The 144,179-nt window shown below is 38.4% G+C and overlaps 5 protein-coding genes across 5 annotated transcripts; 4 read left to right on the top strand and 1 right to left on the bottom strand.

Moving 5' to 3' along the window:
* Positions 1 to 6,305: 6,305 nt before the first annotated feature.
* On the bottom strand, positions 6,306 to 45,645 carry LOC114299252 (17.6 kDa class I heat shock protein). The gene is made up of 2 exons (XM_082876317.1): positions 45,507 to 45,645; positions 6,306 to 6,568 (listed from the first exon to the last, which is right to left on the bottom strand). The coding sequence occupies exons 1-2, from the start codon at positions 45,643 to 45,645 to the stop codon at positions 6,306 to 6,308; spliced, it is 402 nt and encodes a 133-aa protein (XP_082732443.1).
* Positions 45,646 to 63,708: 18,063 nt separating this feature from the next.
* On the top strand, positions 63,709 to 67,825 carry LOC114279859 (putative oxidoreductase At4g09670). The gene is made up of 2 exons (XM_028222152.2): positions 63,709 to 64,312; positions 67,064 to 67,825. The coding sequence occupies exons 1-2, from the start codon at positions 63,851 to 63,853 to the stop codon at positions 67,682 to 67,684; spliced, it is 1,083 nt and encodes a 360-aa protein (XP_028077953.1). The 5' UTR covers positions 63,709 to 63,850; the 3' UTR covers positions 67,685 to 67,825.
* A 4,679-nt stretch (positions 67,826 to 72,504) lies between these two features.
* Positions 72,505 to 73,477, top strand: LOC145793480 (uncharacterized). Its single transcript, XM_082876316.1, has 3 exons — positions 72,505 to 72,688; positions 72,775 to 73,064; positions 73,175 to 73,477. The coding sequence occupies exons 1-3, from the start codon at positions 72,505 to 72,507 to the stop codon at positions 73,475 to 73,477; spliced, it is 777 nt and encodes a 258-aa protein (XP_082732442.1).
* Positions 73,478 to 87,463: 13,986 nt separating this feature from the next.
* LOC114279858 (putative oxidoreductase At4g09670) lies at positions 87,464 to 100,944 on the top strand. Its single transcript, XM_028222151.2, has 2 exons — positions 87,464 to 88,091; positions 100,110 to 100,944. Exons 1-2 carry the CDS (start codon positions 87,618 to 87,620, stop codon positions 100,728 to 100,730), a joined length of 1,095 nt encoding a protein of 364 aa, XP_028077952.2. The 5' UTR covers positions 87,464 to 87,617; the 3' UTR covers positions 100,731 to 100,944.
* On the top strand, positions 94,300 to 97,274 carry LOC114269217 (uncharacterized). The gene has a single exon (XM_028210499.2). It carries the CDS (start codon positions 95,995 to 95,997, stop codon positions 96,727 to 96,729), a length of 735 nt encoding a protein of 244 aa, XP_028066300.2. The 5' UTR covers positions 94,300 to 95,994; the 3' UTR covers positions 96,730 to 97,274.
* Positions 100,945 to 144,179: the final 43,235 nt, after the last annotated feature.

The raw sequence follows: 144,179 nt of genomic DNA, 5'->3' as shown, positions 1-144,179 counted from the left end.
GAGTTTCATGCCAGGTATTGAAGACTATTAGACCGGTCAAAGGCAAAGTTGAAATATTTGAAAACGTATGGCTATCCTATGAGAGTTAGGAACTAGTTATGTAAACACGTTTTAAGTTTGTAAATGATTAATCCTTGTTGTAATTAAGACATGTTTTGTAATTATTATATATATCATTTGTAACCTATCTGTATACTCTGTCAACTCATGTAGGCCTTGTGTTAATATTTTGTCAAGATCTGTCAAAAAGGTAGCTCTGTTATCTAAGGTTGTTGGACTTAAAAGGGAGGCTATATTGACTCCTCTGACCTTCCTAGGATTTTGCTTGGTTATTAACCAAAGGACTCATTAGTGACATTTCCTACTTTTGTAACCTTAGATAAACCCTGTATTTATTTGTTAATACATTCTCTAATGTTCCCGATTTTTGGGGAGTCACAACTTGGTATCAGAGCCTAGGTTCAACCCTTATCCATACGTTTCGACCTGCAGTTAGCAACTACTTTGCCCTGATTATGTTATATAATTATAACACTACCTATTCTATCAACTAAAAGACATCAAAAATAGAAATTTTCTTCACTTTCCTTAGGGAATTTCTTCAAATTTTGGGCATAGCAACATCAATTTATAAGGACATATTTCAGGATCTGGAGGTGGTTTTAACTCTGAACAATGCCTCACATCACGTAGTAGGGGTACTATTAGTTCTATGCATCTTTTATCAATCATCATACCCTCATCTTGTATTCATAACTTTTATTTGATGTCATCATTTTCCAAGATTAAGTCATGTCCATCTAGTCCTATTTTATATACTACTATTTGTAAAATTGACCTCATTTAAGCATTGATTATTTTATTTAGCCCAAGGCTTCTTGTAAATGATTTCATTTTCTTTACTTAGGGATGAATCTTGGATATTCAGTTTGAAACGCGAATGACCAATGCAGTTTCAAGTTAAATATCTAGTTTAGTCATTACCTCTATATCCTTGATCACATTGAAGTTTGAAACCATGACATAATACCATTCATCCATATTTCAGTTAATCCCGATGTTATCACCATAACCGCTTCGTATTCTTCATCTCCACTTTAATCCAATTTTAAGAATCTTGTAATTATTATTTTGCCTATATATATATATATATATATATATATGAAGTTGTGTTGTGTGAACACGTTAGGATAATTAAACTCTAACTTAAGATTAGTTGATTACCCATAAGGAATTGCCTCTGTAGTTAGAATCTGACTTACACCTTAGTCCATTCAAAGAACGGCAAATGGTGGACCATACTCGAATCCCAAATTACAAATGCACTCTTTGAAGTTTGTTTAAAATACAAATTAGTTGCCCTCTGTGATTTTGGAAATTACAAATACCCTTTTACCAAAAAAAATTATTTAACAAAATTAACTAAAAAAATAAAATTCCCAACTATACTTTCCTATATAACAATAAAATTATTTGAATTGCTATAATTGAAATATATTTCTAACATCATTAAAAATTACTAATCATCTTGATGATTTATTAATAAAATGGGTAATTTGTTATGAGATTAGAAACTTGAATGGATGGGATATAATTTCTAAAACCATAAAGGACAATTTGTATTTTAAGTAAATTTTAAGAGGTGTATTTATAATTTATTCAAAAAATAAATAAATAAAAACATGTGGCAATATGTAAGCCTTGAAACAGAGAACGGGCACAAAAGTTGGAGATATGGGATCCTAACTCAAAAAAATGGCTTTCTCGACTTGTTTCCGGTTAGTCAATTTAGTGAAAAAAAATTATTCATCCCCTAATTAAAGCCTTCTAATTCTACATTTAATGATGTGGCTAAAATCCACATGAAGACACATTCTCACTCATCTCTCTCTTAAACTTTACCTTTTTATTCACATCATTGGAGTAAAATTGAGGAGTTCAATTAGGAAAATATAGCAGGATTGTTTATTGAATGTGAATCGAAATTGCTCTCTAACTTTGTCTAAAAACAAAAGTATTAAGAATCAACTATGTAAAACAATTTGGGCTTCGACTGTCTCCAATTGGGCTAACCAACTGGACGGTCCAATCTGGTCTGTTATGGGCTCATTTTGGGCCAATCTTGATGATCCAAACTGTTAAATATGTAGGGCTCGTCGAGTATTTCATCTTTGCAAAAAATCACATTGATCGGGTATCAATAGCTATTTGATCAAATCACATTTGTGTGAATAATTTATTTTTAAAATCATAATTACCGTTGACACAAATTTGATCTAATCAAGTGATTATTATCTGATCAATGTGATTTTTTTGCAAGGATGAAGTACTCGATGAGCTTTACACATTGAACAATTCGGATCATCGATGTAGCTCCGTGGTAGGCCCACGGAAGCCCAATAACACACTCAAATTCGATTTCGGATTGAAGAAAAGCCACTGCCAAACAATTTTCACTATATACATGAGATAGTGTTTCACTTATATTACAACCTATATTTTATGTGATTAATTCACTTATTAGTTCTTTGTCTATAAATTTATTATTAAATTTGCAAGAATAAAATGAAAAAATACGCACAATTTGTCAAGGAGATAATTGTAAAAAAGTTTGAGGTAAGGAAGATATAAAGCATTATGTTCAATGGATATTTTTTGTTGGTGAAAGGTCTATCCTTTATGAAATAGTTGAGAAATTCTATTTCCACACACCTAATTAACTCAGTCTACATGTTTAATGAAATATTATTTTAATGACAATTATATCCTATATTAAAACAACCATAATACACATCCACCAACACCCATAATATTATATCAAAATAATATTCTTCGCACACAACTTATTTCTCAAATTGCAGAGCTTGCCAGGCTAACAATAGAATCTGCAGCTTTAATTCCTCCAATCCCAAAAAGCAATTCGTATGTTTTTTATCTCACAATCAAATCTCTCACCTATTGATTTGTCAACTCGGCCTAAATCGAATAGCAATGTTGTGTTCGATTTTTGTATTCATGTGTTTGTTAGCTATTTTATCAATTACTTTGGTAATTATGAGCACGTCTTGGGAAGACAACCAACTTGGCCTTGTATGTCTTCAGCCTCTGCAGATTAGTCTGAAGACCCTCGAGGGAACGGTTCTTGCAATGATGATTAACAGCTATGCCAATGATTGGGGCAAGTTTTTTTGGAATACCTGCTGCCTGGTTGGAAGAAAAGGGTAGTGATAAGCAACAAAAATATGTCATTTGAAGAAATTCTAGATTCAAAAGGAATACAAGAATTTTCCAGTTTGTGTCACAATCAAATATACTCGCAAATACCTCCATTCTCTTTTCCATCCTTTTTCTGCAACGATATCCTCATTCTCTCTTCGATCAATCACCCAAACATGTAGCGGATAAGGATGATCAATTTGATGTGAGGGAGGTGGTAGCAGAGTTGAAAAGGATTCGTAACCAAACACGAGGTGGCGGCAGTGAAGGTAGTGGAAGTTTGAAGAGGGCTTTGGAGGAGGGTTGAATGCATGGAAAGAAGGTTGAGTGTGTGAAAAGAAAGTTGAGGTGGTGTGCGTACAAGATATGAGTTAAGGCTATGATTGTAATAACTTGTGTGTGGAATGAGAACACAACTTAATAATCAAATTACTAAGTGTGTATACCGAGAAATGATGTGTATAGAGGTAAGTAGGTGCGTAGAAATAGAATTTTCCAAAATAGTTTGGTGAGAAGTTCTTTTGTTAGTTTTGGATGACATTTTGTTTCTAATTTTATTCATTAATTTATCTGTTGACTTTCGTTGACTATCTGTTCAAATTTTTTTCCCTATCTGTTCAAATTTTTTCTATCTATTCAAATTTTTTTCCTATCTGTTCAATTTTTTCCCTTATCTGTTGAAATACCAAGCCAAACCAAATTTTATTATGTGTTTAAATTGTGATACGTACACAAAGAGAGACTAATCTATTCAATTTTTTTTTATTTGTTGAAATCAAATTCTCAAATAGAGAGAGAGATGAGAGAGTGACATATTGAAATGCACTAAGCCACTATCTGTTCAAATCTTTTTCTCTTTTTCTCTCTTCTTCTTTCTCCTAATCTGTTGAAATTTCCATAACAATAACATTTATTAATTCATCATCTATTATTTGATTTAAACATATCAAGTCTACAACAAATACAAACAACCCTAACAAATCAAACAAATCAGATACAAACGGAATAGAGAGAGATAGATTGAGCTCTTTAGATACAAAGTAGGGTTGTGCTTGTGCATAGGTCAGCTAGGGGAAAAAATTTCAACCAAATAGCCCTTGGCAAGTTAGGAGTTTTCCTATACACCAAACCACCTAATCCTCTAAACTAGTGGGTTGATTGAAGTATTCTAGGGGTTTCGAACAAGTGGAGTGAAATCAAACAACACCCAAAAAAATAAAAATAAAATTGATCGAAAACCTATTTTTTGAAATGATCATGAATTTTGATTACAAATAACAAAAATCACTCAACAAGAGCGTTAATAACTCATATTAGTTGCAGAACTACTAAACTTCATTAGGCAACAAAATATTGATATTTTGGCCAATGGTATTAGCAATGACTACTTTGACGATCGAACGACCATGATCGAATTCACCAAGAGGAAAGAGAGAGAGTTGGCGAGGTCAAATCTGTATTGGCGAGGTCGGAGCTTTGACCGCCATGACTACATATTCTAGATCAAAGCTCGACTCTCGTTGTCGAAGAGTCGTGGTCGCCAACGATGATGGCTCTGGATCTCACGGCGGTAGTAGGTTTGGATTTAGCGGCAGATCTAGATTCGGCGGTGGTGATGGATTTGAATCTTGTAGCTGGAGCAGCAAATGACGGCGAATGAGCAACGACGGACTCTCAACGACGGATGAGAGACGCAAAGATGAGAAAGAGATATAGAGAGAGAAAGATAGCGGTCTGCGGCGAAAGGAGATAGTGGCAATGGTAGTAGTGGAACGGTTTTCATTGCCGGTAACAGATGAAACCTCTAGAGGTCTCTAATTATGAAGCAAACCCTAAAGGTCTCTCTCTCTCTCTCTCTCTCTCCACTCTTATGGCGTCGATCACTTCAACGTTGACTTACACTAGCGTGAGAATGGTAGTGGATGTTGGTGGTTTCTAGACGGTTGGGTTTGGGCAATGGATTCAACAGATAAATTTGTAAGAATACGTAATGGTAATAGGTATTTTGGTCATTCTGCACTGTTTTATCCTCATGGACATAATAAAGTAGCATTTAGACTTTTGAACAAAAGACATTCAAATTTAAAATTTTGAACCGAATGCCTTTGGTCAGAGCTGGGGGCTAAGCAAGAGGTTTTATATCATCACATTTTTTCATTCACATCACAATTAATATAAGAAAAAGAAAAAAAATATTTTTTAAATTTTATCTAGAGAAAGATATTATAAAATTGTTTGATTTAGACTAATTTTTAAAAATTAATTTTTTTTAATTTTCTACATTTTTTAAAAATATTTTACCATTTTTTTTTAATTTTTAAATACACATAATCAAAATATACTTAAAAAAATATAATATTTGTACACCCTTGTTTCATGAAGATTCTCTATTATTGGATTACACATAATAAAACATGGATAAATTACATTTTGCCCCCCTAAAGTTTCATCCATTTTTCACTTTGGCCCTTTAAGCTTGATTTTTTCCACTTTAACCCTTCATGTTTGCAATTCTTCTCACTTTGACCCTTTAAGTTTGATTTTTCCCGCTTAGGCCTTTCATATTTGCAATCCTTCCTACTTTGTCCTTTTATATTTGCAATCCTCCACACTTTGGTCCTTCATGTTTGCAATCTCGCCCACTTTACTCCCAGACTAACTTACATCTAAAAAATTAATAGAATTTACCACATCACCAACACATCAACTCCACGCGTGATGTAAAAAATTCATTAAAAATGCAAAAAATGAAAAATAAATAACAAAAAAACTAAATTTTTTTTTAGTCTATAGTGAACTTTTTTTTTTTCAAATTTATTCATAAACATTATTTCATTATAAATGCATCTACATCAGATGCACCTAAAAAATAAAAATAAAATTACTTAAAATATTAAACAAAATTTATTAAAAAAAAATAAAGTTTAATTTTAAAAAATCAATCAAAAAACAAAAGTGAAATTTTAGAAGGCACGTTCCAAAAGCAAATTATAGCATTCAACAGAAAACACCATATTTTACAACACTCTACGCCCTTGCGAAGCAGTCATTAGTATTCACATTTCACACTCATAAAAGAGCTAAAAATGCTAAGCTACATCTATCAATTTGCCCTTCTTCTCCCTCTCCTCCTTCGGCACCGTCACCGTCAACACTCCATCCTTGAGCCCACACTTGATTTCGTCCACCTTGAAATTCTCCGGCAGCCGGAACCGCCTCAGGAAGTTTCCGAGCCGCCACTCAACACGGTGCCAGATGTCGTCATCGGAGTCCATCTCCTTACTCCGCTCGCCGCTTATCTGTAATATGTTGCCGTCTTCCACCTGCACCTTCACTTCGTCTTTCCGCACCCCTGTAATTACACAACCGGCTTAGTTTAGCCAACACCGACTGAACAAACATACACCCTGGTGATACAATTGCGCATAACCCTATTCCGCAACCTATGGTCGCCGCTTCCTTCTCTTTCATGGAACCTTGCTGTCTAACTTGCGCCCAATTTTATGGCCCAAACTATGAGATTTTAAAAAAGACAAGAGACACCGTGCAGTGACACTAACCTCTTTTTTTTAGTAAATTATATATAGGTCTTATTTTTTTTTGAATGTATTATCCATTATGTTCTATTGATAAATTTATTACTGATTAATAAATTTACCAATATAAATAATTGAAAATTTCTCTACTCTATAAAAATATTGGGTGATTTTAACTATTATAAAAATATTACATATACTTTACTTTATAAAATTCTAATATCGAAAACCTTAAATTAAACCTATGATTTAACTATTAAATCTTAAGTCATGTAAAAAAAAATTTAAAAAAACAACTCTTAATAAATAATTTAATACTTAACAATACATTATATTAAGGTTGTTCTGAGTATAACTTATTTTTTTTTTACTTTTTTGATTATTATAAAAAGACATGAAAAAATTAGAGAGGCAATATAATAAGAATAAGTCAATAAATTAATAAGTAGCTCATTTGAGGTGTTCCTAAAAAAGTCTTATTAAAATTGAAATAGAGTAATGTCTCGCCAGTGTTCAAAAAAATTATTTTGTTAAGAAAGTCTTGTGAACTCAGAAATTTATTCCAAGTTTTTATATAAAAATCCTTGTAACGTGAAATTCATGTATAAAATGAATATAAATCATTAAAATTTCTGAATAAAATTTTAAATAAAATTTGAGTGTCCATTATTATTATTATTATTAATATTATTTTGTTATTGCGGAGATAGAAAGAGAACCCCTAAAAAATAAAAAAAATAAAAAAAGGGAGCAGAGACATAAGCAAACCAGGAAGATCGGTGCGGAAGATGTGGGCGTTATCGGTTTCGCGCCAGTCAACATTTGCACATGTATAGCTGGTTTTTCATGTTCTTTGCAGTGGTTTAGTCTCCTCGGATACGATAGTTCTATAATTTGAATTTTCGTGATTCTGAATCTAATTTCACAAGTGTAATGTGTAACAAAAAAGCACAAATGAGATTCTAAATCCGACAATTCTTTAGAAAATCCATTTATCATCAGAGATGCCAGAAATGGACTGCATTGCCAAATTTCAGAGTCGCCACCTAAATATTTTTGAAAAATTTAGGAAACCTGTAACTTGTGCCAAAGACCACTTGTCCGTCATAACCAAAGTGTCTTGGCTCAAGAATTTAGGTATGAGAAGGGAAAGGCATGAATTGAGCACCCCCCTCACCAAATCAAAGATCTGCCTCTACTAATCATGATGTGATTTTTTATGTATATTATATGCTCTTATTCTGATTGTTATACTAACTTACTATGTGATGCACACAAGTATAGACTACGTCACCTACTTTGGAATGCTTTGATTTCATATTTGTTTGAAAAGAATTTTAAATATGTGCTATTTAAAAAAGCGAGCTCGTATGTACATTAATCCAAAATCATTACAAATTAAACGAAATAGCCTTCATTCACAGACATTCAAAGAGGTATATCAAATAATCACTTAGCCTCATGGTAGTATGTTTGATATGGCAATACAAACACACATGCAATATGCTAAAGTAAAAAATGTTCACCTAGTACTCAACCGAGACAAGTTAAAGAGAAGAAAATAATTAGAAAAAATGCATACTCTAACATGCAAGTGACTAATGCAACACATACAAAATGCAACTATTAAGTTTGGTTTATTTAACATGCCATACGGATCAACTCAAAGTAGGCAGTGATGCACGTATTCATGTAAGTAGGAAATGACAACAATGTTAGAATGATGAACCGAACTCGATGCATGCAAAAATGGATACAACACATGGTAATGATATGAAACGAAAAATATGATGCTACCACGGTAAGCATGTAAATAAAAAGGAAAAAGAAATGAGGATTGAAAAACATACACTGTGTGGGGACATAATTTTTGATTGACAACACGTGGCTGAGGTGACACCGAAGTGTCAGCCGAGGTGTCACGTGTCTTGGTCATGACACCGAGATGATCTCGGCTAGGCCGAGGTTATCTGTGAAGAAATTGAAATCCGGAATAAGCGGATAAGGGACAAGAGTCCTAAAATTGGAGAGGACTTCAGCTTGGATAAAGATAAGACTCTTAGAGAGTTTATCCCAATCCTTCTGGGAGTCCAAGATTAGCAGTAATCCTAAGTCCATTGAAGCTAAGCTTCTATTGGGATTAGGTAAGTGTTGGCTATAAAAGGGAGGTACTCCCATGGGTCTAAGACATGCTTTTTATACTCTAAATAGTGAGTTAAGTGCTTTTGCTATCTTTGAAAGATAACTGACTTGATCGTCGGAGTGCTTCCGGGTGGACAAACCACCACCGGAATCTCTTCTTTTTGTGACAGGTCGTTCAGGCTTAATTTATTCTGCTAGTGTTCTCCAGCTGAGTGCTTGATTGGCAGTGTGGTCGGAAATTAACACACACAATTTGACGCCGTCTATGGGAAAGAAAGGAGAATAGATGGCCAACAACGAACAGAAAGAGACGGTTGGGGACGACACCCCTACTGAGAATGAGAAACATATTGACCTTGACGTCGAAGAAGACAACTGCAACAAAGAAACTCGTGATAAGAATCACGGAGGAAAGGACGTCGGCTAGGAGGGCGGTGTACCGAAGAAATCGGACCGGAGCGGGTATTATAACGAGGACGACCTCCAGGTATGGAAAGATAGATGCCTGCAGAGGGACGACGAGATGAAGGGAATGGCGGACAAATTGGCGGACCTGCAAACAGTCGTCAATTTCATGATGCAGAACAACGTCATGCAGCCACCGTTCCTGCTACAAGATACGCCGATTCTAGCGGCCAAGAAAGGTGCCCAGAAATGGGGGCAGAAAACGGTTCCTGCAGTCCCTCAGCATGGCAAGACCAAGGGACATTCTCACCGGCCTTCGCGGGAGGTCGGGCATAGAGAATCCCAGAAGACACAATCTCGGCCTAGATGATTAGGTCTGAGAAGAGAAGAGCTCAGCCTGAGTGGGCAGATCCAAGATTCCAAAAGACAAGATCTTAGCCTAGATGATTAGGTCTGAGAAGAGAAGAGCTCAGCTTAAAGTGAGCAGATCCCAAATTCCAAAAGACAAGATCTCAGCCTAGATGATTAAGTCCGGGAAAAGAAAAACTCAGCCTAAGTTAAAGACTTTTTATATAAAGTCCACAAAGGAGTAGGTGGAAGCCATGCAGGGGGCAGATCCCTTGTCCATAGAGCAATATCGCAAGGATTCTTTTGGCCTTACATGCAAAAGGAAGCTGAAGCCTATGTAACAAAGCGTGAAAATGTTGTTAAAATCCACCTACAACGTGCGAGAGAACAACAATTCGGCTGGGGGCATACTAGCAAAAACTTGCTAGGGCTTACAATAAGAAGGTTAGCTCAAGAGAGTTCAAGGTTAGGGACCTCATCCCGAGAAAGGTTGTCAACAATAAGAAGGATAATAGGGAGGCCAAACTTGGCCCAAATAGAATCATCTCGGTTGTCGGCAATAGGGCATACTGGCTAAAGTAATAATAAAGTGCTAGTTTGACTTTTGTGAATTTGAAACCTATGCGATAGGACCGACCGGTCCTATGACGATGTTTCTGATTGAAACATGACAAATAATTCAGACTTATTATATGGCATATAATAGTGTTGAACTAAGTTGACGATGTTTCTGATTGAAACATGACGAATAACTTAGACCTATTATATGGCAGAGTTTCTACTTGCATATAATAGAGTTGAACTAAGTTGAATTGACTAGGACTTGACATATCGGCAGAGTCAAACACAGATTGAAACTAAGTGCACTTGGGTAAGATTAACAGAAGAACCAAGGTTGAGAACATCGGCTAGTCTCTGTTTAAATATAGACTTCGGCAACGAGGTCAGAGCCATATGCTTAATTAAGTTCACATTAGAGGGCTGGAGAATGATGATTGGGAGTTGGAATTTTCAAGCCAAGGTCATGCTTAACACTTGTTGAAATTTAAGAAAAATTTACAAGTTGAAGTTAAACTGAGGTCATGTTTAACACTTGTTGAAATTTTATGAAAAATTTACAAGTTGAAGTGAATCCGAGGTTATGTTAAAGGAAGATTGGTTTAAACACTTGTTGAAATTTTTAAAAAAATTTACAAGTTAAGCTAAGGTTGTATTGAAAAGAAGTACCTATGTACTTGTCGAAATAAACCGATAGTGGTTTAACCGAGGTATTCCACCCCGAGGAGGTTGCACAGTTAAGGTGTACATTGAAGACATGCAAATTTTTCTAAGTATAGAATCATGCAAGAGTAAAAAGAAGACAAACATTCAAAGCACTTGAAAGGGAAAAAAGTTGTATGTGCATTCAAATAAGGAAAGAAGGTACCTCGGCCTGACATTGAAGAATGATTGTTTAGATTACAAAAATGGCACGTTAGCCAAATTAAAGCTTACATTGTTTCAAAAAGTAAGAAAAAAGTATAAGGTACAAAGAAAAACACAGACTGATAAAGGAGGAAATAGTGACTCACCGAAGAAAAATGAAGCCGGTGTTGAGTACGCCAGAGTCAGATGATGGCAGCAAACAGAAAGGATAAGCAAAAACCCCACCGGAGGAAGTGAACGGCAGTGATTGTAGAGAGCTTTAGAGCTTGAAGCAATAGGAGGAGGATTAGAGAAAGTTAGAGAGAGAAAGCTTGCACGAAGACGAAGATGCAAAAGTGAAAAGACGGAGAGAGAGAAGTGATTTTGATCAAATACACGAAATGACGACGTGTTTGTCAGACGGCGCACGCAAGTGCGATACGACTTAATGGCGTGTGTCAAGCACGGCTCAGTAGGGGAAAGACGCGTGGCAAAAATGATTGAGTTGCTGTGCGTGACAGCTCATACGCATGATGAAACTCTTGGAGTTCTTAATTTAATGGAGCAGGACCTCGGCTAGGAGGACGATCTCGGTTGTGAAACTTGAACAAAACTTGGTTTTTTGGTTCTAAGGCATTGATGAAAACAGACTAAGTCTTGGTCATATTTGAGCCGACGAATGATGACCTTGGTAATGAAGGATAAAGCGAACTTAGCCAATGTGCTAAATGAAAGGAATGATATAGGTTCCATCACCTCAAGATGCCGAGGTAATAGAACCTAGGGGCAGTTGTGGGGACATAATTTTTGAATGACAACACGTGGCCGAGGTGTCACGTGTCTTGGCCATGACACCGAGATGATCTCGGCTAGGCTGAGGTTATCTGCGAAGAAACCAGAATCCTGGATAAGCGGATAAGGGACAAGAGTCCTAGAATAGGAGAGGACTTCAGTTTGGATAAAGATAAGACTCTTAGAGAGTTTATCCCAATCCTACTGGGAGTCCAAGATTAGCAGTAATCCTAAGTCCATTAAAGCTAGGCTTCTATTGGGATTAGGTAAGTGTTGGCTATAAAAGAGAGGCACCCCCATAGGTCTAAGGTATGCTTTTTATGCTCTGAATAGTGAGTTAAACACTTTTGCTATCATTGAGATATAACTGACTTGATCGTCGGAGTGCCCCCCGGGTGGACGAACTACCGCCGGAATCTCTTCTTTTTGTGACAGGTTGTTTGGGCTTAATCTATTCTGCCATTGTTCTCCAGCTGAGTGCTTGATTGGTAGTGTGGTCGGAAATTGACACACACACACTGTAACACTCAAAAAATTTTAAATTTAATTCAATAAAATCACTTAATTAATTTGTTTATTCAACTTAAATTATGTTAATGTTTCAACTTAAATAACTATCCATGGCTATTTTGTACCCCTATACTCACAGTATAATGTTTCTCACTTTGCTATGTGCTTATAGCTGCTACCCCTTTCAGGTGACGAGATTTAGTAGGATCAAGATAGGGGATAAATTGCAGTGTTTTCTTTCTTTCTTTTTTCGTTTTATTTATTTGCTATCTGTATTTCTGATTGGACTTTTTTAATAAAATAAAGAGCCCAAATTTTGTTTCTTTTTAATAAACTTTTGGTACCCATTTATTTTACTTTAATTTGTTTATAAATTATTCGCTTGCGCTACTAATACAGTAATTTTAGAAATATTTTATTTTTATTATTTTGTTGTGACGCAGAATCTTGGGTACTAGGTTTGGGTCGTAACATACACAATATTACAAGAGTTACAAATTTTCTCTCGCACAAGAGGGTCTGAATGAATATCCTAATTAACTAATTATTACAACACCAAAATAAATTAACTAAATTACCTAGCTATTACAAATTCGAATGAAAGCAAAGTAACTAATTAATTACAAATATAAGTGAATTAGCTAACTAATTATTTACAAAATACAACTCAAAGGAGGTGAATTAAGGGATTGAAGTCAAGCGGTTAAAGGTGAGAACATCCTCCGGAAACCCCATATGTTCATTGCTGGAAGTTATTTCTATTCATAGTTAGAAAATCACTCTGTTTCAAGCCTCAGGATGTGCTCTGGTTTCACTGAAAAAGCACCCACTACTGTACAAAAAGAGTGGTCGGCCGGCCTTGAGAAATGGTTGGCCGTCCAAGGTGGTGGCCGGTGTAGACATCTTCGCAAACGCCCCGGGAGGGAAATCCTGTTTCGTTCGTTTGGGTTCACTACAGTTCAGGACTCAAATTGTTACGGTTCTAAATCTGAACCAAAGAGTCCAAATCCGGCAAATCATTTTGAGAAAACAGATTTTTAGAAAAAAGTGCCAAACATGGACTACTTTGCCAGATATAGAGTTGCCACCTAAATATTTTTTATGGGGAATTTAGGAAACCCTGACTCGTTTGCCTAAGGCCACCTGTCCGTCATTACCAAAGTTGCCTCGGCTTGGGAACTTGGGTACGATTGGGGAAGGTCAGCTATGAGCACCACCGCTGGCCTGATCCGAAGATCGGCCTCTACTAACCATGATATCTAATTTTGAAAACGTTATGCGTTCTTATTCTGATTAATTAGATAATCTTACTATATGATGCGTACAACACAAAAGTATAGACTAGATCGCCTAATTTGGAACAAAGCATTGCATATCCGTTTGTTTGGAAAATGGTTTGGAATTTGCTACTCGCAAGTAGGCTAAAATACGGTTTTCAACGAGTTGTCCCAACTCAAGCAATCCAACCTTCACCCACAAGCATTCAGGTAGTAATATCACATAAGCACACAGCCACATGGTAAGCATGCTGTCATGTTAACATTCACACTCATGCGAGATGCTAAAGCATAAATACTTATAGCGTACTCCGAGCCAAAACAAAGAACATGTTAGCAATCAAACGTATGATCCAAGTCCATGTTAAATGGCTAATGCATCACAGGCAAAATGCAATCTAGAATAGGCTCGACTAATCCTAGGATAGCATGTGAAATGCAACAAGTAACATGTATTCAAGTTAGATTTGAAATACTATGCAATTAGCATGATGCGCCGAGCCCGGTGCATGCAATACTGATGAATGAATGCACGCATGCATAGCAGAAGGTATGCTAAATTAAATATGCCCTAGTACTAACCATCAAAAGCAGGTAAGTAAAAAAGAGAAAGACATGGGGGTTGGAAGACATGCACACACACACCCACACTTATTACACATTCGCCCTCGCTCGGAGGGACCAAAAGAATAATACAAATTAATTAACCTACAAGCTAATTAATTATTACAGACCACTTAACTAGTTAAGCAAATTAACTAAGCTAAGAAAGCAATAAAACAGCCTCGGGAAGAGGGTCCAATGCATGTGTGCTTGGGTTTGCTCGGAAATCCGTCACCATGCACAAGCTGTCTTTGTTTACCCTGCTCTGCTCTTCTGAAAATTGCATAAGTCCCAAGGAACACTTTCTGAACACTGTGGAGCATCACCGACCAAGGGAAACATCACCGACCATGGTAGAAGGGTCATCGACCACTGATATGGCTCTCGGCCTCAAATGTTTGGTCGGTCGGCAATAGAGATGGTCGGCCGACCATGTATGCCTGCAGAATCCTATTTTGACAGCAACAGAGGGCAAACATGGCATGGCAATGCATTTCAAGCAAATGTGTGCACCAACACCCTACTTATCATGTTCATGACTCAAAGGAGGATGATCCTCGACCCTCGGGCCACCAATCGCGCATTTCAATGTGTGATGGCGAAAGAGGCCAAGTATGCATTTTGATGTCAAAAGTAATGCAAACCAAACAAACAAATGGACCCAACCTCTATCATAATCGATTCAAGAGGCAAGGCATGCATGCCAAATGCAACCTAAGCATATAGGCTAGTATGCAACATGAACATGGAGGCAAGTATGCAAACATGTAACAAGTATGCAAGCTAACAAGCATGCAAAATGTAATGCCAACAAACAAACATGCAAGACATGTGACATGTTAAGCAACCAAAGCAAAAGAAATGCATGCCCAATGCACTGCCACCTAAGCATACAACAACATACAAAGGGGTCAAGTGTGTGACAACATGCAAGGCGAATGTACACACAAACATTCATGCACGCAAGGTCCAACACTTATGCATCAAAGAACAACTTTCAAGCCCAAAATAGTGGCTAATGTGCTAAGCACATGAAGGCAAATGTACATACAAGCATGCATAGATACATGGTTCAAGACTTAAGCATAAAGAAGCAACTTTTAAGAACATTTAAAAGGGACAAACATGGGCATATGGCAAGCATAGCAAGCTCTGAAAATCATGTTAAGGATGGTGCCAAACCAACTAAACAAGACAAACAAGGCATGCAACTATGTCCAAAACTCAAGGCAAGCCAAGGGGCTTAAACCATGGCTATATGAAGCAAGTCCCAAAGGGCCATGGGGACTCAAAACCACCCCAAAGAAAACCAAAACAAGGTCAAAGGCACACCTAGATGGCATCTAAATGGGCTAAGTCTAAAGGCATGCAAAAGGGTTCAAACATGGAGCATGAAACACCAACCTTTTAAAGCATTAAAGGAGCATCAAGTGCAAGCATACAAGCATGTCACAAGGACTGAAATGATGCTATAAGTGGTGTCAAACCATTGAAACAAGCCAAGTAATGCATGCTCAACACTTACACACCCAAGGCTAACAAGCCAAAATGCAAGGTGGCTATACAAAGGATGTCATGGATGGCCAAAACAACTCCAAACAGACCTTAAGCATACTAAGACATGCATAAAAGCTTCACAAAACTAGGCCAAATACATGCTAGAAACAAGGCTCAAAGCACAAAGCTTGTTAAGGCAATTCATGGCATTACAAGACAAGTATGCAAAGCAAGCATGGTGTGTCTAAACCAACTTAAAACAGTGCTATATCATGGCAAAATAAGCACAAATACTAGCTAAGACATGGCCAACATGAACTCAATAATGGTTCTCACACATGAAGCTAAAATGGCAACTTTTAAAGACAACAAGGAGAGGGGATGACCCTCTCCTTCTTAGGACCTCAAAGCACCATTGGTGAGGAGGCCCAAACAAGGTGGTCCCGGAGCTCACCAAAATAGCACAAAAAAAGGGGCCAAACAAGGCCTAAGAGGGGTCAAACAACCCCAAACACCAAAACAACCTCAAACAACTATTTTAAGCACTTAAAATCAGAACTTTTATATGTTATAAGTTAAGCTTAAAAACAGATGCAAGGATGGCTAAAAGCCTATACAAAAATGGGGAATAAAGGGCAAAATTCTTACCCTTGAAGACCCCTTTCAAGAACTGAGCTCCAGCTGCTTCCTTAAGCTTGAATCCACTCAAAAACTCTGAAAATCACTCCTTAGTACCTCAGTAGCTGAAAGAAAGTGTAACTCTAGGTGTTTGTGTGCAAAACTATGAACAAAACATCTTAATACACACACAATATGGAAGAAAGGGAGAGATAAAGATAGAATAGATACAACTATGCTAACCCTAATCCAAAGCTCTGGAACTCAACCCTCTAACCCTTGAGGAGGGAGGAAAAGGTCTCCCTTTATAGAGGATCACTCTTGCCAAGCTTACAAAACAAGCTAAGCAAGATTGAAATCCCTCCATACACGTGTATGGAGGGGGTACAAAGTGGGTGCCAGCTAGCACAGCTGGCACAAAATATCTGCCAAAAGCAGATGCACAGTGGTCGGCTAGCCAAAAATACCAAATTGACCAAATAAATGGTCGACCGACCAAACAGAGTGCCGACCGACCAAACAGAGTGCCAACCGACCAAACATTTGGCTGATGGCAACAAAACAATGGCCATGGCCGGTGAGATGTGGGGATGGCCAACAAGTCATTACCTGCTCCTCAAAAGCAAAACACAAGTGTTTGGTGCAAAACCAAACACAAAACAGGCAAGTCGAGAGGTCTTGATGCAAGGCGCGTGGCCGAGACCTCCGAGAACTCAAGACGAACACGAACATGGATGATCACCGAGTGTTCAAATGGTGACGTCCTAGTCTTGAGGACGGTCAAAAATGGGGTGTCTACAGCCGGCCAGCCACTATTGCTAGAGAAACACCTGCTGCAACAAGACTGAAACAGAGCAAGACAAAGGGTTTCAAAGGATATTCATCTTTCCTTCTCTCTCCTGTCATGAAAATTTCTCAAGGAGAGAGTAAGTTTGCTTCACAAATCATCAAACATCCCAAGGGTATTTAAATGATGATTAGTGAAGCAAAGAGACGGCAATTAATGGAAGCAAAGCTAACTAAGGCTAAATATGAAAGATACAATCAAAGACATGGTCAAAACCTAATGAATCTCATGAAAAATGTAACACTCTAAATATTTAATTAATACACAACTAACCACAATTATTAATAAGAATAATAATAATCTATAATAGTAAAACAAAATAATTAATATTATGATGGTATGCTATAAAGTATAATTTAATTTATTAACTAGAGTCAATGTAAAATTAAGGCAAAATAATAATAATAAAAAGCTATACGTAAATTAATTTGCCTTTATCAAATATATGATGAAGGAGATTTCCCTGGAGATTAAGTAAATCAACAATTAATGGGCGAAGATTTGGCAATTGTCCTAGAGAGATAGAATTGGGCCATCTGTGCCATCTAAGCAAATAGGGGAGGTGAGTCATCAATTATGGGGTCATCATGATGGGGTGAGTCAGCACTAAGGAATGTGTATATAAGGGTAGGAGGGGGCTATGAAAATAGTAAGGGATCGAACGGAAAAGAGAGAGAGAGAGAGAAAAGAATACAGCAAAAATATGAGGGAAATAGACTCAATATTAAGGTGAGTTATATCATACTTTGAGTCACCATAATATATTTTACGTATGTTTTGACTTACCATAATTTATTTTATACAAGTTATGTTTTATAAATTATATTAATATTTCAATTACGTGGATTAATTTTTGAACTCTATTTGTTTAAAATGAAACCAATGGATAGCGATCCCGGTTTTGCCCCAACCTTCTTTGTGTCCCGAACTTGGGTTCCGTGGTTGAATATCGTATCCTTGTCTTGTTATTCTCTTTTGACTCTTTGTATTTGAGTTTTGGATTATGTTGGGCATGTTTGGAACATGTTGGTTGTTAGTTGGTCTAGAATGTTGTTCCCCAGATTTTGGCTTCTTCGCTCGAGCGAGGCTTCTTGTGCTTGAGTGAGCCTTGTATAATCTGTTTCATAGTTCGAGCGAGGGTTCTTACGCTCGAGCAAGGATTGAGAGTCCTCATGTCTTTCCCAAACGCAGCTTTTCTGGAAAGGTGGATTGCTTCGCCCGAGCGAGGCATCTTGTGCTCAAGTGAGCCTTGTGAAATTGTTTCTTCGCTCAAGCGAGACTTCTTGTTGTTTGGGAAGCTTAGGAAGCTTAGGGCTAAAGGCTCCACTTTTGTTGTTTCGTCTTTGTGTGAAATGTTTATTCAAGCCGAGGGTTTTACTTGTATAGAGACTAGACTCTTCTTTTGTTGTAACCATGCGAAGTCTTGGAAAGATGTAAGCCCCTAGGGCATTTATTTTGTTGTTCTCAGTTAGAATTACATGTTATAGTTTCAATATAAACATTTATGAAAATGTAAGGCATGTGATATCTCTTGTAATATTAACTCTGATGAATGAAAATATAACATTCCTGTTATGTCTATAGATCTTGTGAATGATTGATTTATATACTATTTTGAGGGCGTTACAACTTGGTATCAGAGCGTGCCGGGTTTGAATACGTTGGGTATGTGGGAAGTGGTTAGTACCATAATGGGTTTGTCTCTCTTGTTAGAGACTTAAGTATAATGCTATGTGCTTATATGATGATGTGTTTACGTGACTATATGGGTATGAGATTTTGTTTCTAGCATGTTGATTGGGTCTATGGGTTTCTGGGAGCCCTGTTGGAAAGACACTTGATCACTACCGTTCTAATTGGAACTCTAGCAACACCATGGGACAGTCATTATCCGGAAATGAAATTCGTACGTGTTTATGTGCTTATGTGCTTATGTGGAGTGAATTACAGTTGTCTATCGTATTAGGATGCGAGTGAGATAGATTCGGCACATTTGTAAATGTGCTAATCTTTTTGTTACCTTCATTAAGATGTCAGGAAAAGGTCGTGGCGGTAGGCGTGGTAGGCCTAGGAGGCATGATATGCCTATATCGGATGAGATTTTGGTGGAGGAGGAAGGAGTGGGTCAGGCCAACGTGGCCAAGCCAGTAGGTCAATAGGCCATGGGCGGCTTAGCCCATGAAATGGCCGGAGCATTGAGGGAATCTATAGACATTCTCAGGGCTGAGAATCAAGTCTAAGCCCATGTAGCTAAAGCAAGGCCTTCTTTTCTAAAGAGGGAGTCCTTCCGGTCAAATCTGGATAAGTTTTTAGGTGACCCTAAGGGGCCACTAAAGGCTGATGAGTGGCTGGAATAGATGACGAAGACATTCGAGATGCTAGGCATCGAAGACCGAGGTTTGAGGGTGACCTTGGCGTCCTTCCAGCTAAAAAGAGACGCCGTTCAGTGGTGGAAGTATGCACGGGATCGCATTGGAGGGACTTAGGAGGCTTTTGTTAAAGCTTTCCAGGATAAGTACTTGCCTACTACAGTGAGGGAGAAGCTGAGGGATCGGTTTTCTCAGCTCAAACAGTTGAATACACCAGTGGCTGAGTTTGAGGCCACATTTACTAGCTTGTCTAGGTTTGCACCGGAGTTTGTGGCGACTAAGAAACGCCGCTGTCTGGAGTTCGAGAAGAAACTGAGGACTGGACTCATGTTCAGAGTTGCCGGGTCCATGATTAGGGAGTATGGGCGCCTTGTGGAGGCTGCAACCTATCTGGAGACTATTATGCATGCAGAGGAGGAGAGGATGAGGGCTTCAGGAGGAGTCAGGATGGTCAGGGGGACAGTAAGAGGCAGAGGGGTTCTAACCCTCAGCAGTCTTAGGGAGCGCATTCGGGATCTACCTTTCCAGTGCCGAGTTCAGATTCTGGGAGAGGTGGTCAGGGAGACAACACTTGTTACAAATGTGGTCAGTTGGGCCACAAGTCTCTAGCTTGCCCACAGATGGGAGGAGGGCAGTGAGGAGCTTCATCTTCGGCTTGTTCTCATAGCCAGAGTCAAGGTAGAGGCCAGTTGCTCACTTGTTATCAGTGTGGGCAAGCGGGGCACTTGAACAGGTTTTTTCTATAGTTGGGTGGCACACCTGGTGCGTCTGGTTCAAGGCAGACACAGAGTCACCATCTAGCTCAGTCAGTACAGGCCTCGAAGGCCAATCAAGGAGCCTTTTCAGCTTAGCCAGTGTAACAGTCTTATGCTCCGAGAGGTGTGCAGGTAGATCATAGACCTACAGGGCGCGTGTATGTTGTTACAGCACCAGATCTTGTACCAACTCTGTTTGTTGTGAGAGGTACCTTTTTGTTTTGCAACTCGGTCGCTAATGTGTTAATTGATACAGATGCATCCCATTCCTTTATATCTTCTGTATTTGCATCAGTTTTGGGGTTGGAGTTGGCACAGTTAGCATCTTTTTTATGTGTTGTATCACCTGTTGGGAGTGAGATTATTTTGAAATAGGGGTGTCGGGGCGGTGATATAGAGGTCATCAATTGTCAGTTTCCTTTTTTTTTGTATTGATGGATATGATGTTATTTTGGGTATGGACTGGTTATCGTCATACCGGACTGTTATGGATTGCTACCGTCAGAGAGTTACTGTATGTACCTTAAGCGGCGATTGTTTTCATTTCTTGGGGGATCGAGTAGGTAGAGTTTTACCACCGGTGTATGATCCGCGTGGGCGGCATGAGCTTAGTTACCTTCTCGCTAGCTTTATGAGTAGTGAGTGTGATGAGGTTTAGATTGAGTTGCCAAGAGTGGTTTGTGAGTACTCAGATGTCTTTCCTGAGGATCTAATTAGTTTACCACCCTACTGAGAGATCGAGTTCTCTATTGATTTAGTGCCTGGCACGGCACCGATTTCTAAGGCACTGTAACATTTTGCCCCAGTTGAGTTGAGTGAGTTAAAGGTTCAACTCCAGGAATTACTAGATAAGGGTTTTATTCGCCCTAGTACTTCGCCTTGGGGAGCATCGACCCTCTTTGCTAAGAAGAAAGATGGGGCCTTGAGACTTTGTATTGATTATCGAAAATTGAACCGGGTTATGGTTAAGAAAAAGTATCCTATGCCTCGTATAGATGATCTGTTTGACCAGTTGAAAGGATCTCGTTATTTCTCTAAGGTAGATTTAAGATTGGGCTACCATCAGCTAAGAGTCAGGGAGGAGGATATCCCGAAGACGGCATTCCGTACGTAGTATGGCCATTATGAGTTTCTGGTGATACCTTTTGGGCTAACCAATGCCTCAGCTATGTTTATGGACTTGATGAACTGAATCTTCCGAGAGTTCTTAGACCGTTTTGTAGTCGTCTTTGTGGATGACATTCTGATTTACTCACCCTCTGAGGAGGAGCACGAGGAACACTTGTGAGTGGTGCTTGAGTTGTTTAGAGCCCATAAATTGTATGCCAAGTTAGGGAAATGCGAGTTTTGGCTAAGAGAAGTTAAGTTTTTAAGCCATATGGTTTCCGAGGACAGGGTGATTGTAGATTCATCCAAAATTGAGGCAGTGCAAGATTGGGCACAGCCTAAGAATGCCTTTGAGATTCGTAGTTTTCTGGGATTGGTCGGGTATTACCGTCGATTTATGAAAGATTTCTCCAGACTAGCTTCGCCTTTTACCAGATTGACGCATAAATAGGTCAAATTCTATGGAGTGAGACTTGTGAAAAGTCGTTCCAAGAACTTAAAGTTAGACTTACCACCGCTCTAGTCTTGATTATTCCAGAGAGGGGTTTGGGCTATTTAGTGTATTGTGATGCCTCACGAGAGGGTTTGGGTTGTGTACTGATACAAGAGGGGAAAGTAGTAGCCTATGGCTCACGATAGTTGAAAACACACGAGAGGAATTACCCTACTCATGACTTAGAGTTAGAAGCGGTGATTTTTGCCTTGAAGATTTGGAGGCACTATTTGTATGGTGAGAGTTTTGAGGTGTTTTCTGATCATAAGAGTCTGAAGTATTTGTTTACACAGAAGGACTTGAATTTGAGGCAGAAAAGGTGGATGGAGTTCATAGAAGATTATGATTTCGAGTTGCACTATCATCCGGGAAAGGCCAATGTTGTGGCCGATGCCCTAAGTAGGAAGTCCATCAGTAGTGTAGCTTGTATAGCTATCCGAGAATGGGAGATTTTGGGTGCCCTTGGTGAATTTGACTTGCATTTGGGCGAGTCTGTTGAGTCTGCAACTTTGTTCTCTGTAGTTGCACAACCTACACTTGTGAACCGAGTGTTAGAAGTGCAGAAGGGTGACTTCAAGGTAGAATCCCTTTGAAAGAAGATCTCCAGTGGGAAGGTAGAGAAGGGTTTGACTGTGTATCCCGACCTGAGTGTGAGATACCATGACCGCTTGTTTTTGCTGAAGTCTTGCCTAGAAGAAGTACTCCGAGAGTTTCACCATTCACGCCTTGCAGTGCATCCGGGAGGCACAAAGATGTATCGTGAGTCGCCAGTTTTGGTTGAAGGGTATAAAGAAGGATGTGGCAGCGTTTGTATCGAGGTGCCTTACTTGTCAGCAAGTGAAGGCCGAACATCAGAAACCGGCGGGTTTGTTGCAACCCTTGCCTATAGCTGAGTGGAAGTGGGAACATGTCACAATAGATTTTGTTGTGGGCCTTCCAAGGACTAAACGTGGTAGTGATGCTATTTGGGTAGTAGTTGACCGGTTGACCAAATCAGCACATTTTATTCTTATGTGCATGAGAGATTTGGTAGATTACCTTGATGACTTGTATATTCGGGACATAATGAGGTTGCACGGGGCCCCAGTGACGATTGTCTCAGATAGAGACATGCGTTTCATTGCTCGGTTGTGGTAGAGTTTGCAAAGTGCCTTGGGCACTAGATTGACTTTTAGCACGGCTTGTCATCCTTAAATTAACGGACAGTCCGAGCGTACCATTCAAATCCTTGAGGATATGCTTAGAGGCTGTGTCCTTGATTTTAAAGGGTCGTGGGAGAGACACCTATCCTTAGTGGAGTTTGCCTACAATAACAATTTCCAGTCGAGTATTGGCATGGCACTGTTTGAGGCCTTGTATGGCCGACCGTGTTAATCTCCAGTGTGTTGGGCCGAGGTGGGTGATGCACTTTTGTTAGGTCTAGAGTTGGTTCGGGAAACGACGGAGAAGGTGGCACTTATCCGTAAGAGGTTGGTTACAGCCCAGAGTCGCCAAAAGAGTTATGCTGATCGTAGGAGAAGACCTTTGTCATTTGAGGTGGGTGATCTTGTCTTTTTGAAAATATCACCTAGGTGGGGGTTTGATGAGATTTGGGAAGAGTGGGAAGTTATCCCCTCGGTTTATTGGTCCTTTTGAGATCCTTGAGCGGATTGGAGAGGTTGCATACCGTTTAGCGTTGCCTCCGCAACTTTTCGGAGTGCATGACGTGCTTCATATTAGTATGCTTTGGAAATATGAGCCAGATCCATCACATGCGTTAGATTGGACTGACTTAGAGGTGGATGAAGATACCTCGTATGAAGAGAGACCGGTGAGAGTCTTGGATAGACGGGACCAAGTCTTGTGGGGCATGACAATTCCTTTGGTCAAAGTATTGTGGAAACATCACGGTGTTGAGGAGGCAACGTGGGAGCATGAATTGGAAGTTCGAGAGAAATATTCGGACTTATTTATTGATGTTTGAATGTATGTCGGAATTTTGGCTTTGTTTATGAGCTATAAAAACATTGTATATGTTTTGGATTATGAAAGCATTGTAAAGGTTGAATGTGTTCTGGAAATGCAAGTTTAATGTGAACATTGTGTATGTTTTAAATTAATGAGAACATTGTATATGTTGCTTAAGTTTTAGAGAAATTGTAAACTTGTCATAAACATTGAATATGTTTTGGAAAGCATGAGATGCATGTGTTGAAGTTAGCTAAATTTCAGAAAATGCATATTGGTAATATATGTTAAGCTATGTTTTGGTGAAATTGATCTCTTGAGAAGGGATGGAATGACTGGTGGGCGGATCATGATAATGAGAATTGAATTGTAATCATTTTGAAAATTAGAAAATCATGGTTTTGAAACTTGTAATAAAATTTCGGGGACGAAATTCTTTAAAGGGGGAGGTTATAGCGATCCCGGTTTTGCCCCGACCTTCTTTGTGTCTCGGACTTAGGTTCCGTGGTTGAATATGTATCCTTGTCTTGTTATTCTCTTTTGACTCTTTGTATTTGAGTTTTTGATTATATTGGGCATATTTGGAACAGGTTGGTTGTTAGTTGGTCTAGAATGTTGTTGCCCAGATTTTGGCTTCTTCGCTCGAGCGAGGCTTCTTGCACTTGAGCGAGCCTTGTGAAATTGTTTCTTCGCTCGAGTGAGACTTCTTGCGCTCGAGCGTGCGTCTGCATTGGTGGCAGATCTGAAGCTTTGCATTTTACGCTCGAGCGACGTTTCTTGCGCTCGAGCAAGGTCATTGTTGTGCCTGGTCACTTGAGCGACGACTCCTTCGCTCGAGCAAGGACTGCATATGTCAATTCGCAGCAGCGTGATTTTATATCACTTTTTGGTCTCTTTTTCACTCAGAACCCTAATCCGGCTGTCTCTCTCTCTAAAACACACTCTCTCTCTATAAATACTCCATGGTCTTGGGTCTCTTTACCCTACTCCCTTTGTTAAAAAGATAGAGTTTTGCGTGGCTTCCTTTTAATCCGAAAAGTTTGAATTTTGGGCATCTTCAAGTTTCTCCTTCTTCCTTGTTGAGCTCTACATTTGAGGTAGGGATATTCTACTCTTTAATATGAGCTTTAACCTAGATATTTGTCATTTTATATAAATGGTGGGATTTGGGAATATTTGGGTGAAGTTAAGGTTAGGGTTCTAATATTTGAAAGAGGGGTTTTCCATATTTGGTACTATATATGTATAAGAGGTCTTGAAAATGATATTGCTTAGGTATAATTGGTGAAATTTGGTCTTGGGTGTAATATTTCTGAAAGGGGGAAGATTGCCCTAATTTGAATTAAATAATTATTTTGTTTGAATAATGAACTTGGTATGGAAAATATGAAATTGGGAGGATGCGTAAATAAAGGGTGTAGTTGGATTTAATAAATCATTCACCTATGGAATTAGATAAATTATCTGTTGATAGATTTATTTATCTGCTTAAATATATTTGTTTTGGGCCATCGGTGGAGGATAGCTATGATTGTAGTAGAAACTGCATGAGAATTAGGGAGATTGAAACTAATCAATTGAATTATGTCATTGAATATGATAGTTTGATTAAACCATTGAATATGTGTTTTGATTAGTTATTGTATATGACAAAGTGTTTAAATACATTGTATATGCATCATTGTTTCGGAGGGGATATTGTGACAACCCTCACCACTGATTAGTGCTAATCTATGATTAAGCATGTTAAGTGACTGATTGACTGAAATTCTGAACTGATTGATTGAGTGTGTTAGTTTAAATGCAAATCTATCTGTTTGACTGCTAAATGATCTGTTCATGTTTTATGTTTTAAACTGCAAATTAAAGGTCTTATCGGCGGCCAAATCCAAAACTAATTAGTGTTTTGTGTTAATTAGAATTAATGTGATTTTATGGTATGTTGAGTTAAAATTTGATTTGGTATGATTAAATTGGATTAAATAATGTTAAATTACATTAGTTGGCTTATTTTCCAAAATGCCATTGAGTGGACTTTGCTAGACCAATTGTTTAGTCTTGTTAGAGCTTATGTGTTCCGTCATTTTGTTCATCCTTGAGACCTAAAACCGATTATAGAGAGAGAGAGTTAGGAGAGAATTGATTTCAACAAGTTTTAGCTTGGAGACTTGAAGATTTTGAAGAGAGATTGCATATTTGGGCTTCTAGACTTGAAATTGAGGACATAAGGAAGGATATTCATCTTGTTGATTATGAATTCTAGTTGTACCTTGCATGGTTAATGAGTCTTTAGTGATCTAAGTCTAGAATTGGTTCTAACATGTTGAATTGAAGCTTAAATCATGCATGCATGTATACATTGTTGAGTTTTGAGGTTGATTTCATGGAAATCCTCACATGCACGTCTATATTCTAGCTTTGGTCCATGAATTCATTATGTTTTTAGAAGGATTGACTCATTTGTCCTTGTATTAGAAGCTTTGGAGTTGATTAAATTCATGCATGTTGCATGTACATCATGTTTTTGAAGTTTTGTTTGGAAATGGGTTCAATTGAACTACCTTTGGGCTTTGATTTTGCAAATTGATTTTTGAAACATGTCATATTATGAGTTTTAAAGTGTCTTCTAGGAAATTAGCCCAAAAGGATCAAATTTGATGCTTTAAATGTTGAGTTTCATGCTTGGAGACAAATCTGAAAATTCCAGATTTTGGATCCACGCTCGAGTGAGGAACTTCACGCTCCAGCATACACTCTGAGTACATTCAGTCCGCTCGAGCGGGAAAAGAAACGCTCGAGCGTGAAATGCGTGTCTCCAGTACTTTGCATGTGTTTACAGTCCGCTCGAGCGAGGGAATGCACGCTCGAGCGAGGGCTTGTGTTTCACGCTCGAGCGGGGGTCGAGCGCCCGTCAAGCGTGAATTTCATGCATCCAGTACTTTTGCAGTCCGCTCGAGCAAGAAAAGTCACGCTCAAGCGGAGCTCCTTTGTCTGCATGTCTGCTCGAGCGTAGAAAGCCACGTTCGAGCGAAACCCCTATTTTCTGAAAATTCTGAAAAGTGTTTTAAAGTACATCTTTGCATCCTCATTCCATCCTAGGCATTCCTAGGCCTAATTTAAGGCATCTTAATGAGGTTATTGATGTAGAACCACACCGAGTCAATATAGGGACTAAGTTATTGTTTCCCAAACGTGCAACTTAGTGTGTGTTCTTCCTGTAATTGTGTAGGATTGGCATCCGAGGATGCTCACTAGCCTATCTATAGCCTAGAACTCTGTGAGTAACAATGTTGTAAAGATATATTCAATCATGAATATTTTCTGAATGATCAACTGTACTGCTTTCTGAAATAATATTTCTTACTGAATGAATGCTTGTCCTATTTGCGAACTGTATTCGTGGCATCTATAGCAATTTACTGTTACTGTTACTGTACTGTACTGTACTGCTACTGTCACAGAGATCTCTGTCGGTTCCCATGTTTGGAACCACTACTGTTTACTGATATGATGGCCATCAACTGACTGTTCGGTCTGTTAAGACCTACTGTACTGTTTTGCTATGGGATGTACCACATATGACTGCTATGACTAAATGACTGATATACTATTATAACTGATTGTTTTAAATATTGGAAGGACATTCATTCTTAACCTCTTTACGCATATGTTATTCACTGGGCTTTAGCTTACTGTTTATATATGTATGTAGGTGTCCAGGCACCGGATCGGAGCTAGAAGTGTTGGGTTAAACTCCTTTTTTGTCAAGCCAACCAACGTGCCTCACTGCGAGGTTCCATGTGTGTTCAAGCTTAGGCTGCTTCGGGGTGTTTTAGATTCCCCCTTCTGTCTCTGTTTTGTATAGACTGTATAGACTTGTATTGTACTGTTATGGTAGGGATTTGGTCCCTAACCTGAATGCCTGTATATAATGTACGTATATACTATTTTTGTTCCGAATGTGAATGTATTATGAAAAGTCTTTTTGCATACAGACTGTTATAGCTCATTGGACATCTTTTATTACTGTTTTGGCTTCCGCCAGCCCTTGTACTTTGTATTACTGTTATTATTGTTAAGCAGGCCTTCGGTAATCACGGATTACTGGCTGGTTACGGTGCTAAACCCATAGGGGCGGGTTTGGGTCGTGACAGAGTGGTATCAGAGCGTTATCAAACCACGAGTTATACCGCACACACGTGTCCAAATGAGCTATAGGATGTCCTAGAGAAGTTAATAGGGCATTGAATGAGCATTGAAAAAGTGTGTGTGTCCATGACATGAATATATGTGCTAACGTGTTAATATGTTTAAAGTATGCAACTGCCTATGTTTATTATTGCCATAATTACCTATAGTGAAATGGAGAATGCAAGAACTACTGATGAAACTGAATCATCTGACGCCAGAATGGCAAGGCTAGAAAGAACAGTTGAAATGTTGACTGAGGCCTTGAGACTACAACAGAACCAACAGTCCCCACTTCCTCCGGTATAGCCGGAACTGAATATGAATGATGATATAATTGCTCTAACGCATAAGTTCAGTAAAATGAAACCACCGTCATTCCAAGGAGGCCTCGAACCACTAAAGGCTGAAGCATGGGTCCTTGAGACCGAGAAATTGTTTGATGTCTTTCCGTGTTCTGAAGCACACAAAGTGCTACTGGCTACCTTTACCTTACAAGAAGAGGCCAGAAGGTGGTGGATGCTTCTCCGTGACACCAATACTGCTATGACTTGGGCTCAGTTTAAGGGAGCCTTCTTTGAGAAATACTTTCCACAGTGTGGGGACCGAAAAGTGATTGAATTTGAACAACTGAAACAAGGCACTATGTCCGTAGTAGAGTACGAATCGAAATTCACTGAACTCGCCAGATATGCACCACACATGGTGGATACCGATTACAAAAAGCCCAAGAAGTTTGAAGGCGGTCTTAATGTTGAAATCCTTGACAGAATCAATGTTCTAAAACTACTGAAGTATGTAGATGTTCTTAACCGAGCAATAATGGCTGAGTCGAACATCGAGGCACTAAAACAGACTGAAACACCAGCAACCGAGTGGCGTGGTAAGAGACGAGGCTTCAAGTTTAAGAAAGGCCGGAACAATTCATTGAATAAAAAACAAAATACAGGGTCAACAACCAGTTCTAGTCAAGGAAGTGGTTTCATACCGCCTTGTTCTGAATATGGTAAGAAACATAAAGGGGTTTGCTATAAAATTTCAGGTGCTTGTTACAGGTGTGGCAAGGTGGGCCATATGGTCAAAGATTGCCCTTCTGCTCCTCAGGGCAATAGTAAAGCTCCAGCCAGCGCCGCAGCATCAACTGCTCCACCGAAACCTAATCCCAAAGTTACTAAAAAAGAGCCTATGAGGCAAGGTCGAGTGTTCACACTCGTACCGGGAAATGTACAGAATACCGAGACCACCGTGTTAGGTATACTCTCAATTTGTGCTCAAAATGCATATGTTCTAATTGATTCGGGGTCTACACATTCATATGTATCGCATGTTTTTTCGCGAAAATTAAATAGACCACTAGAACCTAAGTACTATTTGTTAGCTGTATCTTCACCTGTTGGGGGATCCATGACTTGTGCTTATATGTACCCTGCATGTGACATTATTGTTGAAGATGCGCATTTGTATATTGATTTACTGCCATTAAATATTGATTATTTTGATGTGATATTGGGAATGGACTGGTTAACAAAATATCATGCTATCATAGACTGTGTAACGAAACAAGTTGCTTTCCGTCCACCTGGATTGCCTAAATTTGTGTTTAACGGAGTTGGAGTAGTACCTCTCCCATACCTGATTTCATCCATGAAAGCTTTTAAACTGATTAAAAAGGGGTGTAAAGGGTATCTGTGTTGTGTATTGACTGTACCTACTGATACTAAGACTGATGTGAACAGTATTCCTATAGTCAGAGAATTCCCAGATGTTTTTCCAGACGATTTTCCAGGGGGTTTGATCAACAGGGACATTGAGTTCACCATTGATGTGATTCCGGGTACACAGCCAGCATCTAAAGCTCCTTACAGAATGACACCGACTGAATTGAAAGTGTTGAAAGTTCAGCTGCAAGAACTGCTAGATAAGAAGTTCATCAGGCCCAGTACTTCACCGTGGGGCGCACCAATTTTATTTGTGAAAAAGAAAGACGGCTCATTGAGACTCTGCATTGACTACCGTGAACTGAACAAGGTAACAGTGAAAAATAAATATCCATTGCCTCGTATTGATGATTTATTTGACCAGTTACAAGGTGCCCAAGTGTTTTTCAAAATTGACCTTATATCTAGATACCACCAGTTGAAAGTCATGACAGAGGACATTGAAAAGACTGCCTTTCGAATGAGGTACAGACATTATGAATTCTTAGTTATGCCTTTCGGAGTTACTAATGCACCTGCTGCATTTATGGACCTTATGAACAGAATTTTCAAACCATACCTTGATGAATTTGTAGTTGTTTTCATAGATGACATTTTGATTTATTCCAAAAGCACGGAAGAACATGAACATCATTTGAGAACTACCCTACAGACCCTAAGAGAACAGAAACTGTATGCTAAACTGACAAAATGTGAATTTTGGCTTAACAATGTTATGTTTTTGGGACATGTAATCAGTAAGGATGGAATTACAGTCAACCCGCAGAAAATTGAAGCAGTAGTGAATTAGCCTAGACCGACAAATGTTACCGAAGTCCGAAGTTTTTTAGGCTTAGCCGGGTATTACAGAAGGTTTGTCAAAGACTTCTCCAAAATTGCCCTACCACTGACTCAATTGACTCAAAAGGGGATATCATTTGACTGGACCGATCAGAGAGAATCAACCTTTCAAGAGTTAAAGACTCGACTTGTGACTGTACCGATTCTTACCCTACCCTCAGGTACGGATGGTTATACTATATTTAGTGATGCTTCTTATAAGGGTTTGGGATGTGTTTTAATGCAGAATGGTAAAGTTATTGCGCATGCTTCTTGACAATTGAGACCGCATGAAAAGAACTACCCGACCCAAGATTTAGAACTTGCTGCAGTAGTGTTTGCATTGAAAATCTGGCGTCACTACTTTTATGGGGCAACATGTGAGGTGTATACAAACCACAAGAGTTTGAAATACTTCTTCACACAGAAAGAACTGAACATGAGACAGCGGAGATGGTTATAACTGATAAAAGACTACGATCTGCAAATTTTGTACCACCCAGGGAAAGCCAACACCGTTGCTGCTGCACTCAGCTGGAAATCAGTTGGAAATTTAGCCTGTTTACTCACCGAGCAGAAAGAATTGCTATGTGACCTTGAAAAATTTGAAGTTGAGATTGTTTTGCGTGAACAAGGTGTAACAGTAACTGTTATTTCTGCTCAACCGGCACTTATTGAAGAGATTAAAGAGAAACGACAACAGGATGACTTCTTGAAGAAGATCATCGATGAACAAGAATCTAAACTGAGGCCGGGTTTCAAATTTGAGAACAATATATTGAAATTCAAGGGAAGATTATGTGTACCGAGTGATTCTGAACTGAAAAGAAGAATTCTGCAAGAGGGTCACAATTCGAAACTGTCTATCCATCTAGGAAATACGAAGATGTACCAAGACTTGAAACTGAATTTCTGGTGGCCGAGAATGAAGAAAGAGACTTTGTATTGAAATGTCTTCATTGCCAACAAGTTAAAGCCGAACATCAACGACCCGCAGGCTTACTGCAGCCCTTACCGATATTAGAGTGGAAATGGGAACATATCACTATAGATTTCATTGTTGGTTTACCTCGCTCCAGTAAAGGTATGGACTCAATTTGGGTTATTGTTGATAGATTGACTAAATCTGCTCACTTCTTACCTGTCAAAACAATTTATAATGCGGACAAATTAACTATAATCTATATTGATGAAATTGTTAGATTACATGGAGTGCCTGTGTCCATTGTTTCTGATAGGGACTCGAAGTTTACATCGAGATTCTGGCAAAGCCTACAGACAGCATTGGGTACTGAACTGAGACTGAGTAGTGCATACCATCCTCAGACAGATGGCCAGTCAAAAAGAACTATCCAAACTCTGGAGGATTTACTGAGAATGTGTGTCCTTGACTTTCAGGGAAATTGGGAAAGCCACTTACCGTTGGCTGAATTCGCCTACAACAACAGTTTTCATTCAAGCATTGATATGGCGCCTTTCGAGGCTTTGTATGGAAGAAAATGTCGATCTTCGATTTGCTGGGCAGAAGTTGGAGATGGGCCTTTGCTTGGGCCCGAGATTGTACAGGAAACCACCGAAAAAGTGAAACTGATTCAACAAAGATTGAAATCCGCACAAAGCCGACAGAAAAGTTATGCAGATGTTTGAAGGCGAGACAAAGAATATGAAGTAGGCGATCACGTTTTTGTTAAAGTGACACCGATGAAAGGCCGGACCCATTTTGGGGTTAAAGGCAAGTTAGCGCCGAGATATGTCGAACCGTACGAGATTATTGAAAAGATTAATCCGGTGGTGTATCAAGTAGCGCTTCCTCCTGAACTGGAGCATATGCATAATGTCTTCCATATTTCAATGTTGAGGGATTATCTTCGGGATCCCTTTCATGTTATTGAGCCTACCCGTGTAGTGCTAAGTGATGACTACACTTATGAAGAACGGCCTATTTAGATTGTAAACAGACGGATCAAGAAGTTGAGGAACAAAAAGATTCCGTTAGTGAAAGTTGATTGGCAAAACCATGGTGGCGTATATGCCACTTGGGAAAGGGAAGACGATATGATCAAGAGATATCCTGAATTGTTCCCACTGAATCCAGTATTCTTCCAAAATGAAGGTAATCCGAGTTTGGAGGACCAAACTCTTTGTAAGGAGGGGATATTGTGACAACCCTCACCACTGATTAGTGCTAATCTATGATTAAGCATATTAAGTAATTGATTGACTGAAATTCTGAACTGATTGATTGAGTGTATTAGTTTAAATGCAAATCTATCTGTTTGACTGCTAAATGATCTGTTCATGTTTTATGTTCTAAACTGCAAATTGAAGGCCTTATCGGCAGCCGAATCCAAAACTGATTAGTGTTTTGTGTTAATTAGAATTAATGTGATTTTATGGTATGCTGAGTTGAAATTTGTTTTGGTATGATTAAATTGGATTAAATAATGTTAAATTACATTAGTTGGCTTATTTTCCAAAATGCCATTAAGTGGACTTTGCTAGACCAATTGTTTAGTCTTGTTAGAGCTTATGCGTTGCATCATTTTGTTCATTCTTGAGACCTAAAACCGACTAGAGAGAGAGAGAGAGTTAGGAGAGAATTGATTTCAACAAGTTTTGGCTTGGAGACTTGAAGATTTTGAAGAGAGATTGCATATTTGGTCTTCTAGACTTGAAATTGAGGACATAAGGTAGGATATTCATCTTCTTGATTATGAATTCTAGTTGTACCTTGCATGGTTAATGAGTCTTTAGTGATCTAAGTCTAGAATTGGTTCTAACATGTTGAATTGAAGCTTAAATCATGCATGCATGTATACATTGTTGAGTTTTGAGGTTGATTTCATGGAAATCCTCGCATGCATGTCCATATTCTAGCTTTGGTCCATCAATTCATCATGTTTTTAGAAGGATTGACTCATTTGTTTTTGTATTAGAAGCTTTGAAGTTGATTAAATTCATGCATGTTGCATGTACATCATGTTCTTGAAGTTTTGTTTGGAAATGGGTTCAATTGAACTATCTTTGGGCTTTGATTTTGCAAATTGATCTTTGAAACATGTCATATTATGAGTTTTAAAGTGTTTTCCAGAAAATTAGCCCAAAAGGATCAAATTTGATGCTTTAAATGTTGAGTTTCATGCTTGGAGACAAATCTGGAAATTCCAGATTTTGGATCCACGCTCGAGCGAGGAACTTCACGCTCGAGCGTAGACTTTGAGTTCATGCAGTCCGCTCGAGCGGGAAAAGTAACGCTCGAGCGTGAAATGCGTGTATCCAGTACTTTGCATGTGTTTACAGTCCACTCGAGCGAGGGCTTGTGTCTTACGCTCGAGCGGGGGTCGAGCGCCCGTCGAGCGTGAATTTCATGCATCCAGTATTTTTGCAATCCGCTCGAGCGAGGAAAGTCACGCTCGAGTGGAGCTCCTTTGTCTGCATGTCCGCTCGAGCGTAGAAAGCCATGCTCGAGCGAGACCCCTATTTTCTGAAAATTCTAAAAAGTTTTAAAGTACATCTTTGCATCCTCATTCCATCCTAGGCATTCCTAGGCTTAGTTTAAGGCATCTTAATGAGGTTATTGATGTAGAACCACACCGAGTCAAGATAGGGACTACATTTTTGTTTCCCAAACGTGCAACTTAGTGTGTGTTCATCGTGTAACTGTGTAGGGTTGGCATTCGAGGACGCTCACTAGCCTATCTGTAGCCCAGAACTCTGTGAGTAACAATGTTGTAAAGATATATTCAATCATGAATATTTTTTGAATGATCAACTGTACTGCTTTCTGAAATGATATTTCTTACTGAATGAATGCTTATCCTATTTGCGAACTGTATTCGTAGCATCTATAGCAATTTACTGTTACTTTTACTGTACTGTACTGTACTGCTACTGTCACAGAGATCTCTGACGGTTCCCATGTTTAGAACCACTACTGTTTACTGATATGATGGCCATCAACTGACTGTTCGGTCTGTTAAGACCTACTGTACTGTTTTGCTATGGGATGTACCATATATGACTAGGGATGGCAATTTAAACCCGGCCCGACGGGGACCCGACTCCCCGATCCCGAATAGAGCTGGTTTTCCCCGAAAATTATCCCCATAGGGCCGGGATGCTATCAAAAATTAATTCCCCGATGATTTTCGGGCCGGGGACGGGGATAGGTTTCCCGGCCCCGGTCTCGAATTAACCCCGTATAATCCCCGAATCTATATATATGTTCAGGTTATACATATATAAATATATTTAGGTTACTTTTTGAGACTATAAACTACTCACCTCTCTTCTCTCAGACTCTCTCTCTCTCTCTCTCTCTATATATATATATATATATATATATGTTGCAGTGCTCACGGGACGGCGTCTCTCTGACTCTCTCCCTCTCTTTCTCTCTCTATGCTGCAGTGCTCACGGCGTCGGTGTCTCCTCCTCTCTTTCTCACCGGCGTCACTCCTCCCTTAAGGCGTCGTGGCGGCGACTCTTCTCCTCTCTCACTGGCGGTAGCTCCTCTCTCTCTCTCACGGTAAGTCCTCTCTCTCTCTCTCTCACGGTATCTCCTCCTCTCTCTCAGGGTATCTCCTCTCTAGTTACTCTCTCTCTCTCTCTATCTGTTTTTTGATTTTGTTTTTCAGATCTGGAAGTTCTGGCCAAGATTCGAGTTGAGGAGTGAGAGACGAATTTGGTGTATGCTAGGGTTTCGCCATTTTTACTGTTGAATCTGTCGAATATTTAATCTGAAGTTGAATTTTTTTTTGATCTGAAGCTGTTAAATTTGTTATTCAATATTTGATCTGATGCTGTTGAATTTTTTTTTGATCTGAAGCTGTTAAATTTTTTTTTTTGAATCTGTTAAATTTGTTATTCAATATTTGATCTGAAGATGAATTTTTTTTTTGGCCGGGGACTTTTCGGGGTCGGGGAAACCCGATCCCCGTTAGGGGGCGGGGGCGGGGGCGGGGGTGGGGGCAGTGACAGGTTCCCCGTCGGGGATCGGGGTCGGGGACGGGGGTATTTCCACCATCGGGAATCGGGGACGGGGAGTGCGATCTCCGGCCCCACCCTGCCCTGTTGCCATTAGTACATATGACTGCTATGACTGAATGACTGATATACTGTTATAACTGACTGTTTTAAATATTGGAAGGACATTCATTCTTAACCTCTTTACGCATATGTTATTCACTGGGCTTTAGTTTACTGTTTATACATATATGTAGGTGTCTAGGCACCGGATCAGAGCTAGGAGCGTTGGGTTAAACTCCCTTTTTGTCATGCCAACCAACGTGCCTCACTGTGAGGTTCCATGTGTGTTCAAGCTTAGGCTGTTTCGGGGTGTTTTAGATTCCCCCTTCTGTCTCTGTTTTGTATAGACTGTATAGACTTGTACCGTACTGTTATGGTAGAGATTTGGTCCCTAACTTGAATGCCTGTATATGATGTACGTACATACTGCTTTTGTTCCAAATGTGAATGTATTATGAAAAGTCTTTTTACATACAGACTGTCACAACTCATTGGACATATTTTATTACTGTTTTGGCTTCCGCCAGCCCCTGTACTCTGTATTACTGTTATTACTGTTAAGCAAGCCTTCGGTAATCACGGATTACTGGCCGGTTACGGTGCTAAACCCATAGGGGTGGGTTTGGGTCGTGACAGATATGGGATGTACTCTATTGTTTGGGAGGAGATAGGGAATGGACTCCATTGATAATTAAGTTGGCTGGAGTGTCCACGGTGAAAGTCTCGAAATCTTATATATTTATGGGTGCCAATTCCCTTGGACGTGGTTCCGTAAAATGACAAGAAATAGAAGTGTTGGATTGATGAATGTATTGAATTGTGAACCATTGAGTTGTAGTCTCATATTGGTTGCTTTGAAAATAATGAATTTGGTTAATTGATTTACCCGAAATGGAATAATGGAAATGAATTGAGATATTGGCTATCTATATTGAATGATCTTGAAAAGAATATGTGTTGGTTAAGAATGTTGCACATTTATCTGATGCTCATATTTTAGTTAATTCTCATATATTGTTTAGCATATCTCTACTGGGCTTTGGCTCACCATACTTTGGAAACCATTTTCAGGTACAGGTGACATGTCACCTCCAAGGACATAGCTTGGGAGGCTTAGGGGCTAAAGGCTCCACTTTTGTGATTTCGTCTTTATGTGAAATGTTTATTCAAGCCGAGGGCTTTACTTGTATAGAGACTAGACTCTTCTTTTGTTGTAACCAAGCGAAGTCTTGGAAAGATGTAAGCCCTTAGGACATTTATTTTGTTATTTTCAATTAGAATTACATGTTATATTTTCAAGATAAACATTTATGAAAACGTAAGGCATGTGATATCTCTTGTAATATTAACTCTGATGAATGAAAATATAGCATTCCTATTATGCCTATAGATCTCGTGAACGATCGATTTATATACTATTTTGAGGGTGTTACAGATATGTTTGTTTAAATTTTAGAAAGTATTTTACTATGACCTTATAAACAATTATGTTTTGTAAGTACCACCACGAGAGTCCCACATCTTGGGGGACTTAAATAACCATTGGCCTCTGTTTGGTCACTTTGTGGTCTTCTGTTTGTCATGAATTCATTGACCTTTGTTCTGACTGTCACTCCTGTGACCTCTGTTCTGTTCTGTTATGTATCGTGGTTATGGTTATTTATTTACATAATTTCTGTATTCCAGTTTCTGCCACTCTTAATAATTTGTTTATTCAAATTGAGTAATGTAAATATTTTAGCCTAACTAACTATCCATGGTTATTTTGTATTCCCTATACTCTCGGCATAATATTTCTCACTCTGCTGTGTGCTTATAGCTGTTACCCTTTCAAGTGACGAGATGTAAGGAAGACCCGTAACCTCATGTAATGGAACCTGAACAAGAATTGATGCTGATCCATTATTTTGTTTTTTTTTCTTTTCTTTCTTTTCTTTCTTTCTTTCTTTTTTTTTACTGAGGGCCAGTCACTACATAATAAAATAAAATAAAAGCATTATAGATATATTTTCTTTTTTCAAAATAATATAATGGAATTAATTTTTGCATTTAATTATTTTCTTACTTTCATTTTGCCTCCGTTTGTGCCATTTAATTTATTAAGATTAGAATTAATTACTAGTAAGTTGAGATTCCAGCCCTAAGTCTCTGGGGTTGGGTCGTGACAAAAAATAAGAGCAATTGAATACTCAAGTTTAGAGATAATAGGTTTAAAAGAAACCATTTTTTAAGGCAAAGCATATACACAAGAGATTTCATCATTAAGAAGACCAAAGAAACTCAACTTCCTACTCATGGAAGATGGATTGAAACCTTCATTTCCATGCTTCAAAGGAACTAGAAGATAGTCACTAATGGTCTTGATGAAGACCTCTTATGTAGCTTTAAAACAAAGACAAAACTAGACTAAGTAAAAGCAAGAAATGAAAGCTGTAGAGAGATGATTGCAAGCTCATTTTTCTACTCATGGAACATGGATAAAACATCCATTTCTATGCTACAAAGAAGGAACTAGAAGAGAGCTATGCAATATCTTCAAAGAAGAGATATATGAGACAAGAATCAACCTATCTATGTAAGCTTTAAATACATATGTACAGCTCATATTTAATCAAAAACTACCTAAAATAGTGCTAGAAATGAAGGGGGGGGGAGGAAACAAAAACAAAAATATGAAGAACAACAAGCGAACAAAGCTAAAGAGCAAGCCTATGGAATTGTGGCTAACCCTTCCACATTCAACAAGGTTTAAATCTCATGTTTTTAAGCCCAAGATAACTCAGAAAATCAGTGTTTATAACAGAGAATGAAAAGCAAAGAGTAATGAAAAAGAAAATGGAAAAAGTTGAAGAACCAACCTCTAAAGTAGAAGAAGAGTTTTTTGATTTACAAACTCCAATCCAAACACTCTAATACAAACTCCAATCTATATTGTATATATATATCAAAAGGGTGGAGGAAAGCCTTGGGCAAAATGTTCTAACCTTAAACTATGAAGTGAGAGGCTGTATTTATAAACTTTCAACCGACTTCAACATAAATATCTTCAAAAGAGACTAGCTGGCCATAGCTCGTGCATGGAAGCAACTGGCAGCTGCAAAATATCTATTCTTGGCAAACATGGCCGGCCAGCCAAAGAAATGTGGCTTGCCGGTCCTTTTTGTTTTTGCTGTTTTTTGAGTGGTCATACTGGAAAAATAGGATTTGGGTCTAATGGGGTGGAAGGCTTGATTTGAAACTCGAAACCGAATTATTTTGCTGAAAATTCGAACAATTTGCAAAATGTAACTTTCATCATCGAGTGTTCGGATTTGAAGCGCCTAAGTCTTAGAGGTGGTCAAAATGGGATGTCTACAAAGAGCCAAGGCAGAAGTGTCGTGGTTATTACCTTGGTCGCGCTACCAGTCATCGTCAGGGATACCAAGCTCAAAAGATCCCATATATCTGAAATGAAGATTGACCACGGATTCCCTATTCCACGCCTTCTTCCTCCTCTACCGGGCCATGGTCGTACCCATGCCATACTTATGTTGCCACTACAAGCTAGCTCGTTACCTACTGTTAACTAGGGTGTTCGCGATTCGGTTGCGGCCAGAAAATCTTTAATCCACTATTTATCTGTTGGATGAGAGGATTGAAAAAAATCAATCCGCATCTATCGATCAAATTGACGGATGCGGATTGAGTGGATTGACGGATAGATGCAAATCGGTTTGACAATTTAAACTTTTACATATTTTAAACATAATTTAATAATTTGTCAACAATTTTTTTTTATAACAATCCAACCCAACATAATCAAAAGATTATCAACTAAATTGTCAAATACTAATAATAAATACATATAAGAAAATCATGCATTATCAAAACTATTTCATTACTTTTTTCTATTCAAAAACTATTTAATTTGATTTTTTTTAAATGACAAAATTAAGCCTTATATTTTCCATACAAAAATACTAAATATCAACCCTTGCCATTTAATAAAAGGATTTCCAAATTGAAAACATAACAGAATATCTAAACTCTTTTTCAATTGAAAACACAAACAAAATATCTAGACAAATTGAAAACACAAAATCTTACAAATTACTAGGGCTACTCATGGTTTGGCGATTCGGTTGTGCCCAAAGGAAACTTAAATCCGCCATCAGACCAAAACTAGGCATATTGAAAAAAATAAAATCGCAACCGTTTGCTCGTCATCACACATCTGTCCCAAATACGACAGATCGGTTCAATTTGATCGATTTAAACAGATCGAAAGATTCGCTATTCACCTCTACTGTTAACTCTTTCTAGTTTCTTCTCAAAAGTGAAGTGGCAGATTGCTTATTTCTCTGCCCCCATTTTGAATATATGCATTTGAGTTTTATTTAAAATATTGTTTTTATAATTTAAAAAATTGCAATAGTAAATTATACAAATAGTCCCTGTACTTTACATGATATGTCAATTTTGTCCTTATAGTTTCAATTTCCTCGATTTTGTCCTTAATTTAATGGATTGTGTAATTTTAATCCAATAAATAACAGTTGTTAAATTAATCTAACGGAATGTCAAATAATGGGTCAATTTGGTCCCTATACTTTACACGATATGTCAATTGGTCCCTGTAGTTTCAATTTTCTTGATTTTGACAAAGACAAAATTGACACATTGTGAAAAATACAGGGACCAAATGGACACATTGTTTGACTTTTCGTTAAATTAACTTAACAGCTGTTATTTATTAGACTAAAATGACACAATCCGTTAAATTAAGGAGCAAAATCGAGCAAATTGAAACTATAGAGACCAAATTGACACATCGTGTAAAGCACAGAAACTATTTACATAATTTTCCCAAATTGTAAATACTTCTTTTTAAGAATTTTTTAATATTCAGCTTGTCTCCAATTGGAGATCAAGATTGGACCCTCCAGTTTGTTTCGTGGGCTTATTTTTGGGCTCCATTTTAATAGTTTAAATTGTTTACATTTTAGGGTTTGTCGAGTACATTATCCCTGTAAAAAATTAAGTCAATCGAATAATGGTAACTACGTGTTCAAATCCGTTTTATATATATAAAAAAAAAAATAGACGGTAAAAAAATAAAAGGTTCATATAAAGCTGATTCGAACACGTAATTGCCGTTATCGGATCAAACATGATTTTTTATAGAAATAATATGCTCAACAAATCATAAAATATAAACGGCTCGAATCATTGAAATGGATCCCAAAAGTAGGCCCACATAGCAAACTGAAGGGTCCAGTCTTAATCTTCAACTGGAGATAAGCTTAACTCAATTTTTAATGTAACAAAATTAATTGAAAAATAATATTCTTAATTATTCTCTTTTACAATAATAAAATTAATTAAATTATTAATTAACTTGGCAATTTGTTAATAAAAATCATATTTTCTTATTAAATTAAATTTTTTAAAAAAGGTGATGTAATTTTCAAAATTATAGAAATAATTTATATTTTAAAATTATTTTTAAGAAAATGTATTTGTAATTTATATATATATATATATATATATCTATATATATTAATAGGTGCATCATCCATGGAGGAATCCAGACTCCAGAGCAACGTTTCAACATATTGGGGGGTTCGTTTGCTGGTCATGGTGATAGGCTGCCACGTGGGTCGGTTGAGCACACGTGTTCGTAATGTCTTGCCACTTTGTTCTCTTTGATCGACAAGAGGGGGTGCATTAGGTGGATGGCTCTTATTTGGGTTGGGTCCTGAATCGCTAGCCATTGGGAAATTTAAGATATTTTATATAAATATATTTTTGGATAAATTACACTCCCTTCTCTCTTGAAATTTCTAACAATTACACCAATGTTCTTTTATTTTTCTGAAATTACATAATTCTCTTGAGATTTACTTTTGATTTGTAAATTCTTCATTTTTGATAGTTGACTATTACTTTGACTAATGGTTCTATTTTTTTTTTTTATATTAACAAAAATCAATCAGTAGTTAGTTGTTAGATTAAAATCTACAAAAATATCAGTTTGCCTTATATAATATTTGAAATGATTATATGTAAAATAAAAATAATGAAATCTATTATTCATTTTTTAGATAAATAAATTAATATGAATTATTGAAGCCAAATAAAAAATACAATAACTTGTATGAATGTGATGCAACAAATTATATATATATATATATATATGAGCAAATTACACTAACAGTTCTTATAGTTTGGAACTCGTGTCACTTTGGTCTCTGACTTTTCAATTGTGACATATTTGACCATGAATTTTAAATCTTGTTCCAAATAAGGACAATTGAAGATATCATTGTTTAATTTTAAGGGCAAAATTGTCAATTTAATAAAATATAAACTAATTTGACAAAAATAAATGTCAAAAAAATATTTTTAATTTTTAAAAAATAATTTTTATCCACCAATGATAAAATTATGTAAAATTGATAAAAATTACATGATTAATTTTTAAAAATTAATTTTACCTTATCTTCATCTAAACACATAATAAAAATTAATTTGGTAAAAAAATAAATAAATGTCTAACAGATTTATCAATTTTACATAATTTTATTTTTAGTGTGTAGAAATAATTTTTAAAAATTCAAAAATATTTATTTGACATTTATTTTTGTCAAATTAGTTTATATTTTATCAAATTGATGATTTTACCCTTAAAAAATCTAATGATATCTTCAATTGTCCTTATTTGGAACAAGACTCAAAATTCTAAATCAAATGTGTTACAATTAAAAAGTCAGGGACTAAAGTGACACAAAACCCAAACTATAGGGACTATGTAAGTATTTAAAAATATTATTTAATATTACCCAAATAAATATATGCGTTGTCCTGATATGTTTTTTTTATTAGTTTTAGATAGTGTGACCTATTAATTTAGGGTTTTTTTTTTTTTTAAGGTCTCTCATATTAAGATTTTATAGCATAAAGGACATCTAATATTTTTATAATGTCTAACGTCCCTTAAGTTGATCCAGAGAAAATTGGTCTAGAGAAAATTCATCCAAAGAAATTTTGTCCAGAGAAATTCTGGACCAGAGAAATTCTGAACTTCCAAAGAATTTCTCTGGGTTCAACCCAGAGAAAATTCAAATTTCTTTGGGTTCAATTTGACCAATTTTCAAACTAGAGAAAATTGATAAATTCTGGACTTCCCAAACCCAGAGAAAATTGACTTCACCAATTTTACTCAATTAAAGACAGAGAAAATTAAACAAATTTCTCTGAGTTTGTTTTATTGAAATTTCACTGAGTTGTCTCAGTAAATTTCACTGAGTATACCAAACAAACAATTAGTATCAATACATACATATGACTTCATCAATTTTACTCACTTGAAGGCAGAGAAAATTAAACAAATTCTCTGAGTTTTTTTTATTGAAATTTCTCTAAGTTGTCTCAATAAATTTCACTGAGTATACCAAAACAAACAAACAGTATCAATACATATATATATACATATGACTTCACCAATTTTACTTAGTTAAAGGCAGAAAAAATTAAACAAATTTCTCTGAGTTTGTTTTTTTGAAATTTCACTGAGTGTATCAAACAAACAAAAACACAAACAAACAGTATAATATATATATATATATATATACATACATATATGACTTCACCAATTTTACTCAGTTAAACTTCACTGAGTTTTAAATAAGTGGAGAGAGAGAAAGAGATAAATTCCACAATGCTTTCTTCTTGCATTTCTAGGAACTCCAACTTCCTTCTCCTTTCCGAAACAGAATCTTCAGATGGCAAAGCAGTCACCCCCACAGTGTCCACCACCTCATCTGGCAGTGAGGACAACGTAGCTTAAACAGCTTTCTCTGGTTTCACTTTACCTGAAACAGTGAAGGCACTGCAGAGAAAATCAGATCGCAAAATAATAACAATAGCTTAGATGTCGTTAAAAATCTCCACAAATATATATAATCAAGTCAATCAACAAGTTACCTAGAAAGAATCAACAGAGAAGATGGCACGGAATAGTTGAAAGACAAGTCATGCCAATCACGTAGCTGCAAGAACGGAAGACCAGATGGTTTGAGCTTGTGTTCTTCTACTGTTGCTGAAGCAATGGATTCAACAATCGGTTCATCAGAGAAGCTTCGGTCCGAACTAGGGTTTTAGACGCCATTTTTGGGTGAGAATAAGAGAGGGGTTTTTGGTACGCGAAGAGAGATGAGAGAGTTGGATCTTGGAGTGTTTGGTTTCGATCGACTTTGCCCATCTCTTTTCTCTAGGGTTTCGAAGAGAGAGATAGAAAGGAAGTGCTGCTCTGCAGTAGAGGAGGAGAGACAAAGAGTCAAATTTCTCTGATATATATTTAGGGACCTTAGACATCAAAAAATAATTTTGTGGATCTCTTTCATTATGAAAAGTGGGAGAGAAACCCTAGACTAATTTTCCCATTAATTTATCTTATTTCTTATATGTAAAGTATTGATTACAAATTATCAAATAATTTTCTCTTATGTTATTTTTAATTAGTTTCATCATCATTTTTTTCCTCATAACAACAGGTTATTCTAGAATACACATTGATGATACAGTTTATCCCAGTGAATGGAGCGAACTGGTCCAAGCAACTCAAGCCCACGCCCAAATGATCGAGCCCACCGGATAACCTGCAAACAAGTTCAACGAGGAACGGGGTAGGCCCCCAGTGAACCCTCCGACGAGCAAGTTAGGAAGAGAAGTAGAGTATAGAGGGACAGATTAGAGATAGAAAGCTTAACCTTCTTCTTGTCTTCAACGTTTGCTTATATTCTTTGGTAATCATTTCGCTGTCTCTTCCGACCTGCCCTCCTCGTCGAAAGTCTATGCTGTAGCTTACCTTGTTTAGGGTAAGGGGACCCTGTTCCGACGGGAGGTGTTGTCGTAATAAATGCTGTGACGCACTGCATTAATGGTGATGTGCAGTGGCAATAACTTTACAGATCTTTGTCTGCTGATGTGGCTCATCTTTCACCCGTCACGTGCCTGAATGCCATTGGTTCTTATGCTATATTGGATTCCAACTGTTCTGGACTTCTTCGGCTGGGTTATGTATTGGGCTCCGATTGATGGGCTTGGGTTGTTTATAGTGGTTCATGGCCTTTATGGGCCTGTCCATGTCAGTAGTCCCCCATTCTTGAGTGCAGCTTCAGTCCAACGAAGGGAATATGTATGAGGAAGATGAGTCTGACCGGGATGGGCGGCCGAGTTGGTGGACCGAGCATGAGATGGTCTGACCGTGGGAAGGCTGATCGCGCAAAGGTCGAGCGGCAAAGAAGACCGTGAGGAGGGCTGACCGCGCGAAGGCCGAGCGAAAAGGCCGACCGTGAGGAAGGGCGATCGCGCGCGAAGGCCGAACGAAAGGGCCGTGAGGAGGGTTGACTGTGCACGAAGACCGAGCGAAAGGGCCGACCATGAGAAGGGGCGACCGTGCGCGAAGGCTGAGCGGGGGGCCGACTGGGAGGAGGGATGACCGTGCGCGAAGGCCGAGCGGAGGGGTGCGGGGCTTAAGAGGCGGTGTGTCAAGTGATGATTTGAAGTGGAAAATGCAGGGTAAGGGGAGTAGACAGTACCTCGTGGTCGTACACGTGGCAATATGTTGGGGGGAGGTTAGGCGTTGGAGCAGAAATGAAACGATAGGTCATTATGGGTGTTAAAAAGGCAGTTTTGGCGGATGTTTTGAAAAGTTTTCAAACTGGCGAAAATTAATTGGAATCCTTGGAATACGGGCAAACCATGGGCTTTTGGCGTCATTCAATTCACCTACTTGTTTACAAAAACTCAAAACATCCCAAGTGTTAATTCCTTCGTTGCTTACGATACACCTCTACAACAGTTTTTTAATTTTCTTGCTCCTGCGTCAGAAGCGATTCACAAACATTCCATAGAAATGGCCCAAGAAGAAGCTGTGAGTGTGAGGGTGGACCCACTTTGTGATGATGATGCAGTGGAGCTAGCGGCGCAGTATAGGACAGAGAGGGTGGGGAAGTCGATGGTACGATCCCATGGTTCCACCATGATAGCAGCTCCAAAGCCAATCAGCCAGGCGGAACCAGATCATTGGCACACGAAGGCTGACAAATCCACGATTACTGCGGTGGAGTTGGAGGCTATCCGCGAAAAATACCAAATCCCTGTGGAAGTGGAGTTATTGCTGCCGATATTAACGGAAAGGCCGTCTGACGCCAGGCCAGGAGAGTTTTCCCTTTATGAGGAAGCTCTGAAGAGTGGACTGAGGTTGCCACTACCGCAAGTGGTAGTGGATGTGCTCAACCATCTGGAAGTAGCACCGAGGCAACTAATGCCCAATGCATGGAAGATCCTGCTGGCCTGTGCAAGTGCGTGGCCGAAGGCGAATGGGGGGGAGGCCATGACAGTAGACAAATTCTTTGCATATTATAAGGCCTCGGGGCAGCAGGAGACGTGGGTCACGCTGTAGGCAGCAGTGGGGAAAGGGTTGGTGGCGGGGCTGCCGTCATCGATCAAGGGGTGGCGACCACGATGGCTCTTCGTGTTTGTCAATGGGGGGCTTGGAGTGCGCACCATTTGAAAAGTACCCATCAGGTTTGTAGAGCCGAAACTGGGAGCAGTCGCGGAGGGGAGGGTGAAGAGGGTGAAGGAGTGGAGGGAGAAAGAAGGGGCCAAATGGGACGAGCTCGTTCAGCCGTCTGCATTGTTTGAGGTAGGGTTGGGTCCAAAGCCAAGTAGTGGGAACCTCGACCGAGTAGAGTTGGAGGCGAGGAGAAGGGCTCAAGAGGCAGAGGATTAGGCCATCCTTGCTAAAGCCCAAAAATTCAAAGAGTCCCAGGCCGACCGACCACCAAAATCGGTTGCGAGGGAGAGGATTCGGCCTCGCCCCAAACCCTTGGGAAAGAAAAACTTAGGCGATTTTGTGCCACGGCCGCCCCCAACAGACCCTTTGAAGGAGAGGTCTTTGAAGGAGATGGAGGCGTTGGGCGTGGGGAAGAAGAAGAAGAGGGTGAGGCGGAGTGAGGTAGTGCCAGTCCGGAAGAGGAGGAGGGAGACAAGTGTGAAGGAAACCAGTGCTACCAAGGGGGCTGAGGGAGGAGAAGTGGAGGGGACCCCAGGAAGGATAGGTGGCCCACAAGCGGTGGATGTTGCTTCAGAGGGCATGGAGGTGGTGCCAGTGGTGGCGGCGATCGTCGCAGGGGTAGCGAGGGCCGCCCCTGAAGGGCAAGGAGAAGATGGGGCAAGTGGCCTGGGCTCAAGAAGATAAGAGCAGCCCTAGGGGGGCCCTACACCCCAAGGAGGGGGAGTTAGTCTGACCACAGCGATCTACCACGCTCGCGCGGTGGCTGGGTGGCTGGAGGGAGAAGAAGGCCCAGCTAGGGCAGGGGCAGACCGCCTGGTGGGGATCGTAGAAGAGGCAGCCCTGCGCTTGGCATCCAGATTCAACGAGGCTGAACTGCTGAGGGGGTTATGCTCCGCCCAAATGGAGGTAACCATCTTAGCAGGGGCTGCCAAACTCAAGGCAGATGAAGCCAAGGCCCAGCTTGCGAAGTTGGAGAGGGAGAGGGTGAGTTGGAAAGCTGCCCATGTTGATCTGCAAGCAATTGAGGTGGAGCTGGAGAGCACACGCCGCCAGGTTGTGTCACTCGAGTTCCAACTTGCTAGCGAGCAGAAGAAGTTGGAGGAGGCCCAAAGAGCCTGCGCCGTCGCGGCCGAGCGACATGAAGAGGCTATGAGCAGTAATGAAGAGCTGGTCAGGCAAAAAGATGAGACCGATGGGAAAGTGGGCGATCTTCAGAAGGAACTGGAGGGCGAGCGCGCTAAGGCAGTAGGGGAGAAGGGGAGGCTTCAGAAGGAGTTGGAAACAGAGAGAGCGCAGGCGACGGCGAAAAAGGAGAGCCTGAAAAAGGAATTGAAGGCGAAAAAGGCAAAGGCTGCGTCGGAAAGGGCGACTCTGCAGAAAGAGCTGGACAAAGAGAGGGCAAGGCAGCCTCTGAAAGGGCAGCTTATCCTGATCTGTGCGTTGCAGCAGTGGAGCAATTCAAAGGGTCTGCTGAATTTCAGATGGTGGTTGATGACGCGGTTGCGAGCAGCCTGACTAGGCAAGAATTTGGAGGGGCGGGTCCATCGAGGACGACTGCTGGAGGCAGAACTGAAGCAGAAGTTATTGAGAGCTTCCAGTAGTCAAACTTTTATAAGCACGAAATGACTGAGTACTGGGACAGTGGCTGGAAGACGTTCAAACGTAGAGCTGAAGAGCTGTTCCCAGACTTAAACCTTAATAGTGTAACGATTGGCGAAGACGATGTGGCTCAAACCCCCCTGCATGAGGGCATTAAAGAAGAAGACCTCCTCTCCAGTGAGGAGGAGTAACTGGGAAGGAAAGAGAAAGAGACTGTGCACCGATATTGTTTTTGCTTTGTTTTTTTTTTTTTTTCGAATTGCTGTAATGAGCTTATGTACAAGGTTGTGAATAAATAAAATTTCAGTTGTGTTTTGCCTTTGACTGTTTTGCTTGTGCGTCTGAAATGGATGAAAACATGTGATAAAAACTTGTGGTAAACTTGTGACAAAAGCTGAATTTAGGAATTCCTCAAGACAGAGTGGGATTGAAATTGTAATAAGGACTGGGTAGACTCCTTAAGGCAGAGCGAAATTGGACTTGTAATAAAAGCTTAATGCAGAGTAAAGTTAAACTTGTAAAATGTAGTAAAATTACAAGTGTGTGTTTGCCACATTGCTCAAGTAAGTTAGTGGTTTATGGAGGGAGGCGTGGTTTGTGAGGAGGAGAGAGCTAACTTGTGAGGGTTTGATTGAGGAGAAAATAATCTGTGTCTGACCCTGGGGCTGTGGCGCTCGGTCTGGCTAAGACTTGTTAGGTAGGCCGAGTGCCTCTTGCTCGGTCTGGCAGAGGCTCTTACTGCTCGGTCTGGGCGAGGTTTTTAGTGCTCGGTCGGGCCGAGGTTTTTGATGCTCAGTCTGGCTGAGGCTCTTGTGCTCAGTCTGGCTGAGGCTTTTACTGTTCGGTCTGGGCGAGGTTTTTGGTGCTCGGTCGGGCCGAGGTTTTTGATGCTCAGCCTAGCTGAGGCTCTTGTGCTCAGTCTTGCTAAGGCTTTGGATGCTCGGTCTGGCTGAGGTTGTTGGCGCTCAGTCTGGCTGAGGCTTTTGATGCTCAGTCTGGCTGAGGCTTCTGATGCTCAGTCTGGCTGAGGCTCTTGTGCTCAGTCTTGCTGAGGCTTTGGATGCTCAGTCTGGCTGAGGCTGTTGGCGCTTAGTCTGGTTGAGGCTTTTGATGCTCAGTCTGGCTAAGGCCTTTGATGCTCAGTCTGGCTGAGGCTTTTGATGAGTGCTGCAGGTAAAGATGTTATTGAGACAACACACAGATAGTTGAGGTAAAAGATGGTTGTCAGGGACAGTGCAGTCCAATCGATCAAAATTTATATTATGTTTCAGAAGAGAATACAACAATCTGAGCAATACAACAGTAGGAATTTATTGATAGTAGCGCTTCAAGTGTTCGGCGTTCCATGGGTGGGGGAGGTCTCGGCCTTGCATGTCCTGAAGTCGGTAAGTGCTTGGACGTGGTCGGGCTGTCACAACATAAGGTCCCTCCCATTTGGCTGCCAACTTACCCTCTGTCGGATTTTTGGTGGCAAGGGTTGCTCCTCGCAAGATAAGGTCCCCTTCAACGAACTCCCTTGGTCGGACTTTGCGATTGTAATGTGTTCTCATTTTCTGTTGATATCAGGCCAATCTAACAACAGCGGTCTCTTTGAGCTCTTTAATCAGGTCCAAGTCCGCTCGACGGAGCTCTTCGGCCAGTGCGGGATCTGGATGTAAAACCCTGGGAGTAAGCAGACCGACTTCTACCGGAATAACCACCTCAGCGCCATATGTTAAGCGAAAAGGGGTTTCTCCAGTGGGAGTCCGAGCTGTAGTTCGATAAGCCCAGAGTACATGCAGTAGTTCCTCAGCCCAAAGTCCCTTAGCAGCTTCTAGCTTAGTTTTGATGATCTTCAGAAGAGAACGGTTAGTGACCTCAACTTGGCCATTGGCTTGGGGATGACCGGAGGAAGAGAAACATGGATGAATCTGGAGGTCTGCACAGAACTTCCTGTACTTGGCGTTGTCGAATTGTTTACCGTTGTCGGAGACGATGGCCTGAGGGATGCCAAACCTGCAAACGATCGATTGCCAGATAAACTTGGTTGTGTTCCGTTCAGTAATGGTGGCAAGGGGTTCTGCCTCTACTCACTTGGTGAAGTAATCAATGGCGACGATCGCGAACTTGGTCTGACCTCGACTGGTGGGAAGTGGACCGACCAGGTCGATTCCCCATTTGGCGAACAGATAGGGACTGCAAAGTGTGATTAGCTCTGTAGGAGGAGCATGGGGGGTGTTGGCAAAATGCTGACACTTATCACATTTGAGGACGAAGTCAGCCGCATCTTGGTTGAGAGTAGGCCAGAAATATCCAGTGCAAAGTATCTTGTGGGCCAAGGACCTACCGCCCGAGTGATTGCCGCAGATCCCCTCATGAATTTCTTGCATCACATAAGTTGCTTGTGTTGGATTGAGGCACCGCAGATAGGGGCGTGAGAAACCACGTTTGTACAAAATGCCATTGACAATGATGTAATTGGACGACCGGGCCCTGACTTTGGCAGCTTGCTGGCAGTCGTCTGGAAGTTCTCCCGTTGTCAGAAATAGAAAGATGTCCGACGCCTAAGAGATGGGCTCATTTTGAAGGAATTGTATGTCATGCTGGTCGGGGGAAATGGCAAGGTGGGATAGGTATTCGAGGTGGACACCACTGCTGAGGTCGGACTGGTCTGCGGAAGCCAACTGGGCCATCTCATCTGCCTTAGAGTTCTCCGCCCGAGGAATGTGCCTGATGTGGAAGGTATTGAAGAGGCGAATAAGGGGAAGTGCAAGATCCCTGTAAGCCTGCATTGTGTCCTCATTGGCATCGAATTCTCCTGTGATCTGTCCGACGATGAGCCGGGAGTCGCTGAGCACTCGGATGTGGCTGACACTAATGTCCCTGGCTAGGCGAAGGCCTGCTATCAGTGCCTCATATTCGGCCTCATTGTTACTGGCCTCAAATAAGAAACGGAGTGCACATTTGAAATAACCACCCTCAAGGGCGGTGAGGATGAGGCCCGCTCCACTACCTTGCCTACGGGATGATCTGTCGACGTTGAGAGTCCAAGAGCGAGGGTCTTCTGGCTCGATGGGAGCTGGTGGGGGTGGAGAGGCAGTGGTTGGGGTAGGATTAGTGAATTTCAAGATGAAGTCGGTGATAGCCTGCCCCTTAATTGCTGTTCGGGGCCGGTAAGAGATGTCAAACTGGCTGAGTTCCACTAACCACTGCATGAGTCTGTCAAAAAGTTCTGGTTGCTGCATAACCTTCTTCAAGGGTTGGTTGGTGAGGACCATTATGGAATGGGCTTGGAAGTAAGGACGGAGTCGTCTGGAGGCGGTGACCTAGGCCAAGGACAATTTGTCTAACAGCGGGTAGTTCTGTTCCGCTCCCTTGAGGGCCCGACTGATGTAGTAGACCGGTCATTGGACAAAGCCGTCTTCTCTGATAAGTGCTGCACTGACAGCGGTGTTTGATACGGCTAAGTAGAGGAAGAGGGGCTCGCCCGTGATTGCCTGTGAAAGGAGGGGAGGGTTGGCCATGCACTGTTTCAATTGTTGAAAAGCCTCGTCGGATTCAGATGTCTATTCAAAAGTTTGCCGAAGAACTTTGAAGAATGGTAGGCACTTATCTGTTGCGCGGGAAATGAAACGGTTGGAGGCTGCAACTCGGCCAGTGAGTCTTTGGACCTCCTTAACCGTTCTGGGTGACTGCATCTCGACTAAGGCCTTGATCTTTTTAGGGTTAGCTTCAATGCCCCACTGACTGACCATAAAACCCAGAAACTTCCCCGATCCTACGCCGAAGGCGCACTTCTCCGGGTTGAGCTTCATTTGGTACTTTCTTAGGGTAGCGAAGGTCTTCCGCAGGTCGTTCAGATGATCCATGGAGAGTTTGCTCTTAACTAGCATGTCGTCGACATATACTTCTATATTCCGACCTATCTGGTGATGGAAGACGGCATTAACCAACCACTGGTAGGTGGCCCTAGCGTTCTTCAATCCGAATGGCATTACTCGGTAATGGTAGGTACCTTGGTCGGTGATGAAGGATGTATGTTCCCGATCGGACAGGTGTATCAGGATTTGGTTGTAGCCAGAGAAAGCATCCATGAAGCTGAGCATTTGATGACCGGCCGTGGCGTCGACCAGCAGATCTATGCGGGGAAGAGGATAGCTGTCTTTGGGGCAAGCTCGGTTCAGGTCAGAGTAATCGACACAGAGTCGCCATTTGCCATTGTTCTTGCGAACGAGGACCACATTTGACAACCATTTAGGGTAGTCGATGTTTTTGATGAATTGGGCCTCAAGGAGCTTCTCGACCTTTGTCGCTATAAGAGTATTGCGCTCCGGATGAAAGATGCGCTGCTTCTGGCGGTATGGTCGGAAATGAGGTTCAATACTGAGGTGATGAGTTATGAAGGAGGGGTCAATGCCTGGCATATCTGAATGAGTCCAGGCGAATACATCATTGTGCTCCGTCAGAAGGGTTGTAAGATCGGCCTTAGCTTGGGGGGATAGTTGGCTGCCGATCTTAGCAGTTTTCATTGGGTTGGTGGGATCGATGGGAATCTCAACGAGCTCCTCTACCGGTTCGCCTCTGACGAGCTCGTCCTCATCTCGGGCGTCAAGTCCTTCAATGATCATGGCCTCCTTCAGCTTGACTTCCTTAAGTGAAGCGACATAACATTCCCTGGCTATGGTCTGCTCTCCCCGTACTGTCCCAACGCCCTGGTCGGTAGGAAACTTTATGGCGAGGTGGTAGGTTGAAATGATAGCTTGGAAAGCGTTGAGGGCGGTGCGACCAAGGATGATGTTGTAAGCAGAGGGACAGTCAACCACAAGGAAAGTAAGCAACTTGGTAGTCTGCCGTGGGTATTCGCTGATGGTGATGGAGAGATCGATGGAGTCGATGGAGGTCACCCGGTCACCAGTGAAACCGACCAAAGGGGTTTGGAGGGGAGATAGATTTTCCTCCCTAATTTTGAGTTGGCGGAAGCAGTTAAGGAATATGATGTCTGAAGAACTGCCGTTGTCGATGAGAACCCGTCTGACCTTATAGTTGGAGAGGAGGGCAGAAATGACGAGAGGGTCATCATGAGGATAACGGATGCCAGTACAGTCGGCGTCCGTGAAGGTGACGGGCTCTGTCCACTGCTTGGGCTGTTTGGAGGGTCAGTCGACCGTAGCCACTGCTCTGTCCGAGTCTTGCCTTATCTTCCTGAGCTCTGCCCTCTGAGCGGAGCGGAATGGTCCGCCACAAGCAAGGCCACCTGAAATGACTCGGATTTCACCAACTGGCGGAGGGGGATTACCTGGGGGTCGAGGCTGTTGTGGAGGGCGGTCTTGGCCTGCCAGGGTGGGGTACGCCGGCGGTTGTTTCTGAGAGGCTCGGTTCTTTGCCTCTGTTGTGGGCGGGTGTCCGTGAACCGGCTGAGACGTCCTTGACGAATGAGGGTCTCGACCTGATCCTTGAGGTTGATGCAGTCATTAGTGTTGTGGCCATGGTCCTGGTGGAAACGACAATATTTGGACTGGTCTTTCCGGTTGGAAGGGGTCCGTGAGGGTAGCGGCCATTTGAGGGGGTAATCCCGTTGGATCTGGTGGAGGACTTGTTCCATGGGAGAGTTAAGGGGCGTGTACCGCTCGTTCCGACAGAGAGGGTGGGCTGCCGATCGGTCAGCGCGAGGAGGTCGATCGGTATAGTGGGGTGTTTGGCTGTTATACTGGGTGTTTCTGGGTTCTGAGTCTTTTCTCTTTTCTCTGGGGGTCGGGTTTTTAGATATTGGATCCTGCCGAGCAGCTAGTGAATCTTCGGCATTCATGTATTTCTGGGCTTTGGAGAGTAGGGCTGCCATGGAGGTCGGGGGGTTTTTGGAGAGGGAGAAGAGGAAATCGGACGACCGTAGCCCGGCTATGAAAGCCGTGAGGATGACCTTGTCGTCATTCTCCGCTACTTGTAGGGCTTCAGTGTTAAAACAGGTAACGAAGCTGCCAGCGACTCCCCTTCAGTCTGACGGATGTTGAGGAGTTGGGTTGCAGGGCGGCGTTGGCGCTGGGCTCCAATGAAATGGCTGAGGAAGGAGTCGTTGAGATGCTGGAAAGTGGAGACAGAGTCCGCTGGTAACTGGCTGAACCACAGTCGAGCTGACCCCTTCAGTGCCACGGGAAAAGCCCGACACATGATCTCGTCGGGGAAGGCATGGAGGATCATGAGGGTACGGTAGGTCTCCCAATGGTCGACTAGGTCCGTCGTACCGTCAAAGGAGTCAATGGTGGGCATTTTGAACTTGGCGGGCAAAGGTTTGTCCCGAATGGAGGCAACAAATGGTGAATTTGCCGTGGTAAAGGATTCATGCTAAATGTTCTGCATGACCCCTTGGAGTTGGAGCTTCATTGCTCGGAGCTCAGCGTCCCAGAGAGGAATGTGGTCACCATGGTCAGTTAATAGAGGTTAGACGCTGCTGGCTTCCCCTTCAGGGGCTGGTGCTACGATCGACGGGTGTGGGGGTGGTGGTGGTGGATTTATATGTGGGTGAGGAGGTTGCAAACCTTCCAAGTTGGGCGGATGGAGTTGCGGAGCAGTATGACTCGGGGCTCTTTCTTGGTTGGGCAGAATATCTGGGGGGGGTGGAGGAGGCATCGGAAGGTTTCTTTGGAGTAAAGCATTTATCAGGGCCTGATTTTGCTCGGCCATGCGGTTAATACTGCTGGTAAGCTCGATAAAATACTGAGGTGGGTTGTTTGGATTGGGGGGGTCGGCCTGGTGGTCGGCAGCATTATTGTGAGAAGCTATAGATCTAATCGTGACCATACACTTTGACGGGTAGGAGGAAAAGGTTGTTGGAACGGGGTCTCCGGCGACAGTGAACACAACCGGCGCGAGAAGCAAAGCGTTCCCACAGACGGCGCTAACTGATGATACAGTTTATTCCTGTGAATGGAGTGAACTGGTCCAAGCTCCTCAAGCCCTAGTCCAAATGATCGAGCTCACCGGATAACCTGCAAACAAGTTCAACAGGGAACGGGGTAGTCCCCCAGTGAACCCTCCGACGAGCAAGTTAGGAAGAGAAGTAGAGCATAGAGGGAGAGATTAGAGATAGAAAGCTTAACATTCTTCTTGTCTTCAACGTTTACTTATATTCTTTGGTAATCATTTCGCTGTCTCTTCCGACCTGCCCTCCTCGCCGAAAGTCTATGATGTAGCTTACCTTGTTTAGGGTAAGGGGACCCTGTTCCGACGGAAGGTGTTGCCGTAATAAATGTTGTGACGCGCTGCATTAATGGTGATGTGCAGTGGCAATAACTTTGTAGATCTTTGTCTGCTGATGTGGCTCGTCCTTCACCCGCCACGTGCCTGAATGCCATTGGTTCTTATGCCATATTGGATTCCAGCTGTTCTGGACTTCTTCGGCTGGGTTATGTATTGGGCTCCGATTGATGGGCTTGGGTTGTTTATAGTGGTTCATGGCCTTTGTGGGCCTGTCCATGTCATACATCATTTTATATGTACCATATATAAGTTATAACATTTGTGATATTAATTTTTATAAATGTCATAGCTAAATTTTTTTCAATCTTAAATAATAATAATAAAAAGAGTTAAATACCATATAACATATGACTAAAATAATAATTGTAATAGGTCCTTTTACATTTGATGGTTATTAAAAAAAAATATCTCTAATGTTAAAATTACTAAACTAAGCTTTCCATTAATGTCCTTAGTCACAACGTGGTCACTATAATTTCATAAAAAGGAAGGGAGGCAATGTAATTGTTAGGAACCTCTAGGGAGGCGACTGTAAATTAAACTAATTTTTTAAAAGCATGTTTTGTAATGTTTATATTTATAATTTTCTATTTATATTTACAAAATTTTTGAAAATCATAAACAAAAACTCATTTAGTTTTTGTTTTCATTCTAAAAAAATTATAAATAGTTTTCAAAATTTAAATTTTGTAAAAACAAAGAAGTTAATTTCACTTTTTGTTTAATTTTTTTTTGGGTTAATTACAAAAAAAATAAATAAATCCAAGGTTTCATGCGTTTTCACTTTAAACCCCAGTGTTTTAATTTCGACAAATTAAACCGCAGAATTTCATCCATGTTTTAATTTGCCCCTTTCGCTCATCTCTGTCTATGTAAGGTAACAGATGGGATTTAAAGTAAAAAATATTAGAATTTAAATTGAAAAATGAGTGAAACCTTGGGGTTTAAGTAAAATCACTAAAAATAAAAAATGATTAATTACAAAATAAACCCCAATATTTTTCACTTTAAACCCCCTCCATAACCATACACAGATGGAGATGGATGGGAGAGGCAAATTGAAACACGAATGGAACTCTAACATTAAATTTGTCAAAATTAAAAAATTAAAATTTAAAGTGAAAAACGCTTGAAACCTTGAGATTTTTTTAATAATTAACCCATTTTCCCCCTTTTTTCCACCCTTTCAGACTACTATCTATTGCTCCCCGGCCCCGCCCCCGCCCCGCTACAATTTTATTTATTAAATATATATTTTATGTATATAATATATATAATTTATTTTTTTAATAGAATAGAATTGAATATTAAAATATTATACTTAATTTTTATTTTCATTCATTTATTTATCATATTACATCTTTAACTCTCATTAATTATAAATCTTCATTTTTAATTTTATTACAATAAATTATTTTTAAAATTACAAAATTTACTTGTCCCTCACCTTACTCCCACCGAGCCCAAGTATGATATAAGGCAAGATTGGGGTGGGAGAGAGGGTGAAGGTGGGGATGGAAGTTGATAAACCCACTCTAAACATGCCCCATTGCCAACCCTACTCATCATTAGCAATGACCTCTTCAGCTAACCACTTTCAACTACCACCTCTCTCAATTACAACCATCTGCCATTCTTCAAACACCACCTTTTATTGAAAACAACCTTCGACTACCACTTTATATGACTGGCCACCCACTAGCTCTACTGTCAACAACCACTTTCCATAGCCCCTCAATATTGAGTTAAACAAATAGCCTAGAAATTGAGTTCCAATTGATTTTTATACTAATTCTTTGACTTAAGTCCTATTGTTGGAGAATTGTGTTGCTTCATGCCCAATCAATGAGTTATTTGGCCCACTTTGTTTATTTAATTCTTAAATTAATCTTTTTTAAATTATAAATGTGCAGTAAACATTTTGCTACCTAATTTATTTATTTATTTTTTTTATAAATTTGAAACTATGTAAGATTATAGTTATATTTGGAATTTCTTTTTAAAAAATTTAAAATTTAAAATTAGATATGGATTAAATATGCCTAGATTTTTTTTGAGTCATACAATAGGATATTAGGGAGATAGCAAGTTAGATTACAACAAAAAGGTCACAATCGGTCCATTGATTCAAATCCTAAACTTCTAACATTCTCATTGACCCAAGAGACAATTATATAAATCACTGAATCAACTGCCTTGTCCATATATGTACGATTTGATGGCTAACTCATATTATTGCAAAAGAAAATTGTTTAAGAGCTCTAAAATAATGAGCTCTAATAACTCTAAAAATACTGTAGCCCCAATTGATGTGATGTTTTACTCTTTGTTTTTTTTTTTTTTTTAATTTTCAGCACTGAGCTGGCTTAGTGATCCCTTTTTAGTGGTATGTAGCACCACTGTATTGCAAAATTTCTGCCACATTTATAATAAAAAAAATTAAAAACTTACCATATTGATTATTGGTGTATTTAATGAGATAGGAAGAAGAAGGTCAATAAAATGGAAATAACCATTAGTATAATTACCAATCTATTTTTGATATTTTAAAATCTAAAAAAATTTAAAAAATTAGATTAGAATTTTGAGCATCAAAGAGGTAATAATATTTTGGGATATTTATTCATAAATCCTTCTTCACTTATTTATCTTATTTATCAATAAATCTCATCTCACAAACAAGTATTCTAATTAATTTCAAATTTTTTCTATTGATTAATTAAGTCCTATTAGTGGAGAGCTTCTTTCCGTATGATCCTATTTTTTATTTTGGTAGTGTTTTGTTGTACAGTTATACCATTTTATTAATTGGATAGGTATGATGTGATACTCCAATGTGACAGGTATTAATGTGGTATTCTAACAATGTGACACTCTAAAAAAAATTAAAAACTCATTGGTGTACTTTTTTAAATGTGACAACTTGACATGTATAATGTGACACTCCAAAACTTTTACTCAAAAAAAAAAAAAAAAATCTTAGTATATTTTTTTCAAATCTGACAACCTAGCGGGTATGGTGTAACCCTTCAAAAAAATAAAAATAAAAACTCCTTAGTGTAATTTTCTCAAACGTGACAACGTGGCAGGTATGATGTGACATTCTAAAAAAAATTAAAAACTATTTAGTGTACTTTTCCTAAACGTGACAACGTGGTGAATATGATATGACACTTTAAAATAAAAAAATTAAAAACTCCTTGGTGTACTTTTCTCAAACAATGACATGTCAATCCAATGTAATGGATATGACGTGATACTCTAAAAAAATTAAAAATTCTATGATTTGACACTCTAAAAAAAATTAAAAAACTTCATAGTGTACTTTTTTCAAACATGACAACGTGGCGAGTATATATGATGTGACATTTTAAAAAAATTAAAAATTCCTTAGTATATTTTTTTCCAAACGTGACATGTGACACTCCAATGTGACGGGTATGATGTGACACTTTAAAAAAATTACAACTCTTTAATGTACTTTTTCTAAATGTAACATTATAATGTGGCGAGTATAATGTGATATTAAAAAACTCTTTAATGTATTTTTTTCAAATGTGATACTCCAATGTGGCGGGCAAATGAGTCATTACACATCCAAAAGAATTAAATGGATCACAAAAAAAAAATATAAGACTATATAAATTATAAATTCAAAATATAAGATTTATTGGTCAATCCCCTTTGTTTATATTCCACAAATCTAAATTATTTTCGAATAATTCTATTTACACACCACAAACTGTCACAGTACACACCATTTACTCATTACACAACACACTCAATTTTGATTTCCTATTTTTCACTCAATACATACCAACACCATCAATTTTCATAACTCCCCGCCTCCGATTGTTGCCCTTCCACAACGTTCTTCCTCTCTTGTATCTACCACCACTGCGAACAACCCCGCTCCTCTCTCACCATTGCCAACAACTTCATCTTATACTCTCGTTGTTGCAACAAACCCTGCATCGCGATTTATTCCCTCACTCCCTCCATTGTAACCTAGCTCTCCATTGCATATATATATATATATAGAGAGAGAGAGAGAGAGAGAGAGAGAAAGAAACACAACGAAGAAGAAAAAGAAGAGAGAGAGATGTGTCAGAGAAGGGAGTTAGAACAGAACGCGATGAATTGCGATGGCAACACCGGGCAAAAGGTTTGGTCGTGACGGCGATGGTGGAAGGTGAGGATGTTGGTAATGGCGAGGAACGAGGTTGTTAGTAGTTGCAATGGTGATTATTGATGGTGATGGACGCGGAGGCTGGAGATAGTGAGGGAGGAAGAGTGAGAGATGAAAAAGTAATGAAGAGATTCGCCAGAGAAGAAGGAGGAGGAGGAGAAGGAGGCAAGGTGGGCGACGAGCTACTGGCGGCGTCAGCGATGACTAGGGTTAGGGTTGGTGGTGTAGGGGTGGTTTGGTATGGTGTGGATTGAGAAATGAATATGAAAGTTAAAAGGTAATTGACTAAAAGGATAAAGTTGTAATAAAAAAATTTAAGAAAATGACGTGTAATGAGAGGATAAATAGAATTTTTTATTATTATTTTATGTTTTAATAAATTTATAGGTGATATAATTATCAAAATATCCGTAATAATAATAAAGTTAAGCGCATATTAATGTTCACATAGTCCATATGGACATTCATATTGTTAAATTTATTTCATGTAAATGTTTACATTACCAAGTTGCTAAGGGTTCAAAAAATATTTATAAAGGTACAATTATTCATAAAGTACATTAAATATAAAAATTAAGATTTGATAGATCAAATGTCCAAAATAATAAAATTTATTAAAATAAAATAATATTTTATAAACTAATTAAGTTGCAGTACTTGAAAGAGGACTTTCTAATAAGTTCTCTAATATTTTTGCCTATATAATAGTATAGATAGGTATAGATAATTTGCCATGTTGTGACGCATATGAATTATTTTGAAGGTGTCAATATTGAATTAAACATTAAAAGTAACTTGAAAATCGTGTTTGAATTGATTTTTGTGCTAATTTTTTGTTCAAGTTCTATCGTTCGAGAATTATCTTAGTTCATACTCAATCAATTAGTTATTTAGCCCACTTGTTTATTTAATTATTAAATTGATAAATATTTTTTGAATAATAAATGTGCAGTAAATAATTTGATGCCTAGACACCACATGTAATTTTTAGTTTTTAAAAAATAAAAAATTTGATTAATATTTTTATATAAATATTTTTTAAAATTTGAAATTATAAAATACTACAATTATATTTGGAATTTATTTTTAAGAAATTTTAAATTTCAAATTAGATATGGATTAAATATGGCTAGATTTATTTATTTATTTTACTTTTTATATAGAGATTTTTCAATTTCAAAATTATATATATGATTGAATGGGCAAATTCAGATTATTGTAGATTCTTTGCCATATTTTTAATCGAAGAAAAATTTAAAACTTAACATATTGATTATTAGAGCATTTAATGAAAAGATAAGAAAAATATCAATAAAATGAAAAGAACTAATACTATAATTAAAAGGGCAAATTACATATACACCCCTCGAGGTTTGGCTAAATTACAGATACCCCCTGAGGTTTCGGAAATTACATCCCGCCCCCTGAGGTTTGTATTTTCATAACAATTTGCCCCCTGAGGTTTATATTTCATAACAAATTACCCCCTAATTTCTTATGCAAATATAGCATTCAGGGGGGAATTCGTAATTTCTCAAACCTCAGGGGGGGCATCTGTAATTTAGTCAAACCTCGAGGGGTGTATATGTAATTTGCCCTAATTAAAAATGTGTTTTTGATATTTAAAAGTTGAGAAAATTAGATTAAAACTTTAAGCCTCAGAGGGGCAATAATGGTATTATAGATATCAATAGTTTGTTAAGTTGTGACAAATATGACCTAGTTTGAAGGTGTTAATATTGGATTGAACATTAAAAATAGCTTAAAAATTGAGTTTGAATTGATTTTTATTGGGCAAATTACATATACACCCCTCGAGGTTTGGTTAAATTACAGATACCCCCCTGAGATTTCGGAAATTACATCCCGCCCCCTGAGATTTGTATTTTCATAACAATTTACCCCCTGAGGTTTATATTTCATAACAAATTACCCCCTAATTTCTTATGCAAATATAGCATTCAGGGGGGAATTCGTAATTTCTCAAACCTCAGGGGGTATTTGTAATTTAGCCAAACCTCGAGGGGTGTATATGTAATTTGCCCATTTTTATTTTAGGGTCCAGCCTGTCTCAAGTTGAGATCAAGACTGGACCCGTCCAGTTCGGTCTATGGAGCCCATTTTTGGGGCCCGTTTTGATAATCTGAACCGTTCAATGTGTAGAACTCGTCGAATACTACATACTTATAAAAAATCACGTTGATCGGATATCAATAGCTATGTGATCAAATCAGTTTTGTATAAAAAAAATGGACGGTGAAACAGTTAACGGTTGGTAAAAAACTATTTTGTTCATATAGCTATCGATATCCAATCAACGTGATTTTTTACAGGCATATAGTACTCGACGAGTTCTACACATTGAACGGTTCGGATTATCAAAACAGAACCCGTAATAAACTCCCATGAACCCAACAATACAGTCCAGTCCAACCTTGGACTGGACCAAAAACACTGCCTTTATTTTAATTCTTGGCTCAAGTCCTATCGTTAGAGCATTGTCTTTATTCATGCCGAATTAATAAGTTATTTGGCCTACTTGTTTATTTAATTCTTAAATTGGTATATAATATATATCTTTTGAAGGATAAATGTATAGTAAATATTTTGCTGTTTAAAAGATTCTTAATTTTTTTAGATGACGCATATTTTTTAGTTTTTAAAAATAAAAATTTTGATTACTATATTTAAATAAATATTTTTAAAACTTGAAATGATATAAGACTACAATTATATTAGGAATTTCTTTTAGAAAAAATTTAAATTTCAAATTTAATATGGATTAAATATGCCTAGATTTTTATTTATTTTTACTTTCCATATAAACAATTTTGAATTATGAAATTAAAAAAAAAATTTAAATGGGACAACTCAGATTATTGCAGATTTGTTCGCCACATTTATAATGAAAAAAAAATTTGAAAATTTATCATATTGATTATTAAAGTATTTAATGAAATGGTGAGAAAAATATCAATAAAATAGAAATAATCAATTACATAATTACAAATGTAATTGTTATACTTAAAAGTGAATCCTAAGTTAGGAAACCAAACAAGCTAATTAGAAATTTGAGCCTTGAAGGGGCAAAATGTTTTTACTTATATAATAGTATAGATGTGTTTAATAAAATATTTTTAATTATGAAATGGTATAAGAATATAGTTATATTTGGATTTTTTTAAAAATGTTTCAATTTGAAATTAGGTATAGATTAAATATGGCTATTTATTGGAAAAGTTAGTGAAATTTCCCTTTTCAACTTTTGATAGTAAGAGAAGTTCAATATATTTTTTTCTGATTAGTTAAGATCTTTCAATGATATTATTAGAGAAATTTCTCTTTGCTGAAATTTCTCTAAGAAAATGTTGAGGGACTCCAATTACTATAAAAATATTACATGTTATTTATTTTATAAAACTTATTATTTATATATATAAAAAAATAATAAAAATCCCTATTTTATTTTTTTACTTTCTGTACAATGATTTTTAAACCATGAAATTATGGAAAACGATTAAATGGCCTAACTCAGATTATTGCAGATTTTTTTGCCATATTCATAATTAAGTAAAATTGAAAGATTACTATATTGATTATTAGAATATTTAATAAAATGGTAAATTCTGAAAGTAAAATGATATAAAACTTCATTTTTTAAACTCATTTTCTAGATCCAATGATGTGTAAGTGATATGCTTAGTTGATAATTAGGGAAGATATGTAAGAGAGTGTTGCCTTACATATCTTAAACGATTGCCACATCATTGGGCTTGAAAGTGAGTCTAATTTTTGGACTTAAATAGCAATGTTCATTATGAAATTATAGAAAACGATTAAATGAGCCAACTGAGATTATTGTAATTTTGTCATATTATAATTAAAGAAAAATTGAAACTTACCATATTAATTATGGTAAGTTGAGATATTGAGTTTTTAGTAAAAAAATTATTATAAGTTATCACATTACTCTTTTTATTTTTTTGCATAATTTTTCATAAAAAATTTAAAAATTAACTAAAATAATCAATTCTCAAACAGAACCTAATGAAATAATAAAAAAATATTAATAAAATAAAAAGTTACCAATACAGTAGTATAATTACAAATGTATTTCTTATCTCCCCGTTTGGCAAGTTAGGTTTTAGCTTTTTTTGGATTAATTTTTTTTTTAAAAAAACAAAAAGAAAATAGACTAAAATAACTAGTAAGACAAAATGTCACATTAAATCTATAATAATTTCACTTTTTCTCTTACAAACATTACATTCAATTATAAAAAAATCAATCATCTTCTAAACAAAAAAATTTTAACTTACTAAAATACTCTATTAAAATAACTAACTTTCAAATGAGGCTATATATGTAATACTAATTTAGAAAAATTTAAATAAATAAATATTTTTAATTTTTTTCAAAATAAAAAATATAATAAATTAATAATATAAATCAAATAAAAAGTAATCTTACTCAAATAAAATAAAAAAACACATTCCAAACATCGCCTTCCATTAATTTTACATCTCGATCTCCGTGCCGAGCTGGACGATTTCGAGAAGTCTATAAATTACACTTACATAAATTACACTTATTATTATCATCACTACTCTCACAGCAGTTACCGAGAGGTCACGATCTCCAAATCAACCATGGCCGAGAATCCAATCCGATTCGGAATATTAGGGTGCGCCGGCATAGCGCGCAAGGTGTCAAGGGCCATCATTCTGGCCCCCAACGCCGCCCTCTACGCCATCGGCAGCCGCTCCATCGACAAAGCCTCGAAATTCGCCGCCGCAAACAGCTTCCCTCCCTCCGCCAAGATCTACGGAAGCTACGACGGCGTTCTCGACGACCCCGCCGTCGACGCCGTCTACGTCCCCCTCCCCACCAGCCTGCACATCCGGTGGGCGGTGTTGGCGGCGGAGAAGAAGAAGCACCTCCTCCTCGAGAAGCCAGTCGCTCTCAATGTCTCCGAATTCGATCAGATTCTCAAGGCATGCGAAGCTAATGGAGTTCAGTTCATGGACGCTACTATGTGGATGCACAATCCCAGGACTGCTAAGATGACGGAATTTCTATCTGATTCGCAGATTTTTGGCCAACTCAAAACGGTAAATTTTGATTTTTATTTCTTAAATGCACTAGTCCCACCACAAGTGTCAAAACTCAAAATGCTAATTCTGATTAACCATAATAGCGATAATTAGATTAAGTTACGGTGATGTGGTTTGTATGTAAATGTATCGGAAAAGCCAGATGAGTTGTCAAGTTTAGGAGGTGAGTATTATAATTAGTGGGGAATCTGAGATATTTTGATTTTGTATTAAATAGTTAAAGACAAAGGAGAGTCATAATAAATAATGATTTATAAAAGAATATGGACAGTTATTCGGCAAGGGCTTAGGTTTCGTTTGGAAAGAAGAGTTGGATTGGATTTTGGATTATTTTAATTAATAAAAGAAATAAAAAATAAAATAGATTTTTTAATTTAATAAGATAAAATATCACATTAAATTCATAATCATTATATTTTTTTCTTACAAAAAATTAAAAAGTTAAAAAAAAAATATTTCCAAATAAAATTTTTTAAACCTAAATTAAAAAAATTAAAAAATTAAAAAATCAATCCACCTTCCAAATCAATCCTTAATAATGTAGACAAGACAAGCCAATTTTCTTAAATTTGTCTTGTTTGAGCACCCTGGTTATTCAAAAAGAAAAAGAAAAAAAAGAAAAAAGGCAAAGAGTGTAGTGATTGGAAATGAGGGGCAATAGAGAGTTCTAAATTGAGATCTATTTATGAGGCAAATGAAGAAAAAAAATGTCAAAACATTACATCAATGTATGAATTAGAGTTTCTTAAAGTTCTTAGTTTAGAGCTCTCACACATTTTTAATTAAAAATACAGAGGTATTTCAAAAAATAAAGGGCTTATTTAGTTTGTTTTTGAGAGAGTTATTTTTGAAAAAAAATTAGGAAAGTTGTTTTAGAATTTTTTTTGGTTTGTTTGGTTGTATATTTTGAAAGTAGTTTTGGAGTTTGGGATGATTTGATATTTTGTTGTAATTGAGTAAATGTGTGTGAGAGAAAAAGTGATTGAGAAGGAGAGAGGAGAGAGAAAAAGTGATTGATTGATGTGTGAGAGAGAGAGTGATTTTGAAATTTTTTTGAAAAAAATCTCAAACCAAACAAATTTTTAGAATTTTTTTTCTAAAACTCATCTCTAAAACTCAAACCAAACATACCCAAAAGTTTTGTCTTCTTTTATTTATTTATTTATTTTTAATTTATGAGCAAAATTCAAAAACGTTATTGAGGTTTGATAAAAATACTAATAAAAAGAGAATATAAAAATAAAAATCTATGAGGCTGTATTGCATAGAGTTCATGTAATTCTAGACATAGAACCTAGTATTGTCTTCTAATGTTTGTACTCAGCATCTTGTATCATTTTACCCGCATTGATTCAGTATTCTAATTTTACAGTATCTAGTATTGCCTTCTAGTGTTTGTATTCAGCATCTTGTATCATTTTATCCGCATTGATTCAGTGTTCTAATTTTATAGTATTAATGTCAATTTTAATGAATTGACGGTATGAGAAGAAAAAAAAAATAAAGATCAAACTATCATATCAGTGATGTGATCCACGTCCGCTACGGAGTGTTTTGAAAAGTTAGTGAAAAGATAATTTTTTGACTTTTTTTAACTTATTTTGTCTTTTTATAAATAAATTATGTAAGAAAGGATGCGATTTAAAATAGATAAAAAGCTGAAAGTTGGTTCCTATGCCGTTTGTAGTTTATTAGTAATGTTGAATTAGTGATACGAAGCAATTTTCACCATTTTACCCATATACTTTCGCATGACTGCTGAGGTTGACATCACAGCCTCCTTGTTGGCGAAGTCATGGGTACCTTATAGTTTTGAATTTTTTTTTTCTTTGTTTGTTTTTTAAGTTGTTACATAAGCACTTGGCAATTATAATAGTATATTTTTGAATGGACGGATTATATTAATTGTTTTTAAAATTTGAAATTTATGTCATTTTGATTTTTGATTTTTTAATTATGATATATTTGATTTTAAATTTTAAATCTTACTTTAAATAAAAATAATTAAAGATATTATTGCTTCATTTTAAGGGTAAAATTGTTAATTTGATAAAAATAAATGTCAAAAAAATATTTTAAAATTTTTAAAAATTATTTCTACTCACCAAAAATAAAATTATGCAAAATTGATAAATCTTTTACACATTTATATATTTATCAAATTAATTTTTATTATGTATTTGGATGATGATCATTTAACGAGCGGTTGTTTTTATTTTCATTAAATTAGTTTCTATTTTTTCAAAAGTTAAATATGGTAACAACTTTGATTTTATTATTAAACCAATCCATTAAATAAAAACATCTTAAACTAAAAACATTTCATATATTAAATGTATCGATTACACATTAAAAGTGTAACAACCATCTATTACATGATTATTCTCCAAACACATAATAAAAATTAATTTGGTAAAATAAATAAATGTGTAAAAAATTTATTAATTTTATATAATTTTATCTTTGATGGGTAAAAATAATTTTTAAAAAATTAAATAATATTTTTTTGACATTTATTTTTATCAAATTGATTTATATTTTATCAAATTAATAATTTTACCTTTAAAATTAAGTAATGATATATTTAATTGTCTTTATTTAAAATAAAATTAAAATTAAAAATGTTATAATTAAAAAGTCAGAACCAAAATTACACGAGTCAGACAATTCACCATTTTTAAATAGATGTTTTGCTCACAACCTTCATTTCTTAGCCAGCTAACAATTTTTGTTCCCTTTTCCGCACAGATAAACAGTTGCTTCACATTTGCTGCCAATCCAGATTTTCTCAAGAACGATATTCGCGTAAAGTCGGATCTCGATGCTCTTGGTGCTCTGGGTGATGCTGGGTGGTACTGTGTCAGGTCCATCCTTTGGATTGCAGATTTTGAGCTACCTAAAACAGTAACAGCTTTGCGCGATCCAATTTTCAACGAAGTGGGGGTATTTCTATCGTGTGGCGCTTCTTTACATTGGGAAGATGATAAAGTAGCAACCTTCCATTGCTCATTCCTATCAAATTTGACCATGGATGTAACTGCTAGTGGAACAAAGGGAACTTTGCATATTCGCGACTTAATTATTCCTTTTGAAGACGACAAGGCTTCGTTTACAGTAGCGACAGAATCGGGGTTTGATGAACTCATGACGACTTGGGTACCAAAACCAAGCGAGCACACTGTCACGACCGATCTTCCTCAGGAAGCCTGCATGGTGAGGGAGTTTTCAAGGTTGGTTGCTGGCATAAAAGGAAATGGACAAAGTCCTGAGAAGAAGTGGCCAACATATAGCAGGAAGACACAATTGATTCTTGATGCAGTCAAGGCATCAATTGAGAAAGGCTTCGAACCCGTGGAGATTGTGAGTTAATTTAGACTCGGCTTTCCATGTCTGGTATTATCCCTGAACTTGGATGTTGTTCATCACATGTTAAGTTTAAGTACTTTTTAATCATCATGAGATACTTCCAACTTTGATTGTGGATGTGATAAATAAAGTACTTTTCAATCATTGTTATTTTCTGTACTGTATTTGGGAAAAAAAAACCTATTTGGTAACGATTTCTATTTATATTTACAAAAAAATTATTATTTATATGCAAAAATTGTTTGATGTGTGTTTTTGTTTCTTAAAAATTGGGAATAGTTTACAAAACTTATTAAATTCTTATAAAAAAAAATACTTACAACTATCACCTCTGTTAGCTGATAACCATCTTTAACCATAACCAACTATCAGTGGCAACTATCTTCAGCCATCGACGATCACTTTTGGTCATAGTTACCTTTGAAAATCAACAACCACCTAAACTTCTTGCCACCTCCTTTTACTTACTGTCAAAATAAGTTTTTGAAACACGTGTATATCAAACATATTTTCTATTTTCATTTTTATCAAAAATAAACGCAGACATGCTCAATATTTTTTTGTTTAAACATCATCAAATTGCACTGTAGTGTTTTCTTTACAACTGTGGGAAATACATGGCTTCAATCATAGAAACCTTAAAATCTTCAAGGAACTAACAAAATTGCAAGAAAAAAATGAAAACATGGCTTCGCAACCAACTGCTTATGCTTCCGCTATACATAGAAACACATATGAAAAATTCTCAGAGCTTGAATTGTACAAGAAAGTCAAAAGGTTAAAAAGTTACTCAAAAAGTTAAAAAGTTATCACTATTCACTAAAAGTCAAAAATTACGACTGCACAACTCCCAATCTTAATTTTCCTCTACACACTAATTTATACAATTTTTTAATACATATTTTTCCATAAAAAGTCAAAAAGTTAACCCAAACATCCATATTTTTTTGCTCAATTTTTTAGTCAAAAAAGTGCACTTATTTAGGACATTCCAAACAACCCCTTAATGCGAATAAGTTAGTATATCATTTTTCTTGCATTAATCCTGTCCTTAGCATTTCGATCTTCTTGCAAACACAGAAAATTTCCCATTTGTTTGGTCATTCTGTCATTTTTACCAAGATTTCTTGATTTTCTTAATAAATTCTATTCTCTAGATTACAATATAGAAGACTCACCCAGCAGTCATGGCCCTAATGAACCATCTTCCGGATTCCTCAAAAAGAATTTTCATCACCAGCAAAAAAAAATTTCTTAAATTTTACTGTGTAATTCAAAGTTAGAAAGGAACATGAATAGTAATAGGAGGTTTTGGCAGCTTTTACCATTCTCATTTTTCCATTGTTTTAGACCATTTATGTGAAATGAAGACATTATTAAGTTCACTATTAGAGCTTTTGGGCCTAACTGAAGATATAAAATGGTTGAGGCAAATACTGTTGGTTAGTTTGGAGCAAGGATATTTTTGGTATTTTCACGCTTGTAACATGTTTTAACTTGTCTAATTATAGTGAAAATTGTAGTAATAGTAGCCATAGCCTTAGTTTTAAAGTGAACCATATAAACCTTGTGTTTTTTCTATGTGCGTGTGGTTTATCATTATTGCATTAATTTTTCTTTATGTTTTGTGTCTTACTCATCCATTAGATATTATAAATTCCTAACAAGTACACGGAGAAAGATGGAGCCTTATTACATTAATTTAAAGAAAGAATTCCAATAAAGAAAGCTTAATTTTTTTTTAATGACCAAAATACAAGATATATCTAGCCTACTCCAAAGGATATAGGGAAGTGACGATTGTAGGTGAACTTGCAAGTAACATGTGTAGAAATAGAAACTCTTGAAATTTACACACTCAAACTCGCCTCCGATGATGTTTCAACCCCAACTTCTCATATGAGTACAAACCATTGGAAATGAACATTAAAATGATGATAAAATACACACATAAGAAACAAATTGCATGCTTTGATAGGCTTGAATAGTTTTATGATAAATAATAAGAAACTAACACACTGTCATGACATATTTTCCAACACATTGGATCTTCTATCTAGAACTGAAAAATGAATCAAATTATCCGAACTTAACTCATTAAAAATTTGTTCGAGATTAGTTCATAATGTGAACAAGTTAAGTTTGAACATAGTTTAGAACCTGTTAAGTTTTCAATTCTAGCTTGAATAAACTACTACCCATCTCAATAAATTTATATGCATTATAAAAATAAAAATAAAAAGCTAGCTACATGAGCTTGGTTCAAGCAAAGTTCATTTGAGAATGACTCAAAAGATAAACAAGTTAAGTTTAAATATCTTTTGAAACTCGTTAAAATAAACCAACTAAATTTGAATATCTACTACTAAATCGTAATTTGCATGATACCAAATACGTAGTTGCTTTACTATGAATTTTCTTGACTTTGACATGCCTTAAATTAGTTTCATAATATAACTATTTATTACGTTGTCACAGTTTTAATCAGTTGATTTTTTATATATAAAGAATTTCATATTTAATGTATAAATGCATGAAATATAAATTTTATTACAAATGAATTTATGTATTAAAGTTATAGCATTTCAAAATAAATAAATAAACACAAATTCACAAATGTATGTCAAGAATTGTCTGTGTCACGAAATATTTAAACTTACCAATGAGCAAATTGATGTGTGCCTTTATAATTAAAAAAGACCAAAACTTGGGCCTCTATCACAAACCGGTCTATATTTTATAGACTTTTAACCAATTTTTTCTAAATTTTTTATAGAAATTATTTAGTTATTAAATATAAAAATAATGAGATTACACTTATGTCTAGCCTAAAAAAATTAAGATAAATTACACATATACGTTTTAAGATTTGCTTAAATACGAATTGCTTCTTGTAATTTTGAAAACTATATCTAGCCCCTTGAAGTTTTTATTTTCATAATAAATTATCATTTTATCAATAAATCATCAAGTCAATTAATAATTTTTAATAATGTTAGAAATATATTCTAATTAATAATTTAGATAATTTTATTATTGTTTAGAAAAATAATTAAAAAATTAGTTAATTCTATTAAATAAATTTTTTTATAATAAAATATTTATAATTTTTTAAATTATAAGAGATAATTTGTATTTTAAATAAATTATAGAGTATATTTATAATTTATTAAAAATAAGGGAAATTACACAAAAAATTCCAAGGTTTAGCGCCTTTTCAAATTAAATCCCAGATTTCAAATTGTGACAATTTGTATCCACCATTCCACCCGTGTTGCAATCTAATCCCTCTATTCATCTTCGTCTCTATTAGTCAACGAAAGACTGATTTGGGTGCCAAAATTGTCCTAATCTTCACGATTTAGGGCAAAAGACATCCCTCCATTGTGATTTACAACTCCATGCAACCCACCTAGTGATTCAATCCGCGATTGAAGCCACGCATCGAAGGAAGACAGCAATTTTATAGTTGATTTTCCAAAAAGCTTTGGACTCTGAGACAGAGGTAAGAAATGAGTTTGTTTTTGGTTGTTTTATATGAGTTTTCTTCTTTCTTTTTGTCTCCATTGTTGACCTTCTTTTTTTATTATTCGCTTATGACATTGTTTTTCTCTCAACTGTTTGTGCACACTTATTGTTTATTGCTTTGTGACATTGCTTTTGTCTCCGACTGTATGTATGCCTCTGTATCACTAAATACATTGTGGTCTCAGGGTCTCTATTATTTTTGTAGAGTCTTCTGTGTCTGCTTTTCTATCATATTTTGTCTGGAGAATTGTGGGCCAAGTTGCTTTATATGAGGGTTTTGTTTTTTTAATATGCTTTGTTTTGCAAGTGGACCCATAGTTATTGTTATTATTGTTTTGTTTATGTATGGATGCAGTAATGACAACTTTTGTTAAAGTTCTGATACACCACAGTGACTATTTTATTAAGAATGATGAAAAGAGTTATGTTGGGGGTAATGTGGATATATTTGATGCAGTTGATATTGATAAATTATCTGTCCCAGAGATTACCTGCATGTTGAAGGAGTTAGGTGTTTTTTATTACAAGAATATTTTTTATAGGATTCCAAACAAAAATTTGGTCTTAGGGTTAAGAGTGTTGGCTAATGATGATGCTATTAGAGAAATGTATTCTTTGTTGGAAAATACAAATACCTTAGAGCTATTTATTGAGCTTCATAAGCCACATAATGTAGATATTGTTCATCTAGTGTTATTCATTACTGATGTGCCAGTGAAAGATGTGGAAAAGATGGAAATTACAACAATGATCATTGTCAAGAGGACTCAAACACTGACAGTGATGGCAATGATGACCCATCAGACAGGGATTTCTCAGATAGTAGTGATGATGATGATGATCCTGATCCTGATCTTGATAACATTATGTTTGATAGTAATGTTGAGAGAGATGCCAATGAAAAAGGGCTTAAAGAAGGTCATGAGTGTGAAGTGAATGATACAGATTCATTTGAGGAAGAATTGGTTACCCCTACAGGCTCTGATGATGAGGATCATAACAACAGGCCTAAGTACCCTAAATTTAGGCCTGAGGTTGGTATGCAGAACATAGAATTCAAACTAAGAATGTTGTTTAGTATTGCAAATGAGTTCAAAGATGCTGTTAAGGAATATGCGGTAAAAGGAGGATATGATGTGAAGTTTACTAAGAGTGAAAAATGAAAGGTTCAAGTGAATTGTAGTGTTGGAAGTGAATGGAGACTGTATGCATCTAAGATAATTGGAGAGAACACTTTGCAGATAAAATTATATCAACCTAAGCACTCTTGTTGTAGAACTTATAAGAATAGACAAATGACTAGTTCTTGGCTGGCAGAGAAGTATGTCCAGAAATTTAGGAGCACCCTAACATTGAAAGTGAATGAGTTTCAAGAAACTATCAAAGAGGATTTTGTTGTAAGTGTGCCAACTATGAAAGCTTATAAAGCCAAAAAGACAGCAATTCAGAAGATTGAGGGAACTAATATTGAACAATATAGTAGGATATAGGATTATGTAGCTGAGTTGAAAGAACCAATAAGGGTACTAATGTTGACATAAATGTGTGGAGGCCTCAATTGGAAGTTAAACCTAGGTTTCAGAGAATGTATGTATGCCTTGGTGCAATTAGGAGAGGGTTTCTATCTGGTGTGAGACCATTAATTGGGTTGGATGCTTGTTTTCTGAAAAGACCTTGCCAAGGGCAGTTATTTGTAGCTGTTGGATGGGATGGAAACAATCAAATGTATCCAATAGCTTATGTTGTAGCTGAGGCAGAGTGTAAGGAGAGATGGACTTGGTTTTTACACAACTTGTTACAAGATATTGGCCCAATTGAAGAATATGGATGGACATTAATGACTGATCAACAGAAGGTAAATATTTTTATGTATTCCTTATGTTTTGAAATACTCTTATCATTATGTCATTCCTATAATAATGTTGTCAATTAATTGTTTGGCTATGCTATTGGTTTTTGTTACAGGGACTTGTTCCAAGCTTGAGATTGGTATGCCTTGAAGCCAATTACAGGTTCTGTTTCAGACATTTGTATGCAAACTTCAAGAAGTTGTTTAAAGGAAAAGAGTTGAAGGATTATGTTTGGGAGGTAGCAAAAGCATACACAAGGATTGAATGGGAGAGACACATGACTAAGCTGCAGGGAGTAGATAGTAAGGCATATGATTGGATGATGAGAGTAAACCTAGTCCAATGGTTTAGGCATCGGTTTAGTCCAAGAACCAAATCTAATAGGCTACCCAATAACATCTCTGAATGCTTTAACTGATGGATGATACAAGCTAGGGACAAACACATCCTTACCATGATGAAGATGATTAGAAGGGCTTTGATGGTGAGGATATATGAATGTAGAGACATAATGCTAAAGTACAAAGGACCCTGTAGACACCCCATTTTTGACTGTCCTCAAGACTTGGACGTCATCGTTTGAATACTCGATGATCATCATGTTCGTGTTCGTCTTGAGTTCTCGGAGGTTTCGGCCGCGTGCCTTGCCTCAAGACCTCTCGACTTGTGTGTTTTGTGTTTGGTTTTGCACTAAACACTTGTTGTTTTGCTTCTGAGGGTGGAAAATAGCTTGTTGGCCATCCCCACACTTTACCGGCCATGGCTTAAGGCCATCGGCCCTGTTTTCTTGCTACCGGCCAAAGGTGTTGGCCGGTCGGTATTGTGTTTCGTCGGCCGGCCACTGATTTTGGTCAATCGGCCACTTTTTCTGGCCGAGACCTTTTCTTGGGGAGGTTTGAACCTTTTGAACCTTGGTTTTAGCTTCTTGAGGAAGCTTGAACCTTTTAAACCCTTGGTTCTAGCTTTTTGATGAAGCTTGAACCTTTTGAACCCTTGGTTTTAGCTTCTTGAGAAAGCTTGAACCTTTTGAACCTTTGTTCTAGCTTCTCCAAGAAACTTGAACCCTTTGCCTAGCTTCTCCAAAAAGCTTGGCCCTTTTGCTCCAAGCTTCTAAGAGAAGCTTGACCCTTTTTTAGCTTCTAAGAGAAGCTTCTTGAGGAAGCTTGACCCCTTTGCTCTAGCTTCCTCAAGAAGCTTGGCCCTTTTGCTCCAAGCTTCTAAGAGAAGCATGGCCCCTTTGCTCAAGCTTCTAAGAGAAGCTTGCACCCTTGTTCCTCTATAAAAGAAGAGCTCTTCTTCCATTGCAAGGGTTCCAAGAAATTTGTCTAAGGCAAAAACCATACACTTCCCTCCATATCTCTACATTCCAAGCTCCAAACTCCATTGTTCTTGCCCCTTTGCACACCAACTCTTGGCCTAACACCTCCATCATCAACTTAAGGATCTTGGAGGCTATTTTCAGAGGCTAAGGGACTATTTTTTTGGACCAAGAAACTGTTGTCCCCTTTTGACTACAAGGGTAACACACTTTACCCTCTTTTGGTCTTTATTTTGCTTCATCTTTAGCCATACTTAGAAGTATTTTTGAGCTTTGTCATAAACTTAAAAAAGTCTTATTTTGAACTCCTTTTTAAGTTTGTTCAAGATCACTTTTGTGTTTGGGGTTGTCTACCCCCTCTTAGGCCTTGTTTGGCCTCATTTTTGTTTCTTTTTTGTGAGCTTCGGGACCACCTTGTATTGGCCCTCTCACCACTGAAATTCAGAGGGATTTCAGTGGTGGGGATGGTGTTTTGAGGTCCTAAGAAGGAGAAGGGTGACCCTCTCCCTTGTTGCCTTGTTTACTAGCATTGTTGGTTTTTACAAAGGAGCCCATATTTGCACACTTCTTAAGTATGTTTCAGGCTTTTTTTGGTGAGTTTTAAGGTCTGCATAGGCTCTATCCAGAGCCCTTTTTGCCATATAAAGTGTCTATTATGCATGTGTAGAGTAATTCTCCTCAAGGCCTTTCAAAGGGGCCTTTACTTGTATGCTTCCTTGACTCATTCCAGGCCATTTTCAGTGAGTTTTAGGGCTGTCATAACCTCTTTGCAGAGGTGGTTTTGCCATTTTGTATGTCTATCATGTATGTGTAGAACAACCCCTTGCATGGCCTTCCAAATGAGCACTTCATTCTAATATGTATTGACTGAGTTTCAGTGGTTATTGGGGCATATTTTGGCATGGCATACTTCTGTTTTTGGCTGGTTTAGTGACCTCTCATATGCTTCATATAGTTGTAGTGCAAATCATGGTTCACCAGCTTACTTTGCATGCTTTGTTGACCCTTGATTCTAGCACTTTTTTGCCATGCCTTAAATTGATTTTGTGCATATTTTGGACTGCCTTAGCCTTATTTTTAGGTCTCATGGTCGAATGATGCTTTTTTTGCATGCTTGTAGTTCAACATCCATGCTTAGCTTTGAGTTTTGAGGTCCATTGCATGCATATACTGAGGTGTTTTCATGTTTTGGGGCCATTATACATCATATTTCAGAGCTTATACTTGTGTCATACTCCCATGTTTTCCATGCTTTAAGTGCTATTGAGAGTTGTGCTTGTATGCCATGTTACAATGTGTTGTGCATGTTATGTTGTTAGCATTGTGTATGCCATGCCACTACTTGCATTGTGTATGCTAGGTGGTTAGTTGCATTGAGCATGCCATAGTTCATATAGCATTGTGTGTGCCATATAGTCCATAGCATTAGGTATGCTAGGTTGCATGTTCGTATATTTAGGTTATATGCCTATTGCATATTGCTTGCTAGCATACTCATTTTGCATTAGTTTGTTTGCATGTTTAGGTTGCATAACATTGCATGCATCTCTTGCCTCTTGAATTGATTATGATAAAGGTTGGAGGCCTTTATGTGTTTATGTGCATTTTATTCCACATTAAAATTCCACACTAGACTCTTGGGCCATCATGCATTGAAATGCGTGATTGATGGCCCAAGGGTCGAGTACCAAACTCCCTTGAGTCCATAACATGATGGGGAGGTTGGTGGTGTAAACATTTGCTTGAAAATGCATTGCCATGCCTTGTCTGTCCTCTGCTGTTATCAAACAGGATTCTGCAAGAATAAATGGTCGATCGACCATCTCTATTGCCGACCGGCTATCCATATTTGGCCAAGAGCCTCACACATGGTCGATGACCAGTTTTCCATGGCCGGTGGCCTTGCCTCTTAGCCGGTGATCTCCCACAGTACTCAGGGAGCATTTCAGAAGCATCATTGAGACTTGCACAATTTTCAGAGGAGCAGAGCAGTGCAAACAGAGGAAACTGTGGCATGGCGATGGATTTCTGGGCGAAACCGAACATGCATGCATTCATCCCTCTTCCCGAGGCCTTTTTACTGTTTTTAGTAGCTTAATTGATTTGTTAATTAGTTAAGTGTTTTGTAATTATTTAATTAGCTTGTTAGTTGATTAATTTGTATTATTCTTTTGGTCCCTCCGAGAGAGGGCGAATTATGTAATAAGCGTGCGTGCGTGTGATGCATGTCTTCCAACCCCCACTTCTTTCTCCCTTTTATTTAACCGCTTATGATGGTTAGTATTAGGGCATATTTCAATTAGCATCCTTATGCTATGCATGTGTGCATTCATTCATCTGTCTTGCATGCACCGGGTTCGGCGCATCATACTACCTGCATTGTATTTCAATTCCAAGTTGAATACGTGTTAGCTGTAGCATCATCATATGCCATCTTAGAATAGCCGAGCTTATATTAGCTGCATTTTTGCATGTGTTGCATTAGCCATCTCAACATGAACTAGGATCATGCATATGATTACTAACTAGTTTCTGTTTTGGCTCGGAGTACTCGGTGAGTGTTTATGCTTTAGCATCTTGCATGTATGTGAGTGTTAACATGAAAGCATGCTTGCCATGAGGCTAACTACTTAGTTGATTAACTGCCTAAATGCTTGTGGGTGAAGGTTGGGTTGCTTGAGTTGGGACAAATTCATTGAAATCTGTACTTTAGCCTACTTGCGAGTAGCAAACCTCAAACTATTTTCAAACAAACGGATATGCGATGTTTTGTTCCAATTTAGGCAACTTAGTCTATACTTGTTTGTTGTGCGCATCACATAGTAAATCTAGGCTAATAACCGGAATAAGAACACATAATATTTTCAAAACTCGATATCCTGGTTAGTAGAGGCCGATCTTTGATCGGGCGAGCGGGGGTGCTCATAGCTGACCTTCCCAAATCGTACCCAAGTTCCCGAGCTGAGGCAACTTTGGTGATGACGGACACGTGGCCTTAGGCAAACGAGTCAGGGTTTCCTAAATTCTCCAAAATAAAATATTTAGGTGGCGACTCTGTATTTGGCAAAGCAGTCCGTGTTTGGCACTTCTTTATATAAAATCTGTTTTTCAAAACGATTTGCCAGATTTAGACTCTTTGGCTCAGATTAAGAACCGTGACAATTTGAGTCCGAACTGTAGTAAGCCCAAACGAACAAAACGGGGGATTCCCTCCTGGGACATTCGGGGACGTCTACAGACCTATTCATGGAAAGATACAATACAGAGTTGAAAGAGAAAGCTGAAGTCCAGAGTACGGATACCTACATGGTCAGAAGGTGCTGAGTTTGAAGTCAGACATGGAGGGGATGGGTATGTAGTGAACTTAGAGAATAGGACATGCACATGCTTCAAATGGGACCTCACTGGAATCCCTTGTCCCATGGGGTAGCTGCTATATTTTTTCAGAATAAGAGGGTTGAAGATTATGTTCATGTATATTTCAAAGAAGGAAACTTCTTTGAGGACTTATGAGGCATTGATTAATCCAATGAATGGGCTAGATCTGTGGCCTAAAACAGGATGTGGCCCTCTTCTACCTCATAAGCTCAAAAGACCAACTGGTAGGCCTTCCAGACATAGAGTTAGGGACCCAAATGAACCTAAGAATCTATACAAGTTGCAGAGGAGGCAATTTACCCTAGAATGCTCTAAATGTGGTTGTTATGGTCATAATCACAGGACTTGCAAGGGTCTAGTGAAAGAAAACACAAGTAGACCTTCTGGGAAATCCAATAGTAGTGTAAGTATTCCATTGAATGAAAGTAAATAAACATTATGTTAGTAATAAATAATACATGTTACTAATTACAAACTTCTTTTGCAGACATTTATGGACTTTAGGACAACTGCATTATTTGGAGAAGAGGGGAGCAGCCAAGCACAAGCTGATGGTTGTTAATCTAGGAAGAGGCCAGCAGCAGTAAGTGGTGTTGAAGAAGCAATTGATGGGCAACCAAGGAAGATGACAAGATCAACAACAACAGACATTGGCAACAAACAAGCAATGGGCAACCAATGCAGTGTGAACAAGTGGTTTTGAACACTTTTATAATTAAAATAGGATTTTTGCAATATTCATGGGGCTTTTGGAATGTTCATGGTTTATCTTACCTTATTGAGCACTTTTGTAATTAAAATAGGCTTTTGGAACATTTATGTTGTACATATGGGTTATAAAACCTTGATCAATGCTTGTATGGTTATTATCCTTCAGTGGTTGAATGGTTAAAACCCCAATGTTTGGTTGGCTTGAATTATGTTCTAAGCTCATTCATGAAAATAATAGGTTCTTATGCTTGCTTTGTTATGGTTGTTTTGCTTATGTCAAACCAGGTTTCATATGCTTATATGGTTATCAATTTTGACCATGCTTGTATGGTTATTATCATTGTACATGAATGTAGGGACAACATGCTAAAGCTAGGGACAAACCATTACAAAACCATTTCACCATTACAAACAAAACCATTTCACCAATTGATAACAAAAGCATTGTAATTACAAAACAAAAGCATTTCACAAACCATTTCAAACCTAACATTTTATTTACATTTGACCATTACAAAACAAAAGCATTGCAATTGTAATTATAACTGATAACAAACCATTTCACAATTTTCAAACCAAACACAATTGACATTGCCATTGTTCAACAAAAGCATTACAATTACATAACACATTGTGGAAGTAATGTGCCCAGCCAAAGCACATATTATCAATTATATAGCAAGCCTAAACACTATTTTGGAGTACAAAGAGTCCATTCATAAGCAATGTAGCAATCAAGGCAATGACAAGCCACTTCTGTCGTGCATGATAACGTTGAACAACATCCTCTAATTGTGCAACCTCATTGACACATTCTTCTAGTGCTGTAACCTTATCCACTAACTTCGGCAACACTTGTCTACTAAGATCACATGTGGGTGGATTGTACTTGGAAAAGAAACCACAAGCCCCATTTTTCTGTAATTGCAATAAAACATAAACAAATGAGCAATTGTTTTTGGGTGAATCTTCCATACAGTTGTTATCTTCTTCAAATTGAACATATTACTGTATTCTCAATTTTCTGTGAAAATTGAAAAATTGCTAACTGACTTTATTGGAAAATTGTATACACTTACTCCATAATTAGGACAACCCAAAAGCCTCCTAGCAGGATTAGCATGAGTCCACGAAGTTCTGATCTTCACTTTTAACCCACAGCTGCAATGAGTCAACTCACCCCAATTGTTTCCATCCTAACTATTACCTTCACTCATTTTTGTCTTTCACTTTGATGGAATAGAAAACAGTTTGCACGACTATGGAGAGAAAAAGAAGGTCAACAATGTAGACAAAAACAAAGTCAATAATTGAGAGAAAAAGAAGGTTAACAATGGAGACAAACAGAAGGTCAACAATGGAGAAAAAAGAAAGGGGAAAACCCGTATAAAATAACCAAAAACGAACCCATTTCTTACCTCTGTCTCAGAGTCCAAAGCTTTTTGAAAAATCAACTATGAAATTGTTGTCTTCCTTCGATGCATGGCTTCAATCGTGGGTTGAGTCACCAGGTGGGTTGCATGGAGCTGTAAATCGCCAATGGAGGGGTGTCTTTTGCCTTAAATCGTGAAGATTAGGGCAATTTTGGCACCCAAATCAGTCTTTCGTTAACTAATAGAGACGACGATGGACGAGGGGATCGGATTGCAACACGGGTGTTATGGTGGGGTACAAATTGTCACAATTTGAAACACGGGGTTTAATTTGAAAAATGCGCTAAACCATAGGGTTTTTTGTGTAATTTTCCTTTAAAAAAATTATGATAAGATGAGATGAATGAAAGGAAAGATTGGACAAAATAGACAGGAAAGAGATAAGTTGTTGTTGGTGGTAGGTAGGGCCATTGGTGAAGTGGCAAGAAAAAAGAGGGTTTTGCTTTGGGGGATTGCAATTGGACAAATATCACAGTGATATTTATAAAAAATAATTATTAATAAGTGATAAATTTTATTAATATTAATAATTTAAATTAATTTTTTTTATTAATTTGTAATTATTTTATGAAACTAGGATTGAATTCTAATTTCTCCATTGAAATTTGGGATTTGGCTTTTAAAAGGGTGACGCTAATAGCTCTCACTTTTTTCTAAGCACCTCTTCGTGAAACTCTATTTGCTCCTTAATAATTAGTTTGGGCACACAACTTAATGAATTTTTTTTATTACTATTATGTCCTCATTTAAAATGACTAAAAAGTACTTAATATTGAAAAAATACAAACCAAAGAGTTTTTGAATACTCCATTCATTATCAAGCTCAATCTTTCTTTCACTTCTATTATCTTCTTATTCTCTTCTCTTTGTATCTTCATACTCCATCCTATTTTACTTGAATCCATCATTCTTGTATTCTATTTCATATTGAAATTAACAATGCATAATAAAGAAAACGTTTCTAAACATTTATTATTATTATTATTATTATAGAGAAGTTAAGTTTTCTATTTAAATTTATTATTTTCGGCTGTTGGTTTACAAAATTTGTTTGGAAATTTAGTACCGAACAAATTACATTTACTCGGAGACTTGTTTCTAAACAAAATTCATATATTCGGCAGTATATTTCCAAAATAATGGTCATTGTTCAATATTTAATATCTGAACGATTGTTAATATTCAGCTCTGTGTTTTCGAACATTTATTTTTTTAACTTCATATTCTAATTCTGAACGAAAAGAACTATTTGGTATTATATCCGGCATTACATATGTTTTAATTTTCTATTGTTTGGACCTAAATATTTGAACACGTTTCATTTGCTTGGCACCAAGTATTTGAATAAATTCATAATTAAGTATCTAGACATATTTAATTTGTTCGTCATTGAGCACTGGATGGAATAATTAGTACCAATTTTTTGTTGTTCGGAATTGAGTATCTGGATAAAAAAGTTGGAACTAATTTTTATGGTTCGTAGCTGAGTATCCAGACATATTTAATTTATTCGGCACTAAGTATCCGAACACTGTAGAACTCACCTTTTTTTTTTTTTTTTCAAAGAATCAAAATTGAAAAGCCCCAAATTGATGGAATGCCAAAATACCCTAAAAACGATAGAGGTTGGTGACGAAGAGGGGTGACAGGTTAGAGATGGCGGGTAGGCGAGGAGGGTCTTGGAGATGACGGAATTACTCTACCGTGAAGGTGAGTTTGTGCCTCTATTATAACTATGAGACTAATGGGGTGTAAAAAAAAAACATAAGTTTCTAGTAAATTTCTAGGATTTTTAAGATTTTAAGGGCATAATGGGTATTATTTGGGGTGTAAAAAAGAATAAATAAAAATAAAATTTTTCAATTGGAGTGTTCAAAGTAATAGGGTGCTCAATTTAATTTTTTTTTTTGTACATTTAAAGCTACCCAACCCCTGCTTATTGATATATTTTTTAATGATAATTATAACCTCAATTAAAATAACTATGGTTTCGTTTGGCTATGTGGGTTAGGTTGAGACTAAATTAATCACTAAAAGTAGGGATGCAAGAAAAATCAATAAAACTGAGCCGACCGATCGAAATCGACCAAAATTTTAGTTTTCGGTCTGTTTTTCATAACATACAGTCTATTTCGGTTTTGAAACTTTTTATACTGATGTAAACTAAACTGACCGAATATTATATTTTAAATATTTTTTTATTATAATTTCTTGAACATTATATGAGAAGTAACTAATATAATACACTTTTGTGATAAAAATTAGTGAGAAAAACATATTGTAGACACCCTATTTTTGACTGTCCTTTTATTCCAAACACCCGATGATAAAAGTTACACTATACAATCTTTTGAATTCTCAGCGAATAATATTTGGATTCAAGCTCTAATCCCAAACCTTACACCCCATTTTGTCCAAACCATTTAGACCTTAAAACTCTCTTTTTCAAAATATTTTTTCAAATGTTTCTACGATGTTCTGAGGCTCATATTTCGACTAAAATATTACACTTTTCGGTAAACTGAGTAAGGACAAAGTGGAAATAAATGGAAGGGAGGTGAAATCTTTGAAAAATATTTAAAAACATCTTATTTATAGGTTTGGAGTTGGAGGAAATAGCGGGGATGGAAGAAAACTAGTTTAAGAAAATGTTAGGCATCAAATTGTTAAGAAAGAAATGAGTAGCCTTCACTAAATTAGGCATATCTCTCTGACCACTTAGAATTTAGATATAAGGCCACCACCATTGGAAATTAGAATTTCGGGGCTTCAATTTAGACTAGAGAATCACCTAAAATCGAGTCCGAATGAGGGATATATGCCCATTTGAAGTCGAGCCTAAAGTGTAGATTTTTGGACCTGACCGGGTTTGTTTAGACCCAGACGGGTTTCAATGAAAACTTCTCTAGAGTCCCTTTTTAGACCTGAATTTTCATTTTTAGGCTCAACCGGGTCTCATTAGCGCCAAACAGAACAGCTGGCGGGAATTGGACAGCTGGCTTTGTTTGTGGATATTTTCAACCAAATTGGCTCAAACTCTAAAATAGGACTTCCCACTTCAGATTTTAAGGTTAGAAAAACCTTCCAAGAGGCTTAGATATTAATGAGTTATCCTTGAACCTCCTTGAACCTTTAATCTTCTTTTGTTCTCCAAATCAACTTTCACCCTCCATACACCATTAAAGCTTGGATTTGAAGCCTTTTTGTAGAGATATCACAACATATTTTCAAAACCTAGACGGTTACGAAATATTTCCAAAGGCTTTGAAAGTTTTTGAGAGCTAAGAACGTCCATTTTCCTTCCAAAAGTTTCCTTGACTTCATATCACTTTTTAGCTATACATACACAATGCATACACCATTGTCACTTGTTCTTGAAGCTTTTTGTTGAATTTTCAAAGCTAATTTCAGAAACTTTAGGGTGTTGGAATCAAGTTTGTTAACTAAGAGTTTACCTCTCTTTTCAAAAGGTATAATTTTGCACCTTCTTCTTATATCTTCTTCTATTCTTTTCCTTTATTTTTCTTGTCTTTATATACTAAATTTTAGAGTTTTAAAGGGCTAAAAAAAATGGTTTAGAAGTCCAAAAAGTGGAGGGGTTCGCCACCTCTCCTTAGTCTTACTTACTAGCTTTGTGCCTCCTTGCTTTTGGCTTTGTTTTGTGCTCTTTTAACATCATTTTACCTATTGTTTTTTGCATGTTGGGGGCTGTTTAAGTGATGTTTTAATTTATTTAAATAGCTTATGCTTTGAATACTTTGCTTGTTGTGTTGTACGTCCGCATGGCTTCGGTTGTTTAGGCCTTAGACACCGAGTCATTCGAGTTGATAGCTTTATTTATTTAATTTCTATGTAAAGAGTTCTATTTTTGGTAATAATCAATCTCGCATACTTATTTTTGCACCTTCCCTCCTTTCTTGTTTTTCTTTGTTTGAGAGTTGTTTCAAGCGATTGATTATTATTCGAGGCATGAGAAAGAGACCCTATGCTCAATGGCTTAATCTCTTCGGAGGTTCATCGTCAAGGCATAGCCTCTCTTTCATGTTAAGGATCACTTCTCATTTGAAATTTCTTCTCATTTAGTGGACTTAACTATCACTTTGGACAAAATGATTAAGTAATGGAAAGGTAAGTCAAAAAGGATTAATAAAATTATTTTAAAATCGACTAAATCGACATAAAAAAGAGTAATAAAATTGGTTGGATTCGGCTGGACGTTATGTCGAGTCCATCGCGTCAAGAGTCATCATATGTTACTTCATGATATTTTGTTTATGAAACATGAGGCATGTCTATCTCTCTCTTTGAGCTAAATTCATGATAAGAAGGAGGGGTGGTCACCTTTCATTCCATCCATAAATTTATGTCCAAATCGTATTCGAAACCATCACGTAATTAACTTGCGATCATTGATGGGTTCGGAATTGAATTCACTCTTCTCTTAAGTTTCATGATAGCGGAGAGCAAAATGGACAAACATGACTTAAAGTTGCTCTGTCTGTATTGTTTTCACCCCAGAGCACACAATTATATTTTTGCAAGAAATTAGGGCACGACCAGCCTTGTTTGGACTCGGCCGGGCCTCATTAGGAACTGGCCGGGCTCCAATGTGTGGTAAACAGAGTTCTTTGGCAGAAACAGAGGGTAGTGGCTGAGGGTGAAACAAAACAGACAGACAAAGCAATTTCTGAGGATTGTCTTCGTCGGCGCGCGTGGGATCTTTGTTCATTCTTTATTTATTATTGTTGTAATAAAATAGTTATTCCTTTATTGTCTATTCGGATTTGTAATAGTTAGTTTATTTCAGACACTTGGACATTCATTCGGACCCTCTTGCATGAGGGCACAATTGTAATAAGTGTGTATGTCTTCCAACCCCTATTTTTTTTCTCCTTTTTATTTACCCGTTTATAATGGTAGCATCATATTTACTTAGCATTTTCTATGACTTGCATCCATTTGTTTTGCACGCATAAGGGTTCGGCTCATCATTCTAACCAATGTTAATTTCAAATTCTTTGTTCAAATACGTGATTTATAGCATACTTTGAAGTGGTTCATATGCCATGCTAGTAGCCGAACTTGTTATCTACATAATGTGTGCGTCGCATTAGTCATATTATATTGTTTAGGAGCATGAATTTTTTTCTAACCATTTTATTTCTTTTTTGACTTGCCTTGGAGTACTAGGTAAGTGTTTATTGCTTTAGTATGTTACATTTTATGTTTGTATTGCCATATCAAGTATATTCCATGAGGCTAAGTGCTTAAGTGATATACTTGTTTGAATGCGTAGATGAAAGCCTTTTTACTTAAGTTGGAATAATTTGATTAAATGAAAATACGAGTTTGCTTTTTCAAGTGACATGTATTCAAAATACTTTTTCAAAACAAACATAAAATCAATGCGTTCCAAATTTTGTGAATTGGTCTATACTTGTGTGCATCACCTAGTAAAGATTAGCCTAATAATCAGAACAAGAGTATATAATGTGAATAAGAATTATATCATGATTAGTAGAGGCTGATCTTTGATCAGGTGAGCGGAGTGTTCAATTAATTACCTTCTCTTCTCATACCTAAGTTCCTGAACTGAGACACTTTGGTAATGACGGACTAATGGCCTTTGGCACGAGTCATGGGTTTTCTAAATTTTCTAAAACTATTTAGGTGGCAACTCTGTAATCTGGCAAATCAGTCTATTTTTGACATTTTTTATTCAAATCGATTTTCCAAAAGATTTGTCGGATTTGGACTCATTTGTGTTTGTCTATTTCACATTGCAATTGTGAAATCAGATTCAGAACCACGGGAGTCTGAACTGTAGGGTTAATCGTATCCGAAAGGAGCACAAAAAGCAAGCTACGCATTTATAGAGCAATTTTCATATATTTTCCTCATTTATTTCAATGTAAAATTCTATAATCTATTATAAAACCTTTTAAAATTTCATATAAATTTGTCTTTTACATCAAACTGAAATGGAAACCAATAAAATCAAATCGTAGCATATGGTCTGTATCGTTTTCTCAATCATAAAAATCAAAAGGATTGGTTCGGTACTAAATATACTCTTAACACTGATCGAACCGAACCATTTACACCCCTAACTAAAAGACAAAATAGTTTAAAAAGTCAATAAGATAAAATGTCACATCAAAACTACAATTATTTTACTTTTTCTCTCATAAAAGTAAAAAAAGTGAACCCCAACAAACTTTTTACTCTTAAGCTAAAAAAGTCGCAATTCTAAAAAGCTAACTAATTTTTATTTTTTTTTGCTAATGACAACTATAATAGACACAAATTGAAATAGAAACCTACTCTCACAAAAATAACATTCAAAATTGATCACCTAAGCCTATCAGGCCAAATTGAATACCCAACCCATGACAAATCAATAACAAGAAATATAATTTTGGAGGGAAAAAATATGAGTCCAGACCCAAACCCAATCACGCTAGCCCAAAACAAAAAATATAATTTCCAGCGACGGCAGGAGATTTTTGGTTCTGTTTCTCTCTCTTCACGATCTCTCTCTCTTTGGTTCGTGCGGTCTGAAACCCTAACGTCGTGGTCTAAAACCATAACGTCACGATCTGAAACCTTAACGTCGTGATCGGAGAACCACTGCCATCGCATCAACGAGATATCTCTCTCTCTCTCTTCACGATCTAGTCGGAGAACCAGGCTAGGGTTTTGGTAGACCATAAGGTCTAGGGTATTAGGGGAAGGAGAAGGGAGCTAGGTCATCGACGACGACGGGTTTTGGCTCGCGCATCTCCGGCATTGTTTCAACGATGACTAGGTCATCTCCGGCGACGACACTCCATCTTTGGCCTGTACCCAACATCAATATAAAAAAATATATATAAAATAATTAATACTAATTGATACTAATAATTTTAATGAATATATGTAATGAACAAAAATAATTAAAATGAATAATAATAAAAGAAGAATAATAATATGAATAATAAAAATAATTGATGAACAAATTAATACTAATTTTAATAATTGATGAACAAATTAATAATAATAATAATTAATAATTGATACTAATTTTAATAATTGATGAACAAATTGATAATTTTTATGCTAATTGATGAACAAAAATCACAATTAATAATAATAATAATAAAGAAAAGAAATACAGACATAAATAAATAAAATAAATATGTAAAAAATAATATGCAATGAAATCACAATATTAATATAAATTAGAACATAAATATTAATTTTAATAAATTAATAAATTAAATAAAATTAACGAAGACAAAAAATTATAACAAACAAATCCACAGCTTATATTTAAAATTATAATTTATAATATGTTAACGCATCATCTATTATAATTTATAATATATTTAAAATTATAATTTATAATATGTTAAGGCATCATTTATTATAATTTATAACAACAATAATTCATCCCATTAAAAACATCACCATTAATGACACTAATGCATTAAAAAAAAAAAAATACAACTCTAAAACTAAAATATCACATCATTAATAACCAGACCCACTGCCACATAATTAGTGGGAGTACTGAGCAATTTTCAATTTATAATATGTTAACGCATCATCTATAATCTCCAGACGGTGTTTGGACCAATATCTTTTACACTTCCCCTCAATTGTCATTTTCAGAACACTACTCTCTCACACTACACTTACAGAGACTCCACCACAGGTCACACTCTCCATCATCAACAATGGCCATGAATCCAATCCAAAATCCAATCCAATTCGGAATCATAGGGTGCGCCGACATCGCACGCAAGGTGTCAAGGGCCATCATTCTGGCCCCCAACGCCACCCTCTACGCCATCGGCAGCCGCTCCATCGACAAAGCCTCGCAATTCGCCGCCGCAAATGGCTTCCCTCCCTCCGCCAAGATCTACGGCAGCTACGACGCCGTCCTCGACGACCCCGACGTGGACGCCGTCTACGTCCCCCTCCCCACCAGCCTGCACATCCGGTGGGCGGTGTTGGCGGCGGAGAAGAAGAAGCACCTCCTCCTCGAGAAGCCCGTCGCTCTCAATGTCTCGGAATTCGATCAGATTCTCAAGGCCTGCGAAGCTAATGGAGTTCAGTTCATGGACGCTACTATGTGGATGCATAATCCCAGGACTGCTAAGATGAAGGAATTTCTATCTGATTCGCAGCGTTTTGGACAACTCAAAACGGTAAATTTTGATTCATTAGTTTATTTCTTCATATATAGGGATTGATTGAGAAATTTGTTTGATTCGATGTTTAGTTTCGTTGAAATTAACTCGTTATTGTTATTTTGGGGAAAAAATAATATGGAATTCCCTAAGTTGCTCAAAATTTTGTCGGAAATGTTTGGTTGGATTCTTAAAAATCTTTTTTAAGATTTTTTTTTTTTAAAAAAAAACTAAAAATTAAATTTGTAAAATAAATTTAAAAAATTACCACTTTTATATAATTTTATCTTTTTCAGAGCAAAAATATTTGAAAATCTTTTTATATTTGTTTTTATCAAATTAATTTCAATTTTTCAAAAAAATTTCATGGCCAACGAAACCAAAGGGTGGTAGGTAAAACACAAACATTGTATTTTTTTGATGTTGATGAAAAATGAAAATTAATGAAAAAAATTTCCATAGCCAATAGAAAACAAACTTAGGTGGAATTTTTGAAAGCTAGAAAAAGTTTATCTAACTAAAATTTTACATGTCACCACACCGCCATTACCACGGCCACCGCTACCATCACCACTGCCGTCACCCCAACACCATGCCACTGCCACCACCTCCGCCTCCATCTTTGTTCCACCACCACCACCACCACCAAACATAGAAAAATATTTTCCTTGCAAACAAACGGAGTGTAAGAATGTGGCATGTTCCCGTGTCGAACACTGCACTCATAGGACACTTCTTGGCGCGCTGGACACATGTCCAAACATTCATATTATTATTTTTTCTTCATACTTTTTTAGATTGACATATAAAGGTGGCAATTGATTGACAGGAAGACATCTGTGATGAAGATGGAGTTCTGTAGAATTGTCAGTAGGTCCTAGGGAGGAGGCAACAACAGGTTCACTAAACATTTTCCACACCTCTTTGAGACCAATCATGATGATATTAGGAGGTAGATTGAAGATTCCAGTGCGGAGTCTGAGATATTAGGGCAATCAAGCCTTCGATTGGCTTTAGTGGTATAAGAAGATAGTAGAGCATAGGAGGTAGATGTTGTTTGCAAGAATAGGTGTTCATCTTTATCAAATTTTGTGATTAAGACAGGGAAGAAGCTTTTTTTTTTTTGGATAAATAACCAACTTTATTAAAAGGCATCAAGGCGATGTAAAGAATACAAAAGCTAAACCAACTATGCACCACGAGGAACTACACAAAACATGAATAAAGCAAGCAAAAGAACTATGAAGACAAGTCCTCTACAAATTCAACAAAAGACAAAACGGCCGGGTCCACAGTCAGCGTTAACCAACTATGCACCACGAGGAGCAAACGCCTCTCCAACCAAACCACCGAACGCATCTCCCTCAAAAATACCCGCCGATTACGTTCCAATCACAGTAGCCACATAAGACAATGGCCAGCCAAGTTCCAAGCTCTCCGCCTTCTCTTCCCAACCCTCCTCCCAACCCAGCTTTGTAACACAGCCCTTACAGTCCCTGGCTGAACCCAATCCAAACCAAAGAGAGCTACTATAGACATCCAAAGACATGAAGCAACCGGACAGCAAATAAGCAAATGATCTACTGACTCCGCAGCTCCATAACACATGCAACACAAATTGACCAAAATATGCCCACGCTGACTCAAATTATCAATCGTCAGAATACGGCCTAATGCAGCTGTCCACACAAAGAAAGCAACTTTAGACGGACAACCCACCACCCAAACACTCTTCCAAGGGAAAGGCACTCCAACCCTCCTTGTCAGCTTATGGTAAAAAGAGGATACAGAAAACACCCTTTTAGACTTCGGACAATCCCACCTCATAAAATCCTCTCCAGCCCCTCTAAACCGAAGCCCATACAAAAAACCCAACAGACCCAGCACTTGCCCTATCTCCCAATCCTGCACTTGTCGATGTAGAACAACATTCCACACAACTACCTGGCCTTGCATCTGGGCATAAGAATCCACCGTCGCCTCTCGGTCAGTGGCAATCCGAAAAAGCAACGGAAACATCACCGCCAATGGCAGCTCCACACCCCACCTATCCCTCCAAAACCGAACCCGGGTCCCCTCCTCAACCAAAAAACTCACATTCTTCCAAAACTCCTTCCGTCCCAACCAAATTCCTTTCCATAAACTGTGACCATGTGAATGGGTAACCTCCTCCGTACTCCAATCCCCCCATCCCAAACCATATTTAGCCCCGACCACCTTCGTCCACAACCGCTCCCCCTCTACCCCAAACTGCCATAACCACTTCCCCAAAAGAGCCAAATTAAATGAAATCAAACTCCGGATCCCCAAACCCCCCATCTCCTTAGGAGAACAGATTTGCTCCCAGGCTACGAGATGATAATGGAAGGATTCTGACCCTTTTTCCCATAAGAAATTCCTCTGTAACTTTTCCAACCTTCGAGCAACAGACATAGGAATAACATGTACTGACATGAAATAAGTCGGGATACTCGAGAGGACACTCTTGATCAGTGTAACGCGGCCCCCTTTCGAAAGATATTGCAGCTTCCACCCTGCCAAACAACGTGCACCCTGTCCACCACCTCATTCCACACCCTTGGAGCCTTAAAAGAAGCTCCCAAAGGTAACCCCAAATAAGTTGTGGGTAAGGCGACTATCTTACAACCCAAAATTGCAGCCAATATAGAAATACGTGGCACGGACCCAACCGAAATCAACTCTGATCTCCCCAAATTCACCCGAAGTCCCGAGACCGCCTCAAAATAGAGAAGAACACACTTTAAATAACCAACCTGACTCTCCTCCGCGCCACAAAAAATAAGAGCATCATCCTCATAAAACAAGTGAGACACCACTAATATAGTAGTCCGCTCCATACCCACCTCAAAACCCTTCAAAAGACCCCTCCGAACTGCAGTAGATAACAAGCGCTCGAAAGCCTCTATAATTAAAATAAACAATAAAGGAGACAAAGGGTCAACCTGCCGTAAACCCCTATGAGTCGGGAAAAATCCTGCTGGCATCCCATTCACTAGGACAGACATCCTAACTGTCGATATACAAAACTGAATCCACTGCCTCCACCGTTCCCTAAACCCCATTCGCTCTAACATATACATCAAAAACCGCCAATTCACATTAACATATGCCTTCTCAATATCTAACTCACAAATAAGACCAGCACACCCTTGCCGAATTCGCGTGCCAACACTCTCATTTGCTACCAACACAGCATCCAAAATTTGATGCCCCCCCCCTCCCCCCCCACAAAGGCATTCTGGGACTTAGACACCAGCCCCTCCAAGACACCGCTCAACCTGTTAGCCAAAACTTTCGCCAGAAGTTTGTACACACTCTCCAACAGGCTAATGGGTCGGAAATCTTTTATATCTGCCGCCCCACCCTTCTTAGGAATTAACGCTACAAAAGTTGCATTAAGACTCCTTTCAAACTGCTCGGACTGATAAAACTGAGCAAACAAGGCTAAGACATCTGTCTTGACCACTTCCCAACACTGTTGGAAGAAAAGCATAGTAAAACCATCCGAGCCTGGCGCCTTATCCCCAGACATTTTCTAAAGAGCCTCGAAAACCTCCTCCTTGGAAAAAGGCCGCTCCAGCATTTGCCTGTCCGCCTCTGAAATAGCATCAAACTAAACACCATCCAAACTTGGCCTCCAAGTCCCATCCTTCCCCTGAAACAAATGCTGGTAAAAGCCCACTATGCCCTCTCTCACCTCCTCCTCTGACGATAACAACACCCCATTAACCCACAACTTCCCAACTTGATTAACCCGACGATGAGCATTCGCCATATGGTGAAAATATTTTGTATTCCGATCTCCATCTTTCAACCACAAACATCGCGACCGTTGGCGGTAACTAATCTCCTCCATATGAGCCACCTGACCATACTCCTGTCTCAGCCCCTCACGGACCGCCAACTCCTCAGTAGTCAAGCTACCCGCCACTTCCTTTGCATCTAACTCTTGCAATACAACCAAAAGATTAGCTTTTTGAGTATCTAACTGGCCAAACACCTCCTTATTCCACCTTCACAAGTCGGCTTTTAAAAGTTTTAATTTCTGAGCCAATTTGTAACTAGGATCTCCCATGACATCATAGCCTTCACACCACGACCGAACTATATCCACAAAACCTGCAGATTGTGCCCACATATTTTCAAATCTAAATGGCACCGGTCCACTCCGAATCCCACCACTATCCAACAGTACCCGGCCAATGATCCGAGACAGGACGCTCCAATCTTTGTTGAACCACTCGGGAGAAATGCTTTTCCCAATCTCCTGAAATCAAAAACCGGTCAATACGCGAAAATACCCGACCACCCGACCAAGTGAAGCTACCTCCCTGCATCGGGAGATCAATCAACTCCAGATCATCAATCAACGAAGAAAAATCTCGTATAGCACCCACTGCTGGGCGCAAACCCAACTTCTCCTCCGAACAACGCACCATATTAAAATCCCCCCTACACACCATGGCGCTGACCACCGGAAAGCAATATTCTGTATTTCGTCCAAAAATAAAGACCGCTCTGCCCCTCTCACCAGCCCATAAACTCTTGTGAACACCCAACGGAAATCATCTCCAATACAGCGAAACAAACATGATAGAGAAAAACTACCCACCTCTTCCTCCTCTTTATCAACCACTCTTTGATACCAACACACTAAAATGCCCCCAGCCACCCCAACAGACAGCAAGTATGACCAATCTATCTACCGCCCCCTCTCCCCCACACCTCCATAACCACCGCCTGGTCTATGTAATCCATTTTGGTCTCCTGAAAACATACAACATCCGCTTTCGCCTTCCTCAAAATCGCCCTGACCGTCACCCTTTTCCCTCTATCATTAAGACCACGCACATTCCAAGTCAAGATTTTCAACCGCATGGCAATAATGATTGGTTAACCCGCTCCTTCCTAACAACCCTACCACCTTCTGGTGGCCTATCATAATTAATAGAACACTGCAAATTTCGCAACTCTCGAGCACCCTTTCCCTGATGCCCAACCACCTGCAACTGTTTCCCACCTGGATCACTCCCCCTCCATGATGCCTCAATGGTAGAAAACAGTCTCATTGCTTCAGCCTTATGCCCAACAAATGAAACCCCAAGCAAAGAGCTAATCTCCTGAATCTGGGACAACACCCAAGCAGACACCTGACTCGGATCAGGAATTGCATCACCTGCAAAATTCTCGGTGGCGGTCCCAACCCCGACAGCCGTAGAGTCCATAGTCTTCATTTCCATTGGGTGAAGAACCAAAGGCAAACTCTTACCGTGAACAGTCCAGACTAAGGTCGACGTGACAGCCCAAACCGGCGCCTTCCTATTCGCAACCTTCAGACCTCGGAACCAGCATCTGACTAGTTTCAGCATATGGTCGCGCCTCATCCCTGCCCTCTTCTGAATTGAACTTGGGCTGACGCTGCGAAGGCCCAGTCGCCAACGGCGACTGCGTGGGGAACACATCGGCGACTGCCGTCGGTCCTTCCTCGCCAGCAAGGACCCCTCTGATGAAGGTGAACCCACACTCCGACGGAGTAACTCAAAAACCCGTGCCACCGGTGGATCCTCTACTTGACCCGTAAGCTGCCCAGGTGGTTCCTTAGAAGATGGGCCCAAACTAGGGTAAAAAACACGGTCCACAAAAGACTCACCCAAGCCACACCCATTGAACATACCATGAAGCCCAATAGCCTCACCCTCGGTAAAGGCCTCAGATTGGGCTTGATTGAATGTCTGCCGGTCCAAAAGGCCCATTTCCTGATGACCCATCTCCTGTTGGGCCTGTGGCTGCCTCCATTGACCCCCAGCCCTAAATTTCCCAAATCCCGTGGGCCTAGGCCTCCATTGACCCACAACCCTAAATTTCCCAAGTCTCTGAGGATTCAAACGTGATCCCCTCCGCTCCCTCAATCTCTGCAACTGAGCTGTCCTTCGAAATCCTTGCCACGCCTTCCGTCCGTGATTCACGCCTTTCAAAACCGGCCGATCTGTAATTGTAGAACCACCTAACGCCGGCACAGCAACCACCACTGGCCCAGTTTCCGACTAGATAGGCAGCGTATAACACCGTGAACCCCATCAGATTGAAATCTGCGACGGATACCCACTGGCCTGGCTACGCACCTTCAACGGAACACACCCCAGCATCTCCACCGACTCATCGATCGCTACAAAACCACCACATCTGTTGCCAATCTCGCGAAACAACTCAGGACTTCGAAGGTGGATTGGAAGGCCCAAAATCTGTACCCAGTTATTGGATATCGAAACTGGTGCCCCGCCATCCTCACACAGCGAATCCAGCGACCACCAGCTAAGAACCATATCGCGCCCAGCTATCGTCCACTGCCGTCGTATCACACTCTCAGCCTCACGCCGTGATCTGAAGACAAAGAGGTAAAATTGCCCTCCAATTCCATAAACCTCCACTTTTCCCGACGGTTTCCACCATTGAAGCACCCAATTTGCGACCACCAACGTATTGAAACCTTTTTCCCCCAAAACCCCCACCCTCCCCACTACCGCTCTATCCACCTTCCGAAACCACCCCCCTTCAGAACCTACTTGAACCACCACATCCCCCACATCCGCATCCCGATGAACTGGCGCAATCACCTTCGGTGGCCTCCCTACTACCTCCACCCTTGGTTGGTTGTTCTTCGTTCTGGCCCATCCATCCCCAAAGGCAAAACCCTCCATGACCAATGCAACTCCCTCCCAACCACCAGCAGAATCAGATTCTGGCACGAAAATCTGTTCTCTTCTGCTAGCAGTCGTGGCCACCATCTAAAACGAGGATTTGCCATCCTCTTCTCCTCGAAGGGAAGAAGCTTTCTACTAGGCCATTAAAGAAGATGGAGTCTGAAAGAGGGATGGATCTTCCTTTAGCTATTTTATACCTAAAGGGAGAAGAGGAGAGGGAGTAGATTTGAGCCGAAGGCAGTGAAGGAGAAGGCCGTAGGTGTTAGTGATTCAAATAGAGAAGGGATGAGATTCAAGGAGGGCAGGGTGAAAGGAAGCTTTCAAACCAGTGGTAGTATCTCACTAATTCAGATATGGTGTGTAAAGGGGGAACGATGTCAGTTGAGGAAGGGACCGAGGCATTAGGTGGGTGGTGAAAAGTTTTAAAGGACTTGGCAAATATCTTAGAGAGCTTCTAAAGGCATCAAGATAATTGCTCATGCATTTGTATGCCTTGTATCATATGGAAATATACTGATACATGTGGGTGTAAAGAGAACATTAGTGGGCATATTTATAAGTTTTCAATTTCTTGGGCTCCCTTGTGAGGATTTGATAATGATGCATTGAAGTTGCTAATGGCTATTAAAGCAAAAAAGAGGCCACAGATGAATGGTAAGTCTGCAAGGAGTGAGGGAATCAAAGCTAGATGTGGAAGGGAGTTAAAAAAAAATTGTTAGCTGTTAGAATTTCCCATCTTTACCTTCACCTACTCCACTACACACTCCACTTCACCTACCTCCACTTCACCACACACTCCACTTCACCTAACCCACTATCACCTCCACTACACCTACTACCACATTTTCTTCTATATATAGATTGTATAGGAATTGTAATAAAACAATCTTGTAATCAATCAGAATCAATCAATATTACATCAGTTTATTTTACATGGTATCAGAGCAGGTTTAGAATCAAATAATTCTGCTTGACCGGCGGGCGGCAGTCTCGCCTTGGCCGCCCGCCGGATCTCTACACATACCTTCACTCCGCTGCATCTTCAACTCTCTCTCTGTATTGAAATTCAGGGAGAAAGACAGACACACACCAGTCCTCTTCTCGGCCATCACACACACAGACGCTGTGAACCACCGTGGACCACCAATAATTCTCTCGCTGTCTCTCGCTTCTTCGATCGAATTTACAGCTTCCCATTAATGGGTTCTCTGCTCGGTGACTGGCCTTCCTTCGACCCTCACAACTTCAGCCAACTTCGACCCTCTGATCCGTCAAACCCTTCGAAAATGACGCCTGTCACTTATCATCCTACTCATGATCGGACCCTTCCACCCCCTAATCAAGTGATGTCTTCAGAAGCCAAAAATATACTTCTTAGACATATGTATGAAGGTTCTAAAGAGCTGAGACCAAAGAGACCTGCCTCCGAACTTCTGACACCAGAGCATGGCAACAAGCATCCAAGGGCTTCTGCTTCAGACACCCCTCCCACCTCCGATACCAACTCGCTTACCACAGTCGGCGGCAAATCGAAGATCTCGGTCACCGAAGCCACGGCGAATTCGACGGCCCTGAAGGACAGCAATGACGACAACAAGAAGCAGGACGAGGAGGATCCTGCTGTTTCTAATATCCAGAGGACGATCCGCCGAGCCGAGCGCTTCGGTATACCCGTGCAGCTCTCCGAGGACGAGAAGCGTCCTTCTCGCGTTCAAAGGTTTGGGATTGAGTCTACAGTGCATGGTTCAGATGCATTTAAGACATCAGAGGAGCAGAAGAGAAAGGCTACAGAGGAGCCGACGAGAAAGGCTAGCGCGGCGTGGTTCGGGCTTGTGCAATCTGAGCCTGTTGCTGGGGCGGCAAAGAAGAAAACTAGGCTTGCCAGATTTGGCTCTGCCACTAAGACAGATCCACTAGAAGCAGACAACCAATAAACAAAATAAAATAAAAATAAAAATAAAAAGAAGATTATCACTTTCCAACCCACCGTCCACCACTTTTTGCCCATACCTATATATTTTTTTTTATTTTTAAACCACTCTTCACTTTTGCATCCCACTAACTGACTCCCTCCAATATCAACACTATATCCCACCACCAACGCATGTTCCCCACTTATATTTTTTTTTTTTTTTCTATTTCTTTTACTCCTCTTTTTAACACAGACACGCGCCACCCCCATCCCTTTCTTTTCTTTTCTTTATTCTCCACTTTCTTTCTTTTCTTTTATTTTCTTTATTTATTTATTTATTTACTTAAAACAAAAAAAAAAAAAAAAAAAAAAAAAACAACAAAAACAACAAAAACAAAAAAAACAAACAAACAAACACGGAGGAAGAAGACGAACTGCACACTCATTTTATTCATATCGGGCCTCACCCCGATCACCATTTTTACACACACAAAAAAAAAAAAAAAAAAAAAAAAAAAAAAAAAAAAAAAAAAAAAAAAAAAACAAACAAACAAACAAACACAACAACCACACCCACAGTGGGATTTTTCTTTTCCCTTCTCTATTCTACTGCAGGTCTCTTCTTCTTACTTTTATCTTGGGTGTCCCGTGCCAGTCCGGCCTCCGGATTTCCTACGCCACCGAGCACATTTCCTCCATACTCCTCCACTGCCGTATATGGCAGCCCTCCAAAACGGAACATCACGGTGGCCTTCCGCTTCAGCTCCTTGTTTTCTGCCCTTAGCACGCTTATCTCTGCTCGCGCATCCTTATACATGCGTTGGAGCAGAGCCAGCTGGGAGTTTACATGCTGCACCTCATTTGTTCTACTCTGTAGCCGGTTCGACAAATTTGTGACCGCCGTCATGCTTTCCACACATGCCTTCAGAGTATACTGATTGGCCTCCACATCTGACAGCACCGCCAATTTTTGCTCCACCGACCGCATCGGAAAATTCAACGGAGCAAACTCCGGGGCACTTGGTTGAGGTTCCAGTGCCACCGCACCAGTTCTCTCTCCTGTTGACTCGTTGAGGTCGGGAAAGAGGGTGAGCAGCCCGCGGGAAGACGAAGCCATTTTTCTGGGCTACAAAGTGTTCCACAGTTTCTCTCTCCGAAGAGGCAGAGTTTTTCAGAGAAGGTTGGTTTCAGAGGTTTCAGAATGGTATGCCTCAGCCTCCGTTTTCTCTGCCTCAGCCTCAGCCTCTGTCTTATAGCCGAGGCAGCCACGCGCATCGCGCGCCTCTTACCACCAGCCGACAAACGGGCACGCAAGCCAAGGCGCCCACGTGCCTCGCCATCATGTCCGGCACACCTTTTGATGAATTGGGCACGCCTTTTGATGGCACGCCTTTTGACAAAATTGGGCACACCTTTTGAGGGTGCCACTTTTCCAAGGGTCCGACAAGACTCTATAAACTGTCCCGACATTTGATACCGGTTAGCTTTTTCAAGGGTCCGACAAGACTCTGTAAACTGTCCCGACATTGATTCCGGTTAGCTCCTTTATGGGTCCGACAAGACTCTGTAAACTGTCCCGACATAGATTCCGGTTAGTTTCTACAAGGGTCCGACAAGACTCTGTAAACTGTCCCGACATTGATTCCGGTTAGTTTCTACAAGGGTCCAGCAAGACTCCGTAAACTGTCACAACATTGTCTTCTACAACGGTCCGACATGACCCCATAAACTGTCTTCTACAACGGTCCGACATGACCCCATAAACTGTCTTCTACATCGGTCTGACACCACCATACAGTGTCCTCTACAACGTTATGACACCCCATACAGTGTCTTCACCAACGGTCTGACACGACCATACAGTGTCTCCTATCCTTTTTTATTTTTATGTATTTTCTTGTTTTGTTACTCTCTCCAAACTCAAGTTGGTTAGTTTCTCTCCTCCTTGAGTTTGCGGGGGGCTGTTAGAATTTCCCATCTTTACCTTCACCTACTCCACTACACACTCCACTTCACCTACCTCCACTTCACCACACACTCCACTTCACCTAACCCACTATCACCTCCACTACACCTACTACAACATTTTCTTCTATATATAGATTGTATAGGAATTGTAATAAAACAATCTTGTAATCAATCAGAATCAATCAATATTACCATCCATTATGAGGCTAGAGATAATAAGATTGTCATGTAGGAGGCAGAGGAGGGATACGTGATGTTGGTTGCCCTTGGATATTGGTTAGAGTACTGGATAGGTTGGTTAGAGTATTGGATAGGCTAGCTTTTTGTAGCTTATATGGTTTTGTCAGTGTCCATGGAGGCTTGCGTTGATGTAGAAGTTCTTGTTTGCCCCCACACTACCTTCTTTAATATAAAATTTTAATTAATAATAAAAAATATATATATATATATATAATAAAATAAAATAAAATAAAGAACAGAAAAGCTACACCTCTGTTATCATCTATTGCTAGTTTTTTTCACAGAACCAAATTAATGAGGAACTCAGCTGCTCTATTTGACCTCCTTAGCAATGTGCTAGAAAGACGGAGCTCGATTTTATTAGAAATATCACAATTTAGCTTTCATTTGGATATTTACAGCTTCAAATACCTGAACATGGAAGGAACCTTTGGAACTAACAATAATTCCAATGTGGTTTAGTAATTTATATCATTCATGTACCAGAAGAAGAAAATAAATGTTTATATATATTGTTTTCTATTTCAGTTATTGGGGCAAGCTATGGCTGGTAGGGTGGGGGTCATAACCCGTATGATAATGAATATTGGGTAAATTACCATAGCAAGATAGTATGAAATTCAGTGCTCATGCATATTCATGCATATGGAGGTTGATGGCTTTATAAAGTTGGGGAATAAATCCCTTCGCAATTAGGAAGGTGGAGCTAGATAGCTTTGTGAAGTTGGAGAATAGTTCCCTTGTATTACAAGAAAAGATTAGTGTAAAGTAATAGTTCATATAGGACCAAGGGGTTGGCCTGGTGGTTAAAGTGCTCCCTTACTAGGTGTGATGCCTGAGTTCAAGTTGTGCTGCTGCGCTATGCAGTTTCCCTTCCCTATTCCACTCCTACTGATTGTCAAAAAAAAAAAAAAAAAAAAAAAAGGTATAGAGTTCATATAATTTTAGATGGAGAGTCTAGTACTGTCTTCTTGGTTCATGTTCAGTATCTTGTATCATTTTCTGAAATTGATAGTTTACATGGAAAATTATCTTCTACCTGACACTCATCTACTTTTCCCTTGATTTGTGAGGATGACATCACAGCCTCCTTATTGAAGTCATGAGTGCCTTATTCTTGACAAATTGCGTTTCGTTGTACCAGAATTATTCCCTTTTATATTGCTAGAAAATGATCTCTTGTAAATCCCACAGATAAACAGCTGCTTTACATTTGCTGCCGACCCAGATTTTCTCAAGAATGATATCCGCATGAAGCCAGACCTCGATGCTCTTGGTGCTCTTGGTGATGCTGGGTGGTACTGTGTCCGCTCGATCCTTTGGATTGCTGATTTTGAGCTGCCTAAAACAGTAGTAGCTTTGCGCGGTCCGGTTTTGAATGAAGTGGGAGTAATTCTATCGTGTGGTGCTTCTTTGCATTGGGAAGATGGTAAAGTAGCGACCTTCCATTGCTCGTTCCTATCAAATTTGACCATGGATGTAACTGCTATTGGAACAAAGGGAACTTTGCATCTTCGGGACTTTATTATTCCTTTTGAAGAGGACAAGGCTTCATTTACAACGGCGACAGAATCGTGGTTCAATGAACTCGTGACGGGTTGGGTACCAAAGCCTAGCGAGCACACTGTCACAACCGATCTTCCTCAGGAAGCGTGCATGGTGAGGGAATTTTCGAGGTTGGTTGGGGGTATAAAAGGAAATGGACAAAGTCCTGAGAAAAAGTGGCCGACATTCAGTAGGAAGACACAACTGGTTCTGGATGCAGTCAAGGCATCAATTGAGAAAGGTTTCGAACCCATTGAGGTTGTGAGTTAATTTAGACTCTCTACTTCTCATGTCTGGTATTATTCTTGAACTAGAATGCTGTTTATTGCACATTCAGTTGGATTGTTTTTCTTCTGTTTTTGTGAGCTTGAATATCTATTTTTAGGTCCTTGTATTCTCTGTTCAGTTTTCTGGATTTGTACTTCTTAATTTTCATGAGATACTGCAAACTTTGATTGTGAATGTAATAAATAATTTTCAGTCATCTGCTATTTTCTTAGATCTCTTGGGGAAAAAATTGTGAAGTTGCTTAAGATCCCATATTTTTTTTTGTATAAATCTGTTCACTTTCCAAATGGGTAGTATTTTCTTTACGACAGGGGAAATGTGTGGCTTGAATCTGTGGTAATTGAATGCAAAAGAAACCTCAATATCTTCAAGGAACACAGAAAATTGCAAGAAAAATATTAATAAGCTTTGCAACCAACTGCTTAGGCTCACTGATGTAGCGGAAATGTGTAAGAGCAGAATCTATAGCAACAAGACTAATACAAATCTTCTGTAATTCTGTAGAATTCAAAATTACCATAGGGAAAAATGTAGGAAAAACTCTCAAATGAATTTTCTATTATTCATCATTGACTGAACACTGTTAGCCATAAAACCTTATAATAATAGAAATCCTAACAACTTAGGCTAGTTTTGGATGACAGGAATCTTGAGAGAGAATGCGAATGTGATTCCGGGTCTTCATGATTCCAGCAGCATTTGAAACATAATGGATAGGAAAGTGATTCCTCTGTTTCAGCAGGAATCACATTATCAAACTATGTAGGAATTCACTTTCCAATGGGAATATTACATTCGTGAAAGAATGTCAACTGTTTAAAAGTACAAAATTAATAATTCGGTCAATAATATTTAAAATTGTATCATACTATTTAAAAGTACAAAATTAATAATTTGGTCAACAATATTTAAAATTGTATCATTTTCCCTTTTAACGCGTATTTGGTTGGAGAATTTAAGAAGGGATTTGGAAAGAGAAAGGGAAAATGTAGGTAAAATGTGAATAAAATATACTTACATTTCACCTAATTTTGTACACTTTTTTTCTTTTTTTTTTTCTAAATCTTTTCCCAAATCCATCAACCAAACTCAACGTAAGGATTCCTAATGCAATGTAAGAGAATTTTATTACTGGTACTCTTTTACTAGTAACGTCATTTAATATTGGGAAGGAATATCAAATAGTAGGAAATTAATTAAGTCTTGTAGACAAAAGTGATCCTAATTATTGAACTACACAGGAAACCTAATAATTCTAGGCAACTCAATATGAAATCAAAATATTACTAATTAAACATTAATTCTAAAACAATAAAATTTAAAATTTAAAAGCTTGGCTGCATCACTTCCGCTAATTGAAAACATATATATAGCAAATCCGTAAGAGCTTGAAATGTACGGGAAAGGTAGTGCAGAATTACGCCTGATGGACCTTCTCAGAATAATATTTTTCTCCAATGAATAATCCTATCCTTCCTGTTGTATTTCGAATCTTCGTTGTTCCTGCCAAACCAGCAGTAAATTTCCCATTGTTTGGTCATTCTGTCACTTTTAATATGATTTCCTGATTTTCTTTCTAAATTCTATTTTTTAGATTACAATCTAAAAGACTCACCCTCCGGTCAATAATAAATTATTTATTTGAAGTTAAAGATGTTGGAAATGGTTTGGAAAAATTTGGGTATATAACAGATTTTTTCCTAACTTTGGTCTATTATTTAGGTGGGCCCCGTGCGTCGATTTTCGCGGGTCAAAGTGGTAACGCGTTCTATGCCGCGTTGTGATTCATGTGGTATATTTGGTTGCTCAAAACCATTACTGAGTGAATGGGAAATTGAAACCAAAGTGTGCTCCATGGAAATGGGGTTTTGGTGGAAAATCCTTAAAGGTTTGAATAAAGCTTGTCCCACATTGATTTGGTGGGAAGTTTTGAATGGATTTATAAGGCATGGATTGGAACTTAGGGTGTGCCCTAAGGGGTACCCAAGTGTTTTAGAGAGGGAGGTTATGGGCTAGACCCATTAGATCTAAATATCACCACACGCGCCCGCCACTTGGGCACTGGTGCGTGGTTGGGCTTGTTCAGCCCAATACCTATCTTTTTGGGTCAAAAACATTTGAATTTTATTTTATTTTTTGGTAAAATAAAATCCAGAATTCAAATTAATTCCGGAAATAAACTTGTCCGGTTTTACTGTACACCCAAACAGGGCCCTTCCCGTTTTTGTTATTTGTTTGAATTGTGAACCCAACAGATTCAAATCTGTTTAAATTCAAAACCAAACAGGTTTCATGCATGTTCAAACAGGTTTGCACCTGTTTAATTCAAAACCTGCAGCCACCAATCCATCTATGAATAAGATAGCCCTCATTTGATGTTTTACACATTTAGAAATTTCATACTTCACCTCTGCAAATTTATTCTTCATTTTGCTGCATTTAGTTTTTGTGAGAAGAGTATAAATACTTAATGTGTTCGTTAGGCAAACAATTTGTAGTGCTGCTATTGTTTGTAGTTGATCATTTCATCTTGGGAGATAGACGTCCATATTCTGAAAGCACCAAGGAGAAGACGAATCTGTCTTAAGGACACAGTGTCAAACACTGGGCTTGATCAGATATTTATTAGAAGAAATTAATCAAGTAAGTTGTTTAATTTATTATTCTGTTGTTGTTTAGTACATTAAAGAATTAATTATTTTAAATACAGTGAAAATTGTCCAACAAAAGAAACATGAATTGTAACAGTAGTGTTTGGCAGCTTTTACCATTTTCATTCTTCCAATGTTTTAGACCATTTATGTGAAATGAAGAAATTCTAAAGTTCATTGTCAGCTAGCATTCTTCCAATGCTTGAGGCAGCAACTGTTGTGGTCGTTTGGAGGAAGGGTATTTTTGGTATATTCATATGTTTCTATAGTTGAGGGGAGCCGGTTATATCTAAAATCTCTTATGATTTTTATGATTATAGTGAAATCCAACAGCAATCGTAGACGAAATCTTACTTTTGGGATGAATTACGTAAATCTTGTGTTCTTTGTGTGTGCGTGTGATTTATCATTTTTGTGCATTTGTTCTTTTTTGTGTTTTGTTTCTTGCCAATTCTCATTAGATGTTAGGGATTCTTAACAACTACAAGGAGAGAGATGGAGCCCTTCTGCATTTATTTGAAAACAGAAAGCCAATGAAACAAGCTTGAATTTTTTTTAGGACCGCAATGTAAAATATATATTTAGCCTCCTTTTAAGGGTATGAGAAAGGGAGCCTCTTAGCAGGGATAGGTGAACCTACAACGGTTGGCATGCAGTAGACGCATGTGGGAGATAGAAAAGAAATACTAACATGCACCCCTACAATCTTTAATTTGCACTCTACCATAGACATACTTGGTTGCACTCCTACAACCTTTTATTTGCATCCTACCATAGACACATTTGCCCCATGTGTTGGTATTTTTTTTTCCTCTTCTCTCACCTATATTTGATTCTCCAACTTTTAAAGCTTGCACACTTAGGTTTGAATCCCCCAACCTCTCATATGGGTACAAACCATTGGAAAGCTTCAAAATTAGAATGATGAGAAAACACACATAAGAAACAAATTTCATGCTTTGAGAGGTTTGAATAGTTTTATGCCAAATAAGCGTCTAACACACTACTGTCATGGCAGATATTTTCCAACACACAGGATCTTCTGTCTAGAACTGAAAAACAAACCAAATTAATTAACCTTGAATTGTTAAAAGTTTGTTTCAAATTGACTTATAATGTAACCAAGAAATTTAAACACAATTTAAAGCTCGTTAAGTTTTCAAGCAAAACATTGAACAAACGCTTGATAAGCTTATATATGTTATAAGAAAACCAAGCCGTTCAAACTCGACTCGATTGAACTCGTTTGAGTTTGGCTCGAAAGATAAACAAATCAAGCTTGAACTTATTTTGAAGCTTGCTAAGATAAACAAATCAAGTTTGGACAACCTACTATTCAGCTTAATTCTGTTTGTTTACAGCCTTACCTTTATCTCAATTCTTCATTGTTCTCAAGTTTCAAATCCCCTATGTCATATGTTGAGTCTATTTTAACTTTCATCATGCACTAGAGAAGGAGTTTAGGATAGGGGGACAAGGAAGAAATGCCAACAAGACAAAATTGCAACAGGGGTCTTCCATGCGTGATGGAAACAAAACAACAAGGAAAGACCCAACTGTCCTGCCCAGAGCTCGAGGGCGAGCCATTTTTTTTTAATTAATTTATTTAATTAATTGAGAATGGGGAGTGAATCAAAAGGATTCCCTCTCCATTCTTGGTTTGGGGGCTTTCAGTCTCCTCTCGATCTTACTCGTAGTTGGGAAGGGGGGAAGGATCTAGTCCCATTTTCCAGTAAGTTTTGGTGGGGAGGGACTTTGCTAGTTTTTGTTTGGAAGTATTATACGTTTGAAACCTGAGAAAAGGTAGCAAATACTTATGGCACGTTTGATTGTCGGATAAAAAAGAGAGATTGGACTAGTTATTCATGAGATCTGTCACTATATCTTATTGGACTTGGACAACTCGATCCCATGATGGGGATGAATTAGAATGGAACAAGGGATGGATTGAAAGCATTTTTATTTTTTATTCTTTATTTTGCACTGTCTTTATTCTCTAGTTGAGTTAATTGAGATAGTTTGTTACTTTTTATTGTGTTTGTCTTGTTTAATAGTTTTTTGTTCAATCGTAGAATGAGTAAATATTAGATATAATGATCTTATCACCTAATAATTGAGATTTACAACAGATATAAATGTGAAAAGAGTTGGCAAAATATGCCTAAAGGTTTTTGGGTGAATAATATGCATAAAGGTTTGTAAGATGAGCTAATTTGAGATTGCTAAATTAATTAGGCCCAATAGCCCAAGGTTGGTGGGCCCGAATTTATCACAAATCCAAGATTGATGGGCCCTGATTAATTGCCATCAAACGGGTCGAATTGCTCTAAGCCTTGAAAAGGTTCGGATCCACGAACTTAGAGACTTACTCAGGCTCGGACTCGAAAGGGTTTGGAACCATGAACCTAGAGATCCGAAGCACTTGGCTTTGAACGGATTCAGACGCAATCTAGAAGCCGCTCCATTAATGAGTCCCAGAACACTTGCGGGGTCGGAGCTTTCCGGGATCTACACACCAGAACCATGGGCGTAATGGAGTTTGAACAAAGGACCCAATCCCGAAGACGGTGAGTGGAGATAAATTCACTCCTCGGTTAAACTAGCCTATACCCGGGTCGAGGTGGCACGACCCCGGGGGGTCCATGAGACTCGGCATTATTTAGCTGCAGGGAGTCCTCTTGGACTACCTCGGCCCTTTGGGATGATTGGGGATCATTGGTTAGGTGTGGCTAAGAAGAAGGGTTCGCCGAGAGGTTGATCTCCTCTTCGGGATTTTTCTCATCCTCGGAGAGGTCACCTCCTCAGACAAGGTTGTTAGAGAGAATATTCCCCATGTGCCTTGTACATGGGCTACATCCTACATCATGAGGTGCCTATAAATAGCATCCACCCATAACTTTACAAGGGATGGATTTTGGAGAGTTAACTCTTGGAAAAGAACTAATTTCCCTTTTCCATTATCAACCTTGAGAGTGAAAGTGAGAGATCCATGGGAGAGCATTGCCATTATTCTCTCTCTAGCTACTTTGTCTTCTTCTTCACCCAATCTCTTATCTCCATTATCTCCTTTCTTTTGTGTTTTTAGTTGAGACTATTGAAGAATCTAAGCCTCTCATTATCTTCTAGATAATTCAAATTTTTTCTTTAAGGGTTTTCGACGATCTTCGAATTTTCCAACGACATTCTTGAATCCTCTCATACATTTGGCGATTCTGTTGGGGAGGGGGATTGGTTAATGGTCTCAACGAGATCTGGAACCCACACAACTCCAGCGAAGATGGCGGGAGAAGAAGAAGTCCACCAACAAGGATCCTCTAATGGTGGTGATGACAGGACCATGGCTCCAGATCAACCACTTTTGCTCAAAGCCATTCAAGGACTCCAAAATACTCAGCAGAAGATTCTTACCACTCTTCAGAATCTCACTCACACCATGTTGGTGATGAGTTCTAGTTTTGTACCGGTGCCAAACGGAAATCAAACTGGTGGTGGAGCTATTCTCGTCGGAGTGCAAAATCAAATCCAAGGAGAAGTAGGCCCCAGTCAGCCTATGGCTCATAGTAACACAGCGGCAGTAACACATGCTCAAACCACAGTAGGCGGCAGCAGTTTTCCCATGCCGGGGCTCCATGGCGTGCCAAGCCAAGATCCAATGGTGACTAGGGGAGGTTCTGGTGTAATAAATGGCGCTCTGGCGACTGTTGGTGTCCACGAAAACATAAAGGGCATAATGGCGCAAAAAGGAGCTCTGCCTATATCTAATCTTGTTACACCACCAGTAAATGTTACTCAAGCACCAAGCGGGCCTCCTTTGGTGCGGACAACAAATTTGCAAGCACAACCCAGTATAGCGGTGCCGTGTGGTGGACTTTACGGGCCTCAATTCAATGTCCCATCACCAACTGGCTTGTCTATAGGTGCTGATGGCCAGTATCATCAAATGTCCTCACCAATGATGAATTTGCAGCACCAGAATGGCCAAGTCGCCCCTAGCTTAGTCTTTAGGTTCATAAGCCAAGTTCTGGGGATACCACCATCAAACTCTCTCCCTCAACAGTTTCTCACTCTCGCCGATGTACAAGTCATGTTCGATCTCGAATGCGGTAGGAGGACTTTACCCTCTTTGCCTGATTCGGATGTCAAGCTGCCTTACCCTATCGAGATACTGAGCTATCCATACCCTGAGGGGCATACAATGTCGAAGTTTATCAAATTCGATAGCAAGCAAGGAAATGCTCGAGAACATGTTGTGCGATTTATCGAGACTCTGGATATTCATGGTTCAAATCACATCCTCCGGCTGAGAGAATTCTCTAAGTCCCTCACTGACCAAGCATATAGTTGGTATGTTAATTTGGCCCCAAACTCTATCCGAAGTTGGGAGGAAATGGTTAACAAATTCCACTCTAAGTTCTTTCAAGTGGCAGAGAAGGTGACCACACTTACATTGTGTAAAGAAAAGCAGCAAGAAAGTGAAGACATCCTTGACTATGTCAAAAGGTTTCAGGACAAGGCTGTGGATTAACATGAAGCAGTGGAGGAGAGTTATCTGGTTCAAATCTGTCTAGAGGGAGCATTGAGCAGGTACAAAATGTTTCTAGTTAATCACAAGCTACCCACCTTCTCGGCACTAATAGAAGTAGCTCGGAACATTAGCACTCCTCAGGCTTAGGCGTCCGGATTTAAGGCTAGTTACAAGACTAGCTTCAAATTGTCTCGTGGACCTATTGTTGCTGCTGCCTCTGCCTTAGATACCTGAAAGTCACAAGTAGAGGGTCATAGAGGCCAGAAGAGGAAGCAATATAATGTTGAAAAGGGGAATGTTTCTTATCCATGTGGAATCGAGGAGGTAAAAACTCTAGTTAAGGAATGGGTGGCCGACAGAGAGCTAAAATTGCCTTATGTTGAAGAAATGCCATCAAAAAAGGACCGTGAGGGCCCTGATTTTTGTGTTTACCATCGCACATTAAAACATCCGATAGAGAAGTGTTGGACTTTCAGGAAAATCTTCAGAGATAAAGTCGCGGCAGACGAATTGAGGTTCAAAAAGCAAGGGACTCAAGACATCCGAGAACAACCATATCCTCAACACTGAGACAAGGACAAGAATGCTGCTATGATAGCTTACGGGGGCCCAATGATTGAGGCTATCGCCAATCTAGATGACGATGATTGTTATCTAGACGACATCCTCGAGCCCGAGGGTGAGCAAGTTTACTATGGAAGTGCTCTCGATCCAGAGGGCAGAACCTTCATGACTCATGTCGAAGATCCCTTTGATCCAGAAGGAAGAGAGAAGTACTATGGAAGAAGAGGACACCATGTTTATGTAACATTTTATTTTGAAGAGACCGAGGAGATGGTTAACTACGAGCCTCCAAGAGTGGAAAAAGATCCGGATCACTATGCCAAAACCCTGCAAGACTGTGTAAAGTTCAAGCAATTCTTCGATCAGCTTGGACTTTCCAGGGAGGCAAGAACAGAAATCACCAAGTCTATCATTAATATAGTCGAGGCACACCATGAGGAATGCATGTCGACTGAGGGATCTATCCCGAGGAAGGCAAAAGAGCAATCTAGTGCCATTATTTCTCCGAGGCTGTTCGAAAGTATCCATTTTCTCACAATCACCCACTTTATGTGACTGCTTTTATTAACGGGGTTGAGTTCAAAAGGGCCTTTCTGGACAGCGGAGCCTCTATCAACATTATGACTCCCGCTACTCTAAAGAAGGCTGGAATCTCTGAAGAGCGCATCGTGAAGAAGCCAATAGTCATTGCTGGCTTTGGTGGAGAAATGAGAGTTACTATAGGATGCGTAACAGTTGATTTAGCCGTCGGAGAGATTCGCTCGGCCACCAAGTTCCATATTATCAATTCCGAGGCAAACTATCACATCATCCTAGGGAGGACCTAGATGCATAGATATGGGGCTGTACTATCGAATTATCATCAATGTGTTAAGGCTAAATGGGAAAAGAAGACGGTGACAATTCAGGCTACAGAAAGGCCTTTCGAGACCCATGAAGCTCATTATTTTGATGCCATCTACTTCACCGAATTGGCTGTCGAAGAAGTTCCCACCACCTTTAAGCCTCGGGGAGTCAAAATTCCTCGCTGGGAGGATATCAAAGATGACAAGGAGCCAAGGGCAGAATCAAGTAAACGGGCGATGTCTCGACCAAAAAGTCCGTCTATTCCTCGGAAGGTGACGAAAGTCCAAGAATGGGACAAGATGGTGTACTATTTGTGAAGGTGTGGGGAGTCGGTTTCTTCGCCCACCGATTCCGAGTCAAAAGAAGAGTCTCCTGACAATGACATAGTAATAAAGCCTAAAGTGGCTCCAGAATGCATGCAAGATGGGCTGAAGCCTCAGCCCGAACAACTTATTGAAATAGATCTGAGTGATGGACAAGATGCTCCAAGGCCGATATTCATAAGTTCGAGCCTTAGCCCAGAGAAGCGGGAACAGTTGTTAAAGTTAATAAGCCGGTACTCAGATGTGTTTGCTTGGTCATATAAGGAAATGCCCAGACCAAATCCTGACCTAGTCTCCCATTATCTTGATGTGTTCCCAAACTCCAAGCCAATTAAACAAGTTGCTCAAAAATATCATCCAGATCTCGAAGAGAAGATTAAGGAGGAGATTGAAAAATTTCAACAGGCTGGTTTCATCCGGCCAATACAGTACCCCACGTGGTTAGCAAACATCGTGCCAGTAAAGAAAAAGAATGGCCAAATCAAAGTATGTGTAGACTTTCGAGATTTGAACAAATCTTGCCCGAAGGATGAATTCCCTCTACCTCACATTGACACCCTCATGGATGCCACCTCGAGACACCAGATGTTCTCATTCATGGATGGATTCAGCGAATACAATCAGATTAAGATGGCTGAAGAAGACGCAGAAAAGACTACTTGTAGAACACCTCTCGGAAACTTCTTCTATACGGTCATGCCTTTCAGACTTAAGAATGCCGGAGCAACTTACCAAAGGGCTATGACTGCAATCTTTCATGACATGATCCATTATGAGGTGAAAGATTATGTTGATGATTTAGTGGTGAAATCCAAGAAAGAAGAAGACCATCTTTGAGACCTTGAGAAAGTATTCAGGAGGTGCCAGAAATTCAAAATGAGGATGAATCCTCTCAAATGTGCTTTTGGCGTGACGGCCGAGAAGTTCCTCGGGTTTCTTGTACATAGGCATAGCATCGAGGTAGATAAAGACAATGTCAAGTCTATCAGAGCAATGCCTCCCCTGCATTCTCAAAAGGAGTTAAAGAAGTTCCTCGGGAAGGTGTCTTACATTCGGAGGTTTATCCCAGCATTTGCAGAGATCTCTGCCCCCTTCGGCTCTTTGTTAAAAAGAGATGCCAAGTTCAAGTGGAACCAAGAGCACCAAAAGGCCTTCGAGAGAATCAAGACAGCCTTGACCTCGCCTCAAACCATTATAGCCCCGCAGCCCGGGGTACCTTTAATGTTGTACCTAACCTCAACCCCCAAGTCCATAGGGGCATTATTGGTCCAAGATGTAGATGGAGCAGAACGCCCAGTTTATTACATCAGTCGGAAGATCCGAGAAGCAGAAGTCCGATATACTCCGGTAGAGAGACATTGTTTAGCTTTGGTATTCACTGCCCAAAAGCTCAGACATTACTTCTTAGCACATCAGATTCAGATTATTACTAGAAGTGATCCAATCCAATACCTCCTCAGCAAGCCTGGTCTAACCGGGAAGGTGGCAAGATGGTTGTTAGCACTGGGTGAATTCGAGATCACATGTGTAGCTCCCAAGGCAATCAAAAGGCAAGCCTTAGCCGATCTCCTTGCCCAATTTCCAAGTGGTGACTATGAACTAGCGAATGAAGAATTAAGAGGAGAAGTGCATGCAGCTATGGCTTCCGAGGAAAACTTTTGGACATTGAGCTTTGACAAAGCAGCAGGCGGAGGGAAAGGAGGAACCGGAATAGTCCTTACAAGCAAAAATGGGGAAAAGTTATATTTGTCTTATAAACTGGATTTTCATTGCTCGAATAATGAAGCCGAGTATGAGGCTCTTATTTTGGGCTTGATAGCAGCTGAGAAGCACAGTATCAAGAAGATTCGGATTTGAGAGGACTCAAAGCTGATAGTGAAGCATGTTTTAGGACAGTTCGTCTTAAAGGAGCCTGCCTTGGCCACATATCAAACAACAGTCCAAAGGTTTCTTGACAAATTTCAGAAAGTTGAAATACAGCATGTGCCTCGCTCCGACAACAGGTTTTCAGATGCCCTCGCAACATTAGCAGCAAGAGTTGACATTCTAGAAGAGGAGGCGACAATTGTTATCAAAAAGATAACAGAGCCTTCAATAATACCTGAGGACAAAGACTTTCCGGAGGATTGGAGAGGAGAAGTCCTTGAATAACTCAGAAGCAAAGTTGGAAAACTGACTATGGCCAAGCTTGCCTAATTCATAATAATTCAAGGTGAACTTTACTTCCGAGGAGGTACCGGATTCCTAGCCCGGTGTGTTGGCCAACAAGAAGCAAGCTTCCGACTACAACAGATCCATGAAAAGTCCTGCGGGAATGGAGATATCAGTCTGTACAGAAGGATCCAAAGACAAGGCCATTATTGGCCCGAGATAGAGAAGGCCTCGAATCAACTACAGAAAGAATGCCCCAAGTGTCAGTCATACATCCAAGAGAATGAGGGTTGTTTTGAAATTGATACCCCTAACTGGAGACAAGTCTGCATTGACTATCTCAAAGAGGAAACACTACCTGAGAGCCCGAAGGACATTGCACACCTCAAGAGGAGAGCGAGGCAGTACTTTCTTGATCAAAACAAGCTTTACAGAAGAAGCATTGAGGGCACTCCCCTGAGGTGTCTCTCTAAGGAGGAGTCGGATTTAGTCCTCAGAAGAGCCCACGAAATTGAGCATCAATGAGGGGCTCAGCTGTTCGAGCAACTTATGCACCTTGGGTATTACTGGCCGACCATGGAGTCTGATGCGTCCCATCACGTGAAGAGGTGCTAGACCTGTCAGAAACACAGAAATTTGATGCATGCTCCAACTGTAGACCTACATAGCATCCGAACGCCATGGTCGTTCCATACCTGGGCTTTTGATCTGATAGGGCCCATCTCCACACCTTCCAAAGGGTACAAGTGGATTCTCGCAGCTACGGAATTAAGCACAAAGTGGATCAAAACAATCCCTCTGAAGAACGTTACGGGGCCCGCAGTTACGGACTTCATCAAGGAAAATATCATTTTCCAGTTCGGAGTGCCGAACACCATCCTCTCGGACAACGGTACACCCTTCTTAAACAAATATGTGAAGAGCCTCCTAGAGACTTACCAAGTGAAGCATCACAAATCCACACTCTACTATCCAAAAGGGAACGGGCAAGAGGAGGCCACAAACAAGACACTGATAAGGATTCTGAGCAAGATGATGGATGAATTTGGTGGGACTTGGTCCGAACAGTTGATAGTAGCCCTATGGGCGTATCGCACTTTAAAGAGAAAGCCAACTCAAGCAACTCCTTACTCCCTTGTGTATGGATCTGAGGCAGTGTTACCTATAGAGTTGGAAATACCATCTGCTCGGATGGCTCTCGCCTCAGGGATGGTACTGGAGCCTCAAACCACCAGATTGGAAGCATTAGAAGAAAAGCATGACCGAGCCGCAAAAGTCATGGAAAGGTATCATGAGTCCATTGCTCAAGCCTATAATCAGACTGTGGTACCAAGAAAGTTCGAAGAAGGTGATTTAGTATGGAAGATCGTAGACCCAATCATATGAGGACAACCCTTGCCCAAGTTTTCTCCAAAATGGGAAAGGCCCTACATGGTGGTGCAGGCAAGCTCAAGCGGGTACTACAAGCTTGTAAGGGTTGAAGATTGCTTTTGAACTGGCCCGCTCAATGAAAAGTTTATTAAGCGTTACTACCCGTAGAGAGACTCATCTATGTTGAAATTCATTTTCATTTTCTTATTTTGTCTAAAAAGTTGTATTTCCCTTACGTTATGAAGAAGCTGGTTTTCTTTATGGAGTATGTTTATCCCATCACTTGTAGTGAATATATTATACTTTTGTCAAGAAAGTTGAAAAATTAATGAGAATATTTCAGCTTTTATAAACATGTGCATATGATTGTTCTTTCTATTGTATTATTCAAAATAAATATTTTATCAAGTAGAATGAGAAAATAATGTGAAAATCTCCAAACAGTAAAGATTTTGTCATTTCATTGCATTGTCCTAGATAAAACATTTTTATCGAAAGGGGCAAGAAAGTAAAAAAAAAAAACTCAATCTCTCCTAAAAACACCCTCGAAGAAGTTGCCTGTCACATCTACATCCGGAGGACAAACAGTAGAGTGTGCCTCTAAAGTCTCCAAGGCCCGAGCATAGCCTGACTTAAGTTCACGAAGAGTTGCCTTTGTCTCATCTATAGAGGTCCGATAAGAGGCAAGCATAGACAAAATTTCCACCCGATGACTGGCATTCGAAGCTATATCCAGGCGCTTTCGAAGCCATGATAAATCCACTTGGTGGCGCTCCATGTCAGAGATCCCCTGATACGCTGTCTCGACTACTTTCCCATGACGGTCACACAGCCGTTGCCTGTCCAAGCTATATAAGATAGTGGCAACAGACTCGAGAAGAGCAGTCTGAATGAGTGGACATTGGCAAGAAAATGAAGCAAAGGTCTCAGGGTAACTCAAATGCACAAGCTGTAGAATTGAAGCAAACTTAGGAGCTACCCAATAATGGAGAAATGATACTTTGCCAGGAGCTGAAGGAGGAATTGGGGCTAGAAAGCTACTAGTCTCAGGAATCTCCCCAATGTTTATCGGGTTAGTTGAACCACCTGGAGAGGTAACTTCTGGCAGAGGTCCCGAGCCTGAAAATGTGGAGCGATAAGGGGAAAGACCAAAAGGGTCACTATCAAAATGGAAATCGCTGAGATTCAGATCCAAAACATTTGAAGGCACTTGCAATGAAGAACCTCTAGCAGTCGTCTCAAAGACAGGTGTCTCCCCTTGAGAAGGAGAACCATGAAGAGTCACAAAGAGAGTCGGAGCAGAGTCCGAGGCAGGTGAAGGCAGGACCTCGGTAGCAGCTAACACTGAAGAAAAGATGAATAAGTCTTATTAGGGGTAGGGAACAGTAAAGCCATTTGAGTAAAGATTTTTCACAGATAGAAGTACGTGACAAACTTCAGAAAGAAAGATTACCAGAGGGAGAATCATCATGCAAAGCCGGAGCAACTGAAGGGCTCCTAGCATCAACAAAGTCACTCGGCCATACATGGAGCACCTGATCGATCTCAATGTCCAGTCATCCCTGAAGAAGGAAGAAAGGTCGGAGGATGAGAATCACCATAAGTGCCAGAGCGAGTCTCAGAGATTTCTAGCACATCCACCTCCACACCATTCCCAGAGGCGCACCTCATCTCTACATTACTTCTAGAAACATGGCCTGCGACACCAATTTCTGTGACATCAGTACCTTTAATAATCTCAATATCAGAACGATGAGCCCCAATAACCTCGTCACCAAGATAGCGCTCCTCCTCTGAAGCTGAGCAATGAGGGGAACATCTGACCAATCGAGGGGCATCTTCAGTCACGACAGAACGGTGATGACGCATACGTGGGACAAGGTCAAAAAAATGATCAGAAGACTCAGCCTCATTATCATCATCTATAACTGCTATACGAGGGGTGCGCATCTTCACGAGTCTTGCAGACAAAGGGAGGGTGTCATTCAGGTCTGAGTCCGGCCTGGTGGAGGCAGCATGACCAGTAGCCACGGTACTGAGAACGTCAGCAATCGCGGGGTCCTACACAATAGGGGAAAATAAAAAGTTTTCATTTAAGAAGGTACAGTCGCAAGAAGGAAAGTAACTTCAAATTAAAATTTTCGGGTACCTGATGGAGCCTTTTGGAAAGGCGATGAATGGAAGGACTGGCTTCAGAAGCCCTCTTGTGAGCCATCTTCTTAAGGCGGGTCGTCCGAGGACCAGAGGCCTTATTCAAAGGGACTGGCTCTGGAGAAGCAACTGCCAAGCTAGAAGTAGACTCCCGAGCCGAAGGGTCAGTTGGAGTAGATGAAGTGAAGAAACTCTTGTACATGTGATCAGATTTTCGGCTCTCAAACAGCCGAAGAGAAGAGTCCTTCTTATAAATCAGCGGAGGCAAACATATGGTCGGTCTGCTCTGGACAAATTCAATAAATGCATCGATATTCTTCCACCAATATCCCTTGAAAGAGGGGGAGAAACCCCCTACCTAGCTCAAACCCGGCATCGTCAAGGAGCCAGATATAGGAAGCATGGTGTGTACAAGTTCGTGACTAAAGCGCCCGTAGCTCTTCGAAAATGATAATAAAGGAGGTGCTAGCCCCGAGGCACATTGGTCGAACCCGAATTGACATGCTACACGGTCAAGTTTATAGATGGCACTATCAACGCCTTCGTCATGCCAAACCGGTAGCGAACTGGGACGGATCATTATCAGCATATCAACAAAGTGTACAGGGATGTTCTTTGGAAAATGAAAGGACATTGAGCGGGAGCAACCATGATAGATAAGTGGTGTTGCCACACCCACCGGTGGGCATACATACGGGCGTGCCACAAAGCACCGGGGATCATCCACCAGAATATTCAAGGATAAGGTGGAAATGGTACGTGACCAACATGTAATCAACGGCTGGCAAGACTTCGCTTTCTCAAATGTGCGAGACCTGTCAGTACTGAGCACGGGGATACCATCTTTATCCACTATCTCCCGAAGAACCTTTGCCTCGAATACAGTCGGAGTAGGGGCAAACTTTGAGAACCTCTCGAAGAAAAAAACAAAGCAAGAACTGGCTGTGGATGAAGGAGACAGGCTCATATCGACCCACGGAACGAACCATGTCTCGATGTAGTAGATCCAGTCGGTAATAAAGATTCCTAAGAAATAGCAGAGCCAAAGGAATCTGATCCCCTCTGAAGAGCCTAACTACCAAGAGGAAGACAAAAGGATTGAGAGAATTCGGAGGTGTGCTCAGAAGAATGAAGAATGAAAGGAAGCAAGCCAAAAATCCCAAAAAATAGAGCCTAGAGCCATACATCGGGCCGACCTTATACTCCCGAGAATCAGGGTCAGCATCTCTAGCCAGGGGCTAAAGATCTCTAAAGAAGTGGCGGATCCATGCGGTGTAGGGGGCACGGTCCGTCCTCACTCGATTAGTCCTCCTTGCTGAACCATCAAATACGGAACTCCACCGACCACAAGCTTGAAGATTTAGCTTTAGAGATTGGATCAAAGAATCATCCTCGGAGGGTGTCCGCTTAAAGTCAAAGGCATCAGGGTCGGTTACTTCCAGACGCAACAACATGAACATATCCTCGAGGGTGGGCCCCATCTCATGCTGGCCAAGTATGAAAGTGTGCGTCTCGGTGCTCCACCGAAGAGCCATGGCTTCAAGGCTAGCATTGTTGCAGCGGATGGATAGGGATCGAGATATTTTCACTGGGATTAATAGCTGGGCCTCCTGAAAGTGCTGACAGAGGCTCCTGTCCAAGAGGACGTCATCGACCCACTCCTGCCAACCAAAATGAGGGTTTGAGAAGGCCTTGAACTGGGGATAGCAGTATGGAAAGTCCCTTTGCTCAACCTTAAAGCGTAGCACCGAAGAAGGAGAAATGAGGGTCTCATGTTTGGAGTCAGTGTCCTCAGAGAGACATAATGGAGCCCCTTTCGGAGACGGAAAAGAAGTAGTGGAGGTAGTCGCTCGCCAGAATGGGTCCTTCCGACCAAAATAAGGAGATTTCCTCCACTCGGATGCCGGAGGTACATCCCTCTCTTTCATGAGAGCCGGTTCTGATGACCCCGGGACAACGGGTTTCTTTCGAGAAGACATATGGCTAAAATAGCAGGTATAAATAGCAAGGAGTTGACCGTATTAAAATTCAAAATATTGGAATTGAAGCAACACATTCAAATGAAATTTCGGCATCAACTATTCATTTCTCAGAGAAACCATGAATTCAACAAATTCTACAAGGAATTTTTGCACCAAGAATTCAGACACGATGTCTACTATTCTAAGGGTCACAACAATCAGTCATTTGATAATAAGATTTACATGCAACATGATGGGTTCATTAACAAATTCAACCTCGGACGTCATCAACATTCATTTTCTCGGGTATTCACGAGATCAACAAAAGCAATATGTAGCCCTATTCTATACTACGACTTTTAATTCTTGCAAGGAAAGTGTTCACAAGGTTCAAAGTGTCGGAGTATTATTTCGTCAAATATATATGGTTAGAGTATATCATTATCTTCCTCAATACTGCAATGATCAAATACCCGACAACAAAATTTATGTTCAAAATTATGAGTTTCATCATTGAAATCATTCCATCGGACAGCAACAACAACAACAAAATTTTTTGTTTGATCTACTCCTTTCAATACTATCAAACATGGAGTGATAAATATATATATATATATATATATATATATATATATATATATATATATATATATATATATATATATATATCATCAGCAAAAGCTACAAAGTTTGAGTTATGGGTTCAAGATTCAAGAGTACTAGTTCAAGATTGAAATCAAGCTTATCACCAGAATTCACAAATTCGAAATGTATCAGAGCAGAAATTTATTTTTAAGCAATGATGTAGAATTCAAGGTAGGGGGTATTGAGTATTCACCCACAAACTTGTGAAAAAAAAATATATATATATATATATATATTATCATTTAATCACTCTTAATTTTTACGAATTTTAACATTGGAGGAATTTAAAATCACAAGCACTAAGGCCCGATGGAGCTAAATTCATGAGCACAAAAGTCCATCAAAGCAAGAAAAGAAAGTGGGTTTGAACAAGGCTTACCTGCAGATCTGAGAGGGCAACAACAGATTTGAAGTAATAATGGGCAAGAAATAAATTAAAGATAGTGCCAACCGAGATGGAGAACCATGGCTGGAAGCAGTGGCAAGACCACAAATGTGAGACGCATACACCCAAGGCCGACGCCGAGCTGAGCAGTGCTAGGCAGGCCCACACACACGTCGCGTTGAAAAGGCAACGTGCGTAGTCGGCGCTGGACAGTTGAGGACGAAGGCAGTGTTGAAGACGTAGTGGAGTCGGCGTCGACGTTGATCAACATGACTGAGCTAGGCTGGGCAAGACCACACACGTTGCATTGAGTGGGCAAATGTGCGTGGTCGGCGTCGGACAAGTTGAAGTTGGAGGCAACGATAGTGCCACAGAAGAGTCGGCAACCAGACACGTCACGTTGAGTGGGCAACGTGTGTGGTCTGCGTTGGAATAGGTGAAGCCAACAATAGAGTTCCAGCAGAGAGAGGCCGATGGCGGCTTGAGATCTAGGTAGTCCGAGCTCTAAAAAATATATATATATATAATAATCAATATATATATACTTGCCCACAGATTTTCAAGAAGCAAAGTAAAAAAAAAAAAAAAACTGAAGCAGCCTTGGAGATTGGTTAAATCTACATCAGTAGACATTAAAGCAAGCACTAGCGCACCAGCGGACTCAAAGCTTTAAAAAATAAAATAAAATAAAAAAGGAAGAGAACTAGCGGTAGCATGGGCAGTAGGCGAGAAAGGCCACGGACAGACCCACGCCGCGTTGAGGGGGCGGCATGGTCGTCACTGGTCGGTTACAGTTGACAGGTGCAACAGTGGTGTAGAAGCTACGCATGAGACAGACGAGCCGTGTGAGTTGAAGTGGTCACGCACAGAGCAGCGCCATGGTAGGTTCGCGCAGAAGCCGACGGTGTCGCTCGGAGGATTGAGACAACAGACGATACACGAGCAATGGTGGTATTCGTCGGCATTGATCAGTAAGAATGGAGCTCCGGTGTGTCTAGGTCTTTGAGGAGCTGCTCATTACACTGAAGAGAAGCACCGAAGGTGAGTGGTAGCTTGGGCCGCGACGCCTACGACTGTCGAAGCTGCGACAAGTTGATTGCTGGGTCTTTGGCGGCGTTGCTTGAAGCCGCGATGGAGGTTTGTGCAAACGACAATAGTGTTGGTTTGTTGAAGAAGAAGGATGGCCTCTCGATCTAGAGAGAGAGTAGGCTGAGAAATGGGTGTGGCGGCTGTGGAAAAAGTTGGTGAGGTTTAGGGTTTTGGGCCCTTTTCTTAAATAGAAAAAAAAGGGGGTACTATTCTTTGAATATTCCCTCAATATTCTGTATACACGTATATATGTATATATATGTAGTGGATTTGCTGATTTGCCAAACAAGAAAAATGTGCGTATGAGCCTTACCTTTTCATATTAGTTTAAGAACAAAAATAAGTGCTTTATTATTCTTTGGTTAGAATAAAAAAAAATATATATATATTTTCTCAGATGTTATAAAAATATAAATCAGTGGGACGAAAAAAAATAAATAAAAAAATGATAGTATATTACAGTGTGTCATCAACTTTTTTTTGCTTATCAATTTTATCTGTAAATTACAGTGCGTCATTAACTTTATCCATAGGCTCTGTCGAGACAACATATATATATGTATATATTTTTTGGGACGTGATGCGATGCAGGGCCAAAGAAATGACAATATGCATGTCCAAGAAATTTAAAATTTCTCATACACGCAAGGGGCAAATGTAAGAGTCGCTAATTTGAGATCGCTAAATTAATTAGGCCTAATAGCCCAAGGTTGGTGGGCTCGAATTTATCGCAGATCCAAGATTGGTGGGCCCTGATTAATTGCCATCAAACGAGTCGAATTGCTCTAAGCCTCGAAAAGGTTCGGATCCACGAACTTAGAGACTTACTCGGGCTCGGATTCGAAAGGGTTTGGATCCACGAACCTAGAGATTCGAAGCACTTGGCTTCGAACGGATTCAGACGCAATCTAGAAGCCGCTCCATTAATGAGTCCCAGAACACTTACGGGCTCCGAGCTTTCCGGGATCTACGCCCCTGGGTGTAATGGAGTTTGAACAAAGGATCCGATCCCGAAGACGGTGAGTGAAGATAAATTCACTCATCGGTTAAACTAGCCTATTCCCGGGTCGATGTGGCACAACCCCGGGGGGTCCATGAGACTTGGCATTATTTAGCGACAGGGAGTCCTCTAGGATTACCTCGGCCCTTTGGGATCATTGAGGATCATTGGTTAGGTGTGGCTAAGAAGAAGGGTAAGCCGAGAGGTTGATCTCCTCTTCGGGGTTTTTCTCATCCTCGGAGAGGTCACCTCTTCAGACAAGGTTGTTAGAGAGAATATTCCTCATGTGCCTTGCACATGGGCTCCATCCTATATCATGAGGTGTTTGTAAACAACACCCAGCTTTGCAAGGGATGGATTTTGGAGAGTTAACTATTGGGAAAGAATTAATTTCCCTTCTCCATTATCAACCTTGAGAGTGAAAATGGGAGATCTATGGGAAAGCCTTGTCATTATTCTCTCTCTAATTACTTTGCCTTCTTCTTCACCCAATCTCTTATCTCCATCATCTCCTTTCTTTTGTGTTCTTGATTGAGACTATTGAAGAATCTAAGCCTCTCATCATCTTCTAGAGAATTCAAATTTTTTCTTCAAGGGTCTTCGAAAATCTTCGAATTTTCCAACGACATTCTTGAACCCTCTCATATAAGATTATCCTCAACTAATGAGTAATTTCACAATGTGCAATAATAAGACTCGAACTCATATATCATATATGGTGAAGGAGTGATGGATCCGACAGACCAATCCCTTGGTCTGTCTTCATTGCCGTTCAAGATTTTATTTTTAGAATCACACATTCCACAAAAAAATGTTATCAAAAGAAGAACAAGAAAAACCTCTAGATTCCACATTTATTGCTGCTAAATTTCAACTCGTGACGGGGCGAGAAATTCCTGTAAACCTAGAACGTTTCAAGGAATCCCAGAAACGTGCGAGAAAATCATCCAAAACATAACCAGCTTGTTTGTAGTTAACATAGTAGATTGTGTTTCCTTGGTACAGGAAATACACATGGAAAATTGGTCAGAAAAAGCTTGAAATGTTAGGGGAAGCAAAGTGCAGACAAGAGCTTCAAGTTGAGGCCTTTTGAGAAATCCTAGAAAGTGCAGGGAAAAAAAAAAGTTTTTAGAAAATTCTACTATTTCATTTTTTGTATTTTAATGTTTTCAATGAATTTTTTTAATATTTTAAGCAATTTTTTTAATTTTTAGACATACCTAACATAAATATACCTAAAAAGTAAAAAAAATTGTGAAAAAAACCTTTTAAAAATTTACTATACCAAAAATATGAAAAAAATACGACAATTTACTACATTTTTTATATTTTTATGATTTATTAATTTTTTAAAATATTTTTTTCATAATTTTTGTACTTTTTAGATACATCTAAGTAAGGTGTATCTAAAAAAGTAAAAAAAATATTTAAAATTTTAAAAATATTCACTAAAAACAAAAAAATACAAAAATCAAAAAATTCCATTTTTAAAAAATTAAATTCAAAAAATTCAAACCAAACACTGATTTTGATCCTGATGATCCTACGCTATCTATTCCCATTTTATTTGGAAGTCCCTCCCAACAATCAGATTTTCTTCCTATTCTTCACATTGTTTCATCTTTAGTGATAGGGTCAGTCACTATAGTTCTCATAATTTAGATGTTGGGTTATTAAGGTTAAATTAATAATCAGAAAGTATAAGTTAATGTGATGACAAATTTGAAATTACAGACATGAATGATTCTTTTGATTTAAAATGACAAGACGCATTAATGAAAGAGTTCATATAAGAAGTTTGAACTCTGAACAGTCCCAAGCACATCATAAACCAAAAACTGCACACATTCAAGCCATATGTTACATTCATATTTGTTTTCAGATAAAAATAAAAAGGGTAAATTACACTGACACTCTTGAAATTTATGTTTATTATATTTTTTCTCCTCACCTTTTGAAAATTACATCTCCCCCTTAAAATTTAAAGTTTCATTACAGATTTCTCCTCAGCAATTTAATTTTTTTTAAATATCAATTTTGCCCTCATTGGGTAAATTACATTGACACTCCTCACATTTTAAAAATTATAATCCCCTTCCTAAGGTTTAAAGTAACATTACCAATTGCCCCATCGGTTAGTATTAGTTAGAAAAAAAATTAATTGAAAAAACAAATTAATTGGAAAAAAAATTAATTGAAAAAAAAAATTAATTGAAAAAAATTTTATTAGTAAAATTTTTAAATTTTTGTTTAAAAACCAACGTAAGCTCATTTTTTGAATTTACATTTTTTTCTCAAATTTACAAACTGAGACAACCATTTATAAATCAAAAAAATTATCAAATAATTTTTTATGACAGTTTTTTTTAATTTTTGTAAAATTTTTAAATTTTTGTTTAAAAACCAACGTAAGCTCATTTTTTGAATTTACATTTTTTTCTCAAATTTACAAACTGAGACAACCATTTATAAATCAAAAAAATTATCAAATAATTTTTTATGACAGTTTTTTTTTTAATTTTTGTAAATATATATTGAAATCTGAAAATGAAATGATTACCAAATAGGCCTCAGATGGTAAAAATGTCGTAAAATTAACAAATAATTAAATAAGTTACCAACGTAAGAAATGATTTATCAAAAGGTTCTTAGGCTATGTATGGTTTGATTTTTAGAAAAAAAAATTTAAAAATTAAAAATTAATTTGGTTAAGAAATAAAAAATAAAAAATAATTATCATTTAAGGGGAAAAAAATAATTATCATTTTAACTTTTGGGCATGTTATATACGTCCGTATGACTGTTTCAATTTAATTTGTAAAAAATTATTTCTAACCACTCAAAAGATAAAAATTATATAAAAATGATAATTATTTTTTATTTTTCATTTCTTAACCAGATTAATTTTTAAAAAAAATTTCTAAAAATCAAATCATACATCGTCTAAGAATCTTTTAATAAGTCATTTCTTACGTTGGTAACTTATTTAATTATTTATTAATTTTACGACATTTTTACCGTCTGAAGTCTGTTTGGTAACCATTTCGTTTTTAGTTTTTAATGTATATTTATAAAAATTTAAAAAACTGTCATAAAGACTTGTTTGATAATTTTTTTGGTTTATAAATAGTTGCCACAGTTTGTAAATTTGAAAGAAAAAACGTAAATTCAAAAAATGAATTTATGTTTGTTTTTAAAGAGAAATTTAAAAATTTTACTAGTAAAATTTTCTTTCAATTTATTTTTTTTTTCAAATAATTTTTTTTTCAATGAATTTTTTTTTCCAACTAATACTAACCGAGGGGGTAATTGGTAATGCTATTTTAAACCTTAGGGAGAGGATTGTAATTTCTAAAATGTGAAGGGTGTTAATATAATTTATCCAATAAGGGCAAAATTGGTATTTAAAAAAATTAAATTGCTGAGGAGGGAATCTGTAACGAAACTTTAAACCTCAGGGGGAGATGTAATTTCTAAAAGGTGAGGGGAAACTGTAATAAATATAAACCTCAAGAGGTGTCAGTGTAATTTATCTAAATAAAAATAAATAAATGGTATATTTTAAAATTAGACATGTCATTCATTGTTTAAAGATAAATATAATAAAATCTTATAATTATGATTATCAAATTAATGTAATTTTTATATGAATAATCTACGCAAAGAAACTGATAAAATAAATGGTTCAAATTAAGAGTAGAATTAGATACAATTAAAGAAAATAAATATTTAGAAATAAAAATGATGGGAAAGCACACAGAAAATAGATTGCATACTGTACAATTTCGTGCCAAATTCCTTCTTTCATGTGCTCCACAGTAGACAACATGCATAAAGTCGTGAGACCAAACAGTCTCCTTATTTTCAAATATAATAATTATGAGTAATGTCACATAAATTAACAAATTTTATAAAAGAAAATTATTTTCTAACGTGTCACCTTTCATAGCATTAAACTAGGTCCAATTTCAGTTGCTAAAATTTAAAAAAAAAAAAAAAAAAAAAAAAACAGTTTTTTTTTTTTGGGCCAATCACGCGCTGACACGCACGACCCCCCAATGACCCTCTGGGGATCTTAGGCATTTTTCATTTTATTATTACACGATACATCAGTTAATAATTTTTTTTTTATAAAATTAGAAAAGCTTGCGCTGAGGGGTTGTTGGAGTTTTAACCAACCTGTGAGCTAAAGTGTACTAGTACTAATAATGCTACATACAAAAAAATTCATACAAAAAAAAAAAAAAAAAAAAAAATTCAAAATATTTGATATATGATCTAAATTTATTTACAATATTAGATGTTAATCAGACCATTATTTTCTTAATATAATTTTGTGCATAGATCTGTCCACTATGTTTAATGCAAGTGTAAAGGCACCATCCATCAGTGGCACCACTCATTGCAAGTAAAATTTGTTAATTTATATAATATTTTTTAATAAATATTAGTGTTAATGTGGTATAAATTAGACCCACTTTGGAATTGGGGTCACTGCTGTGGCAAAAGCACAGCAGTGACTGTTGTGCTTCATTTTGTGATACATTATGGAATTATTTTTATGATCTGAACCGTTCATTTTGTAGGGTTTGTTGAGTACTTCAAGCTTACCAAAAATCATATTAATCGGATACTAATAACTATATGATTGATAACCAAAAAAACAAACAAGAAGTTTTTCTTTTGAAAAATAGTATAAAAATACATAATTCGATCATATAGTTGTTGATATCCGATTAATATGATTTTCGGTAGGCTTTAAGTACTCAACAAATCTTACAAAATGAATAATTCAAATCATAAAAATAAATTTATAATACATTACAAAATAAAGCACAACAGTCACTGTTGTGCGTTTGCCACAACAGTGACCCAAGTCCACCAACTTTACAGTACAGTACACATTGTGACACGTTATTTTCTTAATAAAATTTCGTGCATAGATCTGTCCACTATCTTTAATGCAAGTGTAAAGGCACATCAGTGGCACCACTCATTGCAAGTAAAATTTGTTAATTTATCCAGTAGTGTTATATGTATTAATTGATCTATTCATTAATCTATTAATATTAATTATGATATTATTATTAATTACATTCATTACATAGGTGTTACATGTACTAATTAGTATACACACTAATATATCAATTAGTGTTATGATATCATTAATGACCTAATTTATTATACAAATTATAAATATCTAAAATCTCAAAAATTATGTCGCGTCATCTGTTGGTACATTAATGCTCACTAATTAGTGCATATAATATTATTTCACTCATTAATCATATTACAAATATTAAAAATAATTTAAATTATATTACATTGTTAATTGATGCATTAATTAATATATTAATTTATATATATAGCATTATTTTAATTTATATAATATTTTTTAATAAATATTAGTGGTGATGTGGTGTACATTGGACCAACTTTTCAGTACAGTACACATTGCCATGCAATAAATTAAGCTACGGTAGAAGGGCCTGAAATTCATAGACATCATACGCACCTAAATACGCGGGAGATCACATGTTGCGAGTGAGTGGCTTGGCTGCCAGCTGTTAAACTTTACCACATCTTCTTCCAATTAGAAAAATGTTAGGACGTCAGATATTTTATTAATATTTTTATTAAATATTTTATATGAGTGTAGTACATATCTTATGTGAATTTTATGTAGATTCTATATTTATGTAAGATCTTTAATAAAAATATTAATAAAATTTTTAAAATTTTTAACATTACTTTTTCTATTGTGATGATGATGATGATATATATATATATATATATATAGATATGCCATTTTGATTAATAAAAATGAAAGCGAGTGGGTAGTATAAATTTAAAATTAATAAAATATGAGTTACACTTGTAATAATTGTAGATCATTGTTTTTTTTTTTTTGTGTAATTTTTTGAATAATTTTTATGAATTTATAATATTACTATTTGATTAATTTTCTGCTCTCTATACCTCTCTCACTTACGCTGTGTTTGGTTAAAGAATTTAGAAGAAAATTCAGAAGGAAAAATAAAAAAGACATGTAAAATTAAGTAAAATATAAATATATTTTATTCACATATTACTTTTATTTTTATTTTTTTTTTAAATTTCTTTTTAAATCTTCTACTCAAACACCATTTATGCATGTGATTTCACATCATCACTTTCTCTATAAGAGGACGTGGATAGATGTGTAAATGAGCGTGATACATTTTGGGCAGTGTGCATAGTCAAGGCGAGCAATAAATATAAAATAACACAATTTTACATAGTGTTATTAACTAATCAACAATGATTCATCCCACTAAAAACATCACCACTAATAGCACTAATGCATTAAAAAAGTAAAAAAAAAAAAAAAACACAACTTCAAGACCAAAATATCACATCATTAATGGCGGGACCCACTGCCACCTAATTAGTGGGAGCACTAATTAGTGCTCCCAAGCATTTTTCTTAACTAATAAAACTGATCAAATAATATATGATGAGACCAACATGTTTTCTACTTAATCAATCAAGTAATTCTTGCTCAACTTCATTTTAAAAATTGTAATTTATCTAATTCATGATGAGACCTTTTTGTGCAAAGGTGATCCAATTATTAAGTTATTTAGTTAATTATTTAAAATTACACAACTTATTGTTATACATTGTTATTGTTCAAAATCTAATAAAATGATGATATTTACTTTAAAATCTTAAAGAATCTTGTAGGGGCAAATATATACACCAACAAAATTTTCAAAATCTTAGACTATTATATATATATATATATATATATATATAATCCAAAGAAAATAGGTATAACAAAATTTTCAAAATCGAATATAAATTTCAAACCCAGAGAAAATAGGGATGGAAAAAGGGGTGCCTTGGTGAAAACTTGGACATAAAAGAAATGGGGATGTCTCATGCATCATGCACTTTCCTTTTTCTTGTAGCTGGCTATGATATGATGTTGTCTTTAAACTGATCTATATACAGCAATGCGAACTAGCTAGCCCTAAGATGTGGACATTTCACACCTTGTTGCTGACTTTCTTGTAAAATGTAGACATTCATTCTCATACATATATGGCTGAATAATAGCGACATTCTACTTGACAAATTCGAGGACATTCTTATATTCCATGCTTTTTCAAAAATTTATATTATTAAGTTGAGTGGAGGTTTTTTTTTGCTGGGATGAGAATTTGACATTATACACATAATTAGTAGGTTAAAATTAATTATTTTTTGACTCGAACCTGAATATGACACAATTTGAAAATACAAATATTAAATGGATCATGTTTGGGTTAAACACGCGAAATTCGAAATGGACACATTTGCGTTTGTCTATGTAAAAATTTGTGTCAACACGTTAACACGAACCCACTATTAACTCGCATATAACCCAAATATAATTTGAATTTAGTAACCATAAAATTTTGAGTAATTCATTCTTATCAATTAAATTAAGACTTAAATCTCTATTAATATATATCTAATAAAGTACAACCCTAAATTAATTAATTGTCGGTTGTGGTTTGATAAATTATTTACCTTTCCCAAAATCTTCTTTTTATTTTTTTATTGTTCTTGGCAAACAAGTTACAACTTGAAATTGTGCGTCATCGTGATTGACAATTATAATATATATTTTAGTTTATTAATATTTTGTTGTGTTACAATTTTTATTCACTTTGTTTGATTCAGTTGATTTATTAATTTTTTGTATTATAGTTATTATTCACTCTGTTTGATGTTTTTAAAATTTGTTCTTTGAATTTCTTTACAAACTATAAAGTTTGACAAAAATATCAATCAAAAAAATATTCACTTCAAATAATAATAATATAAAAATAATGAGATGTGAAACAAGTAGCTATAAGACGTTTAAACAAGTTATTCTTATGCAAGTGATGTGAAATAATTTATTTATTTATTTACTTATTTTTTTAAATAGGCTGTACTATTTATTTATAATTTGAAACATAAACTTTTGTTAATTATATTAAACATGTCATATTAAAGTTAACACGATTATAAATAAATCATGTCGTTATCAAGATAATTGAGTCATTTAAGTGTTATTTTAAATACGAACCCAATAATATTACACGACACAAAAATAATTTTCACCCATAATTTTTTACACTTTCTCTTTATTGATTCGTATCTCTCTGTAAACATTCATCAATACAGTTTCTTGATAAAAAAAAAACGAAAGTGCGTGGAGGTTTTGACTTTATTATTTTGCCATCAAGTTAAATAGGATTTGTTACAGTAACATTCTAAGATTTTCTAAAATTATTGTTTGATTTCGTTTTTAAATTTATTAATTTTTTAAATATTAAAAATAAGTTTGGTAATAATAAATATTAGAAAAATATTTTTTTAATTATTTTTACACAAGAAAATAAAACAATATGAAAATGATAAGCATCTTAAATTTTTATATATTTTTCAACAAAATAATTTTTATTGTTTTTTAGATTAAAAATGAAACCAAGCATAGCAACCTATTTGCTGAAAGGCTTTATTTGAATTAAATATGGTTATTTATCTTAGAAAATTAATATCTATCAAAGATGCTTACGCCTCTAATAAAATAAAATAAATTGAGGCATAAAATTGAATAAAATTTTGGGATATCACAAATTTAGTCAAAAAATAACAAATTTATTGTTTACTAAAGAGCAATATACAAACCACAAGAAGAAGGTAAGGGTTAATTACATTTTACCTTCATATGATTTGATTGAATAACATATTATACTTCTTTATAATTTAGAAATATACATTTAATCCTCTTGTAATTTGAAGTAAAGTTTAAAGTAATAGATTCTGTCTAAATTAATTGTGCATGTGTAACACGCATTGAATTAAGCGCATGAGGCATACATTAACCTCAAAATAGATTGATGAAATGACTTTTTTGCCCTTTTTCTTTCGTCCATTTTTTTTTTTTTTTTTCCCAAACAGATTTTTCTTTTTCCTGTTTTTCTTTTGATCTTTGCCTCTCAATACTGTGTTGCCAACCCACTATACCCTACTACTTCTATCTTGACACTAACCATTATCTCCTCCCTCTCATTTTCGTTTAAGTTTTATCATGGTTACAAGATATATGTATAATATTTGTATTGATGTACATGGGTGTGTGGATCTTAGTGCCTTGTTTGGTTGGGGGACAACCACGGCTGCCTGCATCCATGAAAAAAGAAAATGAAGAAGAAGAAAAGAACATAAATTGGTAATGCAGCGAAAAAGAATTGGTTGGTGATTTCAATTATACCAATATGATACATATATATACAGGGACGGAACTAGGATTTTATCATCGGAGGGATTAAAAGAAAAATATTTTTTTTCACAATATACACAAAATACACATGCATGTATAATATGAGATATAAATTATATATACATAAAAATTTAAATACTATAAAAGCAATTTCTAATAAGTTGAAGAAATATTTTTTGTGTAGAATAGAAAGAGAATTAAAATAAAAGAAGAATATTATATATATATATATATATATTTTTAATACTGAGATGCCATTTTATGTATAAAATAATATATATATATATATATATATTTAAAATTCTATGACAAATAATAATTTTCACAGAAATAAGGACATGACCCCATATTCTACTCTTAATTTCGTCCTTATATAAATATAAATATATATATATATATATATAATAGTGTATATGTGTGTGGTTTTAATTGGAAAAACCTTTTTCATTATGATATATGCAACATGGTTGAGCATCTTGTTTGAGCTTCATGCTAATGATGTGACATTTTGCTGAAGTACTATTTCGAGCAAAAAAAAAAAAAAAAAGAAATAAAAATGGAGGCATTGAGTGTTTACTTCGGAAATGAAAAATCCTTTATGGGTTTATTCTTTTAACTATAAGAGAAGGTGTTCGGCATGACGTATGGGCCAAAAGCACAAAGGAAAAAAGACTGAAAGGTAGGGGCCAAAAGCACAAAGGAAAAAAGAACGAAAGATAAAAAGGACAAGGAAAGAAAGTGAAAATTCTGATTTTGAGATTGTGATGCCATAGAAAAAAAATTAGAGAAAAATTGAGGATAATATAAACCTTTTATAAATATTGTTAACAAGTTGGTCTTTGCACTTTACTCGAGACTTCAAGTATATATTTGTAAACTATAAAGGATTAATATGTTTTTTTTGATCAAATCACATGGAGGGAAAATGTAATTAACCTTTATAAGAGTCATCATTCTATTGGTAGGCTAAAATAACCATTTCATTATGAACTTTTTTATATAAAAAAACAAAAGAAATTTCATACAAAATCATTTATCAAAATAATCTGTCAATAGCAATTTTGATATTAAGAAGCATTTTGATAATTTATTATTATTTATTTAATTTAAAGTGATAAGCTTACTAGTCTATCATATTTTTTATCAATTAATAAAATATTATTTATGTGGAGGCTGAATAAAATCAATGAGGAAGAGGCTAAGGCATCCGGTTGAGACATCAGGCCGAAGGATATTCGGCCCCAACCAGGGGCTCATGAAGTCAAATATACGAATTGGCTATATAAGGAGCCGAATGGGAGTCAATACTCAACTGGAGGGCTGACTAAATAATTATGTGCGAGATCAAGAGTCGGCCCGACCCTTGGGCCCAGACGTAATATAATAAGGGAGGAATGTTAGCCAAATGGAGGCATGTAAAAAAAAAAAGATAACTTGAGATAGAAGTAAATTTGAGAAGATGCTGACTTATCTGTCGGAGTGCTAATTCCAGCACCCTCGATCGGAGTGTTCATTTTTTTTTTTTCAGGTAACAATCAAAAAATTAAGAGCGTCTAATTGGATCCAAGAGTATTTCCAAACCACTTTACCACAATTGGCGCCGTCTGTGGGAAAACTCAAGTGCGTCCATGGCAGGCGTGACAGATGATCCTTCGATAGTTGCTGACGATGTTACACCAAGAAATGACATTACTCTAAGAAATATGCTTGGACTGGAGAATATCACCGCGCGAAGGGCCTTGAACTTCGACCCAGCAGCTCAAACCTCACCCTCAACTTCTGTACAGGAGACTGTGCAGACGATCATGGATCAAGCAAAACAAAACGAATAGTGTCTGGAAGATATGATGGCTGAGAATGAGCACTTACGTAAGGAATTGGTCCTGGAGTTATCCAAATCCTAACAGACCACACATTATAATCGGGGTCGATCCCCAGAAAAGAAGAAGGATAATCGACGACGTCGACTTCGGAAACATGATAGTGGTAGTGATTCCGACTCGCCATCTCAGGAACCTAGAAAGAAGGGGCGAGCTGGTGTATCGAGCTTATTCGAAGGAAGTTCGTATATACAGTACAGGCGAGGGAAAGGAAATGATGGTTCAAATGAAGAGGACAGGCACGACCCTTTCGTATGACGCATTGCAAGTGCTATGCTGCCTAAAAAGTTCAAAGCACCGACATTCACCTTGTATGATCGAAAATCAGATCCCACAGAACACATTCATCACTACAAACAAACAATGACGTTGCATGCTGATGATGAATCCCTCATGTGTCTAATTTTTCCAAGCAGCCTAGGACCGTTGGCAGTCAGATGGTACTACAAACTAGAGCCGACATCAATAAGAAGCTTTCATTAGCTCCAAAAATCCTTCAGGACAAGATTTATCACTAACGAAGTTCAGCCAAAACGAGTCGACTCTCTTTGGATGATGCAGATTAAACCAGAAGAGACCCTTTGTGAGTATTCGGCACGCTATTGAGAGTGTTTTAACTTAGTGGATGATGCTTGCAATGATTCCATGGCCATTACCGTCTTAAAGATGGGGTTACATCTCAATAGTCCTCTTCGCTGTTCGTTGACCAGACGGCCTCCCAAAATAGTCTGGGCATTAATGAAGAAGGTTGAGGAGTACTATAAGGTGGAAGACAATGCCCTGTGGGTCAAGACCGGATAGAAAGTCGGTAAATCAGCTTCATCTGGCCTGGTTCAGCCGATAAGCGCTGTGCCACCAAAGAGCCCTGAACCTAGAACTCGGGCTAAACGAGATAACCGACGTGACTCTCACCGATCAAGCAGGCAGTGTTCGCACCGTTCGAATGAATAGTATCAAGTGGATAACAGGCGCGCCAGACATTCGGACAAAAAGTATACGGAATTGGCAGAGCCAATCAGTAAGATCCTATCCAAAGTCTAGCATCTTCCATTTTTTAAGCGGCCGTCCAAGATGATGGGGCCCCCTGATACTAGGAGAAGGGATAGGCGGTGCAAATATCACAAGGACCATGGCCATAACACTGACAACTATTATGCACTGAAGGACCACCTGAAGGAGTTAATGCAAGACGGCCGGCTGGCGCAACATGTCCAAAAGAACAATCCACCGAACACGGTAGCTCTACGGTCGAATTCACCTCCACCCGGTGTAATTTACATGATATATAGCCTACCGTTGTCGACCCAACTACATACAATTCAGTTGTAACCTAGCTTATCCAAGCAGATCACACCAGTCAAACGGCCCCATAAGATTGGCAAGATCAACTTTGACGACACCAACCTAGATGGAATAACTCTTCCTCACGCTAATCCCCTCGTCGTTGAGCTACACGTGAATCAATTCACCGTCGAGTGTGTTCTCATCGATCAGGGAAGTACCTTAGAAATAATTTATTATAAGACGTTCGTTAAACTCAGCTTCACTGATTCGGATCTGTTACCGGCCGATTACCCATTGTTCGGCTTCAACGCCAACTCCGAGTATCCCTTGGGCAAGATCATACTACTAATATGAGCGGGTAACAAATCAGTCGACGTGGAATTTTTGGTTGTCAAACTCTCATCGCCATACAATCTTATCATGGGAAAGACCTGGTTGTAGGCTATGCAAGCTGTGCCAAGCACCTACCATCATCGAGCAAATTCGGGGCTCTCAGAAATCGGCATAGGCATGCTATCTTATTGCTGTTGCAAAAAGGCCAAAGAAACTAGAAATGAACTCGATTGAAGTACCAGATCGAGAGAGTCTCGAGGACATTGGGAAAATCTCCAGTGAGAAGGCATCTGAAGACCTTGACGGGATTGAAATCAGTAGGAGCCTTGACAAATTCTTCATGATCGACACTTCCCTAAACGAAGTTGACAGACATGATATGGTTTCTTTCTTACTCGGCAATCTTGACGTGTTTGCATGGACACCATACGAAATGGCGAGGGTGGATCTAGACATGGCTCAACATCGATTAAACGTCGATCCAAAATTCAAACCAATCATTCAGAAAAGTCGGCGGTCAGCTGCGGAGTATGCATTGGCCATTGTTAATGAAGTTGACAGATTGCTTGATGCCGGGGTAATTTGTGAAGTAACTTATCCCACGTGGCTATCCAATACCATGGTTGTAAAGAAGAAAAATGGATCTTGGCGCGTCTGTGTGGATTTCATGGATTTGAATAAGACTTGTCCTAAGGATTGTTTTCCTCTTCTCATAATCGACCAACTTATAGACGCAATGACACATCATCAACACATGAGCTTCTTGGATGCCTATAGGGGTTATCACCAAATTGCCATACATCCGGAGGATTAGGAAAAGACCGCATTCCTCACCCCAAGAGGAACTTATTACTACAAGGTCATGCTCTTCGGGCTGAAGAATGCAGGGACAACTTACCAGAGACTGGTTACCACTATGTTTAAGGAATAACTTGGCTTCACCATGGAAGTATACATTGATGATATGGTGGTGAAATCTAAGGAAAAGCACGCCTATCTAGTCAATTTATCAGAGACCTTTGGTATCCTCCAAAAGTACAAGATGAAACTGAACGCCTCGAAATGTGCATTCGGCATCGAATCCGGCAAATTTCTCGGCTATATTGTTAACCATCGCGGAATAGAGGCCAACTCGAGGCAGATCACAACAATTCTAGAACTCAACTCCCTCCAGTCGGTCAAAAAATTTCAAAAGTTAATGGGAATGGCCGCTGCTCTTAATAGGTTTATCAATCGTTCCTCAAATCGCTGCCGACCATTTTTTCACACTTTGGCAGGGTAAAGCATTCTAATGGACCCTTGAGTGTGAGGCCGCGTTGGACGGCTTGAAAATTTATCTCCGTTCAGTGCCACTCTTGGCAACCCCATCGTCGGGCGATCCGCTCATCTTGTATCTAGCGATATTCGACCAGGCGGTCAGTGTCGTGTTACTAAAGGAAGAACTCATGGAGCAGTGACCAATTTACTATGTAAGCAAGGCAATGGTCGACGCTGAAACACGATACTTACCACTGAAAAAGCTCATCCTTGCTCTCGTAGTGGCTATAAGAAAGTTAATGCATTATTTTCAGGCTCATACCATAGAGGTATTAATGGACTATCCTCTTTGATCAGCATTCTGTAGCGCGGAAGCATCGGGGTGAGTCTCTAAATGAGCTTTGGAACTCGACCAGTATGATATCCAGTTCTTGCCAAGAACGACCACTAAAGGGCAGGTGCTCGCCAACTTTGTAGCCAAGTTCACAAGATACCTTGCCAACTTTAAATCTGATCAAGCCCACCTTTAACCTAAACCCGACTGGCGAATATATATTGGAGACGTTTGGCAAATGTATTGTGATGGATCATCTAACCAGCGGGGCAGGAGTAGTGATCATGAGCCTCGAGGGGGCAATAATCGAACAGGCAGTCAAACTGGGCTTCGATGCATCAAATAACGAGGTCGAATACGAAGCATTGCTAATTGGCCTTTGTAACGCACGTCATCTTGGTGCACGACGGTTACATGTTTTCTGTGGCTCAAAGTTAGTCATCAACCAGTTGAAAGGGGAATATGTGGCTAAAAATGACCGCATGACAGCCTACATAAAAACGGCAAATTCCTTGCTCACAAAATTCGACCACCAAGAATTGAATCAAATAACCTGGGATCAGAACACGCATGCAGATGCCCTTGCTTGCCTAGCATCCCCAATTAACTCAGAAGTCAAACGAACAATCGAAGTAGGGTTCATCCCAAAGCCGAGCATCACTTCTTCTAAACTGGTTTGGATTAACATCATTGAGCCAAGACCGAGTTGGACAGACATTATCGCTGTATTTCTTTCCTTGGAATAGCTCCCAACAGATACGAAATAAGCCCACAAATTGCGGAATAAAGCCTCGTGTTATTATTTGGATCCACAGGGAAAACTTTACAAAAAATCTCTCTTAGGGCTGTATCTGGAATGTGTTCATCCAGACAAGGCTGAGGAATTCTTGGCCGAAATACATGAAGGTAGTTATGGTGCCCACTCTGGAGGACGTTCATTGGCCCACCGAGCCATAACATAGGGGTATTATTGGCCGACTATACATACTGATGTCGAGAACTACGTAAAGAAATGTGAACAATGCCAAAAGTTTTCCCCATTAACTTATCTGCCTGCCGAGGAATTAAATTCCATTACTAACTTAGCCGTTCGCTTAATAGGGACTTGACATCGTCGGATCGTTACCGCGAGCTCCGGGAAACAAACTATTCCTGATCGTCACAACAAACTATTTTACAAAGTGGGTCGAAGCAGAGGCATTAACACATATTCGAGACGTCGATGTTAAACACTTTGTATGGAAAAACATTATAACTCGATTCGGCAAACCGAGAGCGCTTGTATCCGACAACGGCACCCAATTCGATTCTGGCATCTACTAGGAGTTATACAATACATATGGTATCCGGCCCTGCTTTTCTTTACCGATGTGCTCACAAAGTAACAGTCAGGCTGAGGCTTCCAACAAAGTGACCCTAGACGGCATCAAGAAATGATTGGAGAAGGCGAAGGGCAAATGGGTTGAAGAGTTGCCCAGCGTATTGTGGGCACATTGCACCACTCCGAGGCGGTCTACTAGAGAAACGCCGTTCGCTTTGTGGTTTGGGACACAGGCTATTATCCCTCTTGAAATTGGCTTGCCTACATTGAAATCCAAGGTTTTTGACATAAGGTGTAATGACATGATGTTGGCCTTAGATCTGACTTTGATTAAAGAGCACCAAGATCGTGCTCTTGCATGCATGACGCGATATCAACAGCACACTACAACAAAAAGCATTTTTGGCGACGTTTTTTAGCAACCAAATTGAATTTAGTTGCCAATTGTATATTTTTGGCGACAATATACATGTTGGTCGCCAAAAAATACACTATTAACAACAAATATCTCAATTGGTCGCCAAAAATGGTTGGCGCCAATTTAATTTTTTGCGCGGGAGCGCTAAAAAAATTTTGGCGACCAAATTAATATATGGCGACGAAACTGTTTGTCGCCAATTGTGACTTTTTGGAGACAAAATTAAAATAGTCGCTGAAAGGTGAATGATATTTATGGCAACATAATAATTTTCGTCGCCAATAAATATTTTGTCAAAACGACGTCGTTTTGAATCTTTTTTTTTTTTTTTAATGACCTTTGTGTGAATAAACAAGATTGACCTAATAACATTCATCTCATTCGACAACCTGAAGCGGCACAACGGAAGATAGAGAGGTATGTCTTCTCTCCCTCTTCTTCGTCTCTCTTTCCCTCTCCCTCTCATTCTCACTCTCTCACACTGTCTCATCTTCCTCTCTTTCTTCTTTATCATCAATTTCATTCTCTTGTTCGGCATGGCAGAACACAACACAACATTGATATTGGGACTGATTTTTCCCTCAGTCTCTCACACTCTCTCATCTTCCTCTTTTTCTTCTTTGTCATCAATCTAATTTTTCGGATTGATATTCTAATTTTTCGGAATGATATTGTGATTTTCAGACTGATATTGTGATTTTCGGGACTAATATATTCTAATTTTTGGACTGATTTTGGAACTAATTTTTGGGACTAGTATATTCTGAATTTCGGACTGATTTTGGAACTGATTTTTGGATTTTGGGACTGATATTCTGATTTTGTATTTTTTGGGGACTGATATTATAATTTTGGGACTGGTTTTGGGGCTGATATTTTGATTTTGGGACTGATTTTGGAACACAGGACAACATATAATGAATAGTCTGATATTCAACATTTTATGCTTTATTATTTTCCTACATTTTCTGGCTAGCTGAGCAGGGCAATTTATGCATTCTCCCATCACTTATGAACCTTGGGAATGATAATCTTTAACAATATGAAGCTTTTGCCTCCTAATTTTATTTATTTATTTTTTTTTTGAATTTCTTGTTACTTATGTGCGATTTGTAGATTGGTCTAGTTAATTGAAGCTCTAAACCTGCCTATTCGCACCTTTTTAGTTGACAAGTTCTGAAATTTCTCTCTTGGTTTTTGTCTGGGGTGTCAACATTTATTTTCTCTTATTTGTCTCTATTTTCTCGGCAATGAAAATTACGGTTCGTTTAACTCCCTTTCAATTTTTACATTTTTGAAAACAATATACTTTTTTGGAAACTTTCAGCGGAAAATGAATTTCCTAGTTTCTTTTTTTCTGCTAGCAAGTATGATGATTTACTTATGCTACGTCCTTTCCCATTGTAAATTTCTCGAAACAATTGCTTATTGGTGGCATTCTTTTATGTTGGTTCAGTTGCTGCAATTAATAGTTTTTATGCTGCACTTGGAAACCCTCTTCTTCCTGGATGTGTTGCTAGTGCTGGAGACCCATGTGCTAAGGCTTGGCAAGGAGTTCAATGTAACACTAACAATTCCATAATCTCTATGTATGCAATCCCTTCTCTTCCTGCATCTTGAATACCTAATGTTTATGGACAATGTCAACTTTCAATCCTATTATAATTATCCGGTTTTATAGAACTCTTATTGGTGCTAATTTGGGAGGACAACAGGGTACCGACCTAGGTTCATTTACTTCTATCCAAACAATGTATGTGCCTCTCTCTCTCTCTCTCTCTCTCTCTCTAAGTGCATTTGGTGTTTCCATTTTTGATGGATAGTGGTATTGGAAAGACTTAATAGATTCTTCATTGATTTTACTTTTAAATATCTTCCCTATTTTTTTGGTTTTTTTGGTTCATTACCAAGTTGCTTGACAAAGTGATAATATTTTGTCAAGGATGAGGATTGAGTGTTATAGTTCCCAATTTCTTTTAATTCTCTTGATGGACTATGTATCTAGATTTTGGGGGGACTATCTATTTCTTATAGTCCAACCCTCATTGGATTGGTAGAACCATCCTGATCAGCTGACATGGGATCTTTTTCTTATGTGATCTACAAGACATTCGATGTTGCCCCAGTTTATACTGCGAAATGAAGTCCCACATTGCTTAAGTCCTAAAGTAATGTGAAGTAAATAAGCATGAGGGCACCTTCACCTCAATAGCTAGCTTTTCGTGTTGATTTCTACCCAATACTGTGTAACACGTACTACTCACATTTCATACTACTAGGGAGGGTTATAAAACACAAGACTTAAAAGGCCCATTTGGGAGCTGAAATTGTGAAATGACAACCGAAACCACCGAAACTTGGCACGGACAGCTTTTTCAAGCCTAAATGGACTTGTAGGAACAAATGAGACCTCGATTGGATTTCTGGTTAAAAAATTAGAAGGAAAAATATAAAACACAAGACTTAAAAGGCCCATTCGGGGGCCGAAATTTCAAAATGACCACTGAAACCACCGAAACTTGGCACGGACGGCCTTTTCAAGCCTAAATAGACTTGTAGGAATAAACGGGATCTCTATTGGATCTCCGGTTAGAAAATTAGAAGGAAAATTGTAATACACAAGACTTAAAAGGCTCGTTTAGGAGCCGAAATTGCGAAATGACAACCGAAACCACCAAAACTTGGCACGGACAGCTTGTTCAAGCCTAAATAGACTTGTATGAGCAAACTTGTATGAGCAAACAGCATTCGATTGGACTTCCCGTTACAAAATTAAAATCAAAGTTGTGAAGTTCATATTGAGGTTTTTTTTTTTTTTTTTTTTTTTTTGTCAATCTAATATTGTTTTTTCTTTTTTCATGTGATAGATTGGCAATGGTGGAAAATAGTTTGGGCTGCATCAGAAGATTTGATTTTGTGTTTTTGGAAATATTTTCACATAGGATTTTGGTAAATGATTTATGGATTAAATGTTTAGCATCAAAATATTTGGTGTTGTGTTTTTGCAAATATTTTGACATAGGATTTTAGAAAATGACTTGTTAGTTAAAAGTTTAGCATCAAAATATTTGGTTGTGTTTTTAAAAATATTTTGACATATGATTTGGTAATGTATTTATGGGTTTGATGTTAATAGTTTGTAAATACTTTGGAATACATGTTTTAGATTGTCAGAGAATTGTAACTATGTTTATTGGGATTTTTCATAGCTATTAATTTTTAATTATTATGAATGTCTTGCACAGGTGTATTATTATTTACATTACATTTGTGTATATATTGTGCACAGGAAAACAGGTGTTTTAGATTATTTTGAACAGGAAAATTATTGAAATCAAAATTTGTGTAGTGAATTTTTAGTAATAGGTGGTATTTTGGTCACTGTTAATATATTTGACGACAACATATTGTTTTTGTCGCTAAAAGTTAGTGGTTATTTCAAGAACTTTTAGCAACCAAAACTTACTCGTCGCTAAAAACGTGATTTTTAGTGACCAAATTAATTTTGTCGTTAAATAGTACTTTTGGCGACGCATTTATTTGTCGCTAAAAATACATAGCCTATCCAAATTTTAACCTTTTAGCGACAAACTATAATTTTATAGCGACAAAATATATGATTTTTGGCGACAAATTTTGCTTGTCGCTAAATGTTTACATACGATGACAATTTCTGATTTCGTCGCCAATACTTTTAGTGACAGGTCTTTGGCGACCAATTGTATACTTGTCGTCGATTCTTTTGGTGACGAAATTTGTAGTTTTGGCGACCAATTTTTAAGTCGCCAAATGTGTTTTTTGTTGTAGTGGCAGCTTGCCAAGTCGTACAACCAGCACGTGCAGTTGCGCCGTTATACACCTGGAGAATTGGTCCTTAAGAAAGTGCTTACTGCTACTAAGAATCCGACAGACGGTAAATTGGGCCCCAACTAGGATCGTCCTTACCAAATTGATTCAATTGCCGAAACGGGGGGTGTATCGGCTTTCAGAAGTTTACCACGCTCCTGGAATTCAACCCACTTGTGTAAATTTTATCATTAAGCCAACTTGTACAACATGCCAGTTCATTTTTTATTTTTGCTGCTATGCTAACATGTACGCATCTACATATTCCGCAATGCAATATGCCTTTTTTATCACCGTCTCATCAAAAATGGTTAAATGATAAATAAGACTCCGGATTCAGAGCGCCCTTCGTGCATGTTCGCGTTTGGGCCGAATAAACCTTCGAATTCGAAGCGCCCTTCGTGGATATCACGATTGGCCACAAGACTCTGTATTCGGAGCATCCTTCGTACATGTTCACATTTGGGCTGAATAAACCTCCGAGTTTGAAGCGCCCTTCATAGATATCATGATTGGCCACAAGACTCCGAATTCAGAGCGCCTTTCGTGCATGTTCATGTTCGGGCCGAATAAGCCTCCGAATTTGAAGCACCTTTCGTGGATATCACAATTGGCCACAAGACTTTGGATTCGGACTGCCCTTCATGCATGTTCACGTTTAGCCCGAATAAGACCCAGAATTCAGAGCGCCTATCATGGATATCACGATTGGTCACAAGACTCCGGATTCGGAGCGCTTTTCGTGCATGTTCACGTTTGGACCAAATAAGCCTCCAAAATTCAGAGCGCTCTTCGTGCATGTTCATAGCTAAAGGGGTTATTCAAATAAATACATTGCCTAAACAAAACAGTCAATTTACGAGAGCTAATAAACACACGGTTCAAAAGATACAAGCTAAGGACAATAGAATAGCATTGGAACACAAAAATGCACTAATTGATAAGACGCAAGAACAATGAATATTTATTTCAATTAATGTGATTTCCTCCTACCAATACATGAGTCCTACTAGAATGTAAAGTACAATATTTAGGCTTTCTCCGGTTCGGCGCCTTCCTCTTCGTCGTCCGTCTTCTCAACATCAAAGGCCTCAAAGGGAATCTTGTACTCTTTGTATAATGGAGACACTGAGTTGAAGCCTGCGACTCGTAAAGCCGTAACCCATCCGTGCTTGAAGCTGTGATTTTCGCATCGACAAACGTCTTCTGCCAATCTTTCCTTAGTTTTTTCAATGCCAATTTTTCGGCCGTCAAAAAAGCCTTCTTCATAGGTTCGAGTTCTTATAGCCTTTTTGGCGAACATGTTCACTGTTTCCCTATCGGCCATAGCATGATCCAGCAAGCGTTGGTTGACTCTGTCTGTGACAACCGTGTTTGTAGCACACGCCGACTATGTCTCAACTGCCCTGGCCTTTTTTAGCTCACTCTCTGTTTTTCCCGTGTGGCGCTCCAAATCTCGAATGCGCCCGTCCTTCTGCTCGAGCTCTCTTGTCGCCACGCGCAAGCGCATGCTGACTTCATACGCACTGTAAAGTCCTCGGATCGCCCCATGTATACCTTCCCTGAAAACCTCGTAATCACCCCAGCCGACAAGCCACTGTTGCATCTCTGACCGGAATATTTGCCGCGTGAATTCCACCGCCACATTAGGATCACGGACTATTGAGTCCGTTTCGGTCATTGGTTTGTTCCCAATAAAGACCGAAATGCTCAGCGGGCGCAGCGGTCTACTCTGCTCACTTCGAGCAGCGGCATGCCCACTCGCGGTCTTTGAACCCCCTCGTTGCTGCGCCTCATTTCTGGGGGACTTCGCTACTTCACCTCTTCCGAGGGACCTACTCCGACGTCTGGGCGACCGACGTCTCTCCCTCCCCTCTGTTGTCCTGTTTTCTGTTCTCTGAGTTTCGTCCCCAATAGCGTGATGTATTTCAGCGTCCAGCTCCGCTAAGTTCCTTCCTTCTCATTTACTGTTGAAAAATAATCTCTGAGACATCTATGGCCTTATTCACGACCACCGTCAACACTCAAGTTTTTGCTCGTTCTCAAATTATCAACTACCCATTTCGTCGTTCGTACCAAATCTATTCCACGACGCCTGGGACCTCTTAAATACTAGGTACCTCGTTTATTAATTACGGATGCACCATTTCCGATGCGCCCCATAGCTAACCTCGCGTATGTAGTCGGCTCTGGAACGACATGTTTAAATGGGGCAAGGGCAGATATATGAATCTATTCGGCAACTTATGTTATAGCCGGATCACAATGCACTACCCCACTTGGCCAAACGAACTTAGCATTAAGCCATATGTTTTATTTGGCTCTGGAATGACATGTCCAATTGGTGCAAGGACAGATATATGAATATATTCGGCAGATTATGTTATAGCCGAATCACGATACACTACCCCACTTGACCAAATGAGCTTAGCATTGAGCCATATGTTTTATTCGGCTCTAGAACAACATGTCCAAATAGGGCAAGGGCAGATATGAATATATTCGGTAGATTATGTTATAGCTGAATCACGATACATTGGCCCACTTGGCCAAACGAGCATAGTATTGAGCCATATGTTTTATTTGGCTCTAGAACAACATGTCCAAATGGGGCAAGGGCAGATATATGAATATATTCGGCAGATTATGTTATAGTTGAATCACGATACACTGCCCCACTTGGCCAGATGTTGCAAGGGTAGATTTAATGCCGAATTACGCTACATTGTCCTACTTAGCCGTTGATTTAAATTAGCAAATACAAAACAGAGACAAAAAGACGATTTTCATTAATAAACTGAATACAAACAACCGTCACTTTATACATGAAAACTGCCCAACGAATGACTTCTAAACCAAATGAGCAAAAACCTACAAAAACTACATACAAAAGATACCTAACATGAAGCAAAATTACACTAACACAATTTATTCTTCATGGTCAGACTCCAACGTATCAACCTCTAGCTGCTCATATGGAATCAGCTACTCCAATGTCACATTAGCGGTCGCCAGGGCTTTAAGCCAGCCGTGTTTGAAGCCCCGGTTCTCAAAATTCAATACCTCCTCTACATACTTTTCCATGGCCGTGTTCTCTTCGGCATCGAACGCCTTGGAAATTTCTGAGTCAGCGATTTCTTTCGCCTTCTTCGATTCTTCCAAATCGGCCTCTAGGTTTGCGATCACCTCTTTGGCCAACTTGAGCGCATCAGCACTCATATTTGCCCTTTCTTTGACCGCCACCCGGAGTAGATCGGCGCATCTGGCCTTTTCTTTTTCAGCGTTGGCCCTCACTCGCTCATCTTTCGTCTTTCTAGCCTCAGACTAGGCTTTAAGAGACGTCATCGCTAATTCGGCTAATGCCTCTTTAGCTTTCCCCTTTTCGATTTCAATCTCGGCTTTAAGTACGCCGATTGCTCGACGGGCATCATAGTGACGGCAGGCGATTTCTGCGATTCTGCCCGCCGCTTGAAACAAAACATGGGCAAGTTAGTCGGCATATAAAAGAAACGAAGTATGAAGTTTGCCAATTACATACCAATACCGCCGACTGAGCAGCTAATGCTATTGAAACCACATCTGGTTTTGTACAAAACGCAGCGTTGTCCATCGGCGAAGAAATCGACGAAGCCACGCTTAGGGCCACAATAGGGTCTTTCATAGCCGATGCATCGGTAGAAATCGGAACATTCTTCATTCTAGATTGGTTGATAAACGGCACCGCCAAGTCTTAGGACTCTTCTATTCAAGGTCGTTTATCGGTTAACTCTTCAGAAAAGTCAGCCTTTATCTCGG

Source organism: Camellia sinensis, chromosome 6 (genome assembly GCF_055761805.1).
Source record: "Camellia sinensis isolate YWXY chromosome 6, ASM5576180v1, whole genome shotgun sequence".
NCBI lineage: Eukaryota > Viridiplantae > Streptophyta > Magnoliopsida > Ericales > Theaceae > Camellia > Camellia sinensis.
This window is presented reverse-complemented; position numbering and strand designations above follow the sequence as displayed.

Excerpts from the sequence above, each read along its gene's own strand:
- LOC114299252 (XM_082876317.1), bottom strand. The coding sequence starts at position 45,645 with ATGGTGGAACCATGGGATCGTACCATCGACTTCCCCACCCTCTCTGTC. Across the intron at positions 6,569-45,506 it reads TTGGGCCATTTCTATGGAAT|GGGTGCGGAAAGACGAAGTG; the intron begins GTTTGTGAATCG and ends GTGTAATTACAG.
- LOC114279859 (XM_028222152.2), top strand. The coding sequence starts at position 63,851 with ATGGCCGAGAATCCAATCCGATTCGGAATATTAGGGTGCGCCGGCATA. Across the intron at positions 64,313-67,063 it reads TTTTTGGCCAACTCAAAACG|ATAAACAGTTGCTTCACATT; the intron begins GTAAATTTTGAT and ends TTTTCCGCACAG.
- LOC145793480 (XM_082876316.1), top strand. The coding sequence starts at position 72,505 with ATGACTAGTTCTTGGCTGGCAGAGAAGTATGTCCAGAAATTTAGGAGC. Across the intron at positions 72,689-72,774 it reads AACTAATATTGAACAATATA|TTAAACCTAGGTTTCAGAGA; the intron begins GTAGGATATAGG and ends CTCAATTGGAAG. Across the intron at positions 73,065-73,174 it reads TAATGACTGATCAACAGAAG|GGACTTGTTCCAAGCTTGAG; the intron begins GTAAATATTTTT and ends TTTTTGTTACAG.
- LOC114279858 (XM_028222151.2), top strand. The coding sequence starts at position 87,618 with ATGGCCATGAATCCAATCCAAAATCCAATCCAATTCGGAATCATAGGG. Across the intron at positions 88,092-100,109 it reads GTTTTGGACAACTCAAAACG|ATAAACAGCTGCTTTACATT; the intron begins GTAAATTTTGAT and ends TAAATCCCACAG.
- LOC114269217 (XM_028210499.2), top strand. The coding sequence starts at position 95,995 with ATGGGTTCTCTGCTCGGTGACTGGCCTTCCTTCGACCCTCACAACTTC.